The sequence below is a fragment of the Carya illinoinensis genome, chromosome 4 (genome assembly GCF_018687715.1).
Source record: "Carya illinoinensis cultivar Pawnee chromosome 4, C.illinoinensisPawnee_v1, whole genome shotgun sequence".
Taxonomy (NCBI): Eukaryota; Viridiplantae; Streptophyta; class Magnoliopsida; order Fagales; family Juglandaceae; genus Carya; species Carya illinoinensis.
The window spans coordinates 40,536,523-40,680,701 of NC_056755.1; the positions used below are offsets into that span (position 1 = coordinate 40,536,523).

Below are 144,179 nucleotides of genomic sequence, written 5' to 3' on the forward strand. Positions count from 1 at the left end.
TTTAATAAAAACGGTAGCCAGCCTTTTAAGATCAGACAAGCACCGTGGATTTTTAACTCCTCTGTAGGTGTCAGGCGTGCTGTCAGGCACTGCAGCTGTCAGGCGCCGCAGAGCTATGAAGCTATATTCCATCTCTTTTCTCTTGCTTCACGAGAGATGCTGTATCATAATTTTCTCTATAAAAGAGATATTCAGCTCATCTTCATTCGCATCTCATCTTCTTCACTTTTTTGTAATCATACTGCATTTTTACTCTGCAATTTCTTTCTGCATTGTTATCCTGCAATCTCTCTCTGCAATGGCTCAGCAATCTTCTCAGGGTCAATATATGAGATATTCGGCACCTCGTTCATCAGCTGTTCCTGCTTCTACCATAGGTGCTATCATGCAATATAATGATCTGACTCGTAGGGCAGATAATGAAGCTATCTATGAGCTTGTGAGTCTCGGTACTCGATACTCATCATCCATTGTCGCATTTTCTCAGCGACTGCAATCCAGAACTTGTGGAGTTGACGATCTCCACGAGAATATTGTTATACTTCAGCGACTTCTTCTGGAGTCCAACATGAAGATAGAATCAATAAAGAAAGAGAATAGGAATTTAAAATCCTTGCTTAAATCTTCTTTTCGATTGCCCACCCCTTTAGATAGGGATGCTATGCAGATTCTTGAAGAACAAGAGCGTTTGAAGAATAAGGCAAAGTGTCTCAAATTTTTGTAATTCTTGCTTCAAAATAATAAAATAATATTTCACAAATATTCATATTTGTATTTCTATCTTTTGGTAGATGTTCTGTGAGCTCCCTTTTATTTCTTCTTTAATAATGCACACTTCATATCAAACCCATAATATGAATCTGAAATACTAATTGTATTAAAAGATGGTATTTCATGACTAATAACATCATCCATCTTCCCCTTGAAGCCGCAAGGGTTTCAGATTTATATTTCAAATATGTGCAGTTTTTATGAGCTCTTCTGGAGCCTCAATAACATTTAAATCATATATACAAACTGCAATAATAGCTTGTTTTCATTTGCGTTTGGATTGCTTTAGATTATATAAGGATCTTTGAAACTTGATAGAATACATATTTCCAGATGTATTCATATTAGAAGCTTCATGTATTCATATTAGAAGCTTCAGACATTTTCTATCCTTCAGGGATTTTCATATATATATCATGATCCAATGATCCATATAAATATGCAGTTAATCATGCATATCCAAACTCTCGATAACTTTCAAGCTAATAAAAATCTTAATATGATTTCAACCACTTTAAAATCATATCAATATTGTTTCTTCGAGAAATTAACTTGTGATTTCTATATCACATTTTCATATTAAAAGTTTCAGGTTTTTTATATCATGTATATAAATATCCACTGATATTTAACAAAAATCACATCTTTAGGTGTTTGGACTTCAAGTCCATATTTATCACATTTTACTTAGTGATATCAATTATGCAGGAATTGAGAAACTGACTCGTGATTTATATATCACATTTTTATTTCCTTTCCATAAATACCCACTGACATTCAACAAGCATCATCTCTTTAGGTGTTTGGACTATAAGTCCCGATGCATCATATTTTACTAGTGAATCAATTCTGCAGGAATTGTTTCTTTCAAATATTGGCCAATATTTTACGTCGGTATTCTTCGACGGTTCTTGATTCACTTTCTCCATTACTTCTGGTAATGTCAATTGCCATCTTATATGGAAATACGTTGTCGACAACGATTTTATTTCTATCCATAATTTCTCCATTATTCATGAAATGTAATGAGATCTCGTTATTTTCAGGTACCTGTCCCTCTTCAAGGGAATACATTTTCATGAAAAAACCTCTTCAGGAGGCACTCTTCAAGAGTTTATATAGGAGAATTTTATACAAAGAATTTGGATGGACTTTATTGCTTGTTTTGTGGGTATGACCTCTTCAGGAGCACCAAATTATTTGTGCTTTTCTCTTTTGAGATACTCTATCTTTTGTATCGATAAGTCTCACATGCCTTTATACATGTTTTTAGACTGCTGAATTTCTTAATTGTCCTACAGGGACTTCAATCCTCGCTGGGATTTTAGCAGCTAGAATATGAGACATTTTTATCTTATTGCATCCAAAATTTAATTATCATCTGAATTTCTGGTTCACATATGATAATCAAGATAACGTTGAATAATTTCATCTTATTTGCTTCAAGCAAATTTTTCTTTCCACTTCTGGTGGTAAGACTTTATAGTAAAATAATCTTCTGATTCTTTTATGGACGTCCATATGAAAATCATTCAACTTATCGTAATTAATTTTGGATGATCAAGATAACCATGAAAAGATATAAATATTTTGAATCATATCACCTTTTGATGCATCATAATATTTGATTCAATAATTTGTATAATATCATCTCAAAGAGAAAGCTTACAGCTTTTCCAATACGAGCTTCTGGCCCGAAAAGATATTCATTATCACGTCCAATCTCTTAGTTTCTTTGAATGAAACGCATTATTCTTTTCACTTCAGGGAATAGAATGATATAAATTCATTATTATTCACTTCAGGGAATGATGTAGATCTAGTAAGACATGAATAATGATTCTTATTAAAAACTCATTATTTTGTTCAGTCACTGAAAGACCTGATACAAATTTATAATATATTGTGAACGTTTACATTTTATATTGTTACTTCAGGAGCATACTCGATATTGCTACTTCAGGAGCACATTCGAGACATTCATTCAAATATATATTCTTTCCACAATTTCAATTATGCAACTTCAGGTGTATAAATCATAATGAGCTTTTGGTACAAGTATCACTCATATGAGATACTCAATAAAATTATTGATTTAGGGCGATCCTTCAGGGATGCTCCATTTCCATTCTCAGATAAATCATATCATCAATAATTTATAACAAGTATAAATAAATAAAACTTTCATTACTACAAAACATTGTAGAAGATAAAAATATTTTATAATAAGATAAAGGCAATACATTAATTAAAAAGGAACACTTTCATGATCAACTCTACCACTAGAATTCTCAAAGAAATCAGAAACATCAAGATTTGTAATATCTTCTCCATCTATAGAATCTAAAGCATATGATGGTTCAGTAAAATTTGTTTCAAATTTCTTTGTTTTTTCTTTTATAGAAGATTGATATAAGTCAATCAAGTGCTTATCTGTACGACAGATACGAGCCCAATGTCCAGTCATACCACATCTATGGCATTCATCTTCATCTTTCTTTAAAAATTTGTTTTGGGGACCTTTGCCCTTCTCTGAGTTGAACCACTTCTGGTGGTACGGTGTATATCTATTATTGTCCCTTTTAGTGTGGTCACTTCTAGGATCTCCACTTCCATAGTTTTTCCTACCACGCCACGCTCTCGTTTTCTTTGAAAAGATGCACCATTCGCTTCTGGGAATGATGTAAATCTAGTACCATTCACTTCAGAAAATGATATAGAACCAGTAGGACGTGACTGGTGATTTCTTAACAAAAGCTCATTATTTTGCTCAGCTAATAGAAGACAAGATATAAGTTCAGAATATTTTTTGAACTTTCGCTCTCGATACTGCTGCTGCAGGAGCACATTCGAGGCATGAAAAGTAGTATATGTCTTCTCTAACAAGTCATCATCAGTGACTTTTTCACCACATAATTTCAATAGCGAGCTAATTTTAAAAAGTGCAGAGTTATACTCACTAACACTCTTGAAGTCTTGCAACCTCAGGTGCATCCAATCATGACGAACTTTTGGGAGGATTACAGTTTTCTGGTGTTCATATCTCTCCCTTAAATCATTCCACAAAATAAGTGGATCTTTCACCGTTAGATACTCAGTTTTTAATTCTTCATGAAGATGGTGCCGAAAGAAAATCATTGTCTTAGCACGGTCCTGTAGAGACCCTTGATTTCCTTCTTTAATTGTATCTCCCAGGTTCATCGCATCCAGATGGATCTCAGCATCAAGGATCCAAGATAAATAATTTTTTCCAGAAATGTCAAGAGCAACGAATTTCAATTTTGTAAGATTTGACATTTTTTACATATATAAATCAAGAATATAAAAATATATTGAAAAACCTACTTGAAGTAGAGGACTATTAGCTTCAAGATCGTCAGAACTTTCGTGCTGATAACGTATTATCAAACTATCGAAAAGGAAAGAGAGAGATAGATTTATTATAAAACTTTCTAAAAGGAGAGAGAGAGAGATAGAGTTCAGAGAAGTTATGAAACTTATGAATTTTTTAAAGAATTCAACGATATATATAGGCGTACAAAGGGAACTATGCTAGTTTACTATGCAGTACTATGCTAGCACTGTGCATATATCGGACATTCACTATGCTAGTTACTATGCAGTACTATGCTGGTACTATGCACTGTGCTATATCGGCCATTCACTATGCCAGTTACTATGCAGTACTATGCTGGCACTATGCACTGTGCTATGTCGGCCATTTACTATGCCAGTTACTATGCTGGCACTATGCTGACACTATGCTAGCACTATGCTAGCACTATACACTTGACGACTAGATAAATGTGGTCATACAATTCAAGATAGTTTATAACAGAAAAACATTTGTCAATCAAGAAGATGAAAAAACTAAACTATTTGCCGGCAAAATATAAATAAAAGCAAACAGCCTGCAATTTTTAAATACAATTAAGTGTAAAATTGAAAAAAAAAAAAAAAGACGAAAATACTGTTGCAGAACGGATTCCCCACTTGCATATATGGTAGATATGAGAAATGACGTTGATTTGGATTCGATCGAGTACCAGAGTACGTACTTACGCCACGTTGTGGATAAAGAGCCAGGAGACCGTATCCTCACGTTGTGGATTGACCTTCATCCTCGGCCGCCGACCTTATCCTCTCGTAGAAAAAGAGTCTTTTTTGGTTACCCGCAAGTAGTGTCAAAACTGAGAGGAAAGATGACAAGAAGGATTAAAGCAAGAAAGATTGAGAGAGAATTTCTCTAATTTCATTCCTTGTCGAGTATACAAAGCAGTACTATATATATACATTGAGCTGGTATAATGCATACAAAAAGAATAAGGAATATTCTATGTACAATGTCCTATTCCACTACAATGTGCAGCTGAGGTGGGTCAGTGTAGTGGCCATTGACATGGGACAAAAGTAGTACAGCAGGTGCAGTGCAGCAGCAGCAGGTGGTGGAGCAGAGTTGTTGCTCAGCCTCTAATAGATAGAAACTTTGTCTTAGGTGTCTCGGATGCAGGGAATAGCAGAGTCCTCATTCTTTGTTTTTGTTATATCTTGAGACTCCCCCTCAAGATGGGCATATATATTTAAGGTGCCCATCTTGGACAATAGTGAATGAAAAGATGGACCTGGTAATGCCTTTGTGAAAAGGTCAGCCAGCTGAAACTTGGAAGCTACATGAATGGGTGAAATGATTCCAGCTATGACTTTTTCCCTTACAAAATGACAATCCAATTCCACATGTTTGGTCCTTTCATGGAAAATTGGATTCTTGGTGAGGTGGATGGCTGACTGACTGTCACAATAGAGTTGGACAGGTTGTGAATGTATTATGTTGAAGTTCTTCAAGAGCTCTCTTAACCAAACAATCTCGCAGCTTGCATGTGCCAATGCTCGGTATTCTGCCTCTGCTGAAGATCTTGATACCGTGGCCTGTTTCTTGGTTTTCCAACTGATCATTGAATCACCAATAAACATGCAGAAACCAGTTACTGATCGCCTAGTCTCAGGGCAGGCTGCCCAATCTGAATCACTATATCCCCTCAACTGCAATGATGATTTTGAAGAGAAGAAAATTCCCTGCCCAATTGAACCTTTAAGATACTTAAGTATCCTATGAGCTGCAACAAGATGTGCCTGAGTTGGTTTGTCTAGAAATTGACTAAGCACATTGACAGCATATGTTATGTCTGGTCTTGTGATAGTCAAGTAAATGAGTCTTCCTACCAGCTTTCTATATGCAGTGATATCCAACAGCAAGTCATCTGAGGAGTGTGCTAGTTTGTGATTTGGCTCTATGGGAGTGTAAGCAGGTTTGCATCCAAGTAGACCAGCACTTTCAAGGACTTCCAAAGTATACTTCCTTTGGCACACATGAATGCCACTTGCTGACCTTGCAATTTCTAAACCTAGAAAGTACTTTAGATGTCCCAAGTCTCGAATCTTGAAATGCCTATGTAAGTGGTCTTTGATGGTTTTTATGGCCTTCAAACAATTACTCCCTAAAATGATATCATCAACATATACAAGGAGTGCCACAAAACCATCTTCATCATTCTTGGTGAAAAGAGAGTAGTCTGATTTTGATTGACTAAAACCTAAGTCAAGGAGAGAAACTGTAAATTTTGAATTCCATTGCCTAGAGGCCTGTTTTAGGCCATATAAGGACTTGTGTAATTTGCAAACCAGTTTTTGAGCTTTGGATTGAGACTCCCCCTTGAGCTGAAAACCTGGTGGAAGCTCCATGTAAATGTCTTCTTCAAGGTCACCATGGAGGAATGCATTGTGAACATCTAGTTGTTCTAAGTGCCATCCAGAAATTGCAGCCAAAGCAAGGAACACACGGACAGTAGTCATTTTTGCTACTGGGCTGAATGTTTCTTGGTAATCAAACCCCTCTCTTTGTGTATAACCCTTAGCTACAAGCCTTGCCTTGTGTTTATCAATGGTGCCATCTGATTTTAGTTTGGTTTTGTAGACATATTTGCAACCAATTGGCTTGTTTCCAGGAGGTAAGGGCACAATGGACCAAGTGCCATTTGCTTCAAGGGCTTTCAATTCAGCAGCCATGGCAGCTTGCCAATGTTCATGAACCACAGCTTCCTCATAAGTTTTTGGTTCTGAGATGAGTGTAAGTGACAGTGCATAGGCTTGATGTGAGGAGGAGAGGTGCTGGTATGAAAGGTGATGGGATATTGGGTGTTCAGTGGAAGAAGGAAAAGTATATGAATGAGATGGATTGGTGACAAGTTGGCAGTGATAATCATGCAAGTAAGAAGGTTTAAACTTTATTCTGTCAGACCTTCGAAGTGGAGTGTGTGGTGAAGGCACGGGTGGGGGTGATACCACAGTGTCTTCAGGTTGATTGAGTGAAGGAGAGGGAGGAGTGGAGGCCTCTGATTGAGAATGAGAATGAGGGGAAAGGTCTGATTGAGGTGGAGGTGTTTGGAGGGAAGTGGTTTGTGAAAGTTCTTGAGGGTAGCATAGCTGGTCAAGCAATGGAGGAGGAATGCTAACATCTTGTGAGCTTGAGTAAGGTGCAGGTTTCTTAGAATCTGTGTTTTTGAAAGGGAACTCAGATTCTAAAAACACTACATCTCGGGAAATGAAGGTCTTTTGATTATCAAGGTTGTACACTTTGTAGCCCTTAATTCCTGCTGGATATCCAAGAAAGATACATTTTTGAGCTATTGGATCCAGCTTAGTCCTATTATGTTTAAGTGTAGACACAAAACAAAGACACCCAAAGACTCTCAAATGATTGTAAGAAGGCTTAGATGAAAATAATATCTCATATGGAGATTTGTTATGAATGATGGGTGAAGGTATTCTATTGATCAAATGTGCAGCTGTTAAAACTGCATCTCCCCAAAATTTTATGGGAAGTGAGGCTTGAATGAGTAGAGCTCGGGCAACAGTGATTAAATGTTGTTGTTTTCTCTCCACAACTCCATTTTGTTGGGGTGTGTACACACATGTTTTTTGATGTAAAATTCCATGGGAATTGAAAAAATCAAACATTTGAAACTCCAATCCATTATCAGTTCTAACATTTTTAACCTTGGAGTTGAATTGAGTTTGAACCATAAGGACAAAGGACTGTAGGAGAGATCTAGCTTCTGATTTGAATTGCATTAGGTATACCCATGTAACTCGGCTAAAGTCATCAACAATAGTTAAGAAGTAATGATGTCCATTCAAGGAAGCTTGAGAGTATGGGCCCCAAATGTCACAGTGAATAAGCTCAAAAACAGAAACTGTAGAAGTAATGCTTGTTTGGAATGGAAGACGTTTCTGCTTAGATAAAGAGCAAACAGTACAATATAATTGATCACACCCTTTTACATTAGGACAAGAGGAATGAATTAAATTCATTCTTTGGTTGGATAGATGTCCTAATCTAAGGTGCCATAAATCAAAGGACTGTTCATCGACAGTATTACAAGCTGAAACATTTGACAGTTTTGATAGGGTCTTGGGAATCTGTTGAGAAGTACTGCAGCCAAGATGGTTTGGAAGGAGATAATATAGACCATGATTGAGTTTAGCTAGTCCAATCGTCATCCATGAAGAGAGGGCCTGTATAAAGCAAAACTTATCTAAGAAAATGAGGCAAATATGAGGGTTAAGAATGAGTTTGTTGACAGATAAGAGATTGATTTTGAAGGAAGGAACACATAAGACCTTTGTGAGAATGATGGACTTTGAAAGATGGACATCACCTATATGTGTGACCTCTACACATGTCCCATTTGGTAACCGGACTGATGCATTGGCAATGCAAGTGATGGTTGTGAGAAGGGATGGAGAACAGACTATATGGTCTGTTGCTCCAGTGTCAATGATCCAATGGATGTTGGTAGGTTCATATGATTGATGATGCACAAGTGATGAGTACTGATTTGTGCCAAATGTTGATGATTCTGAAGTTACAAAGGAGCAAGAAGGTATACCTGCCATATTTGAGTGAGTAGGAGGGTTGTTGCTCGAGTTTGAGGTGGTCTTGATGGACTGAGGTGCTTGAGATGATTGCTTATGAGTCAGCTGTGGTGTTTGATTATTGACCAGTGCTATGAGTTGCTGGATTTGAGACTGCGAGAGTGTTAAGTTTGGAGCTTCCATCACTTCCTTCTCCTGCCCTTGGGAAATTACTTGGTTAGCTGAATGAGTAGCAGAAAAATTTTGATTGTTGAAGTGTCCAGGTTTCTGCTTTGTGAACTTAAAATTTGGTGGAAATCCTATCAACCTATAACACTTGTCACGGCTGTGTCCAGTTTTTCCACAATGTCCACAAGTGAGCTCAGGTCTCTCCTTTTTCTTAAATTGATTGTTAAAAACTGCCAAAGCTGAAGATTCAGTTGGTGGTATTGCTACAATCCGTGCTTGCCTCTGCCTTTCTTCTTGTAGAATCAAAGAAAAAGCCTTATCTATAGAAGGGACAGGACTCATGAGTATGACTTGTCCTCTAATGCTCTCATAAGAATCATTCAACCCCATAAGGAATTTGAAGACATTATCAGACTGCTGAACCTCTCCTACTGAGTTCAAGGCTTTGCAAGTGCAAAGGCCACATGAACAGCAAGGCACGGGTCTATAGATGTTGAGTTCTTCCCAAACTGCATTCAGCTGAGTGAAATATTCATTAACAGTTTGAGTTCCTTGCACAATGGTGCCAAGCTGTTGTTGAAGCTGGTAGATCCTGACATTATCTGGCTGAGCAAAACGCACCTTCAGCTTGTCCCATACTGCTTTAGCTGAGCTGATATAGAGGACATTGGAAGCTATCTCTTTGGATATTGAGTTAAGAAGCCATGAAAGGATGATGTTGTTGCATCTTAACCATGGGAGATACAAGGGGTCAGTCAACTCTGGTGTAGTGATGGTTCCATCCAAGAATCCAAGTTTATTCTTGATTGAGATGGATAGTGAGAATGATCTACTCCAAGAGAGGTAATTTGGACCTATAAGAGGTGGAGAGACAATCACAGAGCTGGCATTGTCACTGTGATGAAGGTAAAAGGGGCTATTTGGATTCTCAGTGGGTAGGAAGTTATGTAATGGGTTGTTTGTTTCAGGTGGGGTGCTGGATGAACTTTCTTCTTCCATTGAAGGAGTTGAATGTGAACAAATGGATGAATGTTATGAATGTATTGTGAAGAAGCCTGAACAGAAAAATGAAGCAGGATTACTATAAGACCTGTCTCTGATACCATGTCAAAACTGAGAGGAAAGATGACAAGAAGGATTAAAGCAAGAAAGATTGAGAGAGAATTTCTCTAATTTCATTCCTTGTCGAGTATACAAAGCAGTACTATATATATACATTGAGCTGGTATAATGCATACAAAAAGAATAAGGAATATTCTATGTACAATGTCCTATTCCACTACAATGTGCAGCTGAGGTGGGTCAGTGTAGTGGCCATTGACATGGGACAAAAGTAATACAGCAGGTGCAGTGCAGCAGCAGCAGGTGGTGGAGCAGAGTTGTTGCTCAGCCTCTAATAGATAGAAACTTTGTCTTAGGTGTCTCGGATGCAGGGAATAGCAGAGTCCTCATTCTTTGTTTTTGTTATATCTTGAGAAGTAGTACGTCTAGTCTCTTCTTCTGATCTTCTCTTCTTCATCAATAATTTGTCCAAACCCCAAGACTTAGTTCAAATTAACCACGTACGTACACACAATCAAACTCCCATTAATTAGGAGCTAGCAGGGACGACCTGTGGAACACAGCAAGTTTTAATTAAAAGCTATACATATAGCTAGCCAGATAGAGCATAGCATGGGTCGTCAACGATTGTTCATCATGTACTGCTTGGTCTTGATCGTAGTTGCTCTCAATATCATAGAGGCTGCAACTGCTGCAACAATATTCGAGGTTGGAGGCAGCCTAGGATGGACCGTACCTCCGAACACCTCATATTACGCCACCTGGGCTAGCTCCAAGACATTTGCCGTCGGCGACACCTTGGGTAACACTTTCTACTACTACTGCTGCTACTACTACTACAATCACTCGTTATAACTACTTTACATATCATGAGCACGTACATGATGATTAGTTTGTTTAAGTTGCATGAACTACTTGGATTTAATTTAGTTAATTTATGAGTACGTGCGTAACATACGTAGCTAATTTAGTTTGTGATGAGCAGAATTCAAATGGAATTCGACGCACAATGTGTTGGAAGTGACGACAAAAGCTGAATACGACGGCTGCACAAAGTCGAATGGGGTACTTAAGGAAACCAGTCCTACAGTTATAAACGTTACCGCTGGCACGCACTACTTCATCTGCAGTATCGGTACTCACTGTGTAAACGGCCAGAAGCTAGCTGTGACGTCCGTGGGATCAGCCAACACACCCACAACACCACCCGGATCCTCAGCCTTGCCCACTTCTTCTGTCGTCTTACCTGCAATTCTGTCCACCACAGCCATCTCTTTCTTGGTCATCTTCGTTATCTAAGATCGATATTGCCCCCTCCGGGCATATTGTATATTAACATGATCCTCTTTTTCTTTAGTCTGTCTCTTTGCTTTTAAGTACGTGTTATGTTAGCCTATCATACATATAATGTTCGGTATGAACTATAATAAAACCATCAGTACTTCACTACGTGCTTGGCTTGGTAAATTCTAGACATTGGGTTTATTAGGTGAATTCTATATACCCACAATAATCAAATGACCCTAAGCAGAAATCTCTCCATTTTATTTGAAATAGATACTATCTACTGAAGTACTAGACGACCCTAGCCGGCGCTGTTTCTTTAGAAACCTCAATCTTACAAGTAATTACCAATTATAAAATTGATTAGGACGACAGAAGAAGAATTGAAAAAAAAAGAAAAAGAAAAAAAGGAGGTTAATTTACAAGTCTACATGCTTTCATGTGCGACCTAATATTTTTAATTTCTTTTATTATAAAGTAATTAAGTTTGACATAAATGTTATATTGTTTTTTAAAGTTCTTTACCCAATTGGTTTTCAATCAAATAACCCAAGCTACATGGTTACTGACGGTCTTCTGTCAGCGACCTGAACTATTTGTTACTTGCCATTTTTCTATGTTTTTACTTATCCGAACTAAATATCGAGACAAAGAGGAAGTGAAAGTATCCTAGCTTTAACCAACTCCAACCGGTAAAATGCAACACAAAACAATCAACTGCAGAGTATTTTGTATTTCAAACTATATTAATTAAAGTTACTTCATATGGCTCTCCTTTATGAAAAATGAGTAGAAGCCCAGACATTGGCTTTAAATTTTTCTCTTTTTTTTTTTATATTGTATTAATTGATTTGGAATGATTGTTAGGCCGATCTCCCGATCTTTTAACTCTTTATCTTGTAATTATTAGATATATATCTATAATATGCTTATTTAGAAAAATAAATAAATAAATAACCCAAACCCAATATCGAGAAAATATGAGATCAATAGCAAACGTGGATAGTGAGTGAAAATAACATGCAGATCATTGAAAGCGAGAGTGATTAAAAAGAGACAAAACGATGATACTAGAGTTTTTTTCTTTTCTCTTTCTTTCTGGCATGTTCTTCAATGTAATCTTATCTTGTTTGACTACAAGGTCATTGTCTTAATTCTGATCCAGCTACGTACAAGCTTAGTACTGTTTTCAGACACGTCGTGTGGCCGATCTGGTATATGAAAGAACGTCTCGGCCTTGTGGGAGACTTAAAATGTTAAAATGGCCAAGTGCCACACCTTTTTAAATGCATTATACATATTTATTTTAATAGTTTATATTTATATTAAAAATTTTAGATAATTAAAATAAAAATACTACTAGTTTAAAAATCAACAATTATATTTCTTGATGGAAGGAAGCTGCATGAACAATTAGAAAACTATAAATAAGGATCTTAGCCTATTTTTATATATATATATATATATATATATTCGAAAGGAACAATTGTATTAATCACCAAACGATTACACTAAAAATGCAATACAAGAAGGGACATCCTCAATTTCAACAAGAACATGAGTAATGTTAAGTGCATCTCTAGCTAAGCAATTAATGAGCCAAACTATTACAACTTCTAGGAGTAAAATCAACTAAAAAGGAATCAAAACTCTGCAACACTTGCTTAATATCATTAATCAGCAAACCAGTTTGTTTCCAGCTTGCTTTGTTGCTTTTAATATCATTTATAACATTTAGTGCATCCCCTTCAAGCTTGATCTGTTTCAGTCCAATATCAATAGCCAATTTTACAGAATGCAAAGCACCAAATGCCTCAGCCATATACGGATCAGGAAATAGAGATCTGCTCATCCTCATACAAGGTATCACTCTTCCTTCCCAATCACGAATAATAGTCTCAACACCCACTTTGCATTGCACTTTATCCACAACAGAATCCCAGTTGACTTTGTATACATCAGCAGGGGGAGTAATCCACTAGTGAATCTGGGGAGTAGTGTTTGTAGGATTAGTAGTCTGCAGAGAGGAAAGAACAGCAAGATCTTCAATTTTCTTTGTAGCCTGTTTCATAAGAAGATGAGGACTAGAAAAAGTTTGGTTAAAAACCAAATCATTTCTTCTCCTCCATAATTTCCATGCCACCACAGCTAGTTCAATTAAAACTTCATCATCGAGTTCATGAATCATTTGTAACAAAAAATTTTTGAAACTACTCTAATTCACACTTTGTTTCTACAATTTTGAGGAACTAAGACACCACACATCCCTAGTTGCCATGCATTCCCATAAGACATGTTCCATAGACTCTTCCTATTGATTACAAATTGGACACCAAGGTCTTGAACAACCTTTCTCTTGAAAAGGTTCAGTTTTGTTGGAAGACTATTGTGATAGGCTTTCTACAGGAATAATTTTTCTGCATTAGTAACTTTAATTCTCCATAGCTTGTTCCAGTTTTCTTTGTCAACAAGGGCGTGAGAATTCTGACATTTTTCTCTCTGATGAAGCTCAAGTTGCAGATGATATGCGCTTCTAACAGAAAAAATCCCATTAGAAGTACATCTCCAAAAACTTTTATCAGGACTATTGCATAAACTAATTGGAATATGTCTAATTATCTCAGCTTCCCTTTGAAGAAAAACTTGATCAATCACTTCTGTCATCCAGGTTTTGGCTTCATGATCAATCAGTGATGAAACTATCTCCTCAGGATCCAACCAATCTATAGGACTTTGAACTTTAAAGGATGTTGGAATAGGCAACCATTTATGGTGCCAAATCTTAGTATCTACACCATTACCAATACGCCAAAATAATCCTTCATCTAACAATGGTTTTGCATCCATGATACTCATCTAACAATTGTAGCCTTGAGAAACTGGCCATCAGGATAGTATTTAGAAGAGAGAACCTTTGCATCAAGTGACTCAGGAAAATGAAGCAATCTCCACCCTTGTTTAGCTAGTATAGCAAGATTAAAATGTTCAAGGTCTCTGAATCCTAACCCACCAATTGCTTTAGCCTTACACATTTTATCCCAATGACACCAACGAATCTTCCTCTCCTCAACTTTCTGACCCAACCAAAATTTTTGAACCAATCGACCAATTTTCAATAAGAGGGACTTAGGAATCTTGAAAACACCCATACTGTAGGTAGGAATAGTTTGAATGATGGATTTGATAAGGATTTCTTTGCCAGCCTGAGATAAGTACTTCATTTTCCAGTTGCTGATTCTCCCTCTAACTTTGTCAATAACACTTCTAAAGGCTTTGGTTTTGGATCTTCCAACCTCCACGGGAAGTCCTAAATATTTGTCATAAGGTTGAGAGGACTGAATGCCTACAATTTGAGTGATGAGATCTCTAGATTCAGCCTTTGTGTTCTTGCTGAACAGAATTGAGGTTTTTTCCTTATTTAGTCTTTGACCACTTGCCTGCTCATAAGTGTCTAAAAGATGAGATAACCTGTACCATTCCAAAGGGTTAGCTTTGCAGAAGAGAAGACAATTATCTGCAAAAAATAGATGATTAATTCTCACCTGATTTCTACACAAAGGAACACCTATAATTGCACCAAAGCCTTCAGCATGTTGAATCAGTTTACTTAGTGATTCAACACATAGAATAAAAAAGTAAGGAGACAGAGGGTGTCCTTGCCTAATCCCTCTAGAAGGAATAAAGGGGCCTTGTGGGATTCCATTTAAAAGGACAGAATATGAGACAGTAGAAACACATTTTAGAATCAACTCAACCCATTTATAGTCAAATCTCATCCTTATCATGATAGCTTTTAGAAAAGACCATTCAATCCCATCATATGCCTTACTCATATCCAACTTTAAAGCTATGAATCCTTCTTTACCTTTAATCTGGGTTTGCATGGAATGCATAGCTTCAAAAGCCACCACAACATTATCAGTAATCAGCCTGTTAGGAACAAAAGCACTCTGAGTGTTTGAGATCAACTGAGGTAAAAAAAGTTTTAGTCTGTTGGCCAGTACCTTTGCTAAGATCTTGTAAATTACGTTACAAAGGCTTATGAGCCTAAATTCAGTTACTCTTGAAGGATTTTTCACTTTGGGAATAAAACCAATATGAGTTGCATTGAATTCTTGAGGCCACTTAGCAACTAGAAAAGCATCCCTGACAGTAGCACATATGTCTAATCCAATCACTGCCCAATGATTTTGGTAAAAAAGAGCAGGAAAACCATCAAGGCCTGGAGAACCCAGACCATTCATAGTAAAAACAGCCCTTTCAATTTCTTCATTAGAAATTCCTTAAGTAAGAACAGCATTCATTTTAGGTGTGACCATAGGCTGCATATTCTGAAGGCATCCTTCAATATTGGCAGGATCAGTAGAAGTAAAGATATGTTTGAAGAAAGATTGAAATAAGGAGCTCACCTCTTCAGGATTATCAACCACACGACCCTCATTATCTGTTATACATTTTATATAGTTGATCTTCCTTCTTTGAGAAGCACATTTGTGAAAAAACTTGGTAGTTCTGTCACCTTCTTTAAGCCACTATTGCTTTTCCCTTTGCTTCCACCTTAAATCATCTTCCTCCGGTAATGTATCAACTTCCCTCTTGAGCTGGAAAATTTCAGAGTTTCTGTCCCCTTGATTAATGCTTTGCAACTGTTGGATCTGGTTTCTTTTGGTAAAGATCAGGTGCTTGATGTTTTGGCCATTAACCTTGCTCCACTTGAAAAGCTCCTCTCTGCATCTTTGAAGACCTTGAGTAGATTCTTTAATCCTTGAGTGCTGTAAGAGGGTATTTCCCCATGCTCTTTTAATTACATCCTCACAACCATCTCTTAAAAACCAGCTTGCCTCATATCTAAATGGTCTCGAACCAGAACCTCTGACTGGAGCTTCACTGTTAAATGAAAGAAGAATTGGTGCATGATCTGAACATTGAGTAGCAAGTGTCAACACAGAACAATATGGAAAGCCATCAAACCAAACTTGATTACCCAAAGCCCTGTCCAGTTTTTCTTTAGTAAAGGAGTTTCCTTCCCTTTTATTGCTCCAAGTAAAAAAATCTCCATGGAATGGGACCTCTCACAATGCACAATCTTCTAGAGCACTTCTAAAATCTTCCATCAATCTGAAAGGCCTATCTGCAGCACCAAATTTTTCATAGCTATGAAGGACCTCATTAAAATCTCCAATTCAAAGCCATGCCATATTATCATAAGGCATTATGGCTCTAAGAAGCTCCCAACTTGCTACCCTTCTAACAACTTCAGGAAAGCCATAAAAGCCTGTTAATAAAAAAGAACTTTGCTCTCCCTCTGAACAAGTCACCTGTAGAGAGATATGATGATGAGTGTAAGTCACTAATTCCACCTCCTCTTGGTCTTTCCACAAGAAACAAATCCCACCACTTAGTCCTCTACTATCAATAACAAAGCTATGCTGGTAACCAAGTTTATTGCGAATAAACTCCACCTTTTTTCTATTACACTTTGTTTCCATTAGAAAAATAAAGTTTGGGCACTTAGAATGCACCAAATGGTGCAACTCCAAAACTGTTCGAGGGTTCCCAAGCTCTCGACAGTTCCAACTTAAGCAACTCATTAAGCTTGGTGGGGCTGCGAGGCAGCCACCACCATTTTAGCATCAAAATTCTCCACACTTGTTTTTTGTTTTTTCTCATGTTGGGAAGAAACATTGATAAATGAATTAGAACGCAAAACTCTTTTGTTATCACCACTTGACTACAAAAAAGGTTCAGAAATAACTTCCTTACCTTGTCCCTCATGTGCCTTCCTTTTCCAAGTGGATTTCTTTTTCCCTAAAGAAGGTTGTGATTGGAAGTTGAAAGTCAAAGGGTCAACACCAGATTCAAGTCCTTGTGTACCCGTCTCCATGGGTAATGGATCTTCAATAACACATGGAGCATGCTGGAAATTACTTGTATTTATGGTGGCCAATAACTCATATTGATTAATCTTTGAAACTGACCCACTACTACCGTTTGTTTCCTATAATTGACTGGCCTTCTACATGATAGTAACGCCTCCTTGATTAGAAATAACTGGTTTTAGTAATGGCTCATTTTGTAACGGCTCCTAAATTGAAGAGCCACCAGCTGTCTTACCAGAAGAATTCCCGCTGCCTTCTTCCTCCCTTGGTTGATCAGAACCACCATCGCCACATATTTTCTTACTTAAGACAGCCTAATTTTGATTGGATTGGCCCTCAACCATGGACCAAATTGCATCTCCTCACCATCATCTCTATGCATGAGAGGACAATTTTTGCCTTTGTGCTTCAGGACTCCACATTTGAAGCAGAAATTTTGTAATCTTTCATATTTGAATGCTATCTACGTCCTCTGTTCACCACTTTGCACCCATCTACCACGAATCGGTGGTTCAGATAAATTGACATTAACTTTCACTCGAAGACTTCTACCCCAACCCGTTCCATCCGTTGTCACTTCAATAGATAGAACCTTCCTGATTGCAGAAGAAATAATATTTCCATATTCCTGATTCATACCTGCTAGGGGCATATTATGAAGTTGCACCCAAAATGGCTCGTGTGTAAAAGAAATGGCATTGATAAGGAGACTACCATCAACTTCTTGCAAAGCAACCAGAAATCTGTCAAAAGTCCATGGGTGACCTTGTAAAACTTTTTCTTTATCTGCCAACCTTTGGAATTCAACAAGAACAGAATTGTCACCCACCACTAAGAACTCCACCCAACCCTTCAACCTCCATACCATTGCCATTGTTGTTTTGAAAGCTTCAATATTAATCGGCTTATCAGAAGTAACCAAAGATAGAAGATAATGTTTCCCCTTCGAGATTGCTTCTTGTAAGGAATGATCAAATAAAACAACAACCTGTTCTTCTACTTCTGAGAGTTTGAGACCCTTCCATAAAGTAGTTAACCTGTCTGTAGCCATGCATGCACAAAACTCCACAGACTAATCTGAGAGACAAAGACTCTAACATAAGCAGAGAGAGAAACCTTACTCTAAGCGAGAGAAGGACCCACTATATATATATATATATATAAATGTATGTGATTCTCCATCAGTTAGATTTATTAATGTAAATAAAAATAGGTTAAAAACCTCTACCCAATACTCTCTATATAGAAATCCGTGAGGGTTCACAATCCATAAACAATCGGTTCCTACAAATACTTCATCAACGATGGCTAGAAGTAAGTATTCTAACAATTCTTTTATTATTAGATATTCTCACAAATCCTACAATAGTGGTATTAGAGCAATCTCTTGTGCCATGTTACTTAGCATAGATTTCGATTGTTACGTGGATTGTTTGGCATATATATTGATTTTGATATGTGGGTTGTTGTTATTTGTTAGAATTTATCAAAATATTTATGAATTTGTTTAAATGAAGATCTTTTAGAGATCATGTGATCTCAAAGAATTGATTATAAGGATCAGAACTGAATAAGGCACCATGAAGATTTGATTTCAGAGATCTTTCAAAGATTTGATTTTGTTTTTTAAATCAAATTGCATGCCGAGATGTGGTACCTTTTGGTGATAGGAAAATGCTAGCACCACCTCTCTTCCTTCTGGCTTTAGTGTCCCGTCTGATGTGGCACCCAGGTGGCATGACTTAATAGATTAAAAAATACAATACTTGCATCTCGACAATGCCTGCTTCTCGCTCCTGAAAACACGCTACCTTCTTCTCCCTCCCCTCTCCCTACATCTCAAAAACCCTACCTTCTTCTTCTCGAAAACTCTACCTACTTCTCCCTCCCGAAAATGAAAATGCTACATTCTTCAAGCCATCTCTCCCTCCCGAAAATCCTCTCCCCTTTCCCTGCATTTTGTGTTCTTCAAGCCACCCTTCAGTCTTGAAAACCCTTTCCCCTCTCCCTATATTTCGGGTTCTTCAAGCCAAATCTCTCACCTAAAATCGAAGCTCACCACTAGCCCATCACCATTGAAGCCCCTCACCTGCCGCCATGGTTCTCAAGTACGTCTCTCTGTTGCTCTCTCGACTAATTTTGATTTTTATGATTTTATTCATGTTTTTTTATTCAAATAAATAAGTCTTGTAAATATTTTGTAAGAAAATTATAGAACTTATTGTTGAGACTTATTGTGGTTGAGAAATCTGTATGTGATTCAGACTTGTTGAGAATTTGTTTTTTTTTTTTTTTTAGTTATGGCCACAACTAATTCACAGAAGAGTTTAATTAACTCATTTGCAAAGAAGTGCTCGATAGAATGCCACAATAGAAACAAAATAATTCAAACTCATTAATGAATAGCACTTTTCTTGACACTAACTTTATTTTGGTAAATTGGAACATCTATTGCAATTTGCAATGGTAAAGACTGTAATAATCCATAACCAAAGTATGTACTCACATATTTAAATTATCTGCATCCTTACAATGTGAATCAAGTTCATATTTAAAATTATCTACATGATGTACACATCTGCATCCTTACAGATTCTTGTACAATACAAAGGATTTCCTAAATTAAACTGGTAACATGCTTTATTGGAGTCATGCAATGTGGATCGAGTCACTCCTCATCTCTCTAGCCCAAGCCGATACACTCGACATCCTCTCGGGTTAGAGCCATTATCTGGTTGGTTCTTAAATAGAGGCTGTAAATATTAACACAATGTCTGAAGCATATTGTAGCACTAGCAATATTTCACACTTAAGAAACTCTTGCCAAAATGAATACCCAATATGCTTTTGTAGTATTAAAGCATGTTGACAAACTGCGCATATGGAGGAATTAATGTTAGGGGCCTTGTTCAAGTCCCTAACTATTATGATCTTTTGGTCTCACGTCGCCTTGTGATGATTGAATGTTCCTCCTCATCTTGCTTGGTCTTGAATAAATTATGGCAATAAAGGGTTCCTAGAGTAATGAAGGTATGGTGTTTAGTGATGGATTTGATGATAATGAGTTTGGGTGATCTAAGTGATGAATTTGTGTATTTAATGAAATGTAGGACGGCTTGATGATGACCCTTGGTGTTGGCACCACTTGGATGATGATTAGGGTTGATATGGTGAAGTGAGGCTAGGATTTGAATAGTGAATGGATAGGGCTGCGAATTTTGGAAGAGTTATTTTGGGTAGTCAAGGGTTTTGGTTAGGTCAAAGATGGAAATGATTTTAGGGTTTGTGATGTATAGGATGAGATCCAAAAGTGTAGGAAGTGTTTTAGGGTTTGAAAGAATGATTTCGGAATTGGTAGAGGCTAGGGTTTGGGTTTCCTAAAATATAGGAAATCCTTATAGGAAATAGGATTTTTGGCTAGGCTTGTTGGAGGCAATAGATCTAGGGTTTTATGGCTTTATGGAATACATCTATGATGGGATTTGGATCTATGGAGGCTTACAAAGTATTTGGTTGTTAGGAAAGTGTATGGGAATGAGAAATACAACTAGATCTCTTGGAAATGGTAGATCTAGGATGTTATATGAATGAAGAGATAAGGAATTATGGAATTGGAATGGGCTAGGCATGATTTGTGTTTGGAATATGAGAAGATGCAAGATTTTATAAGATCAATGAAAATATATGAACAAGTAGGAAAATAGATACACAGAGAATAAATGAACTCAACAAAGGAAAGATGAATACTTTCTTTTTGGTAAATATGGATATTTTGTCAAATCATAGAATAGTAAGAATAAGGCTTAGAATATGATTGATACACAAGAAAATATAGATAAACAAACTAGGAAATAATTAAGAACAAAGATAGGTAATTGAATGGAAAAAGGAAAATACTCATAAGATTGATAAATAATTCACCATTGATTTACGAATTGCACAATAATGAAATAAGATAAATGAATCACCACCTATTTAACAAATTTCAAGATGATGATCTTCTCCCCGGGATTCATGAATTGCACTCAAGTAGCCCAAGTGCAAAGGCACCGAAAATAGTCTGAAGAACAATGTAGCTGTCCTCTAGGGAAATTGACAAAAGATCAAAAGATGCAAAATGAAATGTTAAGGATCCTATTCATAGATCAACCTAGTTGGAAACCCTAATAGGTTCCATAAATAATAAAATGAATAAAATAAGCAAATAAGATAGACGTGGGGCCCATGGGTGCCCATGGCATTGGCCCTTAGTGGCCTAAGTTAGCCCATGGCATGGGCCATGGGCAGGCTGTGCATGTGGTTGACATGGGCCTGGGTGTTGAGCTACCCGATGGTGCTGCATGACATGGCTGGCATGGCCCAGACAGGTGGCCTGGGCGTTAATGCTAATGGGCACAAGCAGGTGCCATGCATAGGGATGGCATGGCCTAGGCAGGGACCTAGGCGCTACAGCTGTGGGGCTCAAGTAGGGGCCATGCGCAGGGCTGGCATGCCTGCTGAGGCATATCACTAACCTCGCTGGGCCGCTGCTGTGCACGCTGGTCATGTTGTGGCACAGCCTTGGCATTGTCATGGCCAAGCCATGTGCTGCTAATGCATGCTGAGGCATGTCATGGCATGGCCTTGGCATTGTCATGGCCAGGCCATGTGGTGTTGATGTGTACTAAGGCATGTAACTAGCCTCATTGGTCGCCTGGGCGTGCCACTAGGTACATTGTTGCTGTGTGCATGGCCCAGGCAGGTGAATTGGGCACTGGGCATTGGTGTTGTGCAGATGGCACAGGCAGGTGGCCTGGGCACTAAGCACTGATGTTGTGCACTGAGTGCTGATGCTATGCATATGGCCCAAGCAGGTGGTCTAGGCTTTAGTGCTGCAAGGCACGGGCTGGAGTTATACACTAGATGACATGCCTAGGGCATGCCACTAGCCTCGTTGTTGCTTCTATGCATTATGGGCATGTCTTGCCATGGCCTTAGCATGCTGATGGCTAGGCCATGGGCTGTCACCGCATGTCAAGGGCATGTCATGGCTAGAGTCATGGCATGCCTGCTAGGATATCCTGGGAGTGCCATGGCAGGGACTATGGCATGCATGCGGCATGTCTATGGTGCTGACATAGGTGTGCCATGGCAAGGGTCATGGCATACCAGCTGGGGTGTCCTGGCATGCCTACAGCATGTCTGTGTGGCTAACATAAGAGTGCCATTGCAATGGATTATGGCATGCTAGCGATGTTGTTAAGTGTGTTCCATTGTGGGAGCCATGGCATGTTTGTGGGGTTGTCATGCATGTGTCATGGCATGCTGGTGGTGCTCTTAAGTGCATGCCATGGCATGTCTGTGGAGCTTTCAAGGGCATGCCAGGGTAAAGGCCATTACATGTTTGTGGACATGCTGATGGGCTGCTAGGCATGCTGATAGCCCTTGGGATGTCAGGACATGTCTGCGACAATGTCATGGCATGTCAGCAACAGTGTCATGGGGCATGTTAGGGCATGCCAATGGTAGTCTCATGGGGCTGTCAGGACATGCCAATAGTAGTGTCATGGAGTTGTCATGGCATACCAACAATAGTGTCATAAGGCTGAGCCATGGCCTAGTCAAATGGAAATATGTGAGTCATGTTCCAATTGACCTGTGCCATTCCCGCAATCTTCCTAGGGTATGCACTAGACCCTTAGAGAAGTCCTCCAAAGCTAGGCTCGACCACAAAAGTGGCCTGATCTCGGATGTCCATGCATGTCATGGACCTTGTCCTAGGGCAATTTTTGTTGGGGTCGATAATGAAGAGCGCTGATTTTTCAGTTGTCAAAACTTTGAGGTATGTTATTTCACTCTTATTTGCTAAGAAGTGAATGGTAATCCTTGTTTGTTAATGCGTTGGTTGATTTTGCAAGCTGGACATTCTTGAAGATTTTTTTGTTGGTATGGTGAGAAGACAATCAACCCTTTAAAAATTGAAATTCAAAATATACAACTAGCAATAGATATCCGAACAACTCTACATTGAGTAGAAATAGAGATGTAGAGGCATAAGAGAAAGTTTGAGAGGGTCATTGTAGTTTTAGTAATTTCAATGTCATTGGTACTTTATTTAGGCATGTTTTTTGGAAAATTTTAATAAGAGATATAATATATGAAGTTAATTTCATATAATCTTATTACTTCGTGTAGTGCCGGGTACCTTAATAATACTCCTATCCTTGGTAAATTTTCATCCCTTTTAATTTATTTTCCTGGTTTTTTTGGCACATCTTCATTTTAGCTTGTCCAAATGAATTCATATTTAGAAAATTGCTATGTGAAAAGGCTTGAACTCTGTAGAAGATAGTGCTGGACAGAGTGACTCTTCTTCAGGTTATATTTGAACATCTGTGCTTATTTATTCTTCTCTATATGTCTTAGAGGCTTAATCGAGACTCACTTATAAAGAAATCAACTCTCTAATTATAATAAATAAATCAACTCTCTCTCTATCTATCTATCTCTCTCTCTCTCTCTCTCTCTCTCTCTCTCTCCAAACAAAAAAAAAACTATAATTTTTTGCCTACAATACGATCCCTACCCCTCAATCAATCAACTGCTTTTGGCCTAGGTTCATGCAAATATCCATCCCCATGGCCTCTGTTTTTTAAAGTTGCTCGGGTTGCCTCTGTTTTTTTAGTCCTAATTTCTCGAGTTGCCTCCATTTTTTAAAGATGCTCAGTGACATCTCCACATAGGTGCTTGCATCATTTGTTCTATGAAGGTTATGAAATACCACTGACATTTACCCAAAGAAATGCAACACCACATGCTATCTCTGTAGGATTTTTTGTACAAAATACATTATCAAGAACCCCACCTCATTTGTTTCCTTCATGTTGTAACTTGTTGCATACAATTGAATATATTTTTGAAGAATTATGTCAGGTTCTTCACATGTCATTGTGACCAAGATTACATAATTGTCTCGTGTTGGTCTCATGGCATCTACCAATCACCAAAAAAGTGGTACCACAAAAAAAAATATAGTTTCATTACAAAACTAGCAACCAAAATTTTGGATATCTTCAATTTTTTTACAGGTATATTTGGATATCTTCATACAAAATCAACCAGTTATCTTCTAAAAGCACCAAAGTACTTATGACGAGCCTCCGTAGTGTATAATTGATCATTTTTATCCTATGGGGCAAAACAAAAATGTTAAAAGTGGCAACACAATTCACTAAAAATATTACCAAAATAACTTATAAAAAAATATTATCAAAATAATTTAGTTTTACATTATCTATGAGTGAGGAGCAGTCTATCTAATTCCAAAATAATTTGTTTTAGTAGAAGGAATTGAAAAAAAATCTGGCTCATGTGTCCAAACTTGACTTTGTTGATCCTAGTGTTAAAAGTATAATCCACATAGAACAAAGTTGATCATCAACAAAGCATGACAAACTAAATAGAGAAACATGATCGAGTGAAGAGTGCATTTGATTACAGTAACTAAGAAACATCAACCAAAATTAACATTTTAATAAGCCCTTGATAGGAACAATAGAGAATAAATATTAGTCTAAAAAATAGCAACCCACCCACTTTTTCCAAGCATGTACTGCCCCTAAGACCAAAACTCGGACACCCACAAATCATACATTACCTAGTAATGCCTTTATCTTAACTTTTTTTTATTTTTTTTTATTTTTTTGAGAAAACTTTGATAAAGCCAGAACTTGATTCAAGACAGATGACTTTGCCAGCTCAAACTGGTTTATCAATCATATTACTAATCTTAGAATGTTGTGACAAATGAGAATTCAGTCCTAAACTTAGATGGTCAAATTGTATTCATAAAAACCTAATTATTATAAGGGGCTGGGCCACTCTAAACAAAGAAAGAGGTAATCAATTCCTAATTTTTTCTACTAATTAAGTTTCTCTACATTTGAAAAATAAATAAATGGATATTTGTCAATCAAATCCATCCCTGTTTTCCAATCCATCCCTATTTTTCTCCACTTTCCACACATCCAAACAAACCATGCAAAATCCAAAAATAACAAAGTAATTTAGTTTGAGGAAGAAGGAAAGAAATCTACCTCTCACATTGGAGGTTAGACGGAGGAAAGCCACAACAAGCAATGACAGAAATGGGTCTCTTGTGCCTTGCGAACTGGTACCGGTGCCAGACAAGATATGTCAGGGAGGGGTTTGGGGGAGGGGTGTCGGGTTTGCAAGGGAAGAGATGACAATGAGGCGTTTGGGGGTATCTTTTACCAAGAGGGAAAAAGTAAATGATGTTTAAAAAAAAAAAAACCGTGGCATTCCAAGTCAAGCGAGAATCGAAAGTGGGAAGGAAGGGCAATTGCTGTAGCAACACCCTTTGGTGATAAGATGTTTGTTTTTATTTATTTAAAAAAAAATTAAATATATATACATGTTAGAGTTCATTTTCGATTTTTTACCCAAACATGTTTTATTCATCATTGTTTATTTCGATTTGTGTTTCAAAAAGTCCTTAGATCAGAAATGTTTTTGACTTTGTAAATAAAAAAATCCTTGTGAATTTGTTAATGAAACGAAATTTATGTTCAACATCTTGTTATGGTCTAGAAAATTTGTAAATATATAACTGTAAATGTAAATGTCAATATGTGGGCTATTCGAGGTGCCTATGACCTCCACAATCATACAGATGTTGGATAAAATATTCACTAATTTTCATTGATCTACTTCTAGAATTTAAATAGACGAAAATATATTGACCCACTATAAACACTATAGGACAAGATTAAAATAACTAGCCCATGACACTAGATTCGGTCAAGACTTCAACAAATAACAAATAAAATAAAATGACTTACACATCCCTTAACTAAACAGCAAAAGACAAAACACCCCTAGCCCTATGAAACCAATCCGAAACTCACTAACTCTTCAGGGTTTCTTTAGCCGCGGCACATAACAAAGTCCTCCCCTTCAAAAGACCTTGCCCTAAGGTCTAGGAAATTTCTGCAAAAGCTCATCCAAAATCTTTCCATACAGCATTGCCATCCATATCCTCTTGAGATGCATCCTCCTCAATTTCTTCTAGTAAAGAAATTCTTGGCCTATTACATTGATGTCTAGGTTGAAACTTTTCATCACAATAATAGTAAAGGCCTCTATATATTCTCTCCTACATTTGAGCTGGGGAAATTCATTTAATAGGTAAGGTGGGCCCTTTGTTTTGGTTGTTGGTGGTGAGTTTGGTTGATTTCTTGGTTCTGGGCGTGGTAGAGGCACAAGTAGTCTTAATAAAGGAGTTGGAATAGGAAGGCTGAGCAAATTGGGTTGGGGTGGTGGGCTAGGTAGGGAGCAGTGTGGGTTTCTCTGTAGTTCTTCTTCTTCTTGTAAACAGGATAATCCAAAGGCCACCGAAAGAGTTGTAGGCTTAAACATGGTGACAACAATTCTCATATCATCTTGTAAGCCACTAAGAAAGGTGCTTATGTGAAAATCTTCAGTGGATTCGATTAGATAAGAGCTCAACTTAGGCTTGATATTCTTCGACACTGGAAACTTGTTGGAACTTAGTAAAGCTCCTATTGGATCGTAGTAAGTTGAGAGCCCAAAGCAAATTTTTAGGGCTGAAATAAACTCCTCCTAAGTACGGACTAGACTTGAGTCCATGAGCCAACAATACCAAGAAAGAGCCTTTCCTTCCATATGGAATGATGCAATTTGGAGCAAGTAATCATCAAAGGTATTACATTAGACAAAAAACTGATGGGCCTTGAGGATCCACTCAGTGGGCTCAGCTCCATCAAATCTAGAAAGATCCAATCACAAGGTATGAGCCTAAACTCCTCCATGTCCTTCAAGTAGAGGGTTGTCATTGAGCTTCAAGTTATTGCCTCCATTCCCAGAAGAACATTCTTTGTAGTTAGCATTTCTCACTGTAAGAACTAATTGATCATAACTAGCCACATGATTGCTAAGTTGCTGAAATATGATTTCCAACAACTGTCATTGGCAAACTTGTTCATCCTTTAGATGGCTCGTCTCCCCTTTAAGATTACCCACAACTTCTAAGAGTTGTGGTTTGCAAGTCCCTTCACCCATGTTGCAGGAACGTGTCTCTGAGACCACTTGTTATAGTATGAAAAACTTATAAATATGCAGGCTATTTGAGGTGCCTATGGCCTCTACAATCACGCAGACATTAGATAAAATGTTCATACTTCCAGAATTTAAATAGATGAAAATATACAGACCCATTACAGACACTACAAGACACGATTACAACAGCATCGTGATGACCCACGTTCTACCATACACCACTTACTAGCCCACGACACTAGATTCGGCCAACACTTCAACAAATAACAAATAAAGGAAAATGACTTACACATCCCTTAACTAAACAACAAAAGAAAAAACAAGCCTAACCCTATGACACCAATCCGAGACTCACTAACTCTTTAGAGTTTCTTCAGCCGTGGCACATAACACATCTTGTCTATAATTTAGTATGACCTATCACGAAATCTTTTCATGAAGAAAATGAGAATTTCTATACCTAGATGGAGGTTAAGGATTAATTTTTCATCTATTTTCATGCACCATCACGGTGCAAACAACAGATAGCCCCATCCATTAGGCATGAAGCGGTGCCTCATTTGGATTTAATAAAAAAAATGAAGAGAAGGAAAAGGCATAGTTGGTTTTTATCTCTCAACGTAAATTTTGAACATCTGACCAGTGGGATAAATATTGGAGGATTACCACTTCATCTTGATCCTTAATTATTTGATGTTGTAATATGTGAGTATGTTGTGATGATTTCATTTTTTTTTTTTAAATGTCATATTATAGTATAAATATTATTGTATATTAAGAATAGCCACAGCATCATGGCTATTCTTAGGATACAATAATATTTTGATATATTTGATTGTATGATTTCATAACAACATTTTATATTGTAATTAAATCGTTGAGTAATTACTCGACCTTATAGGGAGGTAATTATTATGAAAAAAAATGATGATTTAATTGGAATAAGATAGTGAAAAGGATATTGGGGAAATGAGATTTCCTATTCCGATAGTTACGAGATCTCTTTTTCCTAAATATTTGTAAAACACTAGTATTATTATAAAGAAAAATATAAACAAATCTTATGCATATTGCAATCCTTACCCACAAGGAGATTTAGATTTGTTTTTTGAATTAGACATTAGTTGATTCAAACTATAGTTATTGGTTGATTCAAAGCATTGATATATGTTCTTGGTTATGTTATTGCAACTACTCTGACTTCTTTTTTAAATAGTGAATCTTCTAATATTATTCCAATTCTGAATGGGGATAATTTTTCATGTTAGAAAGAAAATGCTTTTTTAACATTAGGTTGCATGGACTTGGACTTGGCACTCCGTGTGGATGAACCACCTATACCCATTGAATCAAGTTTATTGGTAGAAAAAAGTACATATGATAGGTGGGAGTGTTCTAACCGATTAAGTCTAATGCTCATCAAGTCAAATGTGAGTAAGAGCATTAGAGGTTTAGTCCCACAGTGTGATAAAGTCAATGACTACATAAAGGCCATCGAAGAGCAATTTACTAGTTCTAATAAAGTATTGGCTAACACCCCAATGTACAAATTATTAGTTATGAAGCATGGCAAATCCAAAAGCATGCATGAGCATATAATGGAAATGAGGGATATTGTAACCCAACTAAAGTCTCTAGAGATTGAGATATTAGAGTCATTCCTTATCCATTTCATACTCAACTCTCTTCCTACAAAATATGGACCATTTAAGATTTTCTACAACACACATAAGGATAAATGGTCCATTAATGAACTTTTAACCATGTGTGTATAAGAAGAAGAGATATTGAAACATGAAAATATTAAGAGTGCTCATTTTGTTACTCAAATGAATGGACAATGGAAGAAAAGCAAAAGTATAGGTATTAATAAGTGGAAGAAGGATAAAAAAGCGCCATTCAAACACTATAGAGATAATGATGCGTGCTTCTTCTGCAAGAAAAAATAGAACAAAAAGAAAGATTGCATAAAGTATAAATCATGGCTTGAGAAGAAAGATAATCTCAATTCTCTTGTGTGCTATGAGTCCAATTTTGTAAACTCTTATCATAATACATGATGGATTGATTCAGGTACCTCGATTCATGTTGTTAATATCATGTGGAGTGTTGAACTCAAGGTTTCAAGTTTCATGTGATTATAAATCTACACATGGATTTTGATGATAATAAATAAATTCAAAGAATAAAGAAGTCTTAAGCTCAAGTTGTCTACACAATGGAGTCAAGCACATCAAGGAAACAAGCATGAGCAAGAAGGGAACAAGTTCACATTAAAATTATAGAGTAATGTTGTAAATCTCTTCAAAATTCGAAATTAGGATTAATGCTCAAAATTAATATTTTATCATAAAGCATTAAAATACATTTTCCACATGTGCATGAATATTTTTGAAAATTAAATTTGAAAATTTTGAAAGATAATTGATTGTCATCTTTTGCATTCGCATGCCTTGATTAAAGGGTTGAACTTTGAAAATATTAAAGATGATTGATTGTCATCTTTCACATGTGCATGTTTTATTTGAATATTTTCAAAAGTGATTGATGCTTTTTTAGACTTATACAAAAAGTAAAAGATTAGGTTTGAATTTTTTGAAAATGAAAGTGTGCTCATTTTGTCATATGCCAAAAGTAAAAGATTAGGTTTGATTTTTTTGAAAAAGTGAATGATGTTGTCTTTGACAATTGAAAAAGAAGAACCTTTTATTTGAATTCTTTGAAAAAGTGAATGATGTTGTCTTTGACATGTGAATCTTTTTAAATTTGAATATGAAGTCTCATATGCCTATAAATAGATCATTTGAGAGCTTCACATTCACAACACTAAGAGCATACAACATTCATTCAAAATTTTCATTCTCTCTTCTCTAAGCATTGAGCTTTAATCCTTATTCATTTTGAGAGATATAGTTTGCGCTGTATTATTCTTATTTCACTCATTGAGGAGTGTTTTCTGATAATCTACCCACTATCAACTTTTGTATCAGAAAAAGGGTGTGTATAACGCTCGTGCGTGTAGAAAGTATTCTACACGGGGAATAGTTGAATCACCACGTGTAAGGTGATTGCAAGTGTAGAGGGTGTTCTACACGGATCCTTTGTAGCGGTGTTGTTCAAAGGTGTAATAGGTTTCTATCTCCACCTGAAGGAGGTTGAATAGTGAATTTGGGAATCCTCAAGGGGTAGCTTGAGGCGAGGACGTAGGCAATGGGGCCGAACCTCGTTAACATACTGAGTTTACTTCTCTCTTACCCTTACTCTTTATATTTATTGTTATTTCATATTTTGTTTATATTTTATATTATATATTTGATTTATAATTGTTATTTTTTTAATACAACTCAATTCACCCCCCCTCTTGTGTTAGTCATATGGGCAACAATTGGTATCAGAGCTAAGAGCTCTATTATAAAATTAACTATCTTTTGAGTTAAGATCTTATGGCTAACATTGCAGCTTCATTTGGTGAAAGTCAATCTAGCAGTCGGCCTCCACTCTTTTGTGGAGATAATTACTCATTCTGGAAAGTTAGAATGAGAATATTTCTTCAAGCTCAAGGTAGAGAAATCTGGAAATGTATTGTAAATGGACCTTATATTCCAACAAAAGTGATTGATGGAGTAAAGGTCAAAAAGGAAGAAGAAGAGTTTGATCGTGAAGACGATAGACTTTATACTTTAAATTTAACTGCTATGAATTTATTATATAATGCTCTTAATGGAAATGAATTTAATAGAATAATGAATTGCGCTACGGCAAAGGAAATTTGGGATAATTTGGAAGTAACTTATGAAGGAACTTCGCAAGTCAAGGAATCAAAAATTTATATTCTTACTCATGAATATGAAATGTTTAAGATGAATGATGATGAATCTATTTCTAGTATGCACACTCGTTTTACTAACATCATAAACAGCTTGACAGCTCTTGGCAAAGTTTATTCCAAGGTGGAGATAGTAAGAAAAATTCTCAACTCTTTACCAAAACGTTGGGAATCAAAAGTTACAGCGATTCTTGAAGCTAGAGACCTCAAGAAGCTCGAAGTCAATGAACTCATCGGGTCACTTATCACCCATGAGTACACATTGAAAAGAGAAGAAGAAGAAGGAAAGCCAAAGAAGAACTTAGCGCTTAAAGCTGTTCCTCATGAAAGTGAAAGTGATGAAGATGAGGAAAATGACGATAAAGATGAAGAAGTTGCGATGATAACAAGAAGAATTCAGAGGTTTTTGAAGAAAAATAGAACTCCTCCGAGGAAATCCTTCAAAAGGTTTTCCAAGAAAGATTCAGGTAAAAATAACACTTTAATTTGTTATAAATGCAATAAACCTGGTCATATCAAGCCAGATTGTCCTCTACTAAAGAAAGATCGAAACAAGGGCAAGAAAGCAATGAAAGCTACATGGGATGATGATTCAAGTAGCTCAGATAGTGAAGCAAGCAATGAAGAATCAGCAAATCTTTGTCTTATGGCTAAAGATGACATTGAGGTAACAAATCTTGATAATATTGAAAATCCTTCATATGAAGAATTGCAAAATGTTTTAGAAGAGATTTATGAGGAATTTGAAAAATTGGGTATCAAGTATACTGCTTTGAAAAAGAAAAATTCTTCTTTAACAAACGAAATTGAAATTTTAAGAAAAGAAAGTATCATTTTGAAAGATGAAAATCTTGAATTGAATAAGAAGAAAACCGATTTAGAAAATATTGTTGAAAACTTTACGAATGGAAAAAGAAATTTTGAAAAACTTCTTGGTAGTCAAAGATGTGTTTTTGACAAGGCATGATTGGGATATGTGCCAAAACAAAAATACAAACCTTATAAAAATTTCTTTGATAATCATTCTACATCAAAGACTAATATTCAAAATTCTTTTCATAAAAATAATTTTGTCAAAAAATGATATTATTATAATCATTCAAGTTTTTCATATATGTCACATGCTATTTGTAATTTTTGTAATAGAAATGGTCATAATTATCATACTTATCCTATTAGAAGAAATCATACAATAACTATTAGGGCCATATGGGTACCTAAAAATCGTGTTTCTTCTAATACTAATAAATAAAGGACCCAAAGAACTTGGGTACCAAGAAAAATCATTTTAATTGTTTTTATAGGTATGCATGAAGTCATCCACAAGTAAAAATAAGTGGTTTTTAGATAGTGGATGTTCAAGACACATGACGGGAGACAAGACTAAGTTCTTTGATCTTAGATCTAAAGAAGAAGGACACGTGACATTTGGAGACAACTCGAAAGGGAAGATCGTGGGAATAGGTAAAATTGGTAACGAATCTTCTCTCATAATTGAAGATGTTCTACTTGTTGAAGGTTTAAAACATAATCTTTTGAGCATAAGTCAATTATGTGATAAAGGATTTACAGTTACTTTCAAAATGGATAAATGCATTATTTTGAATTATCATGATTGTAATATTTGTTTTATTGCTTTTAGAAACAATAATGTTTATACAATCGATTTTGAAAAAATTATCTCACAAGATGCTATTTGCTTTTCAATTCAAAATGAAACTAGTTGGCTATGGCATAGAAGATTAAGTCATGCCAATATGGAACTTATTTCCAAACTTTCAAAAAATGATCTTGTGAGAGGTTTACCAAAAACAAATTTTCTTAAAGACAAAATTTGTGATGCATGTCAATTTGATAAACAAACAAAAACTTCTTTTAAAACTAAGAAACATATTTCTACTACTAGACCATTGCAACCGATACACATGGATCTTTTTGGACCAAATAGAGTTGCAAGTCTAGGAGGAAAATATTATGCATTTGTTATTGTTGATGATTTCTCTAGATATACTTGGGTCATCTTTCTTGCTCATAAAGATGAGGCACATAATGCCTTTACCAAGTTATGCAAGAGAATTCAAAATGAAAAGGGATATACTATTACAAGTATCCGAAGTAATAGGGGAAAAGAGTTTGTTAATAAAAATATTGAAACATTTTGTGATGAAAACAATTTTGTGCATAATTTTTCTACTCCTCGAACTCCTCAACAAAATGGGATAGTAGAGAGGAAAAATAGATCTCTTCAAGAGATGGCAAGAACAATACTCAATTAGAACAACTTGCCTAGTTATTTTTGGGCCGAAGCGGTAAGTATTGCATGTTATGTTATAAATAGAGTTATGCTAAGGTCTAAGTTAGATAAAACCCCCTATGAGCTTTGGAATGAGAAAAAGCCCAATATTGGTTACTTTCATGTATTTGGGTGCAAATGTTTTATTTTGAATGACAAGGATAATTTAGGCAAGTTTGATGCAAAATCTGATGAAGGTATCTTTCTCGGGTATTCTACTAATAGTAAAGCTTATAGAGTATTCAATAAAAAGACTTTGACTGTACAAGAATCCATGCATGTAGTATTTGATGAATCTAATTCTCCACTCTCCAAGAAATCTATTGATGAAGAAACGGGAGGTATAAATAACACAGAAAGTCTCAATCTCAACAAAGAGAAAACAATAGAGGAAGTTCAACATGGAGCCATCAGGAAAGATCATCAAAATTTAATACAAGATGCAACCAAACAGTAGAAATTTGTGAAAGATCATCTAGTAGAACAAATTTTGGGAGAACCTTCACAAGATATAAGTACTCGATCATCTCTTAGAAATATTTGCAATCATACTGCTTTTCTATCTCAAATTGAACCCAAAAATATTAATGACGCACTTCTTGATGAATCTTGGATTCTAGTTATGCAAGAAGAGTTGAATCAATTTGAAAGAAATAATGTTTGGACACTTGTTCCTAGACCCAAAAATCATACTATTATTGGAACAAAATGGGTTTTTAGAAACAAGAAAGATGAGTCCAGAGTCATTACTAGAAATAAGGCTCGACTTGTAGCCCAAGGTTTTAATCAAGAAGAAGGAATCGATTATGATGAGACATATGCACCTGTCGCAAGATTAGAAGCTATTCGAATGCTACTTGCATATGCTTGTTATAAAGATTTCAAACTTTTTCAAATGGATGTTAAAAGTGCTTTCTTAAATGGTTTTATAAATGAAAAGGTATATGTTGAGCAACCTCCAGGTTTTGAAAATCATATTTCCCCAAATCATGTTTTCAAACTCACAAAAACACTATATGGACTTAAACAAGCTCCTATAGCTTGGTACGAAAGACTTAGTGGTTTCTTGATTGAAAAAAGGTTTTTCAAGAAGAAAAATCGACACAACTCTTTTCATTAAATATGAAAATGATGATATTCTTTTGATTCAGATATATGTTGATGATATAATATTCGGTGCTACTAATGAAAATATGTGTCAAGTTTTTGCTAAGACTATGCAGGAAGAATTTGAGATGAGCATGATGGGAGAACTTACATTCTTTCTCGGATTGCAAATTAAGCAAGCAAAAAGTGGGACATTCATCAATCAATCAAAATATATTAAGGAATTACTGAAGAAGTTTGGGATGGAAAATGCTAAGGAAATTGGAACACCAATGAGCTCATCAACTAAGCTTGATAAAGATGAATCCGGTAAGCCAGTTGACTCGAAGATATATCGAGGTATGATTGGTAGCTTATTATATTTAACAGCCAGTAGACCAGATATTATGTTTAGTGTGTGCTTATGTGCACGCTTTCAATCATCTCCAAAAGAATCACATTTAATTGCATTTAAGCGCATTCTTAGATATCTTAGTGGTACAATTAACCTAGGGTTATGGTACCCTAAGCACACATCTTTCGATCTAATCAGCTACACAGATGCAGATTATGCTGGCTGTAAAATAGATCGAAAAAGCACTAGTGGAGCATGTCATTTCTTAGGTCATGCATTAGTTTCCTGGTTTAGTAAAAAATAAAATTTTGTTGCACTATCTACTGCTGAGGCAGAATATGTTGCTGCGGGTAGTTGTTGTACTCAAGTTCTCTACATGAAGCAACAACTTGAAGATTTTAAACTCAAGTATAATCACATTCCAATCAAATGTGATAATACAAGTGTTATAAATCTTTCAAAGAACCCAATACAACATTCTAGAACTAAGCATATTGAAATAAGGTATCATTTTCTTCGAGATCATGTGCAAAAAGGTAATATAATATTAGAGTTCACAAACACACACGATCAGTTAGCAGATATTTTCACAAAACCTTTACCAGAAGATAGATTATGTATGATAAGAAGAGAAATAGGTATGATGCATGCTATGAATATCTCTTAAAAGATAGACCAGAGTCAATAAAAATAGAGATAGATTTTTTAAATAATTTTACATAAACTTGAGATTCTTAGCCTCATGTTTGAGACGCTCATTCTCTTCATACAATATCATGTCATTCTTATTCATGGGAACCGGCAAGCGGAATGAAGAATCTAATAAAGATTTCAACTGTTTATTCTTCTGCCGAATGATTCCTTCCCTTGTATGAGACTCTTGAACAATTCATTGAAGTACAACAATTTGTTCTTTGAGCCTTTCAACTTCATGATTTTTGGCTTGTAGCCGCTGAGAAAAAGCAACAATAGAGGAAGAGTAGCGAGTCCCAAGACTCACCAAGTCATAAATAGCATCAGAATCTGACTTATTAGTCAAATTATTATTTTCTTGCTGCAACATGGCACCAATGGCAGCTGCAGAAATGACAGGAGGTTGAGATGCAGAATGCCTCATGGATGGATCTAGAGAAATGTTAGAAGAATGAGCCATTGAGAAAAGAATAGAGGCTTAAAACGAGAATGCTGAAGGAATGCAGATGAGTTATAGAGATGAGATGAAAACTTGATGCGGATTAGATGAACTTCAGGACTGATTTTATAGAGATGGCATAAAGAATAAGACAAACTATTTTCTCTTCAAATCTTATTTAGTCAAAAGAAATACAAGATATGCTGGACACACATTGTCAAAAGTTTTCTTACTAAGCCAGCGAGATTAACAGTAGATTGTCCCTATTTTTCTAGTAAACGATGAACCTCTGCTGTTATCTGCCGATGTTGACCTTGTATCTGAACCCTTTCTCGTTCCAGCTCCTCTATTCGTGGTTGCAGATCATGAGAATACCAATCTGTAAATTTTTTCAACTCTTGGTTTTCTTGCTTTAGCCTTTTATTCTCACTATCCTTGTTAGCAAGCTTCTATCGTAATTCAGATATTTGCATGTTAAGATGATCAATCTCACTCACCCTCGCCATTAACTTTCGAGACAAGATCGTAACAGAGGCAGCATATTGACTACTGAGCATTCTTGATTCTGCAATAATCTCAAAATCAGCCTTACTAGAAAAACGGTTCACTGCTCTTATCATGGTATTGACGGCCTCAGGAGAGAAGATTGATGATTGATGCGTCAAGGGTTCCTGATTCAAGTCTGGAACATTAGTGGAAGAGAATTGCTCAGCCATTCTATCGTTGTGGAAAAACAGAACTCAGGTCAAGAAGCGATTATTTTTTTTTTTGGCATCCGATAGATGAAAATGATCATTTTTTTATAGAAACTCGGAGCCTTCAATCCCATTTGTCAACAACATCAGGCGATTGTTTAAATCTTCAGCCGTATTAAATTCATAGAGTTAGGCCTCGAGGTTTTGCAGCACTTGTCGGGTCACGAACGGCTCCATTTTTCAACTATCTACAGTGACTATTAAACGCATCGTTTTCTTTAGTCCGTTTATTTGCTGCCGATCCTTTTTAATGATGCCAAAAGGGGAAAAAGTTTTGGACTAGAACATTAACATTGTTTAAATTGCTAAACTTGTTATATATGCTTGGAATTATATTTATACTTTTGCTTGAAAAACTAACGCACATTTTCAGGGGAAGTTTAAGTATTAATACAGGTTTCAAGTTCTATCAAATATTTGTCATCATCAAAAAGGGGGAGATTGTTGAACTCAAGGTTTCAAGTTTCATGTGATTATAAATCTACACATGGATTTTGATGATAACAAATAAATTCAAAGAATAAAGAAGTCTCAAGCTCAAGTTGTCTACACAATGGAGTCAAGCACATCAAGGAAACAAGCATGAGCAAGAAGGGAACAAGTTCACATTAAAATTATAGAGTAATGTTGTAAATCTCTTCAAAATTTGAAATTAGGATTAATGCTCAAAATTAATATTTTATCATAAAGCATTAAAATACATTTTCCACATGTGCATGAATATTTTTGAAAATTAAATTTGAAAATTTTGAAAGATAATTGATTGTCATCTTTCACATGTGCATGTTTTATTTGAATATTTTCAAAAGTGATTGATGCTTTTTTAGACTTATACAAAAAGTAAAAGATTAGGTTTGAATTTTTTGAAAATGAAAGTGTGCTCATTTTGTCATATGCCAAAAGTAAAAGATTAGGTTTGATTTTTTTGAAAAAGTGAATGATGTTGTCTTTGACAATTGAAAAAGAAGAACCTTTTATTTGAATTCTTTGAAAAAGTGAATGATGTTATCTTTGACAATTGAAAAAGAAGAACCTTTTATTTGAATTTTTTGAAAAAGTGAATGATGTTGTCTTTGACATGTGAATCTTTTTAAATTTGAATATGAAGTCTCATATGCCTATAAATAGATCATTTGAGAGCTTCACATTCACAACACTAAGAGCATACAACATTCATTCAAAGCTTTCATTCTCTCTTCTCTAAGCATTGAGCTTTAATCCTTATTCATTTTGAGAGATATAGTTTGCGCTGTATTATTCTTATTTCATTCATTGAGGAGTGTTTTCTGATAACCTACCCACTATCAGCTTTTGTATCAGAAAAAAGGGTGTGTATAACCCTTGTGCGTGTAGAAAGTATTCTACACGGGGAATAGTTGAATCACCACGTGTAAGGTGATTGCAAGTGTAGAGAGTGTTCTACACGGATCCTTTGTAGCGGTGTTGTTCAAAGGTGTAATAGGTTTCTATCTCCACCTGAAGGAGGTTGAATAGTGAATTTGGGAATCCTCAAGGGGTAGCTTGAGGCGAGGACGTAAGCAGTGGGGCTGAACCTCGTTAACATACTGAGTTTGCTTCTCTCTTACCCTTACTCTTTATATTTATTGTTATTTCATATTTTGTTTATATTTTATATTATATATTTGATTTATAATTGTTATTTTTTTAATACAACTCAATTCACCCCCCCTCTTGTGTTAGTCATCTAGGCAATATGGAGATTTCTCAACCTAAGGAAACCGATAGGAAGTGAACAAGGTATCTACTCAGAAAATAGGATGCGTTTGCATGTCGAGGTTGTAGGAACTTTTAGACTTATTTTATATAATGGTTATATTTTAGATCTTGATAACACATTTTATATACCTTCATTTTCTAGAAGCTTGGTCTTTATATCTAGATTAGTATCTTGGGGATTTAAATTTAATTTTGTGAATTAAAATGTTTACGTGTTTAAAAACTCTACATTTGTAGGTTCTGAGACCTTGATTAATGGTTTGTATAAATTAAATTTAGATTCTATTTTTTAAAATAGTTTATTAACTCTGCATGATGATGTTGGCACTAAATGTAATATTATTGATGAGTCATTCTCATACTATGGCATAGGAGATTGAGACATATCTCCATAAAAATAATAAAAAGATTAGTATACAAAGAAGACCTAAACACTTTTGACTTTTCAAATTTTGGTATTTATGTAGATTGCAAAAAGGATAAGCAAACCAACAAAACCAATAAAAGTGCCAAGAAGAGTGAGGAAATTATTGGAATCATACACACTGACATCTGTGGACCATTTAGTACCCCTTATTTGAATGGTTAGAGATATTTTACCTCATTCATTTATGACTATTGACGGTTTATGTATCTTTATCTCTTTTATTATAATCTGAAGCACTAGTTGCTTTTAGAATATATAAAAAAATAAAAAATAAATAAATAAAAAGAAGTAGAGAGACAATTAGAAAAGAAAATAAAGATCATAAGATCTGACAGGTGTGTAGAATATTATGGTAGTTATACAAAGTCAGGGCAACGACCGGGTCTATTTGCAAATCTTCTCAAGGAAGAAAGCATTATTGCTTAATATATAATGTCAAGTTCACCTCACCAAAATGGTTTTGTTGAAATGAGAAATCAGACCATTATGGATATGGTAAGAAATATGCTCAGTAATTGTAATTTTCCTTTATCTTTGTGGAGTGAGGTCTTAAAAACTACATTGTATATCTTAAATAGGATTCCATCTAAAGTTGTTCCCAAAACACTATTTGAATTATGGAAAGGATGAAAACCTAGTTTAAGGCATATGCGCATATGGGGTTGTCAAGTTGAAGTTAGGGTCTATAATCCACAACTAAAGAAATTGGATCCGAGAACAGTCAGTGGTTATTTCATTGACTATGCAAAAAATTCTAAGGGCTATAAATTTTATTGTCCCTTACATACACCTAGAATTGTGGAAGTCAGAAATGTAAAATTTATTGAGAGTTTTAGAATAAATGGAAGTAATGTTCCTCAAAAGATATAGTGGGAGGAAACACAAAATCGAATATTACATCCATGAATGAAAATGAAATGATTATCAATCAAGGAAATCAATATGATATCCTTGAAGATCAATCAAATTCATGAAATAACACCACCTCATGAGGAACATACCAACTTTGACCTACAGCCCAACATCCACATAATATGGATGAAAATGTAGACTTAAGAAGATCCTTTAGAATAAGGAAGCCTGCTATTTCTTATGATTATTATGTATACCTACTAGAGTCTAACTTTGATGTGGAACATAAAGACAATCTCATCTCATTTTCACATGCCATGAGTGGAAAAAATTTAAAATCTTGACATGATGCTATGATAGAAGAAATGGAATCCATGGCTACAAATCAAGTTTGGGAAATTGTCAAGTTACCTAAAGGAGTTAAAGTCATTGGCTGTAAATGGATTTATAAAACCAAGAGAGACTCAAATGGTAATATCAATAGATATAAAGTCAGACTTGTAGCTAAAGGATTTACATAAAGAGAATGCATTGACTACCACGATACTTTCTCTCCAATTTCTAAAAAAGATTCTTTTAGAATGATCATACCATTAGTAGCTCACTTTAATTTAGAACTATATCAAATGGATGTGAAAACAATATTTTTAAATGGGATTCTTGAAGAAAAGGTTACATGAAGCAACCTGAAGCGCTTCATTCTGGTAAAAGTGATCATTTAGTTTGCAAGTTAAAGAAATCACGTTATGGACTAAAACAAGCATCCCGTCAATGGTATTTAAAGTTTCATGATGTTATTACTTCATTTGGTTTATAGAGAATATCGTGGATAACTACATATCTATAAATTTAGTGGGAATAAGTTTCTTTTCTTAGTCCTATGTGTTGATGATATTTTACTTGCAACTAATGATTTGGGTCTACTACATGACACCAAAAAATTTATATTCCAAAACTTCGAAATGAATGATTTAGGTAAATTCTCTTATGTTTTAAGCATAGAGATTCACCAAGACAAGTCTAAAAGAATTTTAGGACTTTCTCATAAAATCTACATTGAAAAGTTGTTAGAAAAATTCAAAATGAATGAATGTACACCCAATGCAGCACTTATATTAAAGGGTGATAAATTCAGTTTAAATCTATGTCTAAAAAATGCTTTGGAAAAGAAAGAAGTAGAAAACATTCTATATGCAGATGTTATTGGCAGTTTAATGCATGCATATGTTTATATAAGACCTGATATCGTATATGCTATAGGAATGTTGGAAAAATACCAAAGCAATCCTGAAATAGAACATTTGAAGGCTGTTGAAAAGGTTATGAGATATTTACAATGAACTAAGAATCATATGCTTACTTGCATCATCTACTATGGAGGCAGAGTTTATAGCATGCTTTGAAGCAACTTCACATGCAAAATGGTTGTACAATTTTATCACAGGACTTCAAGTTGTGGATTCGATATCTAAACAACTAAGAATTTATTGAAATATTTTATAAGCAGTTTTCTTTTCTAAGAATAACATGAGTGGGAGCAAAAACAAACATATTGACATAAAGCATCTTAATGTCAAAGAGAGAGTTAAGGAACAAAAATTCTCAACAGAGAATATTTACATCCTTTATGATTGCAGATCCCATGACAAAAGGGCTCTCAATAAAAATATTTTTGAAACATGTAAAGAGCATGGGATTAATGATCTCATTCTTTATTTGATTTAATTATTGTATACAGTACTTTGTTGTCAAGAATAATATTTTTTATTTGTGCACATACAGTATTTGCTCCTAATCTATAATGTATAGACCCAGAATGACTTATAGGAAGTCATTCATAAAAAGATATAACACATATGGAAATTTATTTAGAGAGACTAATAAAATGTAATACATGGAAGGAAATGTTAATATAACAACATAACCGCCATGATTAATGGATTATATCTTTCTTCTAAACGTTATGGTTTGAGTAATTTTATTTGTAGTCATATTCGGTTTTGGTTATCCTGATGATTTTAAAGGACTATCTCATAAGCCAAGTGAGAGAATAAAAGAACACATCTCCTTGTGGGAGACTTAAAGGTGGCTTCAGTGCCACAACCTTTTAAATATATTATATATATTTATTTTAATAGTTTTATATTTATATTAAAAACTCTGGGTAATTAAAATAAAGATATTACTCATTTAAAAACCAACGGTTACATTCTTTGATAGAAGGAAGCAACACTTAGAAAACAGTGAAAAAGGATTTTGACCTATCTATATATACATGCATGTGATTCTCCATCAGTCACATTTACTAACATAAATAAAAATAGGCTGAAAAACCCTACCCAATATTCTCCATATAGAAATTTGTGAGGGTTCACAATTTAAAAATAATTTATTCTTGCGAATATTTGATCAATGATGGCCAGAGGTAAGTGTTCTAATAATTATTTTATTATTAGATATTCTCCCAAATCCTACATTATATTGACCCAAGTCGGACATGATAAGTATAGAAGGAGGATAAAATATCATCTCCAAATAAACTAGATCCAGCCAATCAAAAGGTCTCCACTAGAGAACAACAGAAGGAGATAGGAAGAAAAGACAAATAGGGGATACTGGAAAAGAAGATGTCAAAAGGAGAAAAAGGAAGAGACTAAAAAGATGAGAAAAATGAGAAATGATAGAAAGCAAGTCAGGCATGAAAATGAAGAGTAGAAAGTTGTTATTCCTCACCACTCCTAATGCCAGGGATAAAAAGGGATTTGATCACCAAATGAGAAATGGGACTTCTTCAACTTCTTCAACCTGGAAACAAGGGCTCCAGAGAGAACATCTCCTCCATAAAATAGAGCTCCGACTTTCATTATATAGTGAGAAATGAGTTACTATAAGAGACTGTAAAATATTCATATTATAGTAGATTCGACTTCCCAAACAATAGATTTAGTGCTGAACCACGTAATTTTGTCTTCATCTCCTTTATTTTTTCTGTATTTATTTTTCATTCACCATCATAGATGTACGCACCGACGCCGTACAGCCGCATCAGGCTACTATCGGGAGTTCCAGACCACACCGATCGAGACCTCAAATGCAACCGTGGGCTGAGAATGATTCTTTCTCATATTTCAGCTTGTTGTGCAATTTTTGACATTGACAAATACATAAGAGGCAGCTTTCCAAAATGTTGCTATTTCTACCGCATAATCAAGCACTGATTTTAAATCACTGTCTACTACATGAATTAATTCTGAACAGCATTAATAAAGCTGTTGTTTTAGTAAACCGCTACATGCATGTTTCTGATCTGATGGCCTATTTTGTAAATTAAGGTGTTTCATGACTTGTTGGTGGCTTATAATTTTGTAATATTTGTGTTGGACTTGTAATATTATATTTTGATAAATAATTTTATCATACTTTTGTTGTCTTTTTTATGATAAATATATAAAAGAGAAGCAAATTAGTTCAATTAGAGTACTTAAGCAAATTAATTAGTATGAGTCAAAACAAAACTGATCATGAGTTTAGAGTTTGGGTGATTTGAAATTTGTTTATATCCAGAAGATTGGTGTTTGTACGTATTAATGGTCATTATATATATATATATATTCTATTATATAGTATGGTATATATAATGGTGTATATACTCATTCTATACACCATACTATTTTAGTAGAAGTTAATAGGATGATAGGATGAAAATAGGATGAGTGTATGTTGTGTAGCATTACTCATTTTCTTTAATAAAGAGTTCCATCTGCGCACTATCTCCACCTCGTTGAAAACGTATACCAATTTGACTTAGCAAGCACCTTAATTAATTACCCGACGTTTCAAGTTCACCGGCCATGATAGCTAGTAATTAATTAAATGCATGTATGTACAACTTCAGCTAGTTCGTTACATTTACGTGAAGCGCCATACAATATGATATTAACAATATTGAAACATATATAGTTTTATAAAGTTATAATTGATGAAATGAAATGGGTACGTTCTCTTAGCTTGATGGTGCAATTAATGGGACCAATCATGTGCACCCTAATGTTGATGGACTTTCCTTCAACGGATGAAAAGTCGTCTTTATAATGCATGGCTTTTCATCGAACATGCATATGAGTCAAGAAATAATGGGACCATTTATATATATATATATATATACACGAGTGGGGGTGGAACCTATTTGGAAATTAAGCCTTATATCATCTGGTTTAAAGGATTTTGGCATTGAGACCAAATTTATAATTATATTCTATTTTCCATTTTTCTTACTTTTTAATTCGTTTTTATTTAGTTTGAAATTAATGTTTCATGTTGAGGTGTCCCACTCATGCTATGAAGTGTCAAGTTCCTGATAGCTCGGAAATCGGAAGCAAGATCATGGGAATTCTTGAAGCAAATGAAGGAACTAACTAACGCAAGGAAGTGGTCATGTAAGTACATCTGTTGCAAAAAATTACATCTTTTCCCAACAAAAGAATCTGATTAAATAGGGTGTATTTAATTTCTTACATAATGACATAATCATTTATGACAGCCAATGACACTATCATCACAAATTTAAATAATTCTTTTAAAATTAAAATGAGAAGTTTTCAAATAATTAATCAACAACATAATTTTTAAAACCAGTATTTTAAAAATATAAAGAGTAGAGAAAATTATCTTTTAAATTATCAAATTATTCAAAAAAAAAAAAAAAAAACTGGACGAATCCGGGCAAAGCAAGCATGCCTGTACGGTGTTGGGCCATTTTAATTTTGATTTCAACCGTTTGGATGTCGAAATAATCTTAAATGATTTGAATTGATCTGTTAATAGTACGTAATATTCTGTAAATCTTATTTATATATATAATATAGGTAACTGTAAATAAATTAAGATATGTATTTAAATTCAACAAAGCCCATCCCCATCTCCTAAATATGAGCTCTCCTCAATTTAATTTATGGAGGATTTCATTTCATAGGATTAACTCGTTCGTATAGCCAAACGCTACAGGCGCTGCAGTGGTTTGACAATTCAAACTCGAAAGCAAGTTAAAGTCTTAAAGCTAGCGATACATAAGAGAGTCTCATGGAGATGAGTGGCTATAACCCAATCACTCAGTCAGCAACCTTGTCGTCGTCCTCCAACCTCGAGCGCCTATAAAATCTCTCTCTTTTGGCCCTTTGGGTACCCTCTCTTCTTCCTTTTCTTCTTCTAATCCCTTCTTTAAGTACTTTCCATATATAGCTTCTCTTATCTTTCTTTCTTCTTCATATAATCCAACCCCTGACTGAGTTCAACCCACATGCACACAAATCAAACACCAAACTAAGGGCAGGGACGACCAGAGAAACACACAACAAATTTAAGAAGCCAGCCAGATAGCCTGCCGCATTTACAATATGGGTTTGATCATCATCATGATCAGGTACTTGGTCTTGATGGTGGCTTTAATAGAGGCTGCAACTGCTGTAACACACCAGGTTGGAGGCAGTAGTGAGGGCTGGACCGTACCGTCCACCCCCTCCTTTTACACCACCTGGGCTGCCTCTCAGACATTCTCCGTCGGTGACATCTTGGGTACTTACAATCACTACTACTTACACACACACACGTATATAATTGACCTGTTGAAATAATATACTTAAAGATTATAGGGGACTACTAATTTTGATTTGGTTTCCCTTTTTGTGATTGAGTAGAATTCAAATGGACTTCGACGCACAATGTGTTGGAAGTGACAGAGACTGAATACGACGTCTGCTTAGGGATGAACGGGATGCCTACGAGTACCAGTCCTGTGAGTGTCACCCTTAATAATACCACCGCTCGCTACTTCATCTGCACTGTCGGGAGTCACTGTGCAAGTGGCCAGAAGCTGGCTGTGACCTCCGTGGCAGCAACCACAACGCCAAGAACGTCTGGAACATCCCCATCTGGCTTCTCAGCCTCCATGCCCACTGCTGCTCTCTTACCTGCACTTCTCTCTACCATAGCCATGATCTCTTTCTTGCTCCCTGTCTAAACTACTGTTCCCGGCCCCATGCATATATGATATTGCATGTGTAACACGATCATCCTGATCGATCTTTTCCTTCCGTTTGTTTCTTTGCTTTTAACGTCTACTCGTTATGGTGCTTGATCCTATATTATTAGTACATGCAGTGGCTAATGCATGCTTACATGAGAGTATTGTATTTGATATCAATAAAATCATCTCAGTTAAGTTTCTAAATTGTTTAGATAAATGATATTTATAAATTTAGGATGAACAAGTTTAGTTTAAATTCTTTTAAAAAAAATAAAAATTTACATAAAAATATATACTTTATCTTAATAAATCTTTTTTTCTCATAGAGTTGCTGTCAACTGGTCCCGTTTGGACAATGAAATTAAAGTATTTTATTTCATCTCATTATTATAATTTTTTTAAATTTTCACACAAAATATAATAAACAATTCAATTTTTTCAAATCTTAAAATAATAATAATATTAAAAAATAATATTCTAATAATATTTTATTTAATTTTCAACATTTATCTAAAATCATATCATCTTATCTCACAATCCAAATCACTCCTTAGTCACTATTACTCAGTTATTTGATTAGTAAGAACATTAGTAGTGGCCTAGCGATTCTTTGATCAAATTTTGATAAGGAAATTCACTTATTTATATTTAACTAACTACTTTTCAACAATATCAAATAACAAACTCTCTAAATCTATTATTATTCTATTAAAATATTAATTTTGACATTTTTATTTAGTTTAATTCTAATTTTAATTGAAATATTTATTCATTATTGAAAAAAGTATACATTAATTTTCTAATATTCATATTATTCCAATGGATATAATTTTTTAACAATTATTTTTTACAACAATCATATTCTTCCTACGGATATATTTATCCAACGGTCATATATATAGGTTGCGTTAAAAATATATAGATAGGTAGACAAATCGACATTTATTAATTTGAAGTAATGGTATTTATGACTCAGATCGTCTAAATTGGTACTGCATGTGATCATGAATATGAGTAAAGTTCAAGATTTTTTTAAAATTTTTGTCCAAATTCAAAGGCCTGAAGCGAGAGAGATCACATGCAAATAAAACAAATTTTATAATATTTATTGTATACGAGCTTTATCAATCAAACTCTTGTAATTAATACTTTGACTAACAGAAACAAAATGCCATTAAATATATATCATACTGGCAGGCAATGCGCAATCAAAACGCCACTAAATAATTTTATTTATATATATATATATATATATATATCTTGATTTGCCTTCAAAAATAAGAGATATTCCATTACTAGATGATTTTACTGGAAAAAAATAAATAAATGTCCGTTCTAAACATACAATTGTATCCTCACTATAAAAAAATGATATCTATGATCAATTTTTTGCAACAAAAATATCTATTTACGATGAAAATAAACTCATTTTAACTGAAAATAATCATTTCGTTGGAAATAACTGTTCGTAAAGAAGCAGTGTTCTTATAGTGAACCTAGCGGGAAGATTATTTTAAGGTTAAAAACTTATTTGATCGGTAGTTTGGACTAGTTAGATTTGGCCGGTGAAAAAGGAATTGGTTAAAATTACTCTACAAATATTAAATTTAATATAGATATATTTTTAAAAAAAAAACTAAATTTTAGTCAAAATTTAACTATACCCAGCTCACTGCTGACGGCTTTTAGGAAATCTTTTATCTACCCAAATTATTCATAAGAAAAGTATTATTTTGACACCTTATTTTGACATCTTATTTGGATACTTCTTATATTTTATATTTTATTTTATTTTTTATTTACTTAATAGTTAAGAAAGTAATTATTAATATATTACTATTTTATTTATATTTTTTAAAAATATTTTAAAATTAAAAAAATATAAATTAAAATAATAATAAAATAATTTTAACCTAGCGGTAACACGCACCGGTCAAATGCAGTCGACAGAGTAGCTTGGCCCGATTATTTAACTAGCTATTCATGATCTCGTGGGGCGCTGGCTAATACCAACTATTGGACCGCACTAAATCCTAAATTTCCAGACTTGACAAGTCTGCCTCCGGTGGGACTTGGGAGTCTGGACCATTGAATATAAATGCAGGACTTTTAACCGTTGAGTAATGAGATAAATTAAAACAAAAGTTAATAGTTGAATTAAATATTATTTTTTAATAATATTTTTATTTTAAAATTTAAAAAAATTTAATTTTTGTATAAAATATAATAAATAATTTAATTTTTTTAAATTTTAAATTAATAATATTATTAAAAATAATATTTTAATAATATTTTATATAATTTTTATTTTTTATTTATAATTTTCTCATCTCATTTGCTTATCTAAACAATACCTAACTAAAACATTTCTTATATCTAGACCTACAAAGCAGAACTTGAGAGATAGGTTTCATAAATGAGTGAAGCAGAAGTCGTCCTGTCTTGGGAATTGCTTACTTTCTTGAACTTACTGTTAATAATGTATGGTAGAGCTTGAACTTTTGCTTATAGAGCTTTGCTTGGCCTTTCGATTCCATGAATTGAAATTGTTGTTTTTGGTCCCATTGGCTCTCACTTAGGATTTGTTTGAAAAGTAAAATGATCTCATCTTATTTTAAAATTTTTAATAATATTTTTTCTAAATATCACTTAAATAGAAATAAAAATATTTTTTAATTTTAAATTTTCAACTTTTTCATTTAATTATTATAATTTTCTTAAACTTTTAAACAAAACACAAAAAAAAAAAAAAAACAAAAACCATTTTTTCAAATTTTGGAATAAAATAATATTAAAAAATTATATTCTAATAATATTATAATTTTATAATATTCATATTCAACTTTTTCTCTTATTTCTTAAAACCAAATAAAATATCTTTACTCAAACAATTTCACTATTATTCACAAAATTATTATCGCATCTCACTTTCCAAACAAGCCCTTAATGTTGCTTGGGATTTTACAGATTTAGGGTCAATCTTAAGATAAATAGTATTTACAATTATAAAATGTACAGGTCTCACACATTCATTTTAAGAAATGTAAATAAATATGAAATCAACATAAAAAATAATTAAGTTTTTAATAATAAACTCCACTATTTTTCAAAAGAGTAATACTATACACCACACCACAATAACACTTTCATCCCACTATATAAGATAATGCATATTTATCATCATTGAATGATAAAGAATTATCTAATAAAAGATCATTTAATAATAATAAATGTGCTACATTTTATATAGTGAGATAAAAATAAGATAATGATGTGATGTATAGAATTTTCTTTTCCAAAAAGAGTGCATGAAACTTAGAGACTCTAAGGTTGCATTCAGTGTTGAATTGAGCTAAGTTGATATGAGTTTTTTATGAATAGTAGTGAGTTGATATAGTTGTATGAGTTTTGTAAGACCCACTTAAGATGAGTTTAAAATATGTTTAAATATTAGGATGAGTTTAGATATATTTATAAACAGTTGTAAAATTATTGAAACTCATTATAAATATCTATTGTTTATTGATATTATTGTCTCCACACAGTATGCCAAACCTACAAAAAAAGAAAAAGTTTTCTACACTTCATTCTAGCGCAAGGATTAGGGAACAAATGCCATACTATAGGTTTGACTTTCGAGTTGTGGGGCCCAACAACACATGTCAATGAGTAATACACTTGAAATGCACTGTCCCGATATCAATTGTCAACTCATGTCTGGAGAACTATAAAGTCTCTTTTGGTAGTTGCCGACGCTATTTATGTTGGGGGCCCAATCAACGAGTTCAAATTGAACTGCACTCATTTTTGTGTTTGAATGTCCAAAACAGGTTAAAAGTAAAGTACACTGAGTTGAGTTCGGTATCCAAACGAGCCCTAAGACTGTATGTATGTGTATATATGTGTGTATGGACAACCCTAATATACCCTAATATCCAGCTTATGCTGGTATGTATGTGTATATATATATATATGCATGTATGGTGGGCCTAAAATATTATACTATTACAGTATTACCGGCCCTTCTTTCCCAGAGAGGGATTTCATTGGATTGAACCCTACCCTGTAAACCAATGTTTTGAATACTGTACCGGATGGCGTACCGATCAAGGCACTGGAACGAAATATTTCGGTACCGGTACCGTTTCGTGTACCGTTTCGGGATAGTCGATATATAAATAAATTATATATATAAATATATATATATAAATTATATTTCAAAATAATAATCTATAAATTAATAAATTATACATGAATATATATATATATATGTAATTATAAATAGTCTTATATGAATTGGGGTTAAAAAATGAGATTATAACTTAAAAAAATGAAAAAAAAAAAAAACATAAAGGCCGAAATACCAGCCAGTACGAAACAGGTACCTTACCTATACCAGCCTGGTGACCGGTACGGAACGGCCGGTACGGTACCAAAAACACTGCTGTAAACCATCCACCCTACTTTACAAAGATAAAACTAACAAAGCAATACTATTTGGTTTCGTTACAACTCGGATGCGGACGATTTCATTGTTAACAAACTTAGAAAAGGGGATTACATACACATGAATTAATTAATAGACGATTCATTTATGACTAAACTCAGATGTATTTATAAGTGTAATTAAAATAATGCGTTCAAGGGGAGTAGGAGAAGTTAAAACCAATTGTCTTTCTTCACTAGAAATACACCTCTTGTTTCACGCTTAAATGACTGAAAAATTAAAGGGAAAAAAATCTCCCACCTAGGAAACAGCCCCAAAATTACAAGTGTAACAGTTCTAACTAGATTTTCTTATTCCTTTCTCCATTTTTTCAAATTTTAAGTCTCATCTAAACTCAACCCCACCAAGATCCGTGCGGTGCTTTGAATACAAGGATGAAATATGATGAATTTATATAAAAGTTAAATAAAATATTATTAAAATATTTTTTTAATATTATTATTATTTTAAGATTTGTAAAAGTTAAATTATTTATTATATTTTATATAAAAATTTAAAAAAATTATAATGATGAGATAAAACACTCTTATTATCTAAACGGAGCCTTGCTGAAAGAGCATTTTCAATTCTTTCACCTTAGAAGCAGGGAGCCAGAGAGGCATTACTAGGAGCTTGGTTTGAGCAAGGAATCTTCTGTCATCCATCCAACAAATAACTAACCACGAAAATTTCTAGGCAATTTGAAGAGATTAAAATCAAAGCGCAGGAGATTCAGGCGATGGATAGACAGGTGAGCTATAAAATCATCCTGTCAAAATCGTACTTACCATCAGGCGATCTGGTTGATTACAGATTGATAACTCGTTCCTATTTCTTCTCGACATTTTGTTCGCACAATCCCCATGTTCAAGTGGGAAAAGAAGCCCCAGACCACGTTTGCATACTCAAACCTTTGACAACATCTCTCCGCTTTAATCACCCTGGAGAAAGACTATGGGAGAGGCAAAAAGAAAGGGAACTAGTGCTTCTTTATTCACATGGTATTTCTTTGGGCTTAGGCTATTGTATTAAATGGGACCAGTGCTCATAATTTTCTATTATCTCTAGTCCCTAACTTGTAGTTAGGTTCTGGCTTTCGGCTTTCCTATATTTCCTGTGTACTATGCCTATTAATTGTTTCAATAAAATCTTTCTTACTTATAAAAAAAATAAAAAGGGAGAAAACTGACTCTTCTACGGAACCGCCTCCAATCCAAGCTATCTTCCGCATTCACTTGATCAAGCTTATTGGAAAGGTAGACCTGACACATGCAGCAAATCCACAAGGAACAAATGTTCTTATCCAAAGCTACTAGATGATATCTTTTAACTAAGGCTCTCTCCTACAGTGCGCAAGGAAATCCTTTGACAGAATCATTATATTGGCAAATAATGTATCAAAAAGAACCCCTCTACCATCTCCAACCACAAATTATGCGTACCCACATAAGCTTTCCAAATAATTAAAAATAAAACATTATCTCAATTGAGAACACTAGCATTGGATTCTCTAAAGCCTAATGCGACCGCAAATTTGCATAAAACACTTAAAAAGGCCTCCGCATTCCCTTAAAAATGCTTCATATTTAGGTTACAACCTAAGTTGGAGTCATACATTTCAAGCGTAGGTACATAAGTTGGAATCTGACACTATATGCATACTGGACCCATTAAAGTTCAGTGTATTAATTTTAGTTAATATCCCTGTCCTTTTTCATATCTTCTCTCCACAATGTTATTTTTCTGTTTCAGTCAAATCAGTGTCTTAATTCATCTACAAATCAACTATTTGATCCAATGCATTGAACAAAACTTGCAAGTTAGATACTAAATTAGTTAGAATAACATCTGCAAGATGTTGTAGGATGTGAGCCCTCAACCAAGATTTTCTCTCAAATTCTCATTTAACACCATTGCAACTTCCAACCATCTGCTTCTAAAATTTCACAATGAGAGCTACAGAGATTCAGAGGTCAGAAAATGGAATTAACAAAATGTTTCAGGGCATCTAGGATTTCAAAGCATATATACAATACAAAAGTGAAGGATTGTCTACAAACCTCCTTGCCATTTAATATGACCAGTAAGCCGGTAGGATGCGAGCTCTAGATTCCACTAAAATCACCTATCCTCATCCTTGTAACCAGAGGGAGCCTTGCGCTTCCTCATTGCCTCCCTAATCTGACCTTCACCCTCTGTATTCCACTCAAACGAACTGGAGTCAAAAGGGTAAAAAGTAGCCTTCCTTGGGAAAAAATTGAACTCCTTTTTTGTCTTGGGAGACAAATCACTAAACCTTCCCCCCTCTTGACAACTGGTTGAACCAACATCTTCCACTTCACATGCTGATCTCTTTTCAATGCCTACAGATGACTGTGAAAATAGACCCAAACTCAAAGACAAGTCACATTCCCTCTCATTTGGCTCCTCCTGGGTGTCCGGGACATCCACTTGCAAGAATCTATTCAAAGCATTTTCAGTGTTCTTACAGGAAAAAGGGTTCTGCAATATACCCTCTTCAGCAGACTTTCCAGTTGTCGCAATAATGGGTTTCCCAATGTATATAGTCTTAGAATGTGGCCCTTCTGGGATCCGAGAGCCTAATTGGGACTCTCTAGTTTGATAATGTGTTCCATAATACAATGGATACATTGTACCCAAGTTCAGTGGGGTGTTCCTTTCCATTGTTATCAACGGGTTCTGGCCAGAAGAAATGTTTTCTTCCAGGAGAGGATAATTGCAAGGGGCGGTGAGGTTAGTGTTTCGGTCAATATGGTAGTCAGATTCTGGGACCTGATGTGTAGGACTCATGGTAGTAGCTTTCGCAAAGTGTAACTGATTTCCGGGGTGCAATGGCAAAAATGGACGTTGTTCAATGGTTTTATCCAAAATTCTAGCAGGTGCAGAGGCAGGTTCTGGTGCTCTCGGGGTAAGGTAACTCCTAGGATTACTGAGCCGTTGGCTTCTCGAAGCCTTCACGGGAGTGCAACCCAGGTTAAGGGCAGCTGAAGAACACACGGAGGGAGAACAAGAAGAGGAAATACAAATTACAAACTCAAATTTATTCCATTTTAAACTACTACTCGCTGTAGAAATTTATCTCAACCTTCTTTACTTTTCCGCAGAGAAAAACCCAGAAGCATCATTACAAACTTGGTTTCCAGAATAACATGATATGGGACAATGAATTAGTACCTTCTATACATGGCGGCAAAAGATCGCCGGTTTCGGTGTTCTCGTCTCTCCGAATGATTGCGTTAATGGCATCATTCACTCTGTCCCATAGTGTGTCAAGATTCATATACTCAGCCTACGCAATGACATTACGCAACGTCAATACAAAGCACAAAAACTAGATCTTCAATCGCGAGCACAGGAAAAGAATATTATGTATAAGCAAAATGAAGAAGAGAGACCTCGGAGTTTGCTTTGGAGTACATAATTTCTTCTGCTTTCAGAACCACAATAGGAAGCTTCTCTTGCCATTCTCTGTTCTTTTTAGTAGCAGCACAGTGAGATTCATTGACAACCCTAATCAAACATATGGTAGGCACTTGATTAAATGAACATATAGAACATCAGAGAACGCGAGATTAATCAAAATAGAGGAGACGCAGAACCTGAAAATCTGTTGTATAACAGAACCTCTAATGGGTTGGTGTCTGTCGCTGTGCCAAGCCCTCCTAACGCATTCATAAGGTCTAGAGCCCGGCCTTGGCATTTTCAAAAGCAGCAACTTAGTCTGAACACATCGATATGGTAGAGAGAAACGCGACAAAGACAGAGAAAGATATTCGCAACTTGTCGGCAGGAACGAGGTAGGGCTCTACGACGGGATTGCCAGGGTAGCAGTGCTTCTGCGCTCGTTGCAAACTTCCATTTGCAAAGTTGGAAGGGAAAAGTTTTGGGGAGGCAAGACAGTGGTGCACTTTACCATAGTCCGAGGTTACATCTTTTCTCACCTACCCAAATCTCAAAGCCGCCGAGGCCGCCGCCCCACTGAGCTCCCTCTCACGCCGTCATCTCGTCCCCCGTTTTCCCCCCCGCAGCCTCCTATCCTAGCACTTTGACACCTTGGAACCCCTCGCCTCAAGGCGCCTGACCTAATCACCCCATGATCCTACCAACCTTTCTTCTCTTCTCTTAAATTCTTAATTCCATCGAGCTCTACACCCTGCTTTTTAATAATAAAAGAAAAAATTATGTTCATAATTACAGCACACCACGCATTCATTTTTTTTTTTTTTTTTTTTTTTGTCTTATCAAATATATAATATATGAATATGAATAAAAAATTTAATTAATTTAAAAAAAATTAAAAAAATATAAATACAAATAAAAAAAATGTAATGTATAATAAGTAACAAATTTCTTTTATTTAATATTCAATTAAAAAACCCAACTCTTAAACGAACCACACACGGCCCATCATCATATACCCAACTCTCTGTCCCAACACTTAGCCGACTATTTCACCTAAACATATCCAGCCCACTTTCCCACAATTAAACCAAATTACCACCCGATCCAGCCCAACTCATAACCCGCGCATTCGCTTTTGACAACACTTTACAATGGCTCATATGATTGATATTTTATAAAATAAAAATGATAATAAAGTTACAAACTAAGTGACTTTATATGTAACGATAAATTATAAAATTATTTTTATTATAAAATTAATTTAATATATTATATAAAATCATATCAGTTTGTAAATTTACTTTTCTAAATTTTATTTGTAATTGTAACCCTTCTTAATTAAAAAATAAATAAAAATAGTAAACTTTTTTTCTTTGATTTTGATTTTTCAATATGACATGAATTTAAAATTTTTTATAATCGCCTTCCACTTTATATGTAATTTTAAAAAGAGTTAAATTGAAACTATACCATGTGCAATGCTTCATGTCTTCATAAGAAAAATAAATCATCAAAACAGACACTCTCAAGATAAAGAAACACTGCCAAGCTGGACCAAATTTGACATTAAAAAAAACACCTAAGATTATTAGGTTGATGAATCCTCAAAGGTAGGTCCCACATGCTCCACATCATCATCACCATACATTTGATCAAGAATAAGCACCAATCCCATTACAAAAGCACTATCAACCCCAGGCTTGAGACACAACAAGAAAACATCCTTCCCAAGCATCACACCAGTTGAGGGGTCTACTTTTCTTTTGATCTCAGCCACAGGTTCCCTTGACGTGTTCTCAGCATAAAACTTGTAAATTGTACAGCATCGATGTGGAAAAGAGCCTTCAATTTGGTACTCCTTATCAGCATCACCGTGAACCTCTACCACCAATCTTGACCGTCCGATTATGGATGACCTGGAAACTCTAAAAATTGGATCTTGATGCTCTGCTTTCTCTCCTCTGTATCCTTCCCACCTTTGGTGAAGACTCGGCTTCTATGAGAAGTTCGAGGATGCCATGTATCAACCAATCATAAATTGACAAGTGACATTTTATATCACACCATAATTCTTGTGTTAATTTTTTTTTTTAATGACGAAAAGACCAACTAATGAAGGCCGGTGATTTGTAATTTTGTAGCATGATATGTAAATATACTCACTATGCAAGAAGGTCAGTATATAGAATATATCATCTACGATCATTTAAATGATAAGATTAAAATAAATAAAAAAATTATATTTATATTTCAAATCAAATTATACATTTATATACCAACTTGAAATAAAATATTCTATATAACGGGAATTCAAAGAAAAACAAAGTTAAAGAAAAAATTAAATTTTATCCTCACAATAATAGACAGTGTCACTATCACCTTTTGATTTTATTTTATTTTATTTAAAAATACTTTGAAATTATTGTGTTATAAATTATTTTTTAAAATTGAAGTGGACACATTATTGTTATGTCAATATATGTGACAATATATCTGACCGGAACGATTACAAGAAATTAAATTATATTCCTGACATTTACCAAGTGGAATTCCAGATCATTTTAGAACTTAAAAGAAGTAATTAAATAGCTATAGCAACTTTATTTTAATACAATTATTTAATTTATTATTATTTGTATGAATTTTTTTAAAATCTTCAGGCGTTGATGCTCAAGAATTTAAAAAGGAATTTAAAACAGAAAGAGAAATACAAATACTGATCTCGCATACCTACCTTTCGAAGAAGGGTGAGGAGGCATTTACCGGAGCGATCCATGAGAACAAGCTCATCTTTGGGTCTGGAATCGGGGCCGTATGAATCGTGCCGGAACAGAAACTCGCCATGTGGGTCGTAGACGACGAAGCCGTCGCCGGGGAAAAAAACGGAGGTCTTGCGGGCGGTGAGATGGGTCTCTTCAGGATAGCAGAATTTCTCATCCACAATCACAAATTTGTCAATATTCGTCGTCGTCATCATCAACAGCTAGCTAAGACTCATGTAAAGCTTCTATATTTATATATATGGAGAAGAGTAAAGCAAACCACCATCTATAACCCAGATTGAAAAGAAAAACAGGGCCGGGCGTAAACAGCAAGGCAGAATCATCCAACTCATGGCATGGGTATAGCCGTATTTGGTCATTTAAGGGAGCATGGACTACTTTGTGGCCTACTTTTCCTTCGCTGTATGCATGTGTCTTTTTCTGAGACGATGCATCAGATGAAAGTCTAGAAACTTATTCATTGTCCATTAAAGCGGGTGACAGTGGGGCTCTTTGGAAAATTCCATGTCTTTCGGTTCATATCATAATAATAATTCATACCGAGCATCGATCGGCTAAATTTAAAAGGCATTATTAATGAACGCGAGATGAATTTAACTTTTGGTTATTTTATTTATATAATTTTTTTATAATATAATAGTTATTTTTTTATATAATAATAAAATAATATAAGATAAATTTAATTTCAATTATTTATATTAAATTTTCACATTAAATTATTATTTTAAAAAATTACTATTTTACGTATTATATATTAGTTAATAATCATATTGTAATTAAATTATTAGTTAAAAAATCATATTTTCAATAGTTATTAAATATTAACCATAAACGTCTAATTAAACACATTTAATGCTATTTTTACTCTAGTGTGCATTGACTCTACTTTCATTTTTTTATTTTATTGTTATACTCTAATGTGCATTGATTTGAAATTCTTATAAAAAGTGACAGTTGTTTGTAGATATAAATGGAGAGAAAAGAGATAGTGTTATAAAAAAAAATAACAAAATAAGCATTCAATGTTTCTATAGTATTTACCAATTTTAATTTCAGTTTTAGATTTACTGTAGCTAAAATTACTTTAGCTGAGATTTGGCTAATCCAATGTATGATTTTTTATGTCCTGTTAGTTATTTAAAGATATTTTTTTTTTATATTTAGATAATTCATTGAAGATGCTCTTATACATGCATGCATAGATGTATATATGTTTAAAAAAGAGTAATATTACATAAAATCACTTTTATGTACTTTCTGCGCATTCTACTGATGTGATTGGTTGCATTAATTTTTTTAATATATAATTAATCATAATAATAAAGTGTACAAAAAAATATATAAAAATAACTATATATAAAATTTTTGTTAAAAAAAGTTTCTAGTTTACAAATAAGATGTGTCGTGGTGAATTTACAATATTGAAAATGTAATATACATATCACTGTTCAATGTAACATACATGTGGCCACGATGCCACCTCCAATTTAGTTGATATCAAGACACGGCTCTCTACATTTGTTTTGAATCGATGGGTTTATGTTAGAATAGATTAGACAGAATATAAATAAGCAAAGGGAAAAGGAATATTCTGGAAGAACAGAAGAAAAGCTGAAGGTGGAAATAATGAAAAATTACTTCTGCTGTATTCGAGATCATTCGAAAGTCACTATTCACAGAATATTTATACTATTACAATTGTTTAATAAATATAAACAACATTCCACCTATATAACATGCTTTCAGGCTATTTACAAATAAACCACTCTGCTTTATTTCTAACACTCCCCCAAGATCGAGAGTGTATATGTTTTGCACTCCCATCTTAAAAAGAAGATGAGAAAACTGATCAACTCAAAGAGCCTTTGTCAAGATGTCTGTCACTTGATGCTTGGATGAGACGTGTAGCGTTTTAAGGATCCCCAACTGAAATTTTTTCTCTCTTCAAATGGCAATCAATTTCTATATATTTATTCTCTCATAAAATATTGAATTAACTGCTAGACAGTTTGATTATCACTAAATATTAAGACTGCTTGTCTATGATCATCACCAAAATCATTTAACAAAGATATCAACCAAACATGTTCACAACTTATAGATGAAAGTACCCTATATTCTGCTTCTACTGATGATCTTGATATAGTTATTTGTTTCTTTAACTTTCATATATGAAGTCAAAGAATCACTAAGGAAAACATAATATCCATGAAATAGAGAAGTCCAATTATTTTCAAACTTGAAAACGAAATAAACAGAACTTAAATGTTGAAATCAATTAAGCATACCAAATGAATCCTCAAACTCCATTCTACTAATGCACATCCTCCTTAGAAATTCTATGTTGAGAAATATGCGAACATTTTGAAAGACATCTAATCAAGTTATTTCATCAAATAGGTTGTGCTAACTTATCCACAATCAATAAGAAAAACTCATATAGATTGGCTTACTTTCAATTTCATTACAAATAAATCTAGCATACTCTTGCAACCACACTCTTTTTAAATCTCTATAGGAATGAAGACATTAAATGTATTAGTTCCAAAATGCATACTCACATGCATGTTGAAGACTAAGCATGCATTTTTCTTTTAATTGGTGTTGAAAACCAAAATAGCATTAAAACCATAACCTTGACAAACGTAACATTGTGTACCTCCCAAGATAATGTTTGTCGAGTGCACAAAAAATAAAATGAGCCAAAAACAACACTTACCTGCACTTTTATGGTATGGTGTGTGTTATGGTCCCACATTGGTTAGAAGTCAAATAGTATGTGTGCATATAAGCTTGGGGGCACCTTCTCCTAGCAAGCCGGTTTTCTAGGGTGTAAATCCTTGGGCCTTAGGGCACATAAAAAGTGGTATTAGAGCTAGTTGTGGGCTCACATGCTACCTCGCCTAATGGGTTGGGCTTGCAGAGTGGTCGGCTATGGATCCAGTGGTATGGGTCGTGTTGCCCCAGCCTGGTGAAAACCTCCCATAGTGTTCGACCAATATGGGTGTTGGTCTTCAAGGGTGGGGGTATGTTATGTTCCCACATTGGTTAGGAGTCAAATGGTATGTGTGCATATAAGCTTGGGGGCACCTTCTCCTAGCAAGCCGGTTTTCTAGGGTGTAAATCCTTGGGCCTTATGGCACATAACAGTGTGCCTTCATGTGAGAAATAAATGACAGAGACGATGCGAGAAAGGAAGAGAGTGCATGGAAGAGATAACATAAACTGTCAAATGGTAGTAGTCATTTATCTTGTTTTACATTCACTATTGCACCGCTTGGCCATTTGTTTTTAACTATCTGAAGAAACTTTGCAAATAAACTATAAAGGACGTATACCATTGCATTGCTTGACCCTTGTAAATATGCTTAATCATTGCACCTCTTGACTCTTTACAAATAAACGGTTTGCAACTTTGCTAGTTCATTGAACAGCTTGACCTTTTACAAATAAACGATTTGCTGGTTTGTAAAGTGTGATGATAGTTTATGTATTGTTGAACAAATTTGTGCGGGCTGAATCCTAAGTCACAAGTTTAAACTTGACTTTTATATAAAAATAGATAAGTAAATGTTCAAATTTGTTTATTAGCTATTCCTTTCATTTCAAGCATTTTGATGACCTCCTATATTAATTTCTCCATCGGCATCAAGAACCATTCCTTGTCTCCGCCTAGAGGGGATTTGGAGCCCTCCCTCCTCTTGTCCAACGTCGGCTGGTGTAATATATAGTTTGTTTTTTAATTTTTTTTTCATGTTTTTCCGTTCATAGCACAAAGAAGTGCCAATCTACTGCTTGCTGGATTCCTCCAACCACCACATGCCATGCCAGCGATATCTATAGCCACCGATCTGTCGGATGGTGGAAGAAATCTTCCCCAAAGAGTGGCGCCTGAATCTCAAGCGTGGCTTATACCGCGCATGAACTTTATGCTCCTTCAAGCCAGTGAGCCTATGCTGATGTCACGCGCGGCTTCATTGAAACCAGTGTCCTCGGTCCACTCAGGCCTGACCACCGACTTCCTTCCTAGTGTGGCACGTGATCCACACGCACCACCACAAATAGTGATGGTTCTTTTCCGGTGTATCGGCATGTTCCTATATTCCCGCTTTCTCTAACCGATGATCAAGATGAAATGGGTGTGGAAGTTTCAAACAGTTAGTCCAGACAAGCAAGCTACAGTACACACCACTACAACTAAAAGTCACAGTTTAATAGTCTGTTTATCAGACTATTCAAAACCGCTTCAAGCGACTTTCTCTTTAGTTATAATGGATGTGAGCCAATTTTGGCTACAGAAAGCCTCTTTTTATTTTCATTGGTGTTGCATTTTCTTTGCTTTGGGATGTTTGTTGGGGACTCACACCCTACTGAATCTTGTATCATGTAACCTTTATGTTTTATGAGGGTCAACTTGGATTTTTGACTTTTGTGCAACAAGAGTTGTGGGAAATTGCCACTAGGCGTAGCAGCGTATGCTAATGGAAAGGGTAAAAAAGGCTTTAGGGCTTGTTTATACCAATTATAGAAATTCCATCACTTGATCATGAGGTAGTCTTTCAATAGACATGATAAGGATATTTAGTGTATATTTGAGATTGTGGTGAAAAATATAATTTATGGTTTTAGGGCGTATAGTTTATAAGTACTTAGGTAATAAGTTCTACTACTGCTTAATAATCATATGTTTAAAATACTGTCAAACATGTTACGTTTATTTGGAAACAAATAAAAAATAGATTTTTTGAAATAGAAATGAAGATTATTTAAATTTTTAAATATTATGATCATATTTTTGAAAGTTTGAAAGTTGTAACTATCTTAAAGTTGTATAAATATTTTTGTCCATTGGCAATCTTTTTAAAATTTGAATTGCATTCTACATTTTTCGAAGAAGCACTTTTGAGGAAAAGTTGAATTATGATTCATATTTAAAAATGATTTTTTTCTTAAACGTAATTTTTAACTTATTTGAGATAAAAGTACTTTAATATGTAATATCCAAACAACTTAATTTTTTCCTTAAAGAGATTTTAAGGCTATTTAATTATTTTTTAAGACTCATACTTGAGCCCCAAACAAATCCTTAAAATATCAAATTATATTTGTAAATAATAAGGAAATAATGTGAGTTTGGATGTTGTATTATAGTTTTAGAAATTAGAGTGAACAAGTTGAATAAAAATGTTATAAAATTAAAAAATTATTTGAATATTATTTTTTTAATGTTATTTTTGTTTTAAAATTGAAAAAAGTAGTATTGTTTTTGTATTTTATTTATAAGTTTGGAAAAGTTGTAATGATTATCTAGATGGAAAAATTGAATATTTAAAATTAAAAAGAATTTTGTGTTAGAGTAACGTTTGAAAATGAAATATTTCAAAATGTTTGAGAATACTTGAGTGCAATTATTACCAAATGGAGCTTAAGAGTGCTTAATTTCTTTTGTCAATTTTGAGAGATGCTACTCATTATCCCACACCACACATTATACATGTGTTAAATTATTTTTATTTTATTTTATTTTATTTTCTTCTTACCAAACTTATTGAATTGTTCTATTTATCATTCATATAACACATACTTACTATGGTAAAAAAGAAAAAAAAAATTAAAAAATATATAATGTGTGATGTGCTTTAGTAGAATTATTCTTACAACTCCTACCTAGATGTTCATCTTGTAGGTGGATATCTTGTACTAATTTTAGGATTTGTTTGAAAAAGTTCTCATCTCAAATTTTCATCATCTCATTTCATTCTCAAACATTACTTAAATACAAATACTTTCTAACTAATTATTACAATTTTTTCAAATTTTTAAACAAAAAATAAAAAACAATTCAATTTTTTCAAATCTCTAAATAAAAATAATATTAAAAAATAATATTTTAATTTATAATATTTTTTATTCTCATTTCTCAAAATCTCATAAAACATGACTTAATTTGAATATACAAACGGTTTAATTTCATCTCATCATCACTAAATATAATAAATAATTTAATATTTTTAAATATTAAAATAATAATAATTTATATAATTTATATTTAAAATTATCTCATCTCACTGTTTAAGTTATATTTAATTCAAGCTATCTTCCAAATTATCATACTATCATTCATAAGATTTTCATCGCATGTCAGTTCCCATCATGCCTTGATCTATTAAGTCATTCCAGTTGGTTGCAGAAATTAAAGATGAGGAACATGACAACCAACTTCCCATTGACTACGGTGAAAAAGTATGAGCTTGTCTTTTTGTGTTCAACGTGTCAGCCCGAGGTTCGGCTGGTAAAAGACTTTTTCATGCCACAAAAGAGTAGTGTCTGAGAGGGATAATGATACCCTTGCGGTTTGTAGATAACCGGTTTACTACTTGTCCTACGTGGACAATTTTTTTATTTTCTTTTCACAGCAGCTGCTGAACGCTACAGTAATGATTCTGAAAACTACTATCATCTCTGACACAAGCCTGAATGCTACAGTATTTATCAAACACTACAGTACTCATTTTGAAAATCAAAGAATTTTTCAATTCTTTCGTTCCTCTGCTCCTTCCCAAAACCCACCCAGCCCTTCTCCAGAACCCAGGACCCACCCAGCGCTCCTTTCCATTGCAAACCAATCGGCATGGGAACAACGGTGCCGTCGAAGGTGAGATATCCATCTCCCATACGCACTCTAGAAACCAATCTCTCACACTAACTCTATCTCTCTCTCATCCCTAATATAGCTTCTAAGCCGAGTCTCCTCTGCCCTTTGGGTCGCACCTCCCCAGGTGTTAAACTCCCGATTGGTTTGATATCTATATTAAAATTGTGCTCGCAACTCAATTCAACTCAAATTAATTATTAATAAGATTTATAATTTTTTTAATTTTTTATAAAAAAATTAAAATTATCTCAACTTATTTTATATATTTTATTATAAAAAATTAAATCTATCTCAATTTAAAAAAATTAAACTCATCTTAATAAAATTCACAAAATATTATTATTCATCTCAACATTCAAACGTATTCATCTTGAGTTCAAATTCAAATATTAATTAGCCTTAGACGTATTTTGAGCGAAAAGTACTTATTCTATTATCAAGTTGGTATTATGTAGAGAATATCATTCACATTACTTAAATAATTACTTAAATAATAAGATCATTTAATTTGTAAGAGTGAAAATTTAATAATTCTTTTTTAAATCAAATTATCTCATATAAAAGTAGAGCCTTGGCTTCGGAGCTACATTGCGGCTGAGAGAGAAAGATGGAGTTAGTGTGGGAGATTGGTTTCTGAAATACGTATGGGAGATGGATATCTCACCTTCGACGGCGCCGTTGTTCCCGCGCCGGTTGGTTTGCGATGAAGAAGAGAGCTGGGTGGGTTCTGGGAAGGAACGGAGGAACGAGAAGTAATTTTCAAATCTTTTGGTTTTGATTTTCAAAATGAGTACTGTAATGTCTGATGAGTATTGTAGCATTCAGGCTTGTGTCAGCACGTGATAGTGGTTTCAGAATCACCATTGTAGTGTTCAGCAGCTGCTCAAAAAAGAAAATAAAAAAATTGATGACGTAGGACAAGTAGTAAACTGGTTGTCTACAAACCGCACGGGTATCATTATCCGTCTGAGAGTACAGGCATGGAAAACGAAAGGGTCAAAGAACTATAGGGCTCCAGTATAAAATTCGGAAAGAGAAACAAATAACAACCGCTTTCATTATATTATATGTACTCCCTATTGTTCGAAACCACGTATGTCTTTCACTCCTTACAATCCAAGTAAAGATTAAAAAAACGGTGGAAAACAACGAGGAACATAGAAAATCTTCCAAATTAGAAAAGAGGATGGCAAAGGAAAATGTTTATCTGCATCATAAGAAGAACAAACCCTTCTCTAAAGACAGCCATTTCAATAGGGTGCGTAGTAGTATCCGCCTGGCATGGGCTGTCCCATGCCACCGACCTGTGGCATACCATAAGGCATCATTTGTTGAGGGCTTGGGCCATAGTAGCCAGAGCCACCAGCAATCTTGGCCAAACTCACTTGGCCTTGCATCCCATCCCTTCCATACTGCTGCCAGAGCTGCTGTTCCTGCACAAGCAAGTGTTGCTTCTTCTCCATATCAGCTATTTGTACATATGAAGGAGGTGGTACTGCAAGGGACGCCGCAAAGGGGTCCTGCTGCCCTACTGCCTGGACTGTCCCATCCGGAGCAGGCAGCGCCAGCACTGGTGTAGCACTCTTGCCTAGCCCAGGCAACGCCACACTACTTGCACTTCCACCACTTAATTGAGTGGTGCTCACATGCTGCCTCACTGCCCCCTGATCATACATTCCATTCAGTAGCAATGGATCAAACCCACCCCCCAATGTAGCCTTCTGCTTCGATAGATTACTAGCCGATTCTGCCAATGCTAACTCCCAATCTGCTTTACCGATCTCCGCAGCAGGTGTTTGCCATGCCGAAGTCACCTCAGGCTCTCCATTTGAAGGGAAAGCTTCCCATGAGCCATTTGTATTCATTGCTGTTGGTCCAGAAAACAGAGCCAAAGCCAATTTGTTGCCTTGCTCATCAGCTGAAATAGCATCATCCCTCAAATTCACCAAGTCCTCAGTCACTTGCACCTGCTGAGGCTGTGGCTTAGGCTCAGGTTGAGATGGAGGTGGAGGGGTATAATTCTCTGGCGGAGGAAGAGCCTTTATCTCATTCATATCCTGCTCCACCTCTTCCTTCACTGGCGCCATGTCCTCCCTAATTCTCTCAGGGCTCTTTGGCTTGTTTGTCATCTCCCTCAAGAACCCCTCGAGCGTCCCCAAAAGCTTATCGGTAATCCTTTGGACTTCAGGATACTCAGAGGACCTTGCAATACCCATATCCTTACACCAATTATAGAACCCCATAAGCTCATCAATCGCCTTTGCCGCGCTAACATAAGCATCAAAACCTTTAACACAATCTGCGTACTCCATCTCTGTGAACCTATCCAACAATATCCCCAGTGCCTCGCATATCTCCACATAAACCCCAAAACTCTCCCTCACAATCTGGTAAAGCGCTACCAGCACCAACCTACTACTCTTAGCCGCACCGGTTGGCCTACAAGCCAGTATCCGGTCAAGAATTCTCAACAACTGGTTCAACTTCCCTAAAACCCTCTCGGGCCGCATAGCCCTCATCGGTGTCTCTCTTGTCTTCTCCCTCTCAACCGATTCACTAACATCCCCATAAGATCTCGACCTCCTACCCATTCCATTTTCAATTTCATCCTTGTACCTATCCTCCCTCTTATCCACACCTTTCATTTTCTTCTCATAGACCACGCTCTCGACCTTCTCATCCAAATACGCAGCGTAGAACCTCACGAAACCCGAGTGATCCCACGAATTCGAGTGCGCCTCGTCCCTAAAATCCGACATATTCAAGACCCGCATACCCCTACGGGTCGCATAAACAATCTCCTCCTCAAACGAGGGATGCCCATCAACCAAGACTCTATGCACAAGCATCAAAGCCTTGAGGGCCACAATCCAGTCGCGGGTCTTGCTAAGCCGCTTCGATATGGTGGCGACGCACGCACTCACATACCCTCTGGAGTACGTGGTCAGGTTTATGATTTCCCTAATGTGCCTCTCTTCGGCGGGATCGTCGTCGTGGGTGGTTGCTTTTACGACCAAGACTTCGAGATCCGGGGCTATGTTTCCGGCCACCTTGGCTATGCTAATACTAGTTTGGTCTTTCACAGCACCGATAGCCTTGCGGATCGTACTGGGTGCCATTAGTCCTGACCTATAAAAAACCACAACTGGGCGATCTGGATTCAAGATTCGGGATTACTAGAGAGAGCTAAGAGTTGGAAATGGAAATCGGTGTTTACCTTACTGGCTCAATTCGTTTGGAGATATGGAGGGGAGGGATCTGATGGAGGAAATGGGAGATCTGTTCAAAACCGGTGGTTGAGGAGATGGATTCCTTTGGATCGAAGTAATACGGGGAGAGCACAGGACCGGACCTCGTCGGTGGAAAGCGCAAAAGTAAAAGTCTCTTTGGGGTTTGGGAGGGGTTCTGTGTCTCTGTGGGTTTGCGCTTGAGTTTACCACGCAAAAGTAAATGTTACGAGATAGCGTATTGACGTAATTGTAACGTATTTGACTTTGACATGTGGAATGTTATTCATGCCATTTTCTACGCTAATGGGGATGTTCTTTCCTCTTATATTATCATTACACGACGTCGAATTGATATTCTGTGACTCTCTCTCTCTCTCTCTCTCTCTCTCTCTCTCTAACGAGTCAGCTGGACGATACGACTCAGCCAACATGTTCTTCCTCCGAGTCCACTCGGTGGACACCGAACAGCCTCTCACATTCGAGGTCGCCGAGTTCTCCTCCACCACTACTGCGTCCGTCCCAAATCCTAACCCTAAGTTCACCGAACGCAGAGGCGTAGCACACCTTTTCCGGAGTACGTCTCATTCTTTGCTTCCAAATCCTAGCTCCCGATCCACGCTTCTCTTCATTGTCGCCGTCCCCAACTACCTCTCCTTCGACGATTTGATACGCTTCTGTGACTCCCGCATCGACCACGTCTCCGAGCTCCTCTTCATCAGGCACGACCCCCTCCCCCTCCCCCGCGCTTATAGTTGTTCACACTTTTCTTTTGTGACGAAGTTTATCAGTTTTTATTTATATTGAAGTCCTAATTGCATGTCTGATTATTGATTATTGAAATGGAAAGAAGATTATTCTAATTATTTTCTCCATTTTTGAATTCCCTGCATTTTTATAGGAACGATGGGATGGAGGATCGGTACAGCGTTTTAATCAGGCTTATGAATCAGTCAACGGCTGATGGATTCTATTGCAGTTTCAACGGGAAGAAATTTTCACCGGGCGAGGTAGAAGAGTTTTTGCTTGTATTATTGTGGTTTTGATTGGACTCTTTGAATTTATGTTTTCCCCCTTTGTTTTATTTACTTAGGGTTGAATTTTTTAGGCTGAGGTATGCCATATTCTGTTTATGATGTCTGTGGAGTACACGGAATCAGCTGAGATAGCCGGGACTCCTCCTCCCGGGTGTACGGAATTACCTACTTGCCCAGTTTGTCTTGGTGAGTCACATTTCCTCTTTCTTTTACGTTTTGGTTTTGGTGAATTATACTTGCATATTATGCTGCGTTTTTTGGGATTAACGTTTGCTTGGTCTCTTCGAATTTGGGTATTCAATGTCAGAGCGATTGGACCCGGACACTAGTGGAATACTGAGTACAATTTGTGACCATTCCTTTCAGTGTCCTTGCATTTCAAAATGGACTTATCTATCTTGCCAGGTGAGCCGTTTCTAAATTCCCCGAACATCTCCTCTAGGATGTTTATGTTTTGGTTGGAGAATTTGGTTGAATAAAGAGATTGTTAGTGTTGCTACAAAAGATGGTTTCGAATGAGCGATGCTATATATCCATAGCATTAACTTGACTATGGGGATTCTCAGTTTTATGGATATCATGAAGAAGATGTTTGCACAAAGCAAGGTCTTGTTATCATCCACCTGAAGAAGTGCTGTTGCTTGTAACACGCTTTTGGTGTAGAATCGTTTTCACTTGGTCTTTTTCTGAAGCTCCAATATCATTATAGTATTTTTAGGATCATGAAGAGCGCAATTCTTCATCCTTATAGTTTGTCTAACAAGAACCCAACGTTTCATGATCAAAATAAGCTCAAAATATCATATTCACTGTTGCTCAAGTTACCTAAAAAAAAGAGAATATTTTATGCACTTGCAATCATGAGTTTAACTTGCACTGTTCTATGTTTACAAATATGGAAATGTTTTTATCTTGTATATTGCATGACACATCTAGCGTCGACAGGCTTAGCATAATACCATCTTCTGCCTTAGTTTGAGCATGTATTAGATGGTGTCATTACAATAGAAGTGGATGGATGTTGGGATGACCATATTGAAGAAGCTTTCTGAATTACTTTACGTTAGCAGCTTTGCCGATTCTGTCAGCAGCAAGATGAGAAGCCAACTTGCTTTGTTTGTGGGACATTGGAGGATCTTTGGGTTTGCATGATTTGTGGTTTTGTAGGATGTGGAAGGTAATACATTTGCATTATTCTACTTCTTACTCTGATTATTGTTTCAGAAGACTCCAAACTAACACAGCACTAACATAACTATACTTTATATTTGATTAAGGGGATGCTTGGGGAATGAGAAGAGTTCTTTTATGAAATCTTGGATTTTATTGCTTCAAAGTCTAGCTTACATATGTCGATGAGAATTTGTGAATAGTAATAAAATGGTTTGAGTTAAAATGTTTTGTAGGGTTTTGGGAAAGGAGAGAGAAAGAGTTAAATAAAAATATTATAAAGTTGAAGTTTTGGTAGAATATAATTTTATAATATAATTTTTGTTTTGGGATTTGAAAAAATTGAATTGTTTTTTGTGTTTTGTTTGACAAGTTTGGAAAAGTTGTAATAATTAGGTAATAATTAGATGAAAAGGTTGAAAATTTAAAATTGAAAAGTGTTTATGTTTGAGTGATGTTTGGGAAGGAAATTATGAGAAATTTTGAATTGAGATGAGATGGGATTTGTTTCCCAAACAACCCTAAATTTGTTCTAGTTATTTCATGTTCATAGTCATTGTTTATATTTTCTTTTGATAGATATAAAGAAGGTCATGCCGTTCGGCATTGGAAGGATACACAGCATTGCTACTCTCTTGACATGCGAACACAACAAATTTGGGATTATGTTGGCGACGGTTATGTTCATCGACTGAATCAGTCAAAAAATGATGTTAAGTTAGTGGAGATGAACTCTCATTGTATGTCATCTGAAGGAGATTGTGGTACTTGTGGATGTAGTGATGATTCTGGAATAAGTGGGGCCCTCTTTAGCAGCAAAGTTGAAGCAGTATGATTCTCTTATTGTACTTGCCTTCTAAAGTTTTTAATATGTGAATCTTGTCATTAAGATTACCTCAGAATGAGAAGTTTGAACTGCGTTGAACTTCTCAACATGAAGCTCAAATACTAAGGATACTTTGAGACCTGAGAGCGTATTCCATGTTTTTATTGTGTACTGGTTGTGTTTGTATTAAAATCCTTCCCTCCTTATAAGGCATGTACTTATCTTCAATTTACATGCTTGCAACAGATTGTGGATGAGTACAACCGTCTTCTTGCAACACAGCTGGAGACCCAAAGACAAGTAAGTTGAACTATCAGTTTACCCCAGCTCCTGCCACATTCTTCCACCTTCTTCATTCCTCTTTTCTCCCAAGCCCTTGATTTAGAGATATTCACTCATTAGTTTTTAAAGTAGTTAAACAAGTCTCTCCCTCACCCATCCCATTGATCTGGTGATTCAACCATTGTTTTTAAAGTAGATGTTGAAAATCTGTCTGTGCTTCAATCATGCAATACGGTATCTACTATCTACGGAAGAAATGCGGTCTAATTGTCTACTTGAATGTGGTATACCAAGTCCAGCCATTGATTTAACTTTATATCTTTGCTGGGGCTTGGGTGGAGAATTTAATGGGAAGGGCTAGGACTACCTCCATATATGTTGTTTTGTTACTTGCAGACAACCTTTGCGGTGTGATGTCCTCATAGCTTATTTTGGCACACATCCTCTTATTAAATCAAGATTTTCTCTGTTTTGGGTCCAGTACTATGAATCTCTACTTGTAGAGGCCAAAAGTAAGGTTGGAAGCTCCATTTCAGAAGCAGTGGAGAAGGCTGTGACTTCCAAGATGCAGGACATCCAAATCAAATTTGAAAAGTGCCTTGAGGAAAAAAATGCTGTTGCAGATGTAAGCTTTTAATTTCGTCCTAATCAGGTTTGGAGTTTTTGGATTCAATTTACTTTTTTTTTTTTTGATAAGTAAAATAAATTATATTATCAAAAGAAGGCAAAAGCCTGATGCAAAGATTAGAGACCACATCTAGGTATGAACAATGGATATAAGGAACTCATGTAGCCCCAAACCATTGAAATCAACCGTTAAGGTCCATGTACAAAGAGTTCTAAAGAAAAAAACTTTCAATTCCTCCAACGATCTCTCTTTGTCCTCGAACGTCCTGTCATTGCGCTCTCTCCATAGACACCACATGATGCATATAGGGATCATCTTCCATACTGCTTTTATCTGTTGATTTCCTCTCATATTTTTCCAACTGGCCAATACCCCGACCACCGTCTCCGGCATAGCCCAAGCCAAGTCTATTCTACCAAGTACCTCATTCCATAGCCTACTCGCTACCTCACAGTGTATTAAGAGATGGTTCACCGATTCACCTCCCTTTCTACACATACAACACCAATCTGTGATGATCACCCTACGCTTCCTCAAATTATCAGTTGTGAGAATCTTACCCAATGCTGCAGTCCACACAAAAAATGCTGCTTTGGGTAGCGCCTTATGTCTCCATATCTTTCGCCATGGGAACTGAATAGGTGTCTCTTGGGAAAGAGACTTATAAAAAGAGTGCACTGAAAAAGTACCTTTAACTGTAGGTATCCACCATAAACTATCCTGTGAATTATCCGGTTTAGTAGCATACAAAAGGCTATAAAAGGCTTCAATACTGCTCATCTCCCAATCTTGTGCCGCCCTACTGAATATGATATTCCATTGAATTTGTTCCCTTGATCTTTCTAGAACATCTGCTACTGAGGCATCAATATCTCTTGCAACTCTGAATAGTGAAGGAAAAGATTCCTTTAGTGCCACATGATCACACCAAGTGTCGTACCAAAACTTAATACGGGTTCCTCCTCCTAAACGGATTCGGGTATAGCGAATGAAGACCTCCCACCCTTTTCTTATATGTAACCACAAACCCACTCCATGCGCTCCTATCACTTCTTTTTGTACACCACCCCCCCCCCCCCAATAGGCTAGGCCTGGGCTCCGACTCCGACCGAGTCGGAATTGCCATTTCCGACCTCCGACTCTGACTGGAGTCGGAACCGGAAGTTCACTCCGACTCCGACTCCGACTCCGACGAGGAGTCGGAGTTCGACTCCGATCGGACTTCGGAGTTAGGAACTCCGATTGGAATTCCGATGGCTTCCGATCGGAATTGGGGTCCGACCTCCGCCCTAGCATACATCTCCATAATCCCTAGAAAAAAAGAAACGCTCCTGTGGCCTTTGCTTCCCTTTCCCTTGTCTACCTCTCTGATCTCTTTACCCTCACGCCCAAAACCAAATACCGAATTCTGTCTCCACAGCCTCTGGTGCAGCGGAGACCTATCACCGCGTGGAAGAGCCCATAAACGTTGGTTGCTGCGGCAGAGGAGTATGGATCAACGGTAAGGTGGGGGTTTTGAACAGGTGCTGGTCTTGGTCATCACAGCGCAACAATGTGGATAGATATAGGCACGAGCCATTCTGCATTTCCAAGCTCGAGTCATTACAGAGAAAGGAGTGGAAACGAGAGTGGCTTTTGGGAACTTAGATGTCTCATGTGAGATGAAGAAGAAGACCCACTTCAGCATCCACCTGTTCGGAAATGGGTCGAGGAGCTGGAGGGGGAGGCGCTGGAGGAGGAACTGGGAAGAGAGGAGCAGAACTGTGTAGGGTTAGCCGGTTAGAGATGAACTTATATCCTATTAAAAACGGCGTCGTTTAAGGTTTTCCTAAAAAAAATAGTTGCAAAATGTGTAATGGTGCATGAGGGGATTCGAACACAGGATCCGGAGAAACAAAACCGAGCCTCATCCATTGAGCTACTTGACTACGTAATATTCATAATACAATATATAATATATAAGGTATAAATAGTCGGAGTTCGGAGTCAACAAGGCCTCCGGACTCCGACTATGAGAGTCGGAGTAACTCCGACTCCGACTCCGAATTCCGAGAACTCCGACTCCGTCGGAGTCGAATTCGGAGCGGAATTCGGAGCGGAGTCGGAAATCTCGAAAATTTGCACAGGCCTACCATGGGCCCCCCATATTTGCTCTCTATAACCGTCTTCCACAAGGCTTCAGGTTCCTTGTGATATCTCCACAGCCATTTGCCTAGTAATGCCCGATTGAAAGTTCTCATATCTCTAATGCCCAAGCCCCCATTCGAGATAGGGCTACATACTTTGTCCCACCTCACAAGGTGAAATGTTTGTTCCGCGCCCATTCCACCCCACAAGAAATCCCTTTGAAGTTTCTCCAACCGAAGTGCAACATTTGCTGGAATAGGAAACAATGACAAAAAATAGGTGGGTAGGTTAGAAAGAGTACTCTTAATTAGAGTAATCCGCCCACCTTTTGACAAATATAACCTCTTCCATCCAGCTAGCCGACGTTCCACTTTCTCAATAACTGGGTCCCATAAAGAAGCCGCTCTCGAGGTCGCCCCCAGTGGAAGTCCCAGATAAGTCATGGGTAAAGAAGTAGTCGTGCATCCCAATATACTAGCCAACTGTCTAATATGCCGAACACGTCCAATAGGCACCATCTCAGATTTTTCCAAATTAACGTTCAATCCGGAAGTTACTTCAAAACAAAGGAGAAGGGCCTTCAAAATTTGAATCTGGTTGGGGACTGCTTCACAAAAGAAGAGTATCATCTGCAAACAATAAGTGAGATACATTAACAAGTCCCCTATTCGGAGCTCCAATCTTAAAACCAGTGAGCAACCCATTCGTAACCAAGGCTGATGACATTCGGCTCAGTGCCTCCATCACAATCACAAAGAGTAAAGGGGATAACGGATCTCCTTGTTTTAAGCCTCGTGTGCTACAAAAGAAACCAGTTGGGCTTCCGTTTATCAAAACGGAGAATTTTACCGTTGATATACACCACCTAATCCATGAACACCATTTCTCTCCGAACCCGCATTTCCCCAAAAGATCAAGAAGGAACTCCCAGTTGACATGATCATACACCTTCTCCATATCTAGTTTACATATAATCCTTGCCTCACCAGATTTCAATCGACTGTCTAGGCATTCATTCGCAATAAGAACCGCATCTAGGATTTGTCTATCCTTAACAAATGCATTCTGAGGTTTCAAAATAAGCTTCCCCACTACCTTACTCAAACGATTCGCAAGCACCTTGGAAATTATCTTGTACACCCCATTTACTAGGCTAATAGGTCGAAACTCCTTGATCTCCTCGGCCCCCACCTTCTTTGGAATTAGTGCGAGAAAAGTAGCATTGAGGCTTTTTTCAAACTTTCCGGCTGAGTAGAACTTCTGGAACACGTTCAAAAGGTCATCTTTTATTACAGCCCAGCAAGTTTGAAAGAAACCCATAGAGAAACCGTTAGGGCCCGGCGCCTTGTCTTTAACCATTTTCCTCACAACTTCAAAGACCTCCAACTCCTCAAAAGGCCTCTCCAGTCGGTCTACATCAATAAGATCAATGGCATCAAAGTCAAGCCCTTCTAAGCAAGTTATCTTGTTATACGTTTCGGTAGAGGTAGGTTCCTGATAAACATCTTCATTCTTGATCTTTAGCAACTTGTTTCCCTAACAATTCTTTTTTGTCCTTAGATTAATCGAAATCTGATAAAGAATCAAGACATTTGGCGAAAGAAGGTCAAGGAAATTGAAGAGAGGTACATAATCGTTATTATTTTGTTTAATTACATGGACAGTGACGTTGTTGGATTTGACAACTACGGAAATTTGGGTTTGCTGGCATCTGGAACATTGCTAGCTATAGAGAGCTATATGGTTATTATTGAAAGCCTTATTAGTGGTTCTTACGCAATGCATGATGAGCTACTATATTAAATAAAAAAAAAAATGGAAACTTGATAGTCTTCTAAGTATTAAATTCTCTGTTCTTTTAGGGACGCTGCTGCGCAGAGGTTGAGAGATGAGAAGATTCTTGATCTGGAAGAACAGGTACCACGTAACTTAAAACCTTTTTCTTGTAAACATTAACGCAAAAAGGTCAGTTCCATTAAAGTTGATGAAAACGATGTTCACAGATTAGAGATCTTACTGTCTACATTGAAGCCCAGAGAGCGCTTGATAACATGACAGATTCAGATGGTATCAGAGACGGTACACTCTTACCATTACCTAATAAGCAGTCCTCCCCAGCCACCACTAAGAGGCAGACGAAGTCAGGTCGAAGACGGAATTAGATTGCTGTCATCTCTCATATGGTGATAGAATCAGTATATTTCCCAAAGTTGGATGATGTTTAGTGGAAAGTAAAACAGAGATTAAGAACTTTGTCCAGAATCAAGTAGTGCTACTGGTTCATCGATGTTATACTTTTATAGGCGATTTTTGGTGGGTCATCTTTGTTAGTCCAAAATAGGCCATGTGAGTTTTTGTAAGTTCTTGCAACGCATAAACCTCAAATAATCTCTCATGATGATGCCGGAAGCAATTCACAGTGAAATGGTTTGCCAGTTTAGGAACATCTAACTTGTTAAGAATCTTGATTAAGTACAGGAACCGTTCATATATCCATTTTCTTGAATATTTAAGAATTTGTGAAACCGCTTTAAAATGGTAAAACTTTCTTTCACCCGTTTGGTTGTAAGATTCAATTGATTTCAACTTAATTCAGTCTAATTTTAAATTGAGTCTAATATCCAATCACCTAATTCTCAAATTATTATATTCATTTTAATTCAAATTTTTTTTTACATGTGAGACTCGCAATCTTTTCAATTCAACATTTCTTTATAAGTGGGATCTATAATTTTTTTCAACTTCTCATAAATAGTGTTAAACTCATCTTAATATCTAAATGCATATAAACTTATTTTAGATGAATTTCATATAATTCACTCTATTAACTCAACTCATTACTATTCATAAATAATTCGGTTTAGCTCAACATCCAAACGCGGCCTTAAACTGATAATATGTGGCATGTTAAGCACAATATACGTTCTGGTCGCCTTTCGTTTTCATTTAACCTTTGAACATTAATGGATCTCTATAGAAGCATCAGATAGAATCTAAGCAAAACCAAACAGATAAATATAACATGCGACGCATGATAACCATCATTCTGAAAGTGGTATTGTATTAGATAGGACTGCACTTGCACCACACATCCACGTGGAAAGAGCCAATTTCTTATTACTATCAACTGCATCAGGAAGTCATTAGTCATGGAAGGTTAAACCATGGACAGAGTAACCAAAATTATATTTTGAACATAGAAAGACCTCACACTGTCTGTTTCACAACGAGAGAGAGAGAGAACACGAGAAAAAGAAAAAGAAAAAGAACAAAAACTTGGAGTAACTTGGTGTAAAGGAGCCAGGGCCTGAGACCAAAGCAATTCATGACCCTGAGTTTTTACTATGGTAAGACCTTATCCTTCCTCCAAATTTACAGCATAAACTCGTACTTCTCCAGTCATGCTAAATGAAGGGAATCAACTGCCACCATGGCTTAGCCAGAAATTGGCATAAAGATGCCACCAGCAAATTCCACTAGGTTAAGTTGAAGTATCCTAAAACTATGATTACCTAATTTGACAGCTTCCCTAGAAAATCTAACAGTCTGATAGTCTGGGACAAGGAATCACAGGCAAGAGATACATACACTGAAGTTCCTTGGGGAACTGCACAGACATAAGGAACCATCACCTTTGGGGTTGATCTGAACCACCTGCACCAGAAGCGGTACTAGGTCCAGCACCATTTTCAGTAGGAGGGGAGGTGCCCCATTTTCCTTCCGACTCCAAAGGCTCGAGTATGTGGACTCCACCATCTGTAAGACCTAATGCAAACTGATTTGATTCGGATGGATGTGCCGCAATGACAAGAGGGTACACTCTAATGCTGTAGAAGTTATTAGATAAGTCAAAGATAAGCACCATACAAACCAATTGGCTGAAACATAATTGGATAATTGCATGCACCTGGGGTTGGGAGATGGATAAGCAGTCGGATTTATCCGACATCTCAGTCGTAGTGTTGAAGCAGTTAGAACACCCACACTTCCATCTTCAAAGCTCACGTATATTGACTGGCTATCACAGGAATATGTAGCATGTGTGATTGGACCACTGGCTTCCCGAGGGACCCACTATTAAGAGAACACAATTCCATAAAGTAATTATCAGTAGCCTTGAACTAGGTACAACTAAACCGATAACTACATTGCTGATTTGAAAAACAAACAACAAAGCTTGCATGAATTCCGAATGCTCTCTATATAATTTTTTTTATTGGCATTGGGTGTCCAAGAACAAAGTCTCTATATAATCCCGGGGTGCACTGACCCTCGGCAAGGAGGGTCCAACAAGTGCACCTCGGGAAAAATGTTCTCTATAATTATAATATCAGATATCACAACTAAAGAAAAGCGATTAAATTCATTAAATACAATATGTTTTGTCAAGCTACATGCATGCATCACACAATTATGTATCTACGTATATCTCTGTATGTATGCAGTTATACAAATATCACACCTGCTTAAGGCATTCTAATTTCGGTGCATCATATATAGCTATCTGTGTCTCATGAACCACCAGCAAATGTATCTGATCTAGATGGAATTGAACACGTGTATCTGCAAGAGGAACAGCAGCTCGCCCACTTGGAATCTGCAAGAATTTACTAGCTTGCTTCTCCCATATATCTGTACTCCAAACACACAGCTACAGAGAATAAAATAAAAGTTAAAAACCAAAAAATAAGAGGGGTGAGAGGATGCTTTTTGAGTAGATGTATCCAGTATGCAACACATGGTCAAATCACTCAAATTTTCTCCAACGACAAAGGCACAGTAAACAAAATTAAAATGTTGTATCCAGTGTACTTTTTACCCCTCGGAAAAGAAAACAGAAGTAAATCGAAATGTTTCCAGTGGCATTTGTTTTAGAGAACTATTCTTTAATCTTGGCCTGCACTTGTGGCCCTAACTAAATGATCCTAACATGAATAGTGACTAACGAAGAAAAGGAGGCAACTGTCAGCCAATGATGAAACCAGATGGGGCCTTGAAAGCATTTCAGCAGCTGGTTCGTTATTTTAACACAAATCCCAAATATACCATACCTGAGAATCAGCTCCCGAAGACACAAGCACGTTTAGAGCATGAGAGAAAGCAAGGCCTGTAATTCTTTTCTGATGGCCTTTCAGCTTAGTCTTAACCTGTAAAAATGGAGCATGCAAATTGTTATGAATGCCATATGCCAAAACTTTATTAACAAATTTAAGTCACACATTTAAGCTTCAGTTAGACAGAGTAAGACCTCATCAACCCGAACATTATAGATTTGAATAGAAGAGTCCTCCATGCCTATTGCAATGATGTTATTGTCTTGAGGGTGAAAAGCAAGAAATGTAGCCGCTGGAGGTGGGGGCATGAATGTTGTCATTGTCTGCAATTGCAGGAGATTCACAAGGAAAATGACCACAGATATAGAAGCAAATTTTTTGAAAATGTAGGAATACATTGAGAACTCCCCACTAGGTCTTGTTTGGATTCAAAAATTATCTCAACTCATCTTATCTCATATCATCTAATCATTATAACTTTCCAAAACTTTCAAACAAAATATAATAAACAATTCAATTTTTTCAACTCACAAAATAAAAATAATATTAAAAAAATAATATTTTATTCAACTTTCAACTCTTATCTCATCTCATTTAAACTTAACTCACTATCCAAAACCCCCTAAAAGTCCACCCAATATAATATCCAACTCTATTATTTGCCTCGGCGTACTTTTTTTTTTTTTTTTTTCCCACAAACTTAATATTTACTTTGAAAAAGTACCATTAATCTAAAAAAACTTTAAGGATTAATTTATAGCAGGAAGAATTACTTCTGCAGCAACTTGGTAGATTATCCTCAGAAACAGCTTCCACACATCATAACTGTTTGCTGGTTTCCAGAAATAATCAACCAAGTACAATGCACATACCCAGTAAGAAAGCGTGCAGAGAAAGCCTTCTATCTACCTTAAATGTCATCATATTGAATAATGAAATTTTCCCCCCTGAAGCTGACATGACATAAGAGTCGTTCTTTGACAGCGCAAAGCATGGAACAGCATCCTCAGGATTTGTATCGCTTACATCATTTGTCATTAGTATTCCACTTGGAGGTTGCCATAATTGAGGTACCACACTAGCTGTGGCCTGCGAGAGGAAAATTCTTTGTAAATAGTAAGCTATTGTAAAACAATGAAAAGAAGATGAAAACTTCTAAGGAAGCTTCAATACCTTCCCTACTAAATTTCGATCATTTCTCTGCCATTTCCAGAGCTTGTGTACGGCATTAGATGCCAAGGCCAATATGGCTAGACCTGAATTTGTATAAATTAATCTAGAAACCTGAAGTGGTTGTCAATAAGTCAGACCATAAGTGAAAACTAAACATCAACTTCCACAAAATTTCACCTAAAATGCAAAGAAATATATCCCAGTTATATGTATCATTGATTGCAAGACATTTAAACCGAGTTTACAATATCAAGTTGAGCAGCACATGAAAAATATTGTGCAGGACAGGCCATTTATATATCCATGTATTGTGATCCATTCATCCTCATTCCACTAGAATGTGAGCCACTCACTCCAAAGGTGACAGCTTTTCATTACATCTTTTAGTGCGTAAAAACCTAGTTAATTGATGGCATTTCATTATTGCATTTACTACCTGCAAGAGGCAATATAATGTTTTTATGGTGCCAAAACAGGGAAGACACATTATATTCGAATATTTTAACTTCAATAGATATATAAAAAAGTTTGGAGAAAGCATCATGTTAATCTATATTTACTATAACTAGAAAAATCAATTCAAAATCAATTAAAAAAAACATTTTAAACAATTTGCAGAGCCATTGTTACTATGAATAAAAATATATATTCCCAGTGCACAAGTCTAATACAATAATACGTCTCTCTGTCTCTCTGTCTCTCTGTCTCTCTCACACACACAACACGAGGTTGCATGGTATGCAGGATGCGCGTGCACACTGAGCATTAGGTAAAGCATGCAGGATGAACATATAAAAGAAGAATCTGCGATGTCAATTATACTTGTACATACAGACAAGACAAACAAAGGGGAGGGGAGTGAAAGAAAAGTAACATGCCAGAAGAAATGGAGCATACAATCTTTTGGCAGAAATATTAGAAGCCCTTTACCCTTTGAAAGTCAACAAAAGTTGGTGAAGTGGAAACAAAAAACTTAATTTTAATAAAATTACAGAGTGAACACATACCCTCATTGTTGGTAAACTATCAGGGAGCCTTAGGGAGCGGCATTGTGATGCTTCATTGATCTCTGTAAGCTTCCAGATCCTAGATTTATCTACTGACTCATCAGCAATTCTGGGTTTTATGTCCAAACTTCGACTATCAGTGTTCTACACAAACTCAAAAGGAAAACGTAAATCCCTTGACATATAAATGCTAACTCAATGTACATCCAAAGATGTCTGCATTGAAAAGAAGAAAATCATATGAAACAATATGCATAGATCAATTAATAATATCGCTTCTTTTAATTAAATCTCATTATGCATCTAAGTCACCCAAAGGACATTAACACTCACCATTGCAACCATGGCAGCGACTGGAGTAGCTTGATCTCCAATGCTTGTTCCAACAGTGGCACTGGCCAATCCAAAGGTGCCAACTGCAGGGGCCTATATATGAATGGTGCAATTAGGAAATGTAACTGAACAAGATCTGTTGAGATTGAGAAGAAATAAGTACCTTAACAACAGCCACAGAAGCAACTCTAGAAGCATCAAATGTGCGATTCTCCATTGTTCTTAGCAGCCGAGTTCCATCTGCATTTGCTAAGATTTTAACACCATTATCATTTGTTGAGACAGCTAACAGTATTCCTTCCTTGTGAAATCTGACACAGGGAGAAGCCTGCAGGTTTTCAAGACCAGGATAGTTGGTTGGCAAGAAGGATTTCTATAAAAGAATCGACATAAGTGAAGCATAACCAATAATTACCGGAAGAGAACCCCCTGCTTCTGTAGTTACTGCTAATCTATCCCTGTCCATGTCCCAGAATTTGATCAAGGACTCATCACCAGCAGCTAACCACCGATTTTTAGTGGTATCAAATTGCACAACCCCCACAGACTGCTTCCCAAGACCATGATATGTGCGCTTCACAGCACCTTCACTTTCATTCCATTCCACTAAGAATGATTCTCCTTCTTTATTTGTCCCACATGAGAACAATCTGTGTTTTCCATAAATCATGGAAAGATATTTCAGTAACAACATCATATGCTAGCAAAAGTCTACCAAAAAGAAGGGAATGGGTAATAGCAATTTCATATGTGTACCTTGTCCCGTCAGCACTATATGCCATCATGGTAGATGAATGGCCTGGTGCATCATAGTCAACTCTTGAACCCAAGTTATCATACAACCATGCCTTTATCTTTCCATCGGTTGCAGTTGAGAAGATAAACTGAATAGAAGGGAAAAAAAAGGTAAGAAAATACAACTCTTTACAACAGCAATAGCTATAGAATCATGCGATACAATTTTTTCCTCATTAGTTTTTTTTTTATCAGTAAAAAATAAACTTTATTAATGAGAATAGGCAGAGCCCAAGTACAAGGGACATATACAAGAGTAACACCTATGCATGCAATACTTCTAGATAAATCTCTCCTTTACACTATGAAGGAAGCTTTTGCAGCTATATCCAGTGATAAAGCAAACTCAACGTGGGTCAGACTTCAAGAACCTGTAAGATATTTTATTCCCCAATACATATCACTAGATGGATGGACGTTTAAGTAGCTCATGGCAAGGCCAAACAAGCAACGTTTGGTTGTTTTGAAAACTAGCATACAAATTATGAGTATGGAAAATCGTTATTGTGTTTACTTATCAAAATATATATATATATATATATATATATGAGTATGGAAAATGTCCAGTAATTGGATTATATTTATTTATATTTGTCTTGAAATAACTAATACAGATACCTTTGTGATTAGAAATAGAATACATACAGACATATATATATGTATATGTATATAATGTCATCCCCTCTTCCTTTTAAAATATAGGACCCTAATATCGTCTACCTAATAAAAAAAGAGAGAGAGAGAGAGAGAGAGAGAAGAATTAGTAGAACAAGAACAACTCAGTTTTATTGCTTTATAACTAATATAAATAGATTGAAAACCATTACCTGAATGTTTTCTTTGTGATGTGGACATATGGAATATACAGGTGCTTCATGACCCTCAAAAGTATACAGCTTAGTCCCCGTGTGTGCATCCCACACCTGCGTAATGTTGAAATCTTATCTATAATTTCCAACCCACATTATCTACACACAAACACACGTATCCAAACCAAACAACCAAATCAGAATGAAAAATATAACAAAACAAACCTTAATGAGTCTGTCCTCGCCACAAGTGACAGCACAGAGTTGTTTGCTTGGATAAGAGAAAGCAAGATCATTAACACTACCAGCATGGGCCTCAATCTGAGAAACCACAAAGAATTCATGGAAAAAAAGTAGTTAGCAAAAAGAACTACATGAAATAATCATATGGAAAAAATCAAAAAAGAACTAAAAAATGGTTTGATACATTATTGAAGACACTTAAGATTAAAGGGCTGGAAAAGAAAATAAACAGGCATTAAAGGAATTAGTTAATGGCACAAACCTCTAAGTGGTTTTGCAGAGCATCACCACCATGATATGAGTACATGTGCACAATGTGCTTAGAATATGCAATACCTGACATCAGGACAAGAAATAATAACTTAAAACAAGCCCATTATCATCTTATAACATCCATTTTCACTGGTACAAGGCACCATATTTCCAGGGTTTTATTTCCAAACAATTTTAATGAGAAAACAATACAGTATAGCAACTATAGATTGTGAGCACACCAAAAAGGGTTCCATCAGGGCTCCATATCACTCGATTTACTGAGGCTGTATAGTCACTGGTGAGAGATGCCTAAAAGAGAACAAGAAAAGCTGAATTTTCATTGAAGAAATGTAATTTAAGAAGCCTCAAATAAACATGCCACGTCCAAAAAAATTTAAAAAAAGAAAAAGAAAAAATGTACAGAATCAAAAGCTGAACCTGCAGAGGCATTGAACATGCTCCAAGATCCCAGACTTTGAAATTTCTAAGGGCAATCCTTTCACGGCTGCCTAACTCCCATACCATTACATCACCCATGTTTGTTCCAACTGAAATTGTACAGGCTCACATAATGTAAGAAAAAAATCAAAGATAAAAGCTAAAAACTAGAATTCCAAAAACCTAAATTTAAATAACTACACCACAGGAATGAAAGCACAAAATTACATTCTGTACAGTAAAAGGGGCTCACCAAGAAGTAGAATCTGCTGCAGTGGATGGAAATCCATACTCTTGACAGCTGATCCTTGATTTAGAGTCATAACAACAGTTTTGGGCAAGTCATCTGTAGTGTAGGAACTTTGACCATGGCTCTGTCCAGTGTATGCAACAGGAAGAATACTTGCTGGCAGGTTATGGACCTGTTGATAAATCATAAACGCATCATCAATTACATGACTCTTTCACATTCATCTTTCAAGCAATGGCATAATCTACATATTGAACAGATTTTCAATCAAAGACAAAAAGCAGAACTTTAGGTTTCGAGACAACAGACATGGATATATCAGGTTCACAAGTTATAAGATCAGTGTAATAAATTCATAAAACAGCATATCAGCAAACCAGAAAATTTACAAAAAAAATCATAAAAAAATTAAAATAAAATCTACCATCCATGTCTTCTGCCCCTCCCCTTCCTCTTATGGTATCAAAAGTATTGAATGACGTCGTGCACAAAAAACAAAATAAAATAAAAGGCAGGCACAAACCAAAAGCTAAACAACCTAATTAACATTTATCCAAAATTGATTTCCTCTATTTTTGTCAAATATATATTGTCTAACATCAGCATCAAAACAATTTATAGCAATTTTTTTATGATGACTAATCTATTTCCATAACATTCGAAAGAGAATTCATTTTAATAGTTTCTAATATATAAACATGGAACAAGTTCATTTGAAAGGATAAGTTACTTAATCAGTACTTAACATGAAGCATGGAATATTGTATGGGGAACTACATATTCAACACTGCAGCATTGGCACAGCTGTGAGCGAAAGGAAGAAAGAAAGAGAGAGAAAGAGAGAGGGGGGACAATTCAACTCCCAATTGTGTAGTTAGAGAAATCTCACATCAATCTAATGGCATATTTTAATATCCTCAAGCATCAAACAGATAGCACCACAATTCTCAAGAGATGTTAAAATATATATAAAAAATCAGATAAGCAAGAATTAAAAAATTTGGTAATAGGACCCAAACTTGTAGTTGGTAAATTTAAGTTATAAACAACGTGCAGTACCTCATCTGACAATCCAAAAGGTCTTGATCTTTTCAACACATGTTCAGAATCAGCTGTTTGATAGTCCATAGCTGGGTTATTGGTAGGGGGGGTTCTGGGACGCTTCAAGATGGCTGCCACCATGATCAACGGATGCATAAAGGGCAGAAATATACCAGTTGAGATGGAAGCAAAGAATGTAGGAAGAAAAGCAGATTGCAGAAGTATCTTGGCGTAAGACTTAAAGGGAAATGAGTACATCAGTTGATATGGAAACAAAGAAGTTATTCAGGAGAGCTGAATGAAAAAGCATCGTAGAGTAACTTCATGCTCCTCAGGGTTTGCAAAAATTCCAGGTATCCATATCCTGATTATGTTTTTCAATTATATTTTCTTGATTTACAGACAACCATAATAAATAGTCATGCATTAATATCATAAGTACAGCTGACAATGCCTTAAGTTAGCAAAGCAGTTCCAAACAAACCTGGTCGGAAAGGTATTCTATATTCTAATACCTGCATTGTTAGCTGCAGCCAAGCCTAGGGGTCCTGCGGAAGCTGAAGGGTGAGGCAAAGGAGATGGATTAGCCATCCATCCAGCAAGAGACGTCGGGAGAGCTGCTGGCGTGGGCTGAAATGGCTATAAACATATATTCCAGACTCAAATACAGAATTCAAACTGCAAAACAGCTTATTTACCAAAAATTAAGAATGGCTCTTATCTACTTTCCACTTACACCATGAGCACTCAGTGGTGGGAAACCCCCAGCCTTAGGGACAGCACCCATTAAGGGATTCGTGACAGGGGATGGGGCACGTGCACCATTCGATGTTCCACAACTGTGGTCCACAAATAATGTCTTAATGTCAGGGTTAGGCCTTGGATTCTTACAAAGTTGATGCTGCCAATTTAAACTGCAATTCAAACGAACATGTGTGAGGAAATAAAAGAACGTATCCATTACTAAAAGCAAAACTCAACCATTGACTTCAGATACAAAAGCAAGGCGAAACTTTCTCAGCGACCTCTGATTAATTAGCGTGCGCAATCTTGAGTTCTTCAGAGGAGGAAGTTGAAGCTTATCTCGAAAAAGGGGGTTAGCTTCTATCAACTTTTTTAGTTCAGCAAGCATTATACCCCTAGCAGACTTGGTATCTCCATATTTGGACAGCTGCTCGTTATCTCTGCAAATCAATATAAAAACCAGAGGGGCCCATGAAGTGATTTAATGAAAAAAAGGATGGTCCATATTAAGTATCATAAGAAATCCAAGAACCTTGAATCTACAAAAACAATCCCGTTGAAGACATTCCTCATACCGAAAGTTGTCTAAAGTCAATAGCTGCGTAATTTCCTTAAAAAGCTCTTCATTAAATGCGGCAAACACTTTCAAGTCCTTAACTAACACATCCACAGCTTTTGCACGATCCCTTCTGCAATTACCATTGATGTAATTCTCAATAATTCGAACCAAGCAAGCTAACAAGTAGCACAAACAAAATGACAAGTTAAAGAAACCATAGTTTTGCAAATCCAATTCTGTAAGCTTTTAACACCCACTTGTCCAAAGCTTCAAGGTACTTCTGCTTGCGAATCTCGAAGAAGATTTTCATCGAGTACCTATTGTCGTCAACCTTGGTGAAACCGGACAGGTACTTTTCAACCTCCTCCCACTCCCCATTTGTTACCATATCCTCAAAACACCTCATGTTGAAGAAAAAACCAGACTCCTGCTCCAACCTTCACAACACAGTTACCCGAAATAAATAATTTAATCAAGAAAAACGTTACTGATTTACGTCTACATAAACAGGCAACCAAAAAAATGAGGAAAATTAACCATACTTGTGCACGGTTTCTTTGAATTTCTCTTCTTCGAGAAACTGAAGTATGAGAAACACAAGTTCTCTGCTAAGCGAAGACATGGCTGTGCCGCTCAAGAGCGCCCAAAAACAACAGCCAGAAAGATCTAAAGCTTCACGGATCGATAACAGTTCAGCATGAAAACCCAAAATTACGCAGCGAACAATTCCAGAAACCAAAAAAACGAAAGCATTCTTAGTCCGAAAATTCAATAAGCTGAGAAAGGTTAAAACAAAATTAACAAAATACATACAATACGTATAGAAAACAAGAAAATGAGGAGGAGGAGACGGTACGTACCGGAGACAGAGTTTGGCAGGTACAGATCGGAAGGTTTTGGAGAATTTGTGAGAAGTTTTCGTCGCTCTAAAGCTTTGGCTTTGGAAAACAGCTTTCTCTCTCCATCTTTTGTTCGCAATGGAGTGCTTGTGGGGAGTATTTATAGAGAGAAAGAGGGTTAGGGATTTGGAAAAAAAAAAAAAGAGAGAGAGAGGGAGAGAGAGAGAGAGTAGTTTGAAGCGAAGAAACAGAGGTTTCGGACTTAATTACCGGAGAGATAGAGAGATACGAGATGAGATGGATTGATCTGATAAGTAGACTGACTTATTACTAAAGTGATAAGCCTAGGGGCTTATATAAGCTCGGTTATAGATCAGCCCGCGGAGAGATAGATATGCCCCTGTGCTTATATGGGTCATGCATGCATACGCTTCAGAAGTGGAGCGGGTAGCTAGTACGAGGTGTACTTTATTGTCTTTTCACATTCCTTAACTAGAACCATACTAATGTATTGTTTAGAAGTATAAAATTTTCATTTTAAATATAAAATTTAAATATTATTATATATAGTCATTTTTATATATTTTTTATATATTCTATTAATATAATTAGCTTAATTAACTTTTTAATATACAATCAATCATATCAATAGAGTGCACAAAAGAGTCTATAAAAGTGACTGTACATAAAATTTTTGATAAAATTTTTATCTCATTATTATAATTTTTCTAAATTTTCATACAAAATATAATAAATAATTTAACTTTTTTTTTACATTTTCAAATCTTAAAATAATAATAATATTAAAATATAATATTTTAATATTTAATCTTAAAATTCAAAATTCTCAATGACCAAGCAGAATCTAAATTAAAATAAGATGAATTAAAATAAAAATTTAAAATTAAATAAAATATTTTTAAATATTATTTTTTTAAAATTTTAAAAAGTAAAATTATTTATTTAATTTTATATAAAAATTATAATAATTAAATAAGATGGATTAAAAGACTTTCTTTTTCAAACCTCTCCTAAATGTTGTCCATTCATTAAAATGTGCCCTATTATTAATTAATATATATATATATATAAATACACATCACTTTTTATAATATTTTATATAATTATATTTTAAAATAAAAAATATTTTATAAAATTTCTTACAAAAGTAATTTCTTTATAAAAATAATCTCATTTTAAAATATGTATTATGAAATATGTGTGTAGATATCATTATTTATGAGTAATGTTGTGGACAAATTTTAAATACATAAATTTTATACAAATATTTTATAAATCAAAAAACTCTATATTAAAAATAGACTCCATTATAAACAAAAAAAAAATAGATTTTTCAATTTTTTTCTAATAAATTATACATTTTTATAAAATATTATTTATGTATCTTGTTATTCATTAAAAAAATCTGCCCTACACATTGCCTCGACAGCGAGCACCTTAGAATGATAGCGAGTACAGGTACGCGTGTACATGAGCGAGTAAGGAAGAAAAAAAGCAGTTTGTGCAGAAATACGTTTGCTTATTGTACAGGCGTGTGACAGACGTCAGTTAAAATTGGGATAGGCTGAACAAACGAGAGATCTACAATTTATCGTACTAAAATATCGTACCGCTGGATATAACTTTGTCTAAAGTAACGTCATGTCGGGAAAACAACCACACGTCAATTTCCTGTGACGCAAGACAGACATCGTAAACGGTTATAATCAGCTCTTTTTTTATTTTCCTTCTATTTTTTTAATAATATTAGATGGAGAGCGCGTAGTGATCACGTGAGAACGACTTCATTGTTAATTGCTACTACGCCGTCGTTCTAGTTATATTGTTCAATTTATCTTATGCACCAGCAGACAATTTATTAAAAAAATAAAAATAAAATAAATATATAAATATAAAAAAGACAGAAAGAATTTAGAATTTAATTTTCTTTTTTTATATTTTTAAATGTCATTTTTTTTTTTTAATATACCGCTCAAATATAACTAGAGTGGGATAGTAATAATTCTGAACATATCAAAACTTTGAAACAATTGAAACACGGACGTTTTGCTCCACAATAACTACTAAGTACCAACAACATCCAATCAAATCGTCTATAGTTATTCATGTTTAACCATAATTTATATGGAAAATGCATATGGCGTAAACTTTGGGTTGATAGTTTTTGGTATAATTCAATATATATAAAAATAATAATTGTAGTTGTAAGTGTACAAGCGTCGTACAATCATTTTAAAAAAATAAATAAATACATGATTTATATGAAAAAAAATTAATTAATTTTTTAATAATATACTCCACTCTTTTTCAAAACGACTATACAGTGCTTACATACTCTACGATTATATATAGCATTAGTCATATATATATTGAACAGAGTTTTTTTTTTTTTTTAATTGAGTTGGAAGAAACTTCCTCCCATTCATAAATGATAAGTATAATTGAACATGGGGAATTCTTTTTTAAAATATAAGTTATAAACTTACCATATATATGTCTATTCGTTAAAAAGAATTATACTTCTTTCTATATATGTTCAAGGTATTTATTAATTTTTTAATTGGGATACCCAATTTAGAAAAAAACCTTTGTCCATATATATATGATAAACTAATAATTAGATAATTATGACTCTTTTCTCTATAAAAGATGTGATCATGACATGGTAGCTTAGCTCAAAATTACTTTAAAACCTAATTGGTTGCATAATAATTTCATGATTATACATAATCACATGATGCATGTGGAACATGAAGATTGTACTTATCAAAAGTCTTAATCAAGATAATAAAATAGAAAGAAGTCAATCATTCTGAACAATTGAATATTATAGACTAATTGCATGGATCGCACCTCTTACTTTAAATTAAGAATATGTACGTATATGCTTCTCATATATATCATGTTTAATAGAAATATGATATTTTTTTCAAATTAGTCTTTAAAAAACCATGTGTGGACGATTGTGAAATTTGTGGGAATATTTACTTATCCGATTCTTTTGAGCAAAAAGAAGGAGAGATGAAAAGAAAAAGAGAGAAGCGAGGAACAAACCAAACTTTAAGAGCGGAGTATCCTCCTTCTTTTCATAGCATGCGAAAGTAAACATCAGGACACTTTGCACGTAAGAGGGTAGAAAAAGCAATCAAAATGGCCAATGGGGTTTGAGCCAAAGACATTCTACACTGCAGAAATTCAGCTAGTGCATGGAAATTATTCCACACGCCCGGCATACTATATATATATATATATATATATAATATATGAAAAATAATAGTTGCAATCGTAAAAGTACAAGTATCACATAATTATTTTGAAAAAAATAAAAAAAAATATGAAATTTACATGAAAAAAAAATTAATATTAGATCCACTTTTTTTCAAAGTGACTATACAGTATTTGTGCACTCTATAACTGTATATAATATTACTCAAACTGGTATAGAAGACATGTACATTATTTACGTATATATTCCCACGTTAGAATTTGATTTATAAAAAAAAAAATTAAAATTATATTATTTTACAAATAAAGTCTTGTCATACCAATCGTATGGAGGGTGTGTGTTTTCAATACCAACTTATAAATAAAAAGCTTTATTATTATTATTATTATATGTAAGTAGTGGGTCACTAGCTTTTCTTTTGTAGTGAACTAATTAATAAAATATGATATTCCAAAATTATACATGCACTTTGGCATCCAAGAGAGAGATAGAGAGAGAGACAATGCTCATTTCCAAGCAGAGGGGCCCTTGATGAAAAGGATCAAAATTAATTGTAAGATGCAAGTTCAATATTAAGGTCACTTTCAATGGGAGTTTTCCAGGATGCTTCATTGGATCTGTGGTACACAAACATTACTTCCTTTTTCTTTGTTGATTATTATTCTTATTCACGTGGTCTCCAATCAGCAGGCAGCCTGATTTCTTTTTTGTACCAAATTTCCTTTACCAATTTCCTTTACCAATTGTATATAATATATATCCAGCTGGCTGTGTATGCATTTCATCGATCATAAAGAATATTTAGAAAAGAGAAATGATGATTTCTACAAGTTTTAAATAGACAAATTTTATATAGACTTTTGTAAAAAAAAGTGCAACCTATATATATATATATAACTATTTTTTATTAGTGGGATTTATTTTTTTAATAAAAGGCTTATATGAAATTTATTTATTTGAGACTTGTACCTAGATTATTTTTAAAAAAATAAAAAATAATATTTAAAAGAATAAAAACTAGAATTATTACAATTACAAAAATATTTTATAAAAATAAATTTATAAATATTTGATATAGATTGATATGATATATTATATGTATCTTATAATTAAAGCAATTTTATAATCTGACGTAGCACGTTAAAAAGTAACATTAATTTGTGAATTTACTTTTAGTTCACACATAATTCTATTTGATCGAATTGAACATATTTACTATTTTTTATTATAAATTCGGATATAATATTATCATTACACCTCTAACGCAACGTACGTGTGAGATGATAATTTTGAGGTAAGGTTTTTCAGAACATGAAACCAAAGGGAAAACGTAAACATTCTATACCACATGACACATCCATGTCCCATAAAACACTAATTACTATGTTGTAATTATTGAATATATATGTTATTCAATATGTTGGATTGTTCCTACTAATTTCAAGAATATTTTCATTAATAATGGTCAGATTTCTTTCCATTTGGAGCAGTATTGTTTTTTTTTTTTAAAAAAAAAGGAAATTATAAGATAAAAAAAATTTAAAATAAAATGAGATTAAATCATCTTTATTTTCAAACAACACCTTAATCGTCTCGCATGTGTGATTCGTAGAGACTGGCATAGATACAAGTGCGCGCGGCTTGGTGGCTCGAGGGGGCCACACGCTGATCTTTTGGCAGCAGTACTTCCACTTGGCTTTCAAGGTCGACGGCCAATTAGCATGAGGACGATTTGGTGGCCAAAATGCGGTAGCTCATGCATATTGCAAGGAAAAAAACAAACACAAAAAGTGATCATAAAAAACAAAACAATATGGATAGTAATTAATTAGAGAGGAGAAGGAGAGGAGGAGGGCCCTCCCTCCACCTTGATTTAAAAAAAAAGGCTGGGGCTTTCTAGAGAGAGAAAAGAAAGTTTAGAGAGTGAAGAAAACTACCGTTTTTCTTGTCTTTTTGTATGCTTTCTAAGATATTATTTGTAAATAAATTAATAATTTTGCTTATCATTTATATATATTATAGATTATTTTTTTTTCTATAACAAATATATGATGTATAGATAATAAATAAAATAATTAAATTAATTTAATAAAAATAAAATAAAATAAAAAATAATTTTAAAATATATAAAATATATAACATGAAATGACGAGTAAAATTCCTTCTTAAAAGGTCAACAAAGAAGTGGTAGAGCAAATATTACTTTTTAGATAGCACTAGGCTTTGTGAGGCATATACAGCTAGCCCTTGCCTTAATTAATGGATTTGGAATCGAACATGTTAGTCACTGTTGCCTGAGTAACAAATATGGGTAGTCAGCAACAGTGACTAACATGCTTAATTCTAGATCAAACATGTTTAATAACATTTTAGTGAGTTTTATGCCAATAGTTTTTCATAGCGAAATTTTGTGAGAATAGAATTTTTTTCATAAACAGTCGACTTTTTGTCATGAATCCCCTCTTGAAAAAATGCCGTATGTTTTTGTAGTGATATAAGGAAATACATATTTTCAGTACCACTCATTAATTATTTCAGGCCTTACTAATTAGATTTCTTGTAATTTTGTTTCAAGGAGTAAATGTATTTCTTATATTCTCATCTTATTACATGACACTGTCAATGACGTGGCATTACCCCTTAATCATTAAATCAATTTGTTTTTTTTTTTTAAATAATAAATTCAATAAGGCTAGGGTGGCTCCACAGCCACACCACTGGGGTTACCATTAGTACATTTTATGTAAATGTTTTTTAATTTTTTTCACATCTTTAAATATTTTTTTTTTTTTTTAAATTTCACAGCGGGAGGAGTAGCATTTTACATTCAATAATTGATAAATCATGTTACATCAACACTGTGTGACGAATATAAATAATTAAAATATTGAAGATGTAGTATATAACAATTTTTTTATTTTTTTTTATTTTTATGCATATGCACTTGTAGAATTGAGGATAATTGCATGAAGATCTTTAAATTTTCACCTGGATTTGGAAAACTTTGCTCCTACCTCCTGATGTGCCTGATCATGATCTTCTGGAAACTGTTTTATGTGCTCATGCAGCCCTCACGTACAATTCCATAAGTGTCATATATTATCAAGTACCGTATTCAAGAAATTGATGATTAAGGGACTTTGAGAAACTTTAGAGGAAAGCTACAGTCTCACTTGGTTGAAAAGGGTACGCTGATTTTAAAAGGATAAGATTAGGTGCAATGCAACGCGTATGGTAGAAGGGTTGGTTTAAGGACAAATTAGACCAAAAAAGACGTGGGAGTTAGTCGCCTTTACCCAATCTAACCCTTCATTATTAGGCCAACTTCAAACCGGTAGGCCACCTATATATACTTGGATGAGGTGATCCAAGTGCTGAAACATCTTTAGAGTAATGTTAGGCTGCCTCTAAGTAATGATAATTGGACGTGCCGTTAGTATAAATTTAACTTTTTTTAATATTTTTTAACATATTTAAATATTTTTAAAAAATAAAAACTAGATTAATATATTAAAAATTACTTTCTTAATTATTAAATAAAAAATTAAATTGATCAACATCAAAATGAAAGAACAAAGGAAAGACTATCATTTTACCACATGTTTAATTTCCAAGTTCTAGGATGCCGTGCAGTAAATGCATTGGTTGCTTCCGTTTCCCAACTCTAAGGTAACTTTCAAGGCTGTCAGTAGTCAATCTATAAATTAATTGGTATTAAAGAAGTCACATTAAAATCTTTCACTGCAACTCTAGATTGGATTTTTCTGCATGCCTGTTTTTAAAATGGTCGTGGGGAGTAGTAATCTAGACATGACACCCAACAAAAATGAAATGGGCCCTTTGTAAATTAGACCTATAGCATAATTTCTCATCTCAATCGGAATTGGATATGTTCACTATTTATATAGCCGAGTTAATACGTCAAGTTAGCCAGTTACGCAATAGTTTTTGAGCTTTTAATGATGTGATCAAGAGATTATTCCCGAATAATGCTAAATATTATCGACTTTATTTTATGTGATTATCTTTCTCACATTTTGGACTCAGGATTTGTAACTGACTACATTAATTGATAGAAGGATTTCAAATCCTAAATACACAAGTTTTACGCAAGTCTTTACGCAAAAGTGACTATATATAAAATTTTTAAAAAATTTATATATTTGAAACTTATTCTTAACATTTCTCTTCTAGATAACCGAACTACCCAGCAACCCCAACCCACAACGGATCAAAGCCTGGAGTATTTTCTCTCTTTTGGATGATGCCTCTTGATTGCCATATACTTTTTGATAGTTTCGCGTAAGCAATCAACCTAGTGCAAATTTTCTGGTGCGTAATATTGTTCAATGGGTCACCTTCTCGATCTTTTCGGGGGGCATTCCCCTCGGCCATATGTACTCATGGTCCATGGAATTATGGCTGATCTGATCCACCATCACTCTAATTTATAGACCCAGCACTTCTCTTTCCCTAATACCTCGTGTCCTCTTTCTTAGAAAACGGCGGAGAGTGATTACTTTGGCCATGAATGCAAGTGACAGCAAGTTTCGGGTAGCAGAGTTGAGAAGGGCAAATGTTCAAACTTCATATGAAACGCAGACTGGATAGATATATACACAAGAAATCGTCTACAACAGCAGGACTCAGTTTCGATCAATGAGCACAGAATCCTTTTGTACCTCACTAATTTATACGGAAAAAGTTGTCCTAACGCTGATTGTTCGAGTGTCTTGACAGAGGCGCATCCAAGTGAAGTGACCCAAAAGCTGTCAGGCATTAAGGCCACTTATGATGAAAGGAAAAGGGCAAGGAAAACCTAAGTTCCATACTGTACTAAATCCAAAATTTGTTTACATTGGATAGCCTCATTCTGTTTTTCTTAAACATCCCCCTGGGAGAAGGAACCCAAACTTATCTGCATTCTCTATCAAGTAGGCAGGTAGATGAACTGCAGAAGCTGAACGGGGTATTGATCCCATCTTTTTAATCAACTCCTGGAAAGTGTACTCTTCGGGTAGCATGTCAAAAAGATCATCACCGCTGCAAATGAGCTTCTGAATTCTTGAATGATCCAAGAAGTCTCTCCGCCTCACACGATCTGCATGGCTATAAGCAGTCATCTTAAACACAAACTCCTGAATACGCCGAAAGCAAAAGCTACAATGCCATCCAGCATCAGAGAACATCAGATCGGTTTGGCGTGAGTGCCGGTAAAAGGTGTTAGGGCCATAGATGTGGGTTGTGGCTCGCCAGCTGCTGTAGTCCACCGGGAACTCAAATGAATACATATAGTTCCTGAGCTCGAGATGCATTACAGGTGGCACCCCATCACACCATTGCATTAGTTTCACGGTATTTGGGCTTGGTATCTCATCGGTATCTGACATGATAAGAACATCACCATAGGAAATCCCCGCACGGCGAAGTAACCCAGTCATAAACCTACGTTGTTGAGCCTCAAGTGCAAATGGATCATCATATGATCCGCGCGCTGCAACTTGACCAGAGAACACATCATGGACAATTTTCCTCTCAGCAAAAGCAAATCGAGCCTTGTTTGAACGAAAGAAGAGAGGTTTGAGAATGCCTGTGAAAGTGGTATTGGACTCAAGGATTACAAATTTTGTGACATAGGGAAAAAGCTCACGCCACCTGATCTCCAGTATGTCCAATTCATTGCTGAAGATGATGGCATCAAAAACGTTGCGGGGTTGGGACCGCAACGACCAGCCATGAAGGCGGCAAAGGTGGTCCATTGATACATTTTCAGCATAATAGTGTGGAAAGCGTTTAAAGGGGGGAGGCGGTTTGTCCCATAGTGGTCTGAAAAGATAGGATATCTTCTGGCCATGAGAGAAAATTCCAATCACACAAATAGGAATAAGTATCAGGAGCGTGATGAAAAGGAACTTAGGTGGTGGTCGTCTGGAGTTCAGGCGGAGAGGTCGTGGAGCCATGCCTTGAAGGAAAATGATTAGGAGCAGTACTTAACACGCTTGTGCCAATTCAGCTATATATTTGAAAAATCACAAGCTCTTCCAATTTCAATAAACTGCATGAAATGAACATATATGTCAGAGACACAAAAATAATTACCTTTATGATGTACAGATTAATCATGTAGAATGTAGCCGCAATGGCCAGCACCGGACAATGTGAAGAGAAGAAAATGCCTACAGAAAGAAACATTTTAGTTCAATCATTTAGGCATAAGCAATCCCTTCTTGGAGATAGATGGAAAATTTGCCGGAACTTAATACTCGTCATTCTAGACAGCCGTATTGAGCTCCAGTGTAAAGTATTCCCAGCTTCTACGTGTTTCTGTCAAATTTGGTCTAAAGAAGTATTGACAAATTACCCAAATACAGGTAGCAAATAACGTGGCAGTAGGAACCACATCGAAATGTTTCAATGTCAGCACAAGTTAATCTATAGAATAAAGAGAACAAGGGTGAGAACCCTTGAATGCCATAGACACTTCTTACAAGGAGATGGAAGAAAGGTTGCCGGCCAAATAATGCAGAGTTTTTCAGGTAAATTATAATGCCTCCTTCCATCTAATCAATGGCATTGAATGTCATTCAAATAAGAACTCCAAGGAAAAATATTTTTTTAACTCATATTAAGGACAGAAATCTGTTACTATATATTATTTCACCAATATTTAGATGCATTTCTCGATCTGTAGTAAGTACTGCGAGGTCTTTTGGCATCCATGCATGGATCCCTGAGCCTTGGCTCACGGATCCAGGTTCAGGTTTATATTTGTTATCATAAGTGGCGTAAATATAAAAGATAGAAAATGCAATAGCAGATACCCCATTCCCAGGATTAGAGGTGAGAGATTCCCGAGAGAACTGGAAATGGGAGACTTGACCAATCTGGAACAATGGGAGACTTGCCAAGAGATAATTTGAAGGATCAGATTCTTTGAATAGATATAATTTCTATGTTGGTGTACTGTGTAATTTCAGGTTGATGTATTATTGCTGCAAAAACAAAGTCAGAAAGAAACATTTTCCCCTGGACATCATCTGTTCTCTCAGGGTACAGTGCCACCATTGTTTATTTTGTATTACATCAACCTTAACTAAATGCAGTCAGAGTTTCATAGGTATGCTCGTAACACTATTCTAACAATTTTAATGATTATGTCTGCTCCCTTTACTCTCTGTTTAGATTTCTAGAATGTGGTATCTATTGGGATGTTATAGAATATAGATAGCTTTCATCAGAAATCGATCATGATAGCATATACCATCAGAAAAATTATTCAACATTCAAAAAATCACTGCCTATAGAAGTCAAGATATTAAAGGTTTATAATTTCTTTTGGTAAATATAAATGTTAAAGTTTTACTTTGGACAAATGAGGAGATTGCTACATGAGACGCCAAAATACTTTTAAAACCTAAAGAGGTCATTCATGTGACAATCTGAGCAGTATGATTACTCTTGTTGACCAAGCGCTACACGATCGACTTATTACAAGCAAGGGAGTAATCTCTAGTGTAAGAGATGGAAACTTACCCTTAAAACAAAAGAACCAATCCTATCAGACCATACAAGATTGATTGGTGTTCTATAATAATTACAACATGATAAAACATGCAAATGATTTTAATCCTGAAACCAAAAGGAAGACGAAAAGGGGGATGACACTCCCTCCACAGCAATATGTCATAGATCACTGAGTGGATTATGTTATTTACGTAAACTTGAATATCAGATCCAAACTTCCTTGCACACACATATATATACAGGATTCTCAGGGACCCAAGTGACAAGAGTGGAGCAATAACAGAACTGATAAATTTTAATTCTATAATATCCAAAATTACCATTACTCATCTGAAGGGACAACCAAATATATATATGCCTATATATATATATATATATTTAAATGTCTAAATTGAGATGGCTGATACTGAACTCACTGAAAGAAAAGAAAAGAGAGCACCAAAATATTGCCAGAAAACTAGAACCATTATATCATCGTTAGTGAAAATCTAAAATCTCTCTTTCGAGCCACCATTTTCAATAAATATTTTTGTTAGGAATAAAGTTGATTGGGTACAGTCCACTAAAAATCTATCACTAATAATAAGATAAAAAATAAAGTTAAGAGATAAGACCAAGAAAAGATAAATGAAGTTGACTCAAATTCCTAAAAAGAAAAAGATTCATAAGGTAAGTAAGATTCAATCATTCTAAGAAAGAAAATAAACCTCTATGAAAGGAGGAGATGTCTGACCATCATGGAGAGCACAAAGAGACGGCATGGAGAGAGGGCAGGGGTGGCGGGCATGGGGAGAGGAGGGAGAAAGAGAGAGGGAAAAAAAAAAAAAAGAGGGAGACGTTGCACACTAGCCACATTAGAATGTGGGATCCCTTTTTTGGATTCCTTTATGTCTATAGTTTTATGAAGAAAAAGGCCATGCTCCGCTTAGAGCACTCTCATTGAAATAACCAAACCCAAACCCAAGTTTTAGTTCATATGACATGAATTTACCTTTCCTTATTTCATTCACTTCCAATGATCACTATATTGGATTATCCATATATTCTTTATATAATAATAAAATAATATTAATTTATTTTTTTAAAATTTTTAATTTTATTATATTTTACCATTCTACAAATTATATGTTAATTAGTAATAATATTATATTCCTTAAAAAAACTTATGCAACCAAATTACGGTAGGAAGTAAGGAAGAAAATACTTTTTATTCTTTTTGGTTATGCTGCAGTAATTATCAAATTTAACCCATAATACTAACTTACTGTAGCAAAAAGCCATCCCTTTTTTATATTTGCAAAATCCAAAGCAACAAATTTTGAGACTCTATTAGCCAAATACTGGATTATGCAAATCCAATGAGATTGCTCTTAGGCCCCGTTTGGAACTTAGAATGAACTGATATTAACTAAATTTAGTCTAATTTTAAGTTGAGTTTAACATCCAAACACTCAATTTTTAAATCATTAATCTTATTTCAATTCAAAACATTTTTACATGTGGGACCCACAACTTCTTTTAACTCAACACCTTATTACACGCAAGACTTACAATCTTTTTCAATTTCTTATAAATACATATAAACACATCTTAACATTCAAACACATCTAAACTCATCTTAGGTGAGCCATACAAAACTCAATCTACCATCTCAACTCACTACTATTCATAAAAAAATTTAATTCATCTCAAGTCACTATTATTCATAAAAAAACTTTTAACTCATCACAACTTAACATCCAAACAGGCTTAAAGCGACACTCAAGTTCAGCTCTGCATAACCAAGAAACAAAGAAGAATCCTGCAAAACATGAACTCATCTTGATGACAAAGGACATGCACTGTTCTTGCGATCGAGTTTTAATAATAAAAAAAAGTACCAGTCTCGGGTGGCAGAGGAATGGTTTTCAGCAATAAAAATCTGTATGAGAACTAAATACCTGATAAAAATTGTGAAGGATTCGTATAATCTTGATCAGAACTAAAAAGGAAAACAAACGAATGAATGTGCAAATTGTTTCTCTGCGAAATGTTTAACATGCGGAGCGTCTATCTTGCTTAAAGCTTCAATCGAAGAAAGGGAAGCCTTCAGCCTTTAAACTTGAACGTTATCGTACAGTCGTGGTCCCTATGATTCACAACCTGGGGTCCGATAAAGGCCCCCTCAAAAAAAGAAAAAAAAGAAAAAAAAAAAAAAACTGGGAATTAAAGCACCGTGCGTGTGTTAGCCCAAGTTCATGATTTTGATTGCATGCGTTAAGAGCTGGACCTCGTTCTTTTCAGAACAAGAAGTCACACAAAATCGACGTATAATATGGGCACATAAATCCCAAATATTTTTACTTTTCATTACAATACGTATATGATCATTTGAACAGACGCATCAAAATTCTAAGCAGAGTTAATAAAAACTCGCACACAATTTTTGGGGAAGTTTCCGAACAACATTCATCAAGATATTTAAGAGAACAATAAAGAACTGATAATTATTTGCGATAAATAAATCCGAAACAGGCGAAGGAACAACAACAAATAAATTCGAAACTCAGGGCCAAAATCTAAGGGGAAAATCATTCATTAAAAGCCATTTTGCAATGAATTCAAGAGGAAGCGGTACCTCAAATGGAGCCATGCAATAATAATATTCATTTTTGGAGTTGCAGCGGCCCCGAAGGCGCATTCCCTCCACTTCCACAGCGAGAGAGAGAGAGAGAGAGAGAGAGCTGGCGAGGCAGACGGAGACAAACAGAGATGAGAGAACTTCGGCGGAGAAGTCGAATGCTGAGATGGCGGAGTGAAGTATAGTGACAACATGAGGAAAGTCAACGTCCTCTGTCCACTCTGCAGTTGCAACCCTACGGTTATAGAAAGACAACCAACGAAGATGGGAAGCGTGGAAAAGAACGAAGGAGCTAGGCAACGTGAGGTTTGCAGTTACAATTCTAGCATTGTCCGTTACCAGCCACTTGTTTGTAAATTACGAGAAATCATTTCAGTATTTTTATTTTTTAGAATATGATCTCCTCTTATTTATAAAAATAAACAATATTTCATTATTTTAGAAACCCAGAAGGCAATAATCCCCATTTTATTCCCTGCCGGCATTGGGATCATTGTTAATCTGTTACGACGAATTTCGTTCGATGCTAAATGTAACATCTTCGGCTGCTAAATACTAGTCTTTGACCGCCGATTGACTTAGGGTCTATTTGGTCATACTGAGATGTGATGTTTTAAATAGTAATAAATAAAATATTATTATAATATAATTTTTAAATATTAATTTTATATTAGAATTTGAAAAAGTTAGATTGTTTATTATATTTTATATAGAGATTTAAAAAAGACGTAATAATGAGTTGAGATGAGATGAGATGAGATTTTTAATTTTGATTAACTAAACAAGACTTTAGTCACCGAGTGATAAGAAGTATTCATCAAACACCAAAACGAGTTCTTGCGACGAAATCCTTATCCCAACAAAAGAAATCGCCGCAAAATCCCTGTACACCAATATACACAACTTGCTAAAGAAAGGATTAAAAAAATTAATATTTATATAAATAATTTTCACCACATAATATTTAACAATAAGATTGTAACGTTAATTATAAAATTCATACTTCTAAACTATTTAACAATTTTGTATAAATAATAAGAGAAATGCTACATATATAAAAAAAATTATTAAAATAAACTCACAAACTAATGTGATTTTATAAAATCCGTTAGATCTATTTTATAATAAAAATAAATTTATAATCTGACGTTACGTCAGACCACTTTAATTTATGAATTTATTTTTATATAATTTCTTTATAATTAAAATATTTTTCTTTAATATTATTCATTTTATATATATAACGTACACACCATCTTTCACCATATGTTATAAAATAAATTAAGCGAAAGAAAATAAAATACGTGGCTGAATATTTTTGGTTGAGAGTAATGTTAAGGTTTTTAACTTTTAGCGATAAAAAAAGGTTTTACAATATTTATTATAAAAATCTGTGTTATTAACCAAAACCAAGACCTTAAAATTTATTTATTTTTAAAAAAAGTTAAATTAACATTTATTATATTAGCAAATATATTACAAATAATAAGAATTCTTAACTGGGTAAGGATTTGATAACAAATCTTTTTAATGAATTTAGTATTTTTCTTTGAATTAATAAGAACGGAAATGCCAGCCGTGTCCAGTGAGGCTACCTCGGTCATTCAGAGAACCACATCAGCATTGTCTCAACTCATTCCTGACGTACGTTATGTGTCAGAAATTTGAAGTCAGACGATACGAGAATTGGGCTCTGGAGTCTGGACTAACAAAGAATCAGTACGCTCCAAACGTAAGATACAAAGTCAGGAAAATAGAATATCTACTTCTAACGCGTTAACAAAGTCACTAAAAAGACCCTCTTTTATATTAAAAATTATAGAGCTTCTCGTTTGTATAATTGGACTGGCTTTTTTAAAACGATGAGTCAATGTGCTTACTTCTTTTTTTCCTGCTCTACCCCCTACGCTCTTTTTTGAAAATGACCTTATGAACGACTTCTGAGTCAAGCGGCACAATTACTTAGGGGGGTTTGGTGTGCAGACCGGTTAGCTCGGTATTTTGATCAATATTATATATACTCGTAAAATATATAAATATCACGTGATCGTTATGAAAAAAATTAAATTTATTATTAAAAACTGGATTTTATATAATTATTTATTTATTTTTTCTAAACGATTACGTAATATTTATACATTTCATAACTGTAAATATTATTTTTCTTTCTTTATTTATAGTTAAACATAAAAAATTAAAATTACCTACCAAGCCAACTTGGGTGGTTGAAGGTGCCCTAAACTGTAAAGGAGTAACACAACCACCCTTATTAATCCCCACAGATGGGGTTGGTCTCGTAGCCCCAATAGCCACAAGGTTAGTTGCACCATCTTTGGAAACTTGCTCCGGGGGTGGCCCGACCACTCTTGTGGCCCTTACGGGTGGCCTTGTCCACTCCAGTGGTCACTACAAGGTGGCCTATGCCAACTATAATGAGCACAATGCATGGTGGTTTGGATATGAGGGAGCTTCGATATATCCACCTCGCCAGTTTTTCTACGATTTTTTAGAAATTAACTGTTCTTAATATTTTATTTTTAAGTTTTTGATATTTTTATTTTTTAAAAGATTCTGAAAGTTTCTTTTTTTTTTAAAAAAAAGAATTTTGTAGTCATTTTTTTTTTTTTTAGGAAAAATTCATAATATGTATTTATAAATTTGCATAGGACATTGCAAGATGTTTAATACAGGAACCTTATCTAGAAATACAGATTCACTAGGTAAATAAATAGCAGATTTAGCTAAGAGATGTTAACCATAATGAGCAATATGGTTAATATCTCCTGGAATATAACAAAAGTCCCAACCCAAGAAAGTAGACATCAAGTCAATAACATCTTGTATAGGATGACCACAAGAGGAAAATAACCCAGTAGCAGCTTTAATAAAATTCACAACATTCTTGGCATCTCTCTCAAAAATCACTTTGTCAAATCTCAGCTCCATACAAAAAGCAACAGTTAAGAAAGCTCCAAGAGTCCCTGCAACTTGAGGTGTTGGATTTCCAACCTTACTGATCTATTTTGTAGCAATAACACCACCCCTTTCATCCCTTAGAATAATTCCAATCCCCATCAGCTTACTTTGATAATTTAAAGCAATGTCCCAGTTTGCTTTTATAAAACCAGACAACGGAGGTTGCCAAACTTGTGCAGGAAGTTGCTCTTGCATGGCGTATAGAAGTGAAGATTGAATATTAAACTGAAACTCTTCCAATGATACATTAGCCATCTAAAACAGTTGAGAGGGATGTTGAAACAAGCCATCATACAACAATTTATTTCGTCTTAGCTATAAAAAGTTTAACTACAACCAAGAATAGTTCAAAATCTCCATTGTCTAAGTGCTCTGCCATTTTGAGAACCAGGTGCAAAAAATTAAGATCAGTGGTACTACATTTCTGAAGCTTTTTACAACAAAGAGCCCACGCATCCTTAGCAGCAGGACAGTCCCAAATAATCTGCATCACGGTTTCCACTTCAGTTTCACAAATAGGGCATAGATTCTCCTGCAGCACATGCTTCAGTTTGAGATTACTTCTGGTTGGTAGTATGTCAGGACAAGCCTTCCAAATAAAAGATTTTACCACTGGTGGTGTATTGGATGTCCAAACTTTCTGCCATATCTGATCAAAACCCGTAGCTTGAGAAGATGAGCATGGAAATCTTGAATTTAAATCAAGTTGAAGGTGATATGCACTTTTAACAAAAAACTCCCATCATTAGTACACCTCCATGCCAATCTATCTTCCCTTGACATAGGACTAATACACATATTGAGAATCATATCAGCTTCATCTTCACTGAAAATAAATTGCACCAAAGATTTATTCCAAGCAGTTCTATCAGGGATAATAAGTCCTGAAACCAAATCATATTCACCAAGCACAGTCATAGGGGATTGAACCTTGTAAGTAATAGGTTTTGGCAGCCATTTATCTTTCCAAACTAAAATATATTTCCATTCCCAACCTTCCACCACAAACCTGCATTCAATAAGTTCTTTGCTGAAAACATACTTTTACAAGCATAGGAAGCATTTTTTTGGTAAAACAACTTAAAAAATGAATGAATTAGAAAAATACTTCGCTTTAAGAATCTCAGTGGATAAGGAAGAAGGTTGTTGCAATATTCTCCATAGTTGCTTTGCCAACATTAATATTGTTTTGAATGCCTCTAAATCTCGAAACCCCAAACCTCCAATTCTTTTTGAAGTGCTTATTCTTTTCTAGCTCAACAAATGGATTATGTGTTCCTTGTCTTGATTACCCCAAAATTTTTTTTGCATCATCTGATTAATTTGACGGCAAAGATTCTTTGGTAATATAAATAAGCCCATACAATAAGTTGGAAGGGCTTGTATTACTACTTTGAGTAAGATCTCTTTTCCAGCTTGAGACAAAAATTTTGATTTCCAGCCATTAAGTTTTCCCCAAATTCTATCAACTATCCCTTTGAATGCATCATTTTTATTTTTACCAACCATTGAAGGTAATCCAAGGTACTTCTCAAAACAACCAATTGATCTTAACCCAAATATCTCCTTGATATTTTGCCTTACTACCCATGCTATATTCTTGTTGAAATATAGAGAAGTCTTATCCTTCTTCAATTGTTGTCTAGAAATTCTCTCATAACATAGAAGAATATCATGTAATTTGCTCCATTCTAATGAAGAAACTTTAATAAAGAGTAAACAATCATCTGCAAAGAATAGATGTGAAACTTGAACCATCCCTCTTGCAATTGGCATACTAGTGAGAGAACCAAGCATATGAACATGTAAGATAAGACCACTGAAAATCTCAGCACAAAGAATAAATAAGTATGGAGATAAGGGTTCCCCTGTCTAAGACACCTTGAAGGCTGGAAATTTTGTTATAGTTCACCATTCACCAAAACTAAATAATTAACAAAAATAACACATTCTATAATCAAACTTACCCATCTCAGCCCAAAGCCCAATTTTTCCATGACTAGCTTAAGAAAACTCCATTCAACCCTATCATAAGCCTTATTCATATCAAGTTTCACATTCATAAACCCCTCTTTCCCTTTTAAACTAGAGTTCATAATATGGATTGTTTCATAGGACACCAACACATTATCAGTAATTAAACGACCCAGAATGAAAGCACTTTAATGAGTAGGAACAATTTGGGAAAGTATAAGTTTAAGTCTATTTGCTAAGGCTTTGGATATTATTTTATAAACTACATTACACAAACTGATAGGGTGAAAATCTGTCAACTTAGTAGGATTTTTAAGCTTAGGAATAAGGGTAATAAAAGTCTGATTAATAGAGGTTAGATAAGTACCACCATTCAAAAATTCCAGCACCATACTATAGACCTTGGCTCCAATAGTTTCCCAATGAGCTTGAAAAAAAGAAGCAAACTAACCATCTGAACTTGGTGATTTGTAAGGGGACATCTGGAAAAGAGCCTGCTTTACATCATTCTCTATGAAAGGCTTAACATAGAATTCAAGTCAGCTGTCACCTTCTCTTCCAAAGTTAATAGACAAACAGAAGCATCCTCAAGATATGATGAAGTAAAAAGATTAGAAAAATACTGAGTAAAAGCAGCTTTGATATCCATATCCTCTTGCAAAACCCTCCCATATTTAGATTCAATTTCCTTGATAAAATTATGCCTTCTTCTTTAGTTAACACGTGAATAATAAAATCTTGTGTTTTTCCCCAAATCTGAGCCAATTAACTTTGGCCCTCTGCTTCCACCTTATATCATCCTTCTCTAATAATAAGTTCCTCTCTAATTGCAATACTCTCAATTCAGCCCATGATTCCTTAGAACATTAATTCTAAAGAGTTTCCGTCCTTTTATCTACTGCATTTCTTTCCTTTCATTAGCCACTTTATTTTTACTCCACCCTTGCAAAGCTACACGATAGTTGTGCATTAGCCTTTTAAAATCTGCCATCTTATCAGAAGATGATAAATCTGTATCTCAAACATGTTTAATAACTTCCTTGCAATCAAAATCCACATTCCAACTAGCCTCATATCTCTATACATTCCTTCTAAAAGGAGAAACCTTAACTTCTTCTGAGAAAGTACATAAAATAGAAGCATGATCTGAACAAGATGTTAGTAGAGTCTATGGAGGAGATCTTCCAAAACAGTTAAGCCACTCCTTCTTATCAAGGCTTCAATCCAAACTTTCCAAGATTGTGGACTATTGAAAATCCACATTCTGGTTCATAGGTCTTCTGCACCACCTTGTTTCTCAGAAAACACAGGATTTCATTAAAATCATCCATAACAAGCCAATGGGCAGATATACTTTGACTTAAAAATCTTAGTAATTCCCAACTAACATTTTATCTTATTAACAATAGGATGACCATAAAAACCTATAAAAAACCAACCGGGGCTATTGTTGTGATGTGCAACTTGAACATGAATGTGTCTCAAAGAATAATTAATCAAACTAACTTCAACAATATAATCTCAAAATAATGCTAAACCACCACCACGTCCCACACTATTAATAGTCAGCAAGTTATTATATCCTAGCTTTCGTTTTAGTGGCTGAATACTACTACCAAACATTTTAGTTTCTATCAAGAACACCAATTTTGGTTAATAAATCTTTACCAAATGGCAAAAACTACAAACTATTCGAGGGTTTCCAAACAGTTCCAACTTATGAGATTCATTTCAGATAGTTGGGCTGGGATCCAGTCTCTACCAAAACAAAAGAGGAGTTAGAAGTACCTGACTTCTTAACACATACTTTTTTAATCAGAAATGCTGAATGCAGTTGGTTGGGGTAAGCGACGTGTAGTCAGGTCCTACATGTCTTAATGACTTAATGAAACGGTGGATATTCGAATGGTAATGCAACCCACGATTAGAAACCCATCCTCACAGCCACAACTCCACTTCTCCCAAACACTTTGCCCCTTTCGTCTCCCCTCATCTTCTCCTCTCTCCTCTAATCTTCTCAATCAACCCTAACCCTAACCCTTCAAACCCTACTTGAAGACTTACTTGCTTCCTTCCTCTAAGTTTCTCGTTGCTTCTGTTATATGGTGGTTCTCCTTTCTCATCTGAAATTTGTTTCCTCTCATATTCTCATTTTTCGTAGATCTATTTCACAATCTCTTTTGCAAGTTTGGGTTCTCCTTCCTCTTTTTCAATTTCGCAAGTTTCCTCCTTCCAAAATTTGTTTCCTCTCGGATTCGCTTTCACATATCAATTTTGCAAGTTTCCTCCTCAGTTTCTCTTTTGTTCTCCTTCCTCTTTTTCGATTTCGCAAGTTTCCTCAAGATCTGGTTCCATGTCATTATCGTCGAAACCCTAACCCAAACCCAAAGTCTTCATCCTGAAACCCTAACCCTAACTCTTCATCCTAAAACCCTAACTCTAACCCTAACTCTTCATACCAGAACCCTAACCCTTACCCTAACTTTTGGACTTTGTGTTTAGGAACTGGGCCAATGGCCAGAGAACCCACTCAAGCTTGGTAAGCTCCCCTTTTGATCCTGAGGAAAGATTGTATTTATTTATTTATTTACTTTGGTGTCAAAATCTGATTCTTCCATTGTTTCATCTATAGGTTTTTAATTCTACAAAATTGAGAATGAATGCAGTTCAAAGTTCCCAACTAAAGTTGAGGTTTTTTTTTTCCTCTTTGGTTTGTTAATTCCTAGGTTAATTTCGATTATGGTTGGACTGTTCTATTTAAACAAACTTGGATAGATTTGAATATGTTTATTTGTGGGGGAATTGATATTATTTGCATGACTAGTCTTTGTGTAAGAAATTTCATTCTTTTGTTTAAACTGACTTGGATAAATTTGAATATGTAGTTTAAGTTAGTGGGGGAATTGGTTGCATTTGCATGACTAGATTTTGTGTAATAAATTTCATTCTTTTGTTTAAACTAACTTGGATAGATTTGAATATGTTTATATGTGGGGGAAGTGATATTATTTGCATGACTAGTCTTTGTATAATAAATTTCATTGTTATGTTTAAACTCACTTGGATAAATTTGAATATGTAGTTTAAGTTAGTGGGGGAATTGATTGCATTTGCATGATTAGTCTTTGTGTAATAAATTTCATTCTCTTGTTTAAATTGACTTAGATAGATTTGAATATGTTTATATGTAAGGGAAGTGATATTATTTGCATGACTAGTCTTTGTGTAATAAATTCCATTCTTCTGTTTAAACTGACTTGGATACATTTGAATATGTTTATATGTGGGGGGAAGTGATATTATTTGCATGACTAGTCTTTGTTTAATAAATTTTATTTTTTTGTTTAAACTGACTTGGATAAATTTGAATATGTAGTTTAAGTTAGTAGGGGAATTGATTGCATTTGCATAACTAGTCTTTGTATAATAAATTTCATTCTTTTGTTTAAACTGACTTGAATAGATTTGAATATATTTATATGTGGGGGAAGTGATATTATTTGCATGACTAGTCTTTGTGTAATAAATTTCATTTTTTTGTTTAAACTGACTTGGATAGATTTGAATATGTAGTATAAGTTAGTAGAGGAATTGATTGCAGTTGCATGACTAGTCTTTGTGTGATAATTTTCATTCGTTTGTTTAAACTGATTTGAATAGATTTGAATATGTAGTTTAAGTTAGTGGGGGAATTGATTGCATTTGCATGACTAGTATTTGTGTAATAAATTTCATTCTTCTGTATACACTGACTTGGATAGATTTGAATATGTTTATATGTGAGGGAAGGTGTATTATTTGCATGGCTAGTCTTTGTGTAATAAATTTCATTTTTTTTGTTTAAACTGATTTGGATAGATTTGAATATGTAGTTTAAGTTAGTGGGGGAATTGATTGCATTTGCATAACTAGTCTTTGTGTAATAAATTTCATTCTTCTATTTACACTGACTTGGATAGATTTGAATATATTTATATGTGGGGGAAGTGATATTATTTGCATTACTAGTTTTTGTGTAATAAATTTCATTTTTTTTTTTTTTGTTTAAACTGACTTGGATAGATTTGAATATGTAGTTTAAGTGAGAGGGGGAATTGATTGCATTTGCATGACTAGTCTTTGTGTAATAAATTTCATTCTTTTGTTTAAACTAACTTGGATAAATTTGAATATGCAGTTTAAGATAGTGGGGGAATTGATTGCATTTGCATGACTTGTCTTTGTATAATAAATTTCATTCTTTTGTTTCATGTTAGAATATCATCATCATCAATGTCTTCTTCATTATTTTGTAAACGCACTTTGAGTTAACCATTCTGCTTCTATGAGGTTGAAGCCACACTGAGATACTCAAATACTTCCAGAAATCCAGGACAACCCTTCTTAAGTTGTCCAAAGTACAATACTTGAGGCAAAACGGTACAATACATGTAATTATAGTCCCACACTTAATTATTAGTACATCTAACATTTTTTTTAATATGTAAAATGAGCATGGCTTACCATGTTGCAAGTTTTTCAAGTGGGCAGATGGTAATCAATACATAGAACAATAACTTCAAGTAAAAATGAACTATTAAGGAATGAGGAAAAGCTTAAAAGGATGCTTGACGATATCAAGAAAAGGGAGATTAAGCTCCGAAAGAGAGCGGATGCGATTGAGAAGATGTTATCCATCCAACTCGAGGAGGTCCGAAAGAAGGAGTTGGTGCTTTTAAAGCAACAAGCTGAAATAAGGTGTTCACGCACACTACTCTGATTACATTGGGCTTTTGTCATTATTGTTTTATGTTACTTTATGCTATCTAAGTGATTTCAAACTACTGTCTTAAGTTATTAAAGTATGTAGTTTAAGTTACTCTAAACTGGGAAGCTATATTTAAGTAGTTTTTTTAAATAAATTTCATGTGTTCTGATAGTGGATGTACTCTGAACTGGGAAGCTATGTTTGAGATGTGCTTGTAAATAAATTTAATGTGTTTGAGTAGTTTTATTCTGTGTCTTCTGATGGTGGATGTACTCTGAACTGGAAGTTGTATATGAGTAGTCTTTATAAATAAATTTCATGTGTTTTGAGTAGTCTTCATGTTCTGAAACAAGATATACTCTGACTTGAAAGGCTGAGCCCGTTATCTATATTCATTGCACATAAGATCATGTGCAAATAAATTATAGGATCAGAAGGTGGACCCGAGAAAGAGGTCATGAATTATATGCTCCCATGAAATATGAACGTATAAAACAATCATGAAATACAAATCCATATATTAGGCTCCCATGCCTTTATCTGAGCACATTTAAATCATGCATTTATCTCCCATGCGTTGAGTTAAAATGCCTTTATCTCCCATGCATATAACAATCGCTCCTTTGTGTATTGAACTCTCCATTTAACAGTGATTGCCCCAGTACATGATTATTCAAATATTCAATAGCATCTAGATTACCCAACTCCCATGACATTCAAACATAGCAGCCGAAATGCCCAAATTTGACATAATGCCTTTACCCAACAATATCATTATAATCTGAAAACAATTTCAACTTGTGGAAACATTAAATAGACGTGCAATACATTCAAAGAATTTAGAATCTGTCCAATTATATTCAATACACAATAATTGTTGCCCAGATGACTAACACAAGAGAGAGGATGAATTGAGTTGTATTAAAAAAATAACAATTATAAATCAAATATATAATATAAAATATAAAAAAAATATGAAATAACAATAAATATAAAGAGTAAGGGTAAGAGAGAAGCAAACTCAGTATGTTAACGAGGTTCGGCCCCACTGCCTACGTCCTCGCCTCAAGCTACCCCTTGAGGATTCCCAAATTCACTATTCAACCTCCTTCAGGTGGAAATAGAAACCTATTACACCTTTGAACCACACCGCTACAAAGGATCCGTGTAGAACACCCTCTACACTTGCAATCACCTTACACGTGGTGATTCAACTATTCCCCGTGTAGAATACTTTCTACACACACAAGGGTTATATACACCCTTTTTCTGATACAAGAGCTGATAGTGGGTAGGTTATCAGAAAACACTCCTCAATGAGTGAAATAAGAATAATACAGCGCAAACTATATCTCTCAAAATGAACAAGGATTAAGGCTCAATGCTTAGAGAAGAGAGAATGAAAGCTTTGAATGAATGTTGTATGCTCTTGGTGTTGTAAATGTGAAGCTCTCAAATGATCTATTTATAGGCATATGAGACTTCATATTCAAATTTAAAAAGATTCACATGTCAAATACAACATCATTCACTTTTTCAAAAAATTCAAATAAAAGGTTCTTCTTTTTCAATTGTCAAAGACAACATCATTCCCTTTTTCAAAAAAAATCAAACCTAATCTTTTACTTTTGGCATATGACAAAATGAGCACACTTTCCTTTTCAAAAAATTCAAACCTAATCTTTTACTTTTTGCATATGACAAAAGGAGCACAATTTCCTTTTCAAAAAATTCAAACCTAATCTTTTAATTTTTGTATATGACAAAATGAGCACACTTTACTTTTCAAATTTTTCAAACAAAATCATCTACCTTTTGTATAAGTCTAAAAAAGCATCAATCACTTTTGAAAATATTCAAATAAAATATGCACATGTGAAAGATGACAATCAATCATCTTTAATGTTTTCAAAGTTCAACCCTTTAATTAAGGCATGCACATGTAAAAGATGACAATCAATCATCTTTCAAAATTTTCAAATTTAATTTTCAAAAATATTCATGCACATGTGAAAAATGTATTTTAATGCTTTATGATAAAATATTAATTTTGAGCATTAATCCTAATTTCGAATTTTGAAGAGATTTACAACATTACTTTATAATTTTAATGAGAATTTGTTCCCTTCTTGCTCATGCTTGTTTCCTTGATGTGCTTGACTCCATTGTGTAGACAACTTGAGCTTGAGACTTCTTTATTCTTTGAATTCATTTGTTATCATCAAAATCCATGTGTAAATATATAATTACACAAAACTTGAAATCTTGGGTTCAACAATCCAGTAATTTGACTAGGAATTACAGCCAATACACAAAAAGTTTCATTGTTTTAAAATTGAACAATATCATTGCACATCAGGTTGTGTCCTATCCACACACTCCGGTTGTGATCCATCCAATCCAAATTATATCTATAATGAATAATATGCAATTATTAAATGAAATACAAGAATCCTATTAATTTATGCAAATATTAAATGAAATATATGAATCCTATTAATTTATGCATATAGTAAATAAATTATAGTTTCTTGACTCCCAAATATAGTTTCTCATAATTGTGTTCCACTAATGTCAATAGCTAAGCTATTTGCCACAATCTGGTGATAATAAAAAATTAACATTAAAAATCAAGATTAGTCCATACTTTCAATGTACAAAATTTGTAAAATACTAAATCAACATTTCTCTTAAAATAAAATGCGCATGTAATATGCATTTGCACATGTCCAACATTGTAGATGGGGTCTCCGATGGGCCAAATAGGTTTCTGCGAGTGTCCAAGACCGGTGTATCTTCTCTAGGTTGCTAAGAATCAAGTAACAAGACCCATTAGTGCAATATATATATATATATATTTACACATTTAACAATATTAAATGAGTAACAATTATTAAAATTGTGTACATGATTACGTTTACCCTTTACAGGTGCTTTTTTCTTGTTCGCTTTAACCTTCAACACTCACTTCTCTATCATGGATGCTCTTCTCAGATATGGAGATCTATCTTTCCCTCTCACAACAAAGGGATTGAGTACCGACTTTGAACTACCAACGGTAGGCGTGTCCACTTAATGCAAACTAACATTGGAACCCATTCCAGTCATAGATGTTGGTTGTTGGTTGTCACGATATAAGTCAATCATTACATGTAACTTTTGAGATACATCCGCAGTGTGCTCGTTGGAACCCGCTACAAGGGTTATCATCTTATAATATATATTTAATAGACTTGAATATCTATTTGGATCTGACTTTTGATCCCCTACGTCATAGTTACTGCGGATTAAAGTATATCTCCTTCTAATATCATTTCTCCATCCATCTAAAATGTACTTATCTGGAAGTGATTTTATTCCATTAGATTTGAATATGGCCAAAATATGCCTATGCAATATCCCCATGGTTTGAAATAACTCACAAGAGCACTTTGCATCACAATTTTCCTCATTAAACTCTACTGAATATATAACCTATTTAGTGAACTCTTCAACACAAATTTCCTCCTTTACAAGATAGGTTTTTATGGATCCATTGATTTTAAGTAGAGCTGGATCCATATCAAGCACACCCATGACTTGTTGCTGAACTTCTCTAAATTTTGCGTTCGTGTACAATTTTTGAAATCTCTTTTCAATTAGAGATCTAGATATGCAGGGAATTGTGACGCTAAATGAGTGGAAGTCTGCGCTATTTTCATTCTCATGCTTCTTTCTCAACGCGTTGTCAAACTAGTCAACAAACTCCTTCAAGTTTGTTTTTGCACGAGCATAACTGTCAAAAAAAGCATTTATACTTTCGCTCCGCTGGGTTGTACTCATTTCAACCCAAAAGAACTCTTTCAGAAATACAAGTATCCAATGCCCACACTCAACATATAAACTTTGCAACCAGGAATTCTCATATAAGTTGTAGATGTTAATTAACCCCTCCCAACAACTCTCAAACTCTTCGATACTTTAAGTATCAAACACACATTTCATCAACTCATTTTTTAGCCCACTTTTTAGGCACCATGGAAGCCAAGCTTCTCGATCACTTTTTTCAATATATTCCATAGGCAAAATTTATGTCGGCTTTCCAGAAATATAAGAGCAATTGTATTTCTCATTGCTCTGTCTTGATCTGTGATAATAGCTGTCGAAACTATACCATCTATACACTATAGCCAGGTCTGGAATAACCATATAAATGTCTTTGTATCCTCACTTGAAATCAACCCTACTCACAAAAGAATGGGTTGCTTGTGGTGGTGGTTTATACCAACAAATGGTGCAAAGGGCATCCCATATCTATTCTTGAGATATGTTGTGCGAAATGTGACCACATTAGTGACATCACCAAAATACTGGTAAGCTGCCCTATTGCGTGGATCTGCCCAAAAATATTCTTTAGCCTCCCATCATCATCTAAGTCCACCAATGCAAAAAAAAAAAAAAAAAAACCATTATTCTTGTTTTGCATCCTCAAAAAATAATCTCAAAGTGCTCCAGCATCACCTGCACAAAGTCGTAAATGTCATACCTTGTCAATATAATTGCGACAATCTTTTTTAAAAAATGGGAGATTCTCAAAGCCATAAGCATCAATGACAAGAGATCCAAAGCTCTTATTCCTCCGAATGCCAACCAAGTCGCTTGTATCTAAGACCCTTTTTACGCTCTCACTCACTTCTCTGTTACATCTAAAGAAGCATGCTTTTTGTGGATTGGGATCGTGATTATGTGTATTATGGACTGTTATCAACCGCATTTTTCTCTTGACTTTTAAACCATTAATCATGGCTTTACAGTCCATCTTTCCTGTTGGATGTAGGTTGGCGACATTGAAACTCTTATTCTGGGCCTTCCCTCCATGGGCACAATTAAGGGTGACATATCTGATACCTTGATCCTCTCCCCTCTCACTCCTTTGTGTCATCACCCCAAATCTAGATTTCTTAGCATAATCCTTATAATAGCTCAATAAATCTTCAAATGAATTGAACTTCATCCCCAACTTTGGCTCCTCAATTATATCATCATCATCCGTTTGCACTAAGTGTAGTGACCTGGTCATCTCATCATTGGTTTCCCGTGAATCTGGTCTATCCTCTTTAGTTTCTTCATGAACTCTAGATGAAGTACATTGGCCTTCAGTTTCCCTACAATCGGGTGTATCATCTTTAACAACTCTTGCGTTCGTTGTGGCACTTATAGCGATGTAAGGCGTCGGAGGTCCCATCCCATATTGAAATGGGTAACCAGCATTCTGCTTTAAAAAAAATAAAAAAAATAAAAATAAAAATAGACCAATTAAACTTCAAAAAAACCCGAACTTATACATAAAAGACAAGAATAAAGTTGAAAACCACTTAAATGTTGCTTAGATATTGGCTGCCATCTAGATAAGGCAGAAAAGCTAGTAAGCATGAAAATTCTGGTCCATAGCAACCGTGCATGTAATTTGAAAAGTTTACTAAACCAGTTTGAGGAATGTCCTAACGTAAAAATAATAGAAGTAATTAGGATCGGAAACATTGAGCAGATCCATTCCAATAAGTTTTTGAAATCTAAATTAACATACTGAGGTTGGGGGATTTGAGCTAGATGGTATTAGCAGAGATGGGTGTTCTTCCCATTTTCCAATACCCTGTATAAGTTGTTCAATATCCAAGTTTAGTCTTTGGGTAGAAAAATGGGAGGAACAAGCTATCATTTGTGAAAACTACATAATTGCATCGGCTTATTGGATTTATGAATAGAAGAAAATCAAGGGGTTTTCCAATTTATTGAGAAATATATAGAATATTAAAAATAGTGAAAATTGTATTACTCCACAATGGATTGGTCTCTAAGTCAGTGATGGACTGAAGTGTGCATATGCATAATATGAAAAAATAGGGGTAAGTGTTACTAGCTCGCAATTAGCATGGGTTGGTGCCAAGACAAACATCTCCCATGTCAATATATGCATGCATCGTTAGTTTTAGCCAAGAAAACTCATGCATGCATGCAAGCTGAGACATTAATGAGAGAGAACTAGAGAGAGAGCAAGGAAGCCATCATGCATATATTAATCTATGTTTCTCTAATGTTATGATCTAAAACAATATCAAACAACGGACAAGAAATCAATTAGATGCATGCTTTCTAGAGTAGGAGCACCTTTCACAAGTTTGAAGCTTTATTATATCATATGGTCATGTCTGTTTTAGTATGCATTTGATCATGTTACAACACCAAGCAATTACTAATCACAAAATTTGATGCGGATAAGATAAGATTGATGTTGGGTAAATTATATATATAACAACGAAAAATACAAGTTTCTACAATCAAATCTCATGATCAATTAATTAAGCTTCTCTTTGAAACAAGAGATGTTGGTCTCTCTCTCTCTCTCTCTCTCTCTCTCTCTGCCCCACGATTATAACCTACAGGCTGCATGCACTATATATATAAGCATCAATAGCATTATGTTGAGAAGGGGAAAACAAACATACATTTTCTCTTTCACTATTGTAGGGAAAAGAAACATACATTTTCTCTTTCACTATTGTAGGAAAAAGAAACATACATTTTCTTTGAAAACAGATGTGGAAAATCCTATAGAAATCAAGTTGACGAGGATGTCTAGAATTTTTATGATATGCATACACAAAAATTGCAGCTTGAATATGCATATCTTAACAATGAACTCAACCAATGTGGAATATTGTTCCTACCAGCATATTTTTTCAACATTGTTCCATAAAACAACAACCCCCAAAAAATCATGAAACGGGAGCAAGTAAAAAAAGGTGCTTTACCATTGTACAGTTTCTAATATTATTTAATGGGTGTTTCACAAATGAAGTTGTTTGATCTTGAGGCTTTACTTCTCGGCCAACTGGTATCCACCGTGATGGAACTTCACCCAATTCTGGTGGAAATCTACGAGGAACTAGAAAATACCCACGATCAAAACCCACTCGAAGGAGAAGACCAGTTCGTTGGTAGGGGCCATGGCTTCTTGAAGTAGAACCATACGAAGCAGATAACCCAACCGAAGCAAATGACCCACATGAGGAAGATGACCCACCCGCACAGATCCATTTGAAGATTTGAAGAGGTTGAAGCCGAAGACGAGCTCAAGAGGAAGACCACATCAGTGACACCACGAAGCTGAAGACGAGAGTACCGATGCAAGAAACGGGAATCTGAAAATGGATTCTCTATTTTGTCCTAGTTTTTTGTTTCATTTTTTTTAATAATATGTCATGTCAGCCAACTATGCGGTGACTGTACCCGGATACTGTACATAGCAGTATTGTTTTTTAATACATCATTTGGGAACAATAGCAGTATTTGAAGATAGATCAATAGAGGACTTGTTCTTTCTCTTTGTAGGCAACACAGACTATGGATTTACTTTAGAATCTTGAAGTGGGGAGATCCTTTTTATTATTGGAATTCTGCAGTGGGATCCTGTCACATGGTGCAAGATCAAACTTCTGTGCTTCCAATTCAGATTCATCAGTAGCAGGAGATATATTAGCAACCAGAAAATGCTTATGTGTTGATTCAACCACAAATTCCCAGGCAAAGATAGATCATTTTCCCTAGATAGAAAAAACCCACCAGAACATCCACTCACCCTATCAGTGATAGCTTGGTGAACATCAATATTCTCCATAGAACGGTTCCCTACCACATTATCAGCCACCTTATCACTAGACTCTTCACATTGGTTCTATTCAGAAACTTTTAAACAGGTCATACTTCCAGCCACCACAGAGGGACCCTGATTAAAGGCCCTCATCCATGCCCCATACTGATTATTGGAATTACTGCCATGTAAAGTATTCAAATTGGCACTATTACTACCTTTTACTGCATGATAAATAACTCCACAACTAAAGCAACTTTGTGGTAACCATATATTGAAAGGGAATTCAGATAGAATTTCCTTATATGATCACAATTATGCCCCAAGATAAAGGTTGTGTTACATTTAAAAGGACTTTAATTCTCATAAACTTACCCCACCTAGTACCACTTTCATCGACATCAACCTGTTGTACTATCCCAACCATTGAACAAATTTGCTCCCTAACAGTTTGATTCATACAATCTAGAGGTAAATTATGAAGTTGGGTCCAAAAGGGAACTACATTAAAGTCAACATCTTTCAAGGAAACAATGCCTTCGAAAGCCTAAATACTAAATAAAATTTTGTCAAACAACCATGGACAATCCAGTAGAACCTTATCACGATCAGTGGCATTAGAAAATTCAATAAGAAAGAGATTGGGGCCAACAACAGTAAAAGACACATCACCTAAGACCATACTTTACACATGGTAGTCTAAATAACATTCTTGTGAAAAACTTTATCAGTGAATAACTTACCAAGCAGACAGTAGTGTCCTTTTGATAGAGTATTCATAATCCCCCCCATCAAGAATGCCTAGACCACTTCGTTCCTCCTCCATCAAATACAAATTATCACACAAACAAGGTGAATCTTTAGCCATTACCATAAACTAACTGTTTATCCAGTTGTAGTTTAGAAAAAAACTTGCCCAGAAGCATACAATTTCTCTCACGTCAACTTAAGAGAGAAAGAGCTCTTGACAAAACGGTTCCTCTCACCTTAGAGCCCCAAGAGATAGACGGTTGCCTTGAGTAACTGCTTCCTGAATCAACGAAGCAAAACTCAAAACTCCCAACGTGAAAAACTCATTTTGTAGTCATGTACTTTACAAATAGCTTTTGCTCTCTTTTTGTTTCTAGATGAATTACCAATTTTCAAGACCATGAGACTATTCCTAAAGGAATACTTATTCGTTGGCAATAAAGTAGAACCAAACTATGGAATGACTAATCCATTCTAAGATGCGATTCCACTAATCAATCTGACCTTTATTAATTTATAAACAATGTGGATAGAGATAATTAAGGAATCTTAAAATTGTTCGGATGGAATTAAGTAGAGTCCCATCCCAACCCCTTTTTAAGAAAATTTGGATTTCCTTCTGGAAATACACATTCCCACCCCACTAGGAATGTCTATTTTTTTTATATTCTATTTAACTCTTTTTAAATACATATATAGTCAAGGAGGTCTGCTGATTGAAGATGCTAAAAACATCCTCAATTCCTTTGCTAGTTGGTCTGCTCACCATGTCAAGAGAGATGCTAATAAGGCTGCCCATAGTTTAGCTCAAGATACTCTTGAAGTTTCACGAAAACTTGTATGATTTGGAAGAAGTTCTTCTTTGTATTCAGTTCACTGTTTTATGTAAGATAATGTAAGTCTTTTTTGAGAAATAAAACATCTGTTTTTCAAAAAACAAATACATATATAGTCTTATTTAAATAATTTGACTTAATTAGGCTGATATATGTCATAGGTGACATTAATATTTAGTCAATGAAATTTTTAACTTTTTCATAAACTTGTATAGGTTTCTTTTACATTATTATTTGGTTAAAAGGATTTTTATGTTACAATTTCATTTTTTTATCAGTTTCTAATTACTTGTTGAAGTAAAAATAGAATATATTTAAAAGAATTTTATCCAGTTTAAAGAAAAGTATAGATATATTTGGGAAAGAATATATCTTAGTGGAACTAACCAAACTTAATTTCATTTCTCTTACTGGAAATCCCATCATATTCAGTCCTTTCCAAATATAAATTTAATTATATTTACGAAAGCAAGAGATATCACATTCCTAAGAATGAGATACTAAAGGAAACCATAAATTCTGTAAACCGAATGCCCCATCATAGTGCTGGAAACGAATAGATTTTTTTAATTTATCTATAAAAAACAGATAAATATATTGAGTGAGAGACCCATAAAACCCACAGGAACCTTCCCAGCTAGGTGGCCATGCACAGAGGGTAGCCCAGACCACCTTCTACCGGTATATGACAATAGATAAATGCAATGAGTGAGCGGCCATGGAGGTGGTCCAACCACCCTCGTCAGCTTTTCTTGGTGGCTTGTCACTATGCTTTTTTTGTTTATATTTTTAAGATTAAAATAAATTAATTAATTAATATTTGACTAGAATATGTTTTAGAATTTTACTTTAATTTCGATCGTAAATGCATTTTATCCTCAAATAAAATAATAGAAATTCGTACTCCTCCTACTTTACTCTTCCTTTAAGAAGGGGTATAACCACTTTTATACCTTTAAAGAAATAAATTTACAAAATAACGTGACATCCGTTAGATTTATTTTATAATTAAAATAATTTTATAATTTAATATAAATTATTTTTTGATTTATTTTTTTTAATCTTTTTTGTGTATAAAGTATGAGTTTGTCTTAAAACAAGATGCGGTGCCTTCGGGCATTTTACACCACCTAATAAGAGAGTGCTACGTCATAAATTCATGAAACTTCATGTGTTGCCTCACGTGCTATGGGGCAACCCACTATTCCTCTTTGGGTTTTCTCAGTTTGTTCCTCCCTCTTTCTTGATTCCACTTCACTCTATCTTCCTCAACATGTTCCTCCCTCTCAAGCCCTTGATTTCCTCAGTCCATCGATCTCGCCATCCTCATGATCTATCGATCTCTCTGTTTATTAATCTCAAGCTCCCTTTCAAAACATATTTTATACGAGAGAAAGTGATTGGATGAATCTCCTAGTTGGGTCTTACGGAGAGAGAGAGAGAGAGAGAGAGAGAGAGAGATTGCAGGATGAAAGAGTCTAGGTAAGGGCACCCTGTCGCGAGAGAGAGATTGCATTCTAGAAATATTCTAACCACAAAATGATTATACAAAACAAAGTCTAAGTTGATTTTGTGTTTCGCATCCAAGGTAAATTCACTATGCCTGCCACATGCCATCCTCCTATTAGAGAGCGGAAATCCTCTAATTACACCACGTATATAAGGCCCGTAGGGGCTCTATTTTATTTAGTAAGTAGTTTAAAAAATGACACCAAAACTAGAAAAAATAAAATAAAAAAGTAAAACTGTAGTAAATTGTTCTCGTCCCTCCATATTATATCCAGTAGATTCTTGCAATGTGTTGAAAAGAACGTGTTAGTTATCACTCCACCTCACCACCACCACCACATTAATTCTCACCCTAAAACGAAATTAGACAATTTAAAAAAAAAAAAAAAAAACATGCCCTTGAGATCAGGAGGGGGGGAGGGGGGGTGGGATCTCCCTATGGCAGTTCGGGCCTGGGGGATCATCAATAATATTCATTGAAAAGAAATTCCATGAAATTATTCATAAGATTAGAAATTCCAAATAAAACTAACTATAAGATATTTTTTTTTTTCACTTTTGGGGTAAATGGTTATCCATATGTTATACAACTAGTTAGGATGTTGTTCTACAACATAAACCATATTTACATAGTCATCCAAAAGTCATACAAAGGGAACTGCATGCATTGAATCTTTTAAGGTTGATGTAGCAAAAACCCGGAGGAAATGAACGCTACAGCCTACAGCTCGCTCAATCAACCGCTGCTCTTCAGCAATATGAGACGTTGTACAGACCGAATAAAAGTCCTGCAAAACCAAGAATTTTTCAGCACTTAAGAGAGGGGGAAAATGTTTCACTGCCTCAAACAATATACCATCGTGACATCCATGATCCAAGTACCATCTTATACCTATGTCTTTCTATAAATTACAAAAAAAAAAAAAAATGTTACAAAAAATAAAAAACCCATCCATTCAATTTTCTAATCAAAGCAACTTGACTGGCAATAAATTAATTATCTTGATCGAATTGTTTTTGCAATCAATTTAACACTAAAAAATTAAATAAACTTGGGACCTTTGTTCTTTTTTTTTTCTTTTTTCTTTTTTTAATGGTTAAATGGTCTTGGACTTAAATTCGTGCACTCTTACCTCCAAGATACATCTTGGGTAAATAGCCAGTCTCCTTCCCTGTCCTGGTAAGCAAGCTTGTACTCGTTTGAATCTTTCTGGCCTGTTTCCGACCACCCTTGAAGAACAAAACCAGAAAAAATGAAGGAACATGTCAATCCCCCCTGCTTCACTGCTCCTTGTTTTATATTTTCCCCACACACACACAATAATGGATTATACTTACATTGCCCAAACATGTCCATCAAGGTTTCTGTGAGTGTCTCAAAAGATTGATGGAGGCTTAAGTCGATCTTTCTTGCTATTGGAATTCCTTCCATATTGACCTTCACGTACGTCGAGTTTGATCCTCTGCCTCCGCAGCCATACCCATTCTCCACTACCGCCCGGTTGTTCTCGTCGCAAATTCTTTTATTCCTCCACGAGTACTTAACTGGTGGCCACCCCACCAGGCCATCTCCGACTCCGTCATCTCTGTATATCAAAATCAATCAAACAACTTCAAACCCCGGAAGAAAATTAAATACCAAACATGAAAAGAGAAGATCGAGAGAGACTATACGTACTCTTTCGGAGTGAAGAAGGAGTGATTCTCGAGGTCTTTGGGGTAGTCGTCTTCCTCGTTCGGATGGTTGTTCCAAAGCAGCAAAGACAGCGTTCGAGGCACGGAGGAGGCGCTATCCGTAGCATTCTCGGAGGAGGTTTGATCAAAACCACGTTTTTTGTCGTTGATGTCATTAGTATCTTGGTAGCTAGACACATAGCATGAGTCAGAAACCATTCCTTCCTTAGACTCGCAGCCATAGAAATTTAAATCGAACCCTTGGTTGGGATTGCTTGGAAGAGCGAGACCCAGTTGAAGCTCCATGTAAAATCCAACAATGACAAAACAAAAATGCTGCCAGCCCCAATAAAATAAAGAAGCAAAGATCAAGGGTGAGCGTGTGTGAAAGAAAAAGTCGGTGTACGAGTTTGGCGTCTAGAAATCTGGGGGTCTTCTCTGTGAAGCTTTTAATAGGAAGAGAGAGAGAGAGAGAGGGACAGTGAATGAGCGTAGAGGAGCCCGGGGTGGGCGGGACGTGGGACAGGGTGTTGGAAACAAAGACTAGCGGTCCGCATCAGTGCCGCACTTTTGGCCGACCCAGTTGCCCGGCTGTTCCTTTGCTCTGTTGTTTTCTTAACTCCCAACACCATCCTCTTTAGATCTACCCACGCGCATTACGATTGTTCCTTTTTTACTTTCAGATTAAGGAGGGGAAAATCAGATATTTAATCGTTTTTTTTATCCTCGGCAAGTTTACTACTTTATTGAAAGGAAGTAAGAAACAGAGTTTACTACTATTTATTCGTATCTTTTGTGATTTCACTGTAATTTTAGACGATGGAAAATTGCAAACGTTCGAATAAAAAAAAAAAAGAATCTCAATCATATTAAAAGTGAAATAATATTATAGAAATCCTTTGACATTATACTTATAGAAATCCAAATTCATCATCTTCCGTTCTATAAACAACATAAAAATAAGAAAAATATCAATTACAACTTAAGAAATAATATTTATAATTATAGAATACATAAATGCCACACTCTTTTTTAAAAAGTAAATATAGAATTTATATGAAAAAATTAAAATTTTAATTGAGTCCTTTACTTTTTTTTTTTAAATAAGTTCACAATGTTTACATAATCTATAAGTATATTTAACATTATTCTTAAATATGAGATATATATGAAAAAAATAATTTTATAATAATAAATTATATTTTTTTAAAATAAGTGTATGAAATTTGACAAGTATAATTATATCTAACATCGCTCCATTATAAAATAAAATAATTATAAGAATAAATTTATCTTACACAGAAAGCCAACATCTTATGTTATGAAACCCACTTTACAAGCAGACGTTATTCCTCGCGGAGAATTTGTTCTCAATGAAATATGCAGGAATGCAGGTGCTTTCAGTCTTATCCCAAACAGTGGCCTGGTTTGATTACACAAATTAAATTAAATTATTTTTATCTTTTTTTATATAATTATTATAATTTTTTTAAATTTTTTATAAAATATAATATATAATTTAATTTTTTTAATTATAAAATAAAAAATATATTCTAATAATATTTTAATCAACTTTTAATTTTTATTACATTTCAACCCATCATTCGATAGAGTGTAATCAAATGAAACTTAATGATACAGTGTTGTGTTAAGAGGCTAAAAAGAGAGTGAGGGTTTTCTGTACTCTCCAATTAATGTACCTGGCCGAAACTGCAGAGCTCTTTCTTGGTGCGTGTTGTCTGTCTGTATGCATGCGCGCCCATTAATGGATTACTCGGAAGCATGCATCCATGGAGCCATTACGTTGCATTCAGATGAACCATTTTGATAGTCAAAACGATGGAACCAGGTGGGCCCTTGATTCCCACCTTAAAAATTATTGTAACCAAAGTCTTCGACATCGCCTTAATTACTCCGCCCTTGATTGGCTTACTTAACTTACACCTTCGATCTATTTTCGATTGATGCTTGACTTCCTGCTTTTGCTACCTACGTGTTATACAGTTCGTCATTATCAACGAATTTTCTAACCAAATAATTATTATCCAGATTACTCCTAGGATTCAAGTTTATCTGCTCGAAATTATAATATTTTTTTGTATCTTTTATTCAGAAATTCATTATTTTTTTTGAAGTTATGATCACGTACGTGGATCGATCATGGACTGCTATATATAGACAAAGACTTACAGAAGTTATTAATTTTGCTTAATTTTATTATTTTTTAAAGAAATGTCATCGATATAATTAATAAGATTCTAATGTTGCAAAGATAACGTACACATCGAACTGACATGTTCCCGACGTGCCTTGTATTTGTTATGCTTTGACGCTTATTATATTGTACAAATATATGCAATATTCGAATATATATACATATATAGTTGTTGTATGGTCCCTCTTTCACCTACGTGCGGAAAAGAAAAAAAAAACACACACACACACAATTTCCAACAGTTCCAACTCTATCTGGTCCCTAGAACCAAATCGCAAACTCAGTCGGTGTCAGCAGCTGGAGGACGATTGAAAGGAAACCTCCCGGCAAACCCACGAGCCAAACACGTTCAGTGCCGTTGAACCCGCACCAGGCAATATGTGGTGCACCCACATTCTCACACCCTAGCCAGCCATTCGATCGTAATCAATACGATTAGTCCCAGTATCGGTCCAACCCTGAGGGAAGGACCGCATGCGCGCATGGACCAATAACTTCCTAATTATTCCTCGGTCAGTTTACTATTTGATGTAGGTCTATGTGTACCATGGCGAGTAATGTCATGTCCGATTACTGTCCTCTCGATTACGTATCGATCCAAGTTTTTAAGAGTTTCAAGTGAAAGATCAGAGAAAGGTATACATATAAAGTAATTAGTCCTGTAATATTTATTAGAGTTTTTCTATTAAGTAATCCTATACTTCACACGGCCCGATGAGATAAAAAAATGATAAAAATTAAAAATAAGTACGTGGCATAAGGTTGCTGAATAAAATTTTCTTTTTATTAATGCTCGTATAAACATTTTGGATAGTATCAAGCGAGCGGTAGCAATAAATTTTTGCATCATCACTTCATGTGTCTACATCTCTGATTTGCTTTCACTTGAAATTATCAGGTTTGAATAAGAATTTGAGAGGATCTTTTTCAGTATTGACATAGGACTTGCCGTTTCAACGTTAATTATATGTAACGATTCAATAAACAGCCAAGTCATGCATATTTGAATTTTAAATTGAAAATGATTAGTCAAAATTACAATCAAAATTCTTAATTTGAATCTATTAACTATATAAAATTAGTTGAAGTAATGTATTCACAAAAGAGTGAGTATGCACAACCAATTACATTAATATAGTGCGTAAAAATAATTATAAATAAAATTAAAAAAAAAAACCATCTGATCATCTGATCCTACTATATAAACTTTCTAATTTCTCAAGCTTTCCTTTTTACTCTTATTGAAAAAAACTTTTCCCCTCCTTCTAGAAAATTAAAAGAAAAAGAAACACTCCAGTTTCTATGTCGGTACTTGACTAAGGTTGAGTTTGGATATAAACATAATTTCATCTCATTTCATCATTATAATTTTCTTAAATTTTTACATAAAATATAATAAATAATTCAATTTTTTTAAATTTAAAATAATAATAATATTTAAAATTAATATTTTAATAATATTTTATTTAATTTTTATTTAAAATCATCTCATCTCATCCAATGTTAAAAAAAGAAATTTAGATATTCAGACTCAGCATATATCATGCAAGCTTACACGTCAAGTTAAACCTATACAGATCTCTTCCAAATAATGTGATTACTTTCCTTACACAATTTGAGATGCTCCACTGCAAGTCTCGTCGATTGTCAATCCACTAGCATCATGCAAGGATTGATTTCAACGAGTCTAGCTAAATTGTCGGCGAGGGCCGGGGAACTCTCCTGTAACTAAAGGGATTTCAAATTACTTTTATCTCTCAAGTAGGTCGACCCAGTTAATTTTTTTCCATATATATGCTCAAGCATTAGCTGAAAAATTATGTGCATGCATGAGTGATGGAGGGAACAAAGCATTTATTCCAGGGAATCAGATTGCTTATGAAGGAACCAAATGGAGTACGATATTAACCCAGGATTCTTTGAAACAAATTCAACTGTCTGGTCCAGTTTGAGAATGCTGTTTTAACCAGTAAATTGAGAAACCATTTTCATATTTGTTTTCCTCTTTCTAAACGTGTTTCAAAAACGTTTTAGGACTTTTTCGTAAATATTGAGTGAGGGAAAATGTCTTCCTGTAACGTTGTTGGTTGGTATGATATTTACGACTTTGTGTCCTCCTTGTCGGGATTGGTGCTTTGCTTTTACCACATTTGTCTTCAAGATGTGCAATTTGACACCTCAAATTTTGTTCTGTTTTTGAATTGCAGCACACGTGGGAGAGGGGGGACCCGACAGGATGCTATTGTGATGGAACCCATATATCAGACGGGTAATGATGAATCCAAATCCCATCATGTCAGTCATGTCTTTCTTTAATTATTTAATTAGTTTTGGTAAAAAGAAAACCAGCTTTTGCCATACAATTACACACACTGCTGCCGCTGCTTCTGCGTAATATTGTGTGTTAAATGTCGATAGATTACTGGTGGGATCCATAATGGTGAACGTGAATATCTCTCAGCTACTGATTTCTATCAATCAAGTGCTGGCTATCTGATTTCGAGACTCCGTCAAGATTTTGTATGGGGTTTGTTGAGACAATTAATTCGCCATTATTCCAGGTTTGGTCGAAACTAGAAGTATTTCTCTTTTGGTATTCAAATGAATGCCTACTGTCGGCCACTCTTTCCTTTGGTCCCATTTTGGGATCTTTGCCTGTATTTTCTACGATGAAAATGCTTTGATTATAAAAGATATTTTATAAAAGAATAATTTTATTTATCATATTTATATATCATATATTATATTTATTTTTTATTTTTTATCAAATATTTAAAATATAAATAATAAATAGAAGAATTCAATTAATTTAATAAAAATTAACTCATAAAATTTTTAAAAAAATTATAAAAGATAAAAAAATAATATATGATATGTAGAGATAATAAGTAGTAAAATTTTATTTTTATTTGATTAAAGTGAGTTACTTAAGTCTCAAATTCAGATATAAGAGTTTTTTTTTTTTTAATTTTATTTGCTGTCTCCAAGTGTGAATTGCATGTATAGGCATTTTATTAAATAAAAAAAATATTATTTTAAGACGAATATTTTTAACATTTTTAAAAATTTAAAAAAAAAAAATTGTCTAAACCTATATTGCAGTTTCCAAATGAAGATTGTACATAATATTACTCTTTTTAAATATATATATATATATATATATATGGCCACAAATGCACAAAGCTCACTCAAACCTTGTATAAAAAATACTTTTTTACTTTTTCTTGATGAGATATATTATTTAAAAAAAAAAAAAGAAGAAAAACTTATTCTAGAATTGTATATTGAAAATTTGTATATATCATTATTTTTCATTTAATCTTATAATTACGAACAAGAATTTAAAAAGATGTTTCTGATCAAAGCTAGCTGCCAACTTTTGAATTGAAGGCTACAAAGCATAATCCAAGAAAGATTTACTTATATAATATATGTAGGGCTAAATGGAGTCTTCTGTGGCCTAGAGCTTTTGCTAAAGTCATAGAACTGGCCTCACAATCAAACTCATAAGTGAACCCAACATTTAATTAATGGCTAGGCCTCCTTCATTTATACACAGACGCTGAACCTTCTTAATTATTGGACATGACAGTGTACCCATACTACTCAGTACCCAGTTCAGAATTTCATAGACCATTTTGATTTTTAAAAGAGAAAAAAAAAATGAAAAATATTATTCCCACAGAATTTTTCTACCAAATTATGTTTTTATTTTTTTTTATTTTTTCTTTTGACTTAATGATTAAGAAAATATTTCATAATAATTTTATAAATTTTACTGTTTTTTTAATATTTAAAAAGATTAAAATATATATAAATAAAATAAAAAGATTAAGAAAATATTTTATAATAATTTTCTAAATTTTATTATTATTTTTTAAATATTTAAAAAGATTAATATATATATATAAATAAAATAAAAAGATGATTTACCCATTCGATACCAAATTTTCGGTAAATGTAACAGCTCTCCAAAAATATATCCACATTTAGAGACGAAAATCCGTAGAGTTTTTAGGGAGTATAATACTTTAAATCTCGATTGTTATCTTTATATTAAATGTCACGTACCCTCTAATCCTGATGCTCAGCAACCTAGAATGATAACCAGATACTAACATGCAAATAGAAATAGAAGAACAATGCACCGGAAGAACCAAGAATCAATTGTTATTCGGAGGAGGTTTTCGAGCAACCTCCAGCTCTGTACAAGTTCAGAAATTCTTTATGCAAATTCAGATGCCTTGTACAATGAATTCCTCCCATTTATACTACAATTTTTCCTCCTAACAAAATAACGAAGAGAAAACAACGTCACCTTCTTCTACAATTCAGGCTTTTTCAAAATTCCTTCAACGCGCCGTTTTATTAAAGTTCCAATGCACCGTTTGTCTTTCTCGTTTCCATACGATTCTTGCTCGACACGCACCGTTTAAATAATGTTTTAAACGCACAGTTTTGAACTTTAGCAGTTGAGTTCATTGTCTCTTATCTTCGGTCTTCAAGTAGAACTCCCCTTACATTAAAATAATTGAATTGTTTTGGTGGTTTTATTACTTTAAAAAATATAAAAAATATAGTAACTATAAAAATTAAAAATTTTAAAATGATAGAAATGATAACAACGTCTTTACACGAGAAATCTCGATCATTTATTTTTAAAAAAATGATGATATCTAATTTTACATTTTATCCTTAGGATTCTTCTTCATTCGGTATTTCGTGGTTTTGGTCTATTCGTTGTCCACCATTCATTTTAGACAAACGATTTTTATCCTCGTAAAAGTTGTGCAATCTCTTTAAAAAAATAAATAAATATAAAAATAATATAAGAAAATAATGAATTTTTTTAATAATAAATTTTAATTTTTTTAAAATAATTATACAATACTAATACATTTTATGACTCAATATAACATTACTTTTGATTTTATCAAGGGCTCGCAAATTGGACTAAACTTGGTCAACATCACATATTTGAGATCTTGATTGTCGAGAGAGAACGAAAGTTATAAGAAGAATGTTATATATTAGAATAATGTTACTTATAGTTATATAGTGCGCAAGTATCATATAGTTATTTTAAAAAATAATAAAATTTATTATTAAAAAATTAATTTCTTTTTATGTAAGGTCTATTTTATAATTAAAAAATAGAGTGGAGTCTATTTTATAATTAAAAAAATTATAATCTAATATATTATATCAAATCTGACTAATTATTATAATTTATAAATTATTTTATAAAATTTTTAGGTAGTTAAAGCATTTATGATAAAGAAAAGAACAATCTTTTGTCAATTATTTTATTTTGAAAGGGGTTTAGATGTTAAGAAGTATTATGTATAGTAATAAAAAAATAGATAAAAATTAATAATAGAATATTAAATAATAAAAAATAATAAAAAAAATAATAAATAATAATAGAATAAGTTGAAAAGTAATTAAATACTTCCGTATCCAAAGATATTTGGCTAGGCATTACGTAAGACGTGACTCTAAATTTTGAACATGTGAGCACCTGACAAGTCAAGTGTCCAAAAAAATAGAATAATGTCTAAAATAGAAAAACAAACAATGAAAAATTTGAAATCATAAATTTGGAGTTACGTTGTACGGCTATTTTATTATTGAAGAAATTTATAAGTCTAATTTATCTTATAAAATTAATTTAATAAAAAAATTATCTATTTTTTATAAATATGCACAAGATCTTTTCAACATTATTTTATTTCTCAACAATTACGACATTACTTCCGTCGTTAGTTCTGTCTTTGGCATTCCCTTTCTTCATGTAGCCTTGCAGCCGGTGGCGTAACCAATAATTATATTAAGGGAGGCCAAGTTTTTTTATTGTGACATATTTATATAAAGAGTAATCATAAATACAGTTGTATGGTTGCAAGCATTTTCATTTCTCTTGAAAATAAATGAGATCCACCATAAAAAAGAAAAATAATTTTTTCACGTGAGTTATAAATTTACTTACTTTTTTTAAAGGGAGTGGATAAAGTTTGCACATCATAGGACTACTAATATCAATTCTCTTATGTAAATTAAAAAGAGATTGAAAAATCATAAAAACTTAACTAAATATAAAAATATATCTCGGTAATTTGCTATGTACATATAGAAATAAAATTATAAAAACACAACTTAATATATGTTTCAGATTTTGACGATAATATTTCATAAAATAATATTCATCTATTGTTATTTTTTGTAATGAAATATTCTGAATTTATTTTCTTCATATAAACTAGCAATAAATCTTTTAAAATGTCATTTTTTATTTTAGTATGTAAGCTACTTTATCAGATTTTATATAAAATTTAGATATTTTCATATCACATTAAATATATAATGCTATAATTGAAAGTTTACATAAATTCTTTTCTTACTCAACAAAGTCTAGAGGATAAAATCTCGAAACTATTTTTCATATAGGTCATTGATCTTAAATCATTTTTCTTATATTTTCACTTTAGATTCCATATTAAGAAGTAAGTTTAATTTCAAAGAAGCCACATCCTTAAAAATAAATAATATATAGAAATTAAACATAATTTTAGGACTATAAGAAAAAAAAATTAGAGAGACACATTTTTGGGTATATTGAAATTTTAAAAAAATTTAAAGAGTATATAGAGATTATAAATTTTTTTGAGGGGTCATTTTCTATATTTATAGAACTATGCATAAAATCTAAATGATATATATTATGTTTGCAGCCAAGATGGATTTTTCTTTTGATATTAGATCATCCTCATGGGATACGAAACTTATTAACTCGACTCTTGGGTGGCCTTTACAAATAAGAAATTTATCTTAGAAACCGTTTGCGTGACAGCTTGAATGGATACACGGACAAAAATAAAATAAAATAAAATCTAACAAGAGTAATTCTGTATTTTTGTTCTTTTTTTTTTTTTTAATTGGAGGTTGATATAACATGGAAGAACAGTTATATTATTTATCAGGAGACGGTGTTTAATACAAATTGTTAAGAGACTGTTAGGATAAAGTTGACTACGTCAGTCATTAAAATCTTTCACTAATAATTAAAAAGAAAAAAAAAAGATAAAGCCAAAAAATAAGACAAGAAAGAAATAAATTGAAATAGGTTAACTAGACTCCTAAAAGAAAAAGAGTTTATAAGGTAAATTGGATTCAATCATAAAGAAATAAACATTTATAAAAGAATGAGATCTCTATAGGGTCTCTACGATTTTTCTACCCACAAATTACATCTTGCACAATAACTCTAAAAGATCTTCTCTTTGGGAAGGTGTCATTTTCGAGAATGTGTCATTTCAATCTCTCAAAATTTTCAATTCTTTCATTGTATTGAGAGATGTAAAGTCATGAGATATTGTAAAATCGATTATTATAATAAATTTTACCTCCAAATGCCATATGAACATAAATTTTTATGTTAAATTACGTAAATATTTATATATCTTTTTATTTACTTATTTATTATTTATTTCTAAGATGAATACAAAAAATACCGTATCAAAACCCGACTCATCATGCGCCGAGATAATTCATTCCTTCCTCTATCGATATCAAAGCCTGACTTAATACAATTTTGGTGAAACTAATAGGGCATCATGTTCTAGGAGATAAAACCCCCACAATTTCTAAAAATAAGTAGATTTTATACAAATTAATTTTACCCTCCCGAAAGGAATACTTTTTAACTCAGCCATCCAAGTCAGATTTCTCATTTTCTAGTTCTGCCACTGCTTGAAACCAATATTCATGCATACAACATATATAGTTAGAAGGATTTCATAATCGTTAGATGCTCTAGAGTTCTTATTTAAATTTTAGGGTCTGGATAGGAGAGTGATAAATACATAAAATAGATTCTATAATATTAATAATTGTTTAAGTGAATTTCTCAAATAATACTAAACGATCGATAAATATTATAAGACTTGTTTTATTTATTTGTCTCTCTCCAAAGTTGAACTCTAAAGAATGGAAATCATTTTGCAAAATAAAAAAAGAAAAAAAAAAAGAAAATAATGATGAATGTTAATGGCAAAAGTGAGCGCAGATAACTCTATTTAATATCCTCTGTAACTCTAATGGCTAATGCTATATTACAACATCTTTTTCCTGCTCTGATTTTCACATAAATGAACTATAAATGTCTTGTACCTAATGTGCTATATATTCATGATAGACAGCTCAATGAAACCTAATGATCAATGCAGTTACGCACTAGAAAGTATGATAACATTGATCATATATTATACATTCTGCATTCACTAATTATTACTCAATTCAGTTATGCATCCCACATATATATATTTGACCATATAATAAAAAGTTGCTCCCGATTTCGCCTTTCAAATTTATATAAAATTTTTCTATTTAAAACTTATACAAATCATTTCTCGTTATAAAACGGCTATTAAGTCATAAGACCGGTCGGAGGCTTACAATTGAATCGGTAGCTTCTTCTACAAAATTGAAAGAGTAATATTACATATAGTTATTTTTACGTACTCTCTATACACTTAACTGATGTGATTGATTGCATCAAAATATTTTTTAATACATAATCAATCATATCAATAGAATGCATAAAAAAATATATAAAAGTGACTCTACATAAAATTTTTAAACTGAAAACCTTTCTCCCTAAACAGTCTCTCTAACCCGGTATAGGTTGTGGAATATGGCAATGTTGCACTGCTTTTACCAGGTAACACATTCTAGCATTGACCAGAATGATTTCAAACAACCAATGACGGTGAAAATTTTCGTGGAAGAATCGCACCCAACCAATAACGGTAAAAATAAAATGAGCAATGCTACTCGATCTTCCTAACCTCCACATATCATAAATTTTAAAATTTTTTAATTTTTAATATATATATTTTTAAACTAATTGAATTTCTTCCGACATATCTAATCTGGAAATTCTAATAAATAGTACACTCATCTCTCTGCATTGAAGTCGCTAGCTAGAGATGATGGGCCTAAATATATAGGACCCATTCTCAGAAATGAAATAATAGAAAAAAGGCCGAACTGGATTAAGCCAGCCAATTTTACAGGGCGAGAATATAATGCCCCAAAACTAAGGTCCAGCCCAAATTAGAATATGGGTTATCCGATGGATCACCAAGTACTGCCCTGTTTTTACGAGACACAGAGAATCTTTTATATATTTACTTTTTGTTTTTGCCCTTTTCAGCCAATATTATTGTTACTTTTCGTTTCCATAACCAAATCAATTTCTTGATAGATAGAAGTGACTTCCTTCATCTCTTACCCTTTAATAAAGAAACTGGCCGAGTAATTAATGATTTTAATGATATTTGTCTTTAAATAAAAAGGCTAGAAACACATGGACATGTATACTATAAAATCATACCTCGTTTTAAAATAAATAGATTTTATTATTTATTTTATATTTTAAAATTTTTCTTCACGTGTGAGTCAAACTCTTCTATAATAGATGGTATAATATGTAAAATATTTAATTAAATATGATAAAATGTATAAGATCTTTATTTTGATACTATATAAAATCAATTATTATCTTAAAAATTTAAATTAATTGATAAAGATAAATTTTATTATTTATTCTATATTTTAATGCATCCATCCCCTCCTTTTTTTTTTTTTTTTTAAATTTTCTTGAGACAACATCGATTAAAATATATATTTATTTACTTAAATCTTAAAAGGGTGGTCTATGTGGGAAGCATGGAAAAGGGTTTGATAATTCATTGTTTTGCTTTTATTGTCTAAGCAGATTGAGAGGATACTGTTTTGCTTTTCACTTTGCACTAGAAAGATTGACGTGATTTTGCTCGTGAAAAAGAAAAGGATGGAATATACGAATGTGGAAAAGTGAAAAGGAATCAAAATGATGTATATTTTTTCATATATATGTATATATATATGTGCAGCCTGAGAGAGACGCGAGCTTCAAAGTTTCCATAACGTACACACTCGTAATGTGTGCGTGATTGCGTAACATCACGTCCTATCCCTCTGCTCTTGTCTTTTAACATTACCTACATAATTATTTGGGCGGTGCTACTCCCACTGTTTGAGCTCGCGCTGGGCTCCGCTTGTTGAAATTTCTTTTCATATATATATATATATATTAATATATTTAAGTATTTTTAAAAAGAATAAAAAATTTATAATATTATTAAAATATACTTATTTAATTATTAAGTAAAAAAATAAAAATAAAAAAATAAAAATAAAAACATAAGGGTAGACTCCAACGGTAGAGCCAACCAACTTATAATTATTTACATAAGTTTGCATTTAACTGCAGAGTAGTGGTAATATTTTTTTAAAATATTTTTTAAAAAATAAAAAAAATCACAACATCTTTTAAAAAACATTTTCTTAATCGTTAAATAAAAAAAAGTATTCGGAACTCAAATTCAGATTCCAAAACATTTCTATTTAACTACAACATCATATATATATATATATATATATATATATGTTTGTGGGAGATTAAATATAAAATTTTTTTTAAAATACTAAAAAAGTTTAAATAAATTAAAAGTAAAACATAGAAAAACCCTTAACGACCCCATACAACAAAAAAAGAAATAGAAAATAAAATAATTAAAACCAACTTGAAGAAATGATTTGAACAAGTTCTAAATAAATAAGTTAAGTTAAATTTTCTAAAAAAGCATATCCCAATTAAAAAAAATGTAAAAAAAAATATTTTTTATTAATTTGACATACTTTTTAGTAAAAAATTTGTACGAAATTTATCTATTTGATATATATATCTATACACACACGAGACATATATACACACGTGTGTACGTGTCTGATGCACGTTTGATTTTAGTGCAGTAAATCCATCATGGTGTTCAGGAATTAACCCAACTGTATGGAATGTGGTCCGCATGCACAACACTTGAGAGGCCTTATTCTTCCCATCGATTGAAAGCTTTAAACTTTTTTTCTTCAATAATTGCAGTCTTGCGGTGGAAAGTGTTTGGCTAATGGGGAACTTTACAAAGCAAAAGTGACTGGAAAAGCATAAAAGTTAAGCAGAGAATAATAAATTAATAATACAGCTCTAGTACTGCCAAAATCTCAAGGCCAAGTTCCAACATTCAAAGATGTCTCCCTTCCCAACTTTCTTGTCCAAACATGATCATTCTCAATTGTTTGCTGTTTCTTTTCTTTTTTTTATTTGCATAAGAAAAGTATGATACTCTCTTTGGTTTTTGATTGTTCCTGACATTTAATTCTCTCAATAATTAGAGACTGATTTTAAATACAGTTTTAAAATATATAAATTTCGCGTCCTCTCCTTATTAAAAAAATAAAGTATATTATTAAAACATAATTTTTTAAATAAATTTTAAATTTTATTTACTTTTAAAATGAAGAGTTTACGTAATTTACCCATATTAACTATACAAATTATTACTCATTAATTAAAGAACAGTACTACATTCACCCCACGAGACCGGTCTCGAGAACAACAAAAAAGGTTTTTTTTTCAACTTATTTTTTTTATATATTTAATTTTTTTTAAAAATTATAACATCAATAAAAAAATACTTTATTAATTATTAAGTTTAAAAAAAATTATTCAAATCCAATTGTCGGTGAATCTTAACCAATAATGATATTCACGTAACCTTTTTGAGAACTCAAGTACTCCAACTGCAACTAATCAATGTGATGGTGCCATTTATAATAATAATAAAAAATTAAATTATTTTAAAAAAAAAATACCTAATTTGTGTATTTTGTTTTTTCCTAATCAAGCATACATATAGTAATAAAAATTACAAAACATTATGAGTCTTTTTTACTGTTTAAAAGTAAAATATTAAGAAGAATAAAGTCTAAATAAATGTTGCCAAACAAAATGTTTGTAGCGGCCAATTACGCTATAGAATGGGCAAATCAATTTTAAGATCCGTCAATCTTGTTAAAACTCCAATCTTGATGAGAGCTTAAAGATTTTACAATATCATTCAAAATAGTAAACATTTACTAAGACTCATCTGCTTTAGAAATAGAGGAGATTACCAGCTGTGAATCTCCAACTAGGATGACGTGAGATGTGTTGGTAGATTCTGCCAATTTTAAAGCTCAGTTTTGCCGCTATTGCTTCACCTATCAATGGTAGCGAGTGTCATTACTCGACCTGTACAAAATGCAAGAATGGATATTCCGAATTGTTTTGCATATGTATTATTCTCTGCTCCATGGGCATCGAGGAACAGGCCAAGTAGAGTGGCAGCCACATGCGCGCATTACTATTTCACTGCTGGGCCAGCACCAGCCAGCAGGGTTCGGATACAAATTATTAATTTGCTGAATGCAAGGTACTGAAAAAGGGTGAAATTATAGCCCCAATAATTCTGAAAAAGCATGCAAAATATGAGAAATGAGATCAATCTGCTTGCCTTTTCTTTTTGTCAAAATATGATTTTTTTTAATAATAAATTTTATTTAATTCTAGAAAAAATACATCACATTCAGCTGACTCATAATTCTATATAATAAAATATACTTTTAAAAAAAACTTTTTATTGAAAAGACAGGAAAGAGATTGAGATAACTCCAGTTGTATGGATCTTTGCGGTGTCCTTTTTGTCGTGGCCTGGGTTTATTCAAAATTGATATGAATGATAAATGGAAAATGATATGACCCCATTCACACCATACCAATAATTAATTGGTGATCGGTAGATTATTCAAAAGGGCGATAGGAAAATAAGCCCACCACACCACGGCCGTACCATATCTCGCGACATCAATGCATCCAATGCATGCATGCCATCCGTCCCATGTGGTGGGACTTATAATGGCCTTCGATCTCTTCTCTTTTTTGTTTTCTTTATCTTCCCGTCGATCTTCCTCCCTGCTTCCAATATCTCTGCTTGCCAGCTATCTAACCTTTACTATATATATATTTCTACAGTTTCTTAAACAACTTCTGCTGCTGCATGCATGCATGCTATCAATACTATAATCAATCTCAAACTAAAGCTTTATATATGTTACTTATGTACGTCTCTTATAAAGCCATCCGGCCGATTGATCAATGGATTGCTCATAATATGATCATCTTTCAAAGTTGCTCAATATGGGAGTACGAGATCTATTATTTAATACTGTTTTTTGATTTGATTTTGCTTTGTACATTATATATACTGTTTTCAGGGGCAGAATTAGGATTTAGTGTGTTTGGAGAGGCGATTGATCACAAAGTATGTGGTAGTGTGAAGTGAAAAATTAGAGTGAGACTATATAAGTATTGGGATTTGGAAGGATAATTTCAATAAAAATTTTAGAATTTTTTTATTTTTGAGAATCTGGGGGCAATTTTAATTATATATATATAATTATAAATATTTATATACCATATGAGTTTTTTGGAAACCACCCCCTAACTTACATGTAGACATGTAGTTCCGCTCCTGACTATTTTAGAGTGATTGTTGGGACACCTGCCTTCTTTAATTTATGTATATCTTTATTTTATTAATAAAACTATAATGAAAAATATGAATGGAGTGGCATTTATTGATCGATTGAAAATAAGTTATAAAATGGTTATAAAAAAAAATAATTGTAAGTCTTTAATTTGAGTTCTCAATAATTTTAGACTTGTAGATCACTTACAATTAGTTCCAACCACTTGTGACACATATGCACCTACCATTTTATGTTCAAAACAATTTAAAAATTTTTATGTTCAAAACAATTTTATGTTCAAAATAATTTTCTTGATGTGGTGGTGTCACGTGACTAATTAAAAAAAATTTAAATATATATTCAAAACAAATGTCTTAGATTTCTTCTACTATTTTATGTTTGTGTTTTAATTTTTTTTTAAAATTTTTTTAAATATAAGACGTGGCAATTCCATCAAGGAGGCATAGTGATCAGTGGTATAAATTAAGGGGCTTTTGTATATAAATCTGATATATATATATATATATATATATATATATATATATATATATATATATATATATATTACACTATATTTTGGAAGTGTGAAACTTTGCATGCCCCTAGGAAGCAACACATCTACTCATCCAATATTCTACTATTAAATTCACATTAAAGATATATATGTAATATTTAATTTGAAGTTATTAAAGGAAGAACATGAGTATTTTTAATGTAGGTCACGATTTTCATTTCAAGCTAGTAGAGTTCTAGTTTTCCTAGCACGTATCTTTTTAGATATGTTAACTCATGCCTTTTTAAAATTTGTAATCAATGGGTTTATAAAGATATATATATATATATATATATATTTTATACCGAGGGTTGAAGTTTCGAATTCAAATTTTTCATTTGAAAAATCGATCATATGCTATCAGGTCATTAATTAGATTATTAGCGAATTTATAAAGATTATTGAACTTTAGAGAGAATGCTAAAGCGTTAATAATTTTTCATTCTTGCTGGTCAATGTTACTTTGACACACTATTTAAAGAGCTTTTAGCATTTCTCCACTCAAGTTTATAAGAGTTTTCATCACCATAATAAAACAATTAAAGGGGAGTACGGGAGAGAAGATCAATTATAAACATGCATCTCAACACATCTTATCTCATCATCATCACATCAAATCATATTATTTAATAAATTTAATTTTATAAAATTTATTTATAAACAGATCTATATAGTTCTCGATTCATATCTAATAGGTTTCATTCAATAAATTATTTAGTTCTTCGTGGCACGCACAAGTGATCTGCTTGTAATTAGTGCATGTCATGTTATATGAAATAGAAAGATATTGTATATATAGAAAGTGGAAGGCAGATTTGCTTTTACAAGCTGGATCATAGATTAATAATTCCATGAAAAGCAAAAGGAGAAGCGAAAAGGGGCCCTCAGCCTCAAGCAATCCTACATCACCGTATATATATGATTAATTGCGTAAATTTATGCATGCAGGAGTGTCTGCAACTAGGTAGCTTTAATTTCCATCCCCTTCCCACCGCTTTCCTATAACCCATTCACCATCGACTCACTCTTTTACAACATATAGTAATTAATTAGTACTACGTGAAAAGATCAGGTAGTGGTCATGGAAGTTAAAAGATCATCAGTGATCAAGCCACAGCTCAAGAAAAATTTGTGGAAGGCAGAAGAGGACTTGATTCTGAAAAATTATGTGGAAACTCATGGTGAAGGCAACTGGGCTACTGTCTCCGACAGATCGGGTAACAATTCTTTCCCCTTTCTAGCTAATGTACTCTATTAAATTTACATGACTATCAGTAACTCTCTCTCTCTCTCTCTCTCTCTCTCTCTCTCTCTCTCTCTCTCAGGTTTAATGAGGGGAGGAAAGAGTTGCAGGCTCAGATGGAAGAATTACCTGAGACCTAACATTAAACGAGGTGAGATGTCCGAAGAGGAAGAGGATCTTATCATCCGAATGCATAAGCTTCTGGGCAACAGGTAATTGTGACAGCTTGTTTGCTTTTTCCTGCAAAACCAGCCCCCAATTCGACTGGAAATCTTTAGTTTTTACAATCCCATTACTCGCTTCGATCCGTTAAATAATTAAGATAATTTCTCACACTGAATTAAGACAGTAGAAAAGCACAAAACAGGCTGCGCTGGTGGATCAAACAGGCTTCGATACAGTCAAACCAACATATACTGGTCATGATTGGTCAATCTTTTATTTTGTTTAACGCAGGTGGTCACTGATTGCTGGTCGGCTTCCTGGTCGGACAGATAATGAAGTGAAGAACTACTGGAATACCCATTTGAACAAGAAATGCGTTCCAGGCAAAAGAAAAGCAACCGACCCAGACCACCACCAACATGAAGAAAACGACGAGATCAACCTGAACAAGAAAAAGAAGTTAAGTCCATTGTGCCACTCTGAGTCCAGTACTGAAAGTGCAGGTTTGATAAGGACAGAATCTGTAAGTTTGAATGGAAGGAAAGAAGAGAAGGATCAGGAGAGCACTGTCACAGATCCCAACTGGATGGAGATCACAGACAGCTTCAACTATGACATAGATCAGTATCCGATACTGCCCGGAAAGAATGCAACTTTCGTTTTTGACGATGAACCTCTCGCAGCTTACTTGGATTCTTTTGTCTTGTTTGAACCATTTGGATGCGATGGGGGAGGAGGCGCAGTACGCACAGATGCAATCAATCATGTAGTGACGAATAATTATTAGATAGAATCATGTACAGGTATAAATTGTATTTTCTGATATTTAATGATCTGTGTGCTAGATGTCATATACTCACGTCTCAAACATATTTTGGGATCGTGAGCCACCTGATATATATACTGAAGGCCAATTCCATTCTTGGTATGGTAGCTAGCTAGCCAAGGGTGAGCACTTCCAGCAAGTAGTAGCAACTACAATGAGTTGGCAGTGCCAAAATCACGAGCTTTTTCCCTGCCCTGTTGGCAAGGTGAATATGCAGTTGCGGTACAATGATCATGTTTTGTTTGCATGTGATTCCTGATGTCCATTTTTACTTTTCAGATGTGCCCTGCAACCTGAAGAAAAGAGTGCCATATTTGACTAATGAGATGAGAAAGAGAAATTATCAAAAACTTTTATAATTTTGTTCTTAAATATCAATCAAATATAATTTTTTTTAATTTCAAATTTTTAATTTTTTTATTTAAATAATTTTACTACTATTTATTAACCATTTTATCACTATTTATAAAATTCTGAAAATATCCAAAATGTCTAAACCTTCCCTTGTAACTCAGTACTGCAAAATTTAGGACAAAATAGGTTCCAGGTTAAATATAGTGGGAAAAAAAAAATGTAATTGCCCACGTAGCATTTCTATGAGAATGTCTGCTTAATTTATGTACGCATGCATCCAAGTTCTTGTGAAATCATCACTAGCACAAAAAATTTAAATTGATGGAAAATAATAGATTTTAATTATTTACATTATATTCTTAACATGTGGGGCAGATTTTCTCTCAATATTGAGGGGTTCTAATCCGTTAAATATTTAATTAAATTGTATATAGTATATGTAAAGTTAAGATTCGAATTCAGAACTTCTGTTCTAATATCACGTAAAATCACCATTTATTCTAAAAGTTTAAACTAATAAAAAATAATAAATTTAATTATTAATATTATATTCTTAACAATTCTCCTGTGTGATTGACAATTTATAGGAAATCCAGTAAAAATAGGGACCTCCTTCAAAACCATTCCTCCCTGCTTGCTTTGAACCTCTAGTATGTAAACACAAAGTCAGTTATGTTCGATGGAGCCACCAACAAGTATTAAGATCAAAATTTGTTACTCATCATCCCCACACACTAAATACTATACTTATTTTTTAAGTTTTTGTTTAATTTTGTTGGTTTCATTCTTTCTAAACTACTTTATCTCTTGATCTACTTATTATCTATATACTATACATGTAATAAAAGAAAAAAAAAATAAAAAATTATGTATAATTATAAATAGAATTTTTCATTAAGAACCCCCCACGAGAAATTGAAAAGGAACTTCATTTCTTCCACTTCAGTATACGTGATGCAGTCTTCAAATGAAACGAAAAATGGCCTTTGCTGAATTCCAAACTCCAAACAGCCGATTTCAATACATATATAAAAAAATAAAAAATAAAAAATAAAACCCTCCAAACAGCCAATATTACATTAATCGATCTCAACGTGCCTTTTATATATATAGTCGAAGTGAAAATTAAACATACTATGATTTTATCATCTCATTCATTAATATACTACATAAATAAATACGATTAGATATAATAAACTCTAAAAATATATATACATATATATATATATATATATATATATTGTAGAAAAACCACACCCATTACCTGTTTGCAAAAGATGATAAAATTTCTGGAGCAACCACAGAAGAGGAAGAGCAAGAGATGTGAAATTGAGTCCTTCCAGTTCCCACCTTCAACAAATCTGTTTTTCTTCTCATTTACCTAAAGAAAATAATAATAATAATAATAAAACTAAACAAAACGAGATATTTTTGCTTGGCACAGCTGGCCACCAGGGGATGTCACGCATCCCTAGAGCTGACGTGGCCACCCAATTTGCGTCTTGTGCGCACAGAACGTTCACAAGAATAATTCTCTCCCATCACATCACATCACATCACTCTGGACCTCAGCACAACATAAGAGCTACATATCCAATGGTCTTTGGCGGCATTTGATACAGATATAGCCAGATGAGAACGCCGACAGAGATACAGTTTATCGATTCGATAGACCCATTGACATGGCCGTTGGGTAAAAATAAAAACAGCGATTAATTACACGGAAATAGAGCAGTGAACGTATTTGTACAGATCTGAGAGTAGATGGAATAGCGGGAGCCACAATTACAGGACGTCGTCGTCTAGTTGAGTGTATAAAATACCATCATCAACAGGCAATGAGGGAGGGGTTCCAGGAGGAATGGAAGCCGCGCCATTCTCACCAGCACATATGCACAAAGCCTCTGCATCCCGGAGGATTGAATCCAGGTCGATGTGACCACTCAGTTCGTTAATGAATTTCAAGAGAGTGTCGAAGTCCATCTGCTCCCCCATTATTTTATTGCGATATCGCTTCAATATTGCCACACATACGTACAGGTGTAGGTGCTCCGACAAATAATGAGTCCACAATACCTCCCATAACAGCATTGTTTTCTCGTATTCAAATTCCCTGTAACAAAATAGAAGTGTGATGATGCTATGTCTTAATTCAGGTGGGAACTGAATACAGTTCAAAGTTACATCGAGAATCAATTCATGACACCCAGGAATAATGAATTATGACAGACTCTAGGCCCTGTTTGGAACCCAGAAATGTTTGATTCTATTATTATAATTTTTTTAAATTTTCATATAAAATATAATAAACAATTTAATTTTTTCAAATCTCAAAATAATAATAATATTTTATTCAATTTTCACGTCAACTCACTATCCAAACTGTATCTAAAGCTAGAAACATGTTGCTCATCGTTAAAAAAAAAAAAAAATGAAATTTGTTGGCTAGTGCGTTATTTACTCTCAACACGCATAACATTGCTAGGTTGTAATTTTGTACAGATTAACAACGAGAAAAGGGAGCTCAAATATCAATACATATATATATATATATATAAAAAGAAAAGAAAAAAGAACACCAGCATTAAATTGCCTCAAAAAATTTAGTTTCCTTTCCTGCTCCCATTTATTTCCATATATGCTGTGTATGCATTCTGTGTCTCGTTAGTCGCCAACAATATTTTCCTTTACGTTTAGTTCAAAAAGCACAATTGGAGGATATAACACTGTTAAAAACGGATTTCCTTTTACAGTAGAAAAGGAAGAATGCAATCCACAGCATACGTTCACTCTCATTTTGCACCAGTAAAAGTACATCGAGTACAAAAATTTCTTTGTGTTACATGCTTGAAGGATAGGGTATCCCAAATGATCAGATATATGGAACAAAAAAACAACTAAGCCAGCTATTTAAATTAAAGAACTGACCTTTTGAATTGTATTAGAAGCCAGCGAAAACAAAAGAAATAGTTGAGGCAGTCATTCTGCTTAAAATAGTTATGCAATGGGCTGTCTAACAATTCCACCAACTGCAAAAGGATAGTGAGAATTCATTAGAACTAAAACTCATAACCAACTGTTCTATCAGCAAAACACTTTCACTATTCGCTACTGGGGCACCAAACATTCATTCACACATCCAAAAATTGATCAAAAACTTTTTTTTTTTTTTCGATATCCGTGGGTGTCCAAGCCAGGTTGTGCGCACCTTGACTAATCCCACGGAGCCCTAAAGTTAACAGTCAGGTAAACTTTCAATGGCCTTGAGAGGACTCAAACTGGTGACCACTGAGGAGCAAACCCAAGGCTAATCAACTAAGCTACTTTTCAATGTTTTAAATTTGATCAAAACTTGAAACATAGTATTAAATTTTCAATGATTTAACTGAATAGCAAACCAAGAAAACTGTTGCATTTCTCATCATATATGAGCCTGCATTTACTGCTATTAACAGAAAGGAATTCCTGTGATCACATTATGCCTGTTTAAGCTAAATATTGTCCAATTAACCAAAGATTCCATTTCTTAAGTTGGTAATGAGTCGTTGAAGAGACTCAAATCCGTAGCAGATACTAGATGTGCCATATTGGCTATCTAAAATCCACCGAGGAGCCACATTGAACCCCACAATTATTCATAAAGAAGAAACTGGGACACAGACAACCAGTAAGGCGACTACCCAAAAGTTTGTATTATATAACGTGAAATTCGAGTAAATCTCTAGAAATGATAAACCACGTAACTTTTTACCATATGGTTCGTACGTCCACTTAAGTCATATATGGCAATTAAGAGTTACAGTACCAATTACAAGAATGACGGCATCTAGCTCAGCTCGATGAAGATAAAAATGGAATCTCTAGAAATGATGAAGTCTTGCTAGATGCTTTCTTTCTTAATTGTACTTTTTCCCAAGAGCTATCTTGAAATAAAGATAACTAAGAAAATTCCTAAAAACCACTTGGCATGACAAAAAAAAGCCACTGCAACTAAAGGAAATTTCATAATTTTAAGTTTCATCCAGCACTAACTGTTCCACTGTCA

General features: G+C 34.3%; 11 protein-coding genes across 16 annotated transcripts in view; 4 read left to right on the top strand and 7 right to left on the bottom strand.

The window, feature by feature from the left end:
• The first annotated feature begins 10,545 nt into the window (after nt 1–10,545).
• On the top strand, nt 10,546–11,232 carry LOC122306511 (cucumber peeling cupredoxin-like). Its single transcript, XM_043118938.1, has 2 exons — nt 10,546–10,735; nt 10,919–11,232. The coding sequence occupies exons 1-2, from the start codon at nt 10,546–10,548 to the stop codon at nt 11,230–11,232; spliced, it is 504 nt and encodes a 167-aa protein (XP_042974872.1).
• Nucleotides 11,233–44,753: 33,521 nt separating this feature from the next.
• On the top strand, nt 44,754–45,862 carry LOC122307645 (umecyanin-like). Its single transcript, XM_043120663.1, has 2 exons — nt 44,754–45,207; nt 45,330–45,862. The coding sequence occupies exons 1-2, from the start codon at nt 45,030–45,032 to the stop codon at nt 45,650–45,652; spliced, it is 501 nt and encodes a 166-aa protein (XP_042976597.1). The 5' UTR covers nt 44,754–45,029; the 3' UTR covers nt 45,653–45,862.
• Nucleotides 45,863–52,047: 6,185 nt separating this feature from the next.
• LOC122308393 lies at nt 52,048–54,290 on the bottom strand. The gene is made up of 4 exons (XM_043121686.1): nt 53,765–54,290; nt 53,561–53,675; nt 53,340–53,454; nt 52,048–53,149 (listed from the first exon to the last, which is right to left on the bottom strand). Exons 1-4 carry the CDS (start codon nt 53,863–53,865, stop codon nt 52,266–52,268), a joined length of 1,215 nt encoding a protein of 404 aa, XP_042977620.1. The 5' UTR covers nt 53,866–54,290; the 3' UTR covers nt 52,048–52,265.
• An 808-nt stretch (nt 54,291–55,098) lies between these two features.
• On the bottom strand, nt 55,099–56,816 carry LOC122306757 (protein LURP-one-related 5-like). Its single transcript, XM_043119272.1, has 2 exons — nt 56,302–56,816; nt 55,099–55,563 (listed from the first exon to the last, which is right to left on the bottom strand). Exons 1-2 carry the CDS (start codon nt 56,542–56,544, stop codon nt 55,156–55,158), a joined length of 651 nt encoding a protein of 216 aa, XP_042975206.1. The 5' UTR covers nt 56,545–56,816; the 3' UTR covers nt 55,099–55,155.
• Nucleotides 56,817–64,042: 7,226 nt separating this feature from the next.
• LOC122308395 (putative clathrin assembly protein At2g25430) lies at nt 64,043–66,424 on the bottom strand. Of its 2 annotated transcripts, none has more exons than XM_043121690.1 (2): nt 66,223–66,424; nt 64,043–66,134 (listed from the first exon to the last, which is right to left on the bottom strand). In XM_043121690.1, the coding sequence occupies exon 2, from the start codon at nt 66,122–66,124 to the stop codon at nt 64,256–64,258; it is 1,869 nt and encodes a 622-aa protein (XP_042977624.1). In that variant the 5' UTR covers nt 66,125–66,134; nt 66,223–66,424; the 3' UTR covers nt 64,043–64,255. The 2 variants fall into 2 exon arrangements, with proteins under 2 accessions (XP_042977624.1, XP_042977625.1); XM_043121691.1 differs by having other exon boundaries at nt 64,043–66,150.
• A 138-nt stretch (nt 66,425–66,562) lies between these two features.
• On the top strand, nt 66,563–74,748 carry LOC122308396 (BRAP2 RING ZnF UBP domain-containing protein 1). Of its 3 annotated transcripts, none has more exons than XM_043121692.1 (11): nt 66,565–66,954; nt 67,134–67,242; nt 67,341–67,455; nt 67,577–67,674; nt 68,337–68,446; nt 69,019–69,268; nt 69,512–69,565; nt 70,029–70,172; nt 73,863–73,927; nt 74,165–74,219; nt 74,306–74,748. In XM_043121692.1, the coding sequence occupies exons 1-11, from the start codon at nt 66,665–66,667 to the stop codon at nt 74,462–74,464; spliced, it is 1,449 nt and encodes a 482-aa protein (XP_042977626.1). In that variant the 5' UTR covers nt 66,565–66,664; the 3' UTR covers nt 74,465–74,748. The 3 variants fall into 3 exon arrangements, with proteins under 3 accessions (XP_042977628.1, XP_042977626.1, XP_042977627.1); XM_043121693.1 differs by having other exon boundaries at nt 66,567–66,954; nt 68,340–68,446; XM_043121694.1 differs by lacking the exon at nt 73,863–73,927 and having other exon boundaries at nt 66,563–66,954; nt 74,306–74,448.
• A 719-nt stretch (nt 74,749–75,467) lies between these two features.
• Nucleotides 75,468–86,055, bottom strand: LOC122308394 (topless-related protein 4-like). Of its 3 annotated transcripts, none has more exons than XM_043121688.1 (26): nt 85,864–86,055; nt 85,546–85,669; nt 85,261–85,440; nt 85,020–85,133; nt 84,726–84,884; nt 84,437–84,614; nt 84,216–84,339; nt 83,719–83,831; nt 82,663–82,831; nt 82,410–82,519; nt 82,211–82,280; nt 81,979–82,052; nt 81,699–81,794; nt 81,492–81,587; nt 80,626–80,753; nt 80,285–80,519; nt 80,033–80,197; nt 79,870–79,962; nt 79,537–79,680; nt 78,530–78,640; nt 78,266–78,445; nt 77,551–77,679; nt 77,354–77,449; nt 76,765–76,953; nt 76,210–76,376; nt 75,468–76,129 (listed from the first exon to the last, which is right to left on the bottom strand). In XM_043121688.1, the coding sequence occupies exons 2-26, from the start codon at nt 85,623–85,625 to the stop codon at nt 75,931–75,933; spliced, it is 3,399 nt and encodes a 1,132-aa protein (XP_042977622.1). In that variant the 5' UTR covers nt 85,626–85,669; nt 85,864–86,055; the 3' UTR covers nt 75,468–75,930. The 3 variants fall into 3 exon arrangements, with proteins under 3 accessions (XP_042977622.1, XP_042977621.1, XP_042977623.1); XM_043121687.1 differs by having other exon boundaries at nt 85,546–85,675; XM_043121689.1 differs by lacking the exons at nt 85,261–85,440; nt 85,546–85,669; nt 85,864–86,055 and having other exon boundaries at nt 84,977–85,120.
• A 7,611-nt stretch (nt 86,056–93,666) lies between these two features.
• Nucleotides 93,667–99,433, bottom strand: LOC122306866 (beta-1,4-mannosyl-glycoprotein 4-beta-N-acetylglucosaminyltransferase-like). Its single transcript, XM_043119390.1, has 2 exons — nt 99,231–99,433; nt 93,667–95,144 (listed from the first exon to the last, which is right to left on the bottom strand). The coding sequence occupies exon 2, from the start codon at nt 95,047–95,049 to the stop codon at nt 93,958–93,960; it is 1,092 nt and encodes a 363-aa protein (XP_042975324.1). The 5' UTR covers nt 95,050–95,144; nt 99,231–99,433; the 3' UTR covers nt 93,667–93,957.
• A 20,738-nt stretch (nt 99,434–120,171) lies between these two features.
• On the bottom strand, nt 120,172–121,773 carry LOC122306877 (auxin-responsive protein IAA29-like). Its single transcript, XM_043119416.1, has 4 exons — nt 121,334–121,773; nt 120,994–121,241; nt 120,789–120,885; nt 120,172–120,443 (listed from the first exon to the last, which is right to left on the bottom strand). The coding sequence occupies exons 1-4, from the start codon at nt 121,633–121,635 to the stop codon at nt 120,392–120,394; spliced, it is 699 nt and encodes a 232-aa protein (XP_042975350.1). The 5' UTR covers nt 121,636–121,773; the 3' UTR covers nt 120,172–120,391.
• Nucleotides 121,774–138,372: 16,599 nt separating this feature from the next.
• Nucleotides 138,373–140,043, top strand: LOC122308400 (transcription factor MYB82-like). Its single transcript, XM_043121698.1, has 3 exons — nt 138,373–138,763; nt 138,872–139,001; nt 139,246–140,043. Exons 1-3 carry the CDS (start codon nt 138,628–138,630, stop codon nt 139,739–139,741), a joined length of 762 nt encoding a protein of 253 aa, XP_042977632.1. The 5' UTR covers nt 138,373–138,627; the 3' UTR covers nt 139,742–140,043.
• Nucleotides 140,044–141,702: 1,659 nt separating this feature from the next.
• Nucleotides 141,703–144,179, bottom strand: part of LOC122308399 (TBC1 domain family member 15-like) — an 11,512-nt gene continuing 9,035 nt past the window's right edge. Inside the window, exons 14-15 of the mRNA XM_043121697.1 lie at nt 143,063–143,163; nt 141,703–142,247 (exon numbers count right to left, since the gene is read on the bottom strand). Of these exons, the coding sequence (XP_042977631.1) occupies nt 141,920–142,247; nt 143,063–143,163 (429 nt within the window). The 3' untranslated portion in view covers nt 141,703–141,919. The remainder of the gene's footprint in view (nt 142,248–143,062; nt 143,164–144,179) is intronic.

Excerpts from the sequence above, each read along its gene's own strand:
- LOC122306511 (XM_043118938.1), top strand. The coding sequence starts at position 10,546 with ATGGGTCGTCAACGATTGTTCATCATGTACTGCTTGGTCTTGATCGTA. Across the intron at positions 10,736-10,918 it reads TGCCGTCGGCGACACCTTGG|AATTCAAATGGAATTCGACG; the intron begins GTAACACTTTCT and ends TGTGATGAGCAG.
- LOC122307645 (XM_043120663.1), top strand. The coding sequence starts at position 45,030 with ATGGGTTTGATCATCATCATGATCAGGTACTTGGTCTTGATGGTGGCT. Across the intron at positions 45,208-45,329 it reads CTCCGTCGGTGACATCTTGG|AATTCAAATGGACTTCGACG; the intron begins GTACTTACAATC and ends GTGATTGAGTAG.
- LOC122308393 (XM_043121686.1), bottom strand. The coding sequence starts at position 53,865 with ATGCCAAGGCCGGGCTCTAGACCTTATGAATGCGTTAGGAGGGCTTGG. Across the intron at positions 53,455-53,560 it reads ACTCCAAAGCAAACTCCGAG|GCTGAGTATATGAATCTTGA; the intron begins GTCTCTCTTCTT and ends GTCATTGCGTAG. Across the intron at positions 53,150-53,339 it reads TTTGCCGCCATGTATAGAAG|CTGCCCTTAACCTGGGTTGC; the intron begins GTACTAATTCAT and ends TGTGTTCTTCAG.
- LOC122306757 (XM_043119272.1), bottom strand. The coding sequence starts at position 56,544 with ATGATGACGACGACGAATATTGACAAATTTGTGATTGTGGATGAGAAA. Across the intron at positions 55,564-56,301 it reads TCCTCACCCTTCTTCGAAAG|AAGCCGAGTCTTCACCAAAG; the intron begins GTAGGTATGCGA and ends AACTTCTCATAG.
- LOC122308395 (XM_043121690.1), bottom strand. The coding sequence starts at position 66,124 with ATGGCACCCAGTACGATCCGCAAGGCTATCGGTGCTGTGAAAGACCAA.
- LOC122308396 (XM_043121692.1), top strand. The coding sequence starts at position 66,665 with ATGTTCTTCCTCCGAGTCCACTCGGTGGACACCGAACAGCCTCTCACA. Across the intron at positions 67,675-68,336 it reads GGACTTATCTATCTTGCCAG|CAGCTTTGCCGATTCTGTCA; the intron begins GTGAGCCGTTTC and ends ACTTTACGTTAG. Across the intron at positions 68,447-69,018 it reads GGTTTTGTAGGATGTGGAAG|ATATAAAGAAGGTCATGCCG; the intron begins GTAATACATTTG and ends TTCTTTTGATAG.
- LOC122308394 (XM_043121688.1), bottom strand. The coding sequence starts at position 85,625 with ATGTCTTCGCTTAGCAGAGAACTTGTGTTTCTCATACTTCAGTTTCTC. Across the intron at positions 82,832-83,718 it reads CTTTTGGATTGTCAGATGAG|GTCCATAACCTGCCAGCAAG; the intron begins GTACTGCACGTT and ends ATTTATCAACAG. Across the intron at positions 76,377-76,764 it reads AATTAGAATGCCTTAAGCAG|TGGGTCCCTCGGGAAGCCAG; the intron begins GTGTGATATTTG and ends TTCTCTTAATAG.
- LOC122306866 (XM_043119390.1), bottom strand. The coding sequence starts at position 95,049 with ATGGCTCCACGACCTCTCCGCCTGAACTCCAGACGACCACCACCTAAG.
- LOC122306877 (XM_043119416.1), bottom strand. The coding sequence starts at position 121,635 with ATGGAGCTTCAACTGGGTCTCGCTCTTCCAAGCAATCCCAACCAAGGG. Across the intron at positions 121,242-121,333 it reads TCCTTCTTCACTCCGAAAGA|AGATGACGGAGTCGGAGATG; the intron begins GTACGTATAGTC and ends TTTGATATACAG. Across the intron at positions 120,886-120,993 it reads GATGGACATGTTTGGGCAAT|GGTGGTCGGAAACAGGCCAG; the intron begins GTAAGTATAATC and ends TTGTTCTTCAAG.
- LOC122308400 (XM_043121698.1), top strand. The coding sequence starts at position 138,628 with ATGGAAGTTAAAAGATCATCAGTGATCAAGCCACAGCTCAAGAAAAAT. Across the intron at positions 138,764-138,871 it reads TACTGTCTCCGACAGATCGG|GTTTAATGAGGGGAGGAAAG; the intron begins GTAACAATTCTT and ends TCTCTCTCTCAG. Across the intron at positions 139,002-139,245 it reads CATAAGCTTCTGGGCAACAG|GTGGTCACTGATTGCTGGTC; the intron begins GTAATTGTGACA and ends TGTTTAACGCAG.